A 139902-nucleotide genomic window follows, 5' to 3' on the forward strand; every position below is an offset into this window, starting at 1 on the left:
CCCTCCAGCTCCTGGTCGGTAGAACGACTGCAAGGAGAGGCCAGAAGTAGCCCCGTCTCCTCGTTCCTGGGGCGGGGGGGGGCCTGCTTCACAAACACAACTGGCTTGGTTCTTGCTCCTTTTATGCGTGAACACTGACCAAAACATACACACAGAGCACCCACAGGCATCTGGACACAGCCACTCACACCCACAGGTGCACACACACAGAGACACAAACATGCATAAACACACACAGACCCGTTTGCACACACGTGAGCATGTTCACACACACTGGACTGGTGGACAGACGACGCACGCAGTCCAGTGTTAGCGTTTGCGTCTCCTGGCTACAAGCGCTATGGCAGAGTTAGGCTGCATTACTAGTAGCAGTAGAAAGTTATACAGAAGCTGCAAAGTCTTCTGAGGGCCCACCCCGATCCAGCCCTCCCACCCCACCCAGAGCACAATGCACGTACTGTCAAATGGACCCTCCAGCACGGGCGTTCCAGTTCCCCATGGAGACCTCTCAGGGGGCATCCGGCTGGGCTGGTGTTTGTGAGCGAGCGTGTTTTTGAACTACGCACGTATGGGTTGGGGGCAGGGTGGGGTGACACTGCCGGAGCTGCCAGGAGCCCACGGGCTGCCTTGCCCTGATAAGCTCCTGGCCCCAAGTCAGTGGAGGAATTCCAAGAATTGGCCTGGGCTCGCTGGTGGAGGCAAACGGTTGCTGAACCCGAGGCTAGTGCCCTGCCCCCTCCCCCAGCGTGCACCTCATCGTGATGACCTGCACTTTGCAGCACCCTGGAACTATCAGGCAGTTGCGTTACTGCAGGGATTCACCGAGCGGGAGCCAGGGCCACAGGCCCGGCCCTTCTCCCGCAGGCCTCGCATTGGCTGCGTCGAGAGGTGGCTTTCGAGCCTTTGTCCTGCAGCCTGGAATGCACTGAGCTGTCTGCTGGGCAAACTCCTCCCAGCCCTGTCAGAGACACGGGCGCCAAGATTTATGCCATCCCTGACCATCCATCACCTTCTCTGTCAGCAGCAAACTAGCCCCTCTTAGATCCCGACCCTAGCAAAGCCCGAGATCTGAACCATCCTGGCATTCGAGGGAAATCTTGTGGCTAAAATACTTTCCCTACCTCTGCCACAGGTTTGCCTTGTGACTTTGGGTTAGTCCCCGCCCCTCTCTGGGCCTCAGTTTCCCCATCTGTATAAAAGGGAAGATGACGCTCACCCATCGCACAAGTAGGGTTGTGAGCGTGAGTTCATCAGTGCGGTGCAGCGCATTGCCCAAACCAAGCGCCACATTCTCTATTACCCAGCAGCCCCTGGGTGCCACTGCCCAGCCAAGCGCCACATTCTCTATTACCCAGCAGCCCCTGGGGCCACTGCCCAGCCAAGTGCCACATTCTCTATTACCCAGCAGCCCCTGGGTGCCACTGCCCAAACCAAGCGCCACATTCTCTATTACCCAGCAGCCCCTGGGGCCACTGCCCAGCCAAGTGCCACATTCTCTATTACCCAGCAGCCCCTGGGTGCCACTGCCCAGCCAAGTGCCACATTCTCTATTACCCAGCAGCCTCTGGGGCCATTGCCCAGCCAACTGCCACATTCTCTATTACCCAGCAGCCTCTGGGGCCACTGCCCAGCCAAACGCCACATTCTCTATTACCCAGCAGCCCCTGGGGCCACTGCCCAGCCAAGTGCCACATTCTCTATTACCCAGCAGCCCCTGGGTGCCACTGCCCAGCCAACCGCCACATTCTCTATTACCCAGCAGCCCCTGGGTGCCACTGCCCAGCCAAGTGCCACATTCTCTATTACCCAGCAGCCTCTGGGGCCATTGCCCAGCCAAGCGCCACATTCTCTATTACCCAGCAGCCCCTGGGTGCCACTGCCCAGCCAAGTGCCACATTCTCTATTACCCAGCAGCCTCTGGGGCCATTGCCCAGCCAAGCGCCACATTCTCTATTACCCAGCAGCCCCTGGGTGCCACTGCCCAGCCAAGCGCCACATTCTCTATTACCCAGCAGCCCCTATGGCCACGGTCCAACCAAGTGCTACATTCTCTCTATGTAAAGTGCTTGGAGCTTCGCCGGCACCGGCACCGGAGAAGGACAATGGTTGTTTGGATCCAAAGCTGGATCTGGAATTTGCCACCTGCACCCTTGTAACTGTCACCTGTGCAATATAAATTGCCCAAGGGCTGGGAGATCATACAGCTCATTGCCACATCAGCCGGTGCGTGGGAGATGCTGGATGAGTGACTGTCAAGTGGAGATGCCAGAACAAAGCCCCAACACCTGAGCGTGGTAGTCAGAGCTCTTTGCCTGTGGCTTATTGCTGAGGAGGAAGCAAATTCCTGGAAAGGGCAGGACTATGCCCGAGAGCCCTTGAAGGGTACCAAACTGGCCTTCCCTAGCAAACACTTCAGGAGGAGGTGGGTTCAGGCACAAGCACTGTCCTGTTTACATTAAGGGCACCTCCCCCCGGCCAGGATTCCTCCCGTCCCAGCTGTGTATTCTGTCTGATAACCCAAGTGTTTGCTCTTGCATAGCTGAGATGGGAGCTAGCCCCTGAACACTCAGCTCAACAGCTGCAAAGCCTCCTGGGAGAGGGCTTATCCCTCGGGAGTCTCTCACTGGCTGCCTTGGTGCTCCCAGCCCAGGCCAGCCTGGGGACCTTGGGAATCAAACTCTGGCCTCTCTTGCCTCCCCCTAGGATGTTGCACTAACTCGGAAGCCTCCCCCGGGACTGGCGCTGTCACCAATCGCCCTGCTCTGCCAAGGACCAGGTGGCCGGAGGTGCTTCTGGGCAGCTCGTACTAAACCGCAGCAACAAATCACGTCTCCTGGAGGCAAGACCTGCAAGGGGAAAGGGGAAGTCAGACTAAGGGGAAAGGCCTCCCCTTTCCACGGGCAGGCTGATGCTCGTTCTCTGCAGAGGACCCCCGTGCATCCTCCATCTAACGAGCCAGCGGCAGGGGCAGGAGCGGGGGGTGTTCTCTGGCATCCCTTGAGTTCCCGGGTTGGGGGAAAGCCTCATGAAGCTCACAGCGCCCCCTTCTGGAAGTGCCATCTAGCGTGGGCAGCACCCCATGCCGCCTGCCACTTGAAAGTGGCACCAGACAAAAGTGCCTCCTGATACATAGCGCTGCTGCCTGATCGTGCCGTCCAGGGCCCCCTCCTGACAACGGCATGCTGCTTCGACCCCTTTAAGGCCAGCCCCACCACTGTGCTTCTCCCTGGCCAGAGAAGCCCCACGTTCCAATGCCCCCGGGTGGCTTGGTGTTTCTTAGCAGCTGATCCGTGGTAGTTCTGTGGCCTCTTCTGTTGCTTTATAATTATGATTATTATTATTACTTAGTATTTTTATTACTCTGGCACCTAAGAGCCCCAGTCCGAGCCCAGGCGCCAGGCGCTGCACAAAACACCGAACAAAAATCCCGGCCCTGTTTTGATTTCCTGCCCCATTTGGAAGCTGAACAAGAGAGGGGAAAACCCACTCCCCACGGGGGCATCGCAGAGGAAAGGGAAAACAGCAAGTTCAGACCAGTGCCGGGCACACCTCATCCTCTGCCAGGCCCTGGCCTCTCCCCCAGCCAGGCCAGGGAGACGCTGCTGAGCATCAACGTGGCGTCTCAGCAGAGAGACAGGGCCAAAGCTCTTCTCAGTGTGTGTAAATGAGAGCGACTGGGCACGAGAGAGCGACACCGCGATGCCCCCTCCCCAGCCAACCCCCCCCCCCATCACTTCCTACAATGTGCCCAGAGCCCCCGGCACTGCAGCCGGCGTCAGATTTAGGCATCGCTCCCAGGCTAGGATCCCCGCTCACAGCAGAATCCAGCCTCTCCTTTTCATTTTAAAGCATTTTGCCTGGGAGAAACAATGCCGAAACCCTAGATCAGGGCTTGTTTACTAAGCTGTAGTTGAAAAATCCCAGGTGTTTTGGGCAGGCTCACGCCCTCTGACTGACCAGCTCTGCTGTGAGCCCGGTGAAAAAACACTCCCCCCTCCCAGGCCTCACCCAGCTCGGGCAGGGTTTTTTTAGTGAGTGTCGCTCTTGTTTTTCCCTGGGGCTTTTCCTGTCTACCTGGCCAGTGCATCTGAGTTGAGAGAGCTGTCCAGAGCGGTCACAATGGAGCACTCTGGGATAGCGCCCGGAAGCCAATACCGTCGAATTGCGTCCGCACTACCCCAAATTCGACCCGGTGATGTCGATTTCAGCGCTAATCCCCTCGTCGGGGAGGAGTACAGAAATGGATTTCAGGAGCCCTTTAAGTCGACAGAAATGGCTTCGTCATGTGGACAGGTGCAGGTTAAATCCATCTAACACTGCTAAATTAGACCTAAACCCATAGTGTAGACCAGGGCTTAGGCTCCAGTGTGCAGAAGCAGATGTGTTCTGGGCAGGGAGCATGGGGTCTCGTTCCCCATGGATCTGAAACAAAGTCCACTGTCTGTTAACATGGGTAAGAAAGATACCGCACCCTCAGGACGAGGGTGTGTCTAGTTCAAAATCAGGCGCTGGGATTTCTTGTACCCCTTAGCAGGTGTCACCGATGTTCTGGGTCTCAGAGCCCTGGGGCGTGTCAGAGAACGCTGCTAGTGGCTGCTGGAGATTTCAGACAGCTTTAAGGAGAGCGCAGCTACCTAACGCAGCAGGTGAGTGCAGGCAGAGGACTCCTCCCAGCTGCTGAGTGTTTCACAGAAGGGCAGACAGAAGATACCTGGTGTGTGGCTGAATACAGCAGGTGAATGCGGGTGGAAGGTCTCTGCCGCCCTGGTGAGCGCGCCAGTGGAATCTGGGTAGAACACACCTGCAGCAGGTAAGGCCAGGAAGGACGCACACACCCATTATGCTGCAGTGCTCCAGAGAGGCGATTTAGGCTCTCACGTCCCTCTGATGTGAGTGGCATGTTGATGTTCGCATAGTCCTGATCCCAGCAGGGCTCCCTGCACGGGAGGTGCTCCTGCACGGACAACCAGCTCTCCTCTTACACCAGCAGCTTCCAGGGGAGCGGTGAACTAACCAGTCTGTCTGGTGACAGCCAGGGTCACTTGGTGGTAACAACAGCTGATATGGAATGTAGCCAAGCACTGGGCCAGCACTGAAATCCTGATTTCCAGTCCCCTGCTTAACCTGCTAGAGAACTCTTGCCAAGAATGGAACCCAGGAGTCCTGGCTCCCAGTCTGAACCCCGTAGGGTACACTCCTTCCCAGAGATGGGAATAGAAAACACAGGCATTCTGGCTTCAGTTTCCCCCCTTTTCTAATCACTAACCCAGGGGTCGGCAACCTTTCAGAAGTGGCGTGCCAAGTCTTCATTTATTCACTCTGATTTAAGGTTTAATGTCCCAATCATACATTTTAACGTTTTTAGAAGGTCTCATTCTATAAGTCTGTAATATATAACTAAACTATTGTTGTATGTAAAGGAAATAAGGTTTTTTAAATGTTTAAAAAGCTTCATTTAAAATTAAATTCAAGTGCAGAGCCCCCCGGACTGGTGGCCAGGACCCTGGCAGTGTGAGTGCCACTGAAAATCAGCTCGCATGCTGCCTTCGGCACACGTGCCACAGGTTGCCTATCCGTGCACTAAACTCTACACTGTACTTAAGGCATGAACAGAACCCAGGAGTCCGGATCCCCAGACTAACCCTAGGGCACACTCCAGCCCAGGGATGGAAAGGCTGTAGGACCCAGGAGTCCTGGCTCACAGTTCCTGCTCCCCCCTGCTCTAATCACTAGGTCACACAGCCTCCTCTTAGCACCGGGGGTGAAGAGTCACATGAAGAAACAGCCTAGGAATGGATCACCATTGTGCTTACCTGTGCCCTGGGCTCCAGGGCGGCACAGAGGACCTGCCACGGCGGGGTGTATTTAAACATCTTCTCTCGCCCCTGGAATCACAGCTTGTGCCAGGAAGGCTGCCCCGTGGCACGCAACGCCGGGTCCTAGGTGAAAGAGCCGAAGTCCAGGGCAGACCCTCGGCCGTCAGTCTGATTGTGATGAGGCTCCCAGCCTTTGCAGGTTGCTGCGATCCATCAGCGCGTAGAACTGATTGGAGCAGAAAGAGAAAGGGGATTTAGTCTGTTTACACCCGGCTGGGGAGCGACCAGTTATTCTGGAGCCGATCCCAGCTGGCAAGCGCTCCTCCTTCCACTTCCTCTCTAGGCGCTGCAGGGAGCTGGCTGCACCCTCTTAAGCAAGAGCCGCATGACACTCAGCAGGAATGGGGAAGGCAGGGGTGGGTCATGGCGGGGGGAGAGGAAAAGCCAGGTGAACCTCATGGTTGCCTGCTCCCCTCCCTTGTGCTTCTGAGCTCCCATCCAGCCCTCTGAGCCGCTGCCATCCGGTTGGGCGTCCCCACCACTGTGCCTGCTTTAGGTTGTGTGTGTATGTGTGTGTGTGTCTCTTTCGCACACACACACTCCCTTGGGCTCACTCAACTCCCTGGGAAACCTGGACCCCACATTGTCATCTCCAAAGGCAGCAGGCAGGTGGCACTAATGCCACCGCATCCCCTCTGTCCCGAGAACGATCAGAAAGGAGCGAGTGTCCCTGGGAGAGGTGAACGGGCTGCAGGGGGTGGGCAGGACAGGGAAACAGAGGGAAGAGCTGGGCCTGCCTCATCTGGATGCCCCGGGGTCAGGGCACAACGGGCTCCAGGCATCAGCGTCACTTACACCTGTTTCTTGGGCATGGTTCTGTGGCGGGCCATGTGCCCTGTGAGCCCGCAGGCCCCTGGAAGGATGGACTGACAGCTGGGCTCCCACGCGGCTGCGTAGAACAGGGACCCGGCTGGCTCTCACATGCCTAGATCCTGGGGAGGGTTTAGGCCTCATGTGCTTTAATGGGGTGTCTGTGCAGAGGAACACCCAGCTGGCTTTTTGGCGAAGGTGCGGCACAGTTTCTGATCCGTCCCCTGTACAGGGATAGACTAACAGGGCTTTCCCAGCCCTCAGTGGTGTGATCCTATGAGCCACACTCACACACGTGCTTGATGTGCGTCTGCCAACACGTATGACGCCTGAGTGTGTGAGAGACAGGCTGAAGTTGTCTGCTTACACAGCTTTCCCTGCCTCCTGCACATGCCTGCGTCATGTGTGCCCCTATGACACACAGAGTTGGATCTGGTTCCAGGTTCAGGGATAGAAATTTACGAGAAAGCCCCCAGAATTCCTGGGCCACTGGGATCCAATGATCTGAAACACCTGGTGGCCCGGAGGCCTGGACTGTCTGACATTCCTACTGATCAGATCTAATTTACCTTAATGTCACTTCCTCAATAGCAGAGAGATCCAGCGGCATCTGGAAATTAACCCTTTGGGCTGTTGGTCAGATCCGAGGTGCGTTGGCAGAGCAGGACATGAGGAGCCCAGGACAATGGGGTGAGGGTGGGGGGTGAAGGTCAGGAGGATTGAGGGAGCTCTAGGGAGCGTCTGACCCTAGCTGAGAGGAGCCTTTACTCCTGGGTTCAGGGTCCAGACAGCAGGCCGAGCCCGGCTCAGTACAAGGTCTGTGCTGGACCCGTGGCTGTTTGCAGCCTTGCTGGCGCGGAGCAAACCCCTGAGATTGCACCACTGACCTTTGCTCTGTGTGTGTTGAGTTACAGGAAATGCAAAGGCCTCTCGAAAGGGGACGCAAAGTGAAACGGAAAGTGCTGGAGAGTGCTGGGGTGTTCTTACCCCGCCAGGGTCTGGGTGGGTCACTGGCAGGCCAGCTAGCCTGAGAGTGCCTAGGACCCCACGGGTTGGGGAGCCGGCTAGAGAAGCCCTGCTCTAGGCCGGGAGCCATTTGGAGGAGAAGGGTCCATAGCTGGCCAAAGGATGGACAGGGGCCAGAGACGGGCTATTGCCAGCTTCTGGCGTTCAAAAACCGAGAGTCTGGCCTGCCCCCAAAATCACGAGATTGGCTTTAAAATCATACAATTTTAAAGCAGTAATAAATGTGGGGGTTCCTTTTCTTTGCCTTCTGTGCTCTCTGAACCGCTGTGTGTGTGTGTGTGTGTGTGTGTGTGTGTGTGTCAGGGGTCACGGTTCTGCAGGCTGGAGAGCTAGGAATGGACATCTGTTCCAATGCAAGTGGAGAATCTCCCATAATCCCAGGACTCCAGGAGCTGGGGCTGCAAGGAAAACATCCCAGCGTTGCGGGACTCCTTAGAAAATCGCAGGAGCTGGCACCACCGGGTGTGTCCAGAGGCTGCTGAAACAGGGGCACAATTCAGGGCAGCCCCAAGGCAGCTGTCGCCTGTGCCAGCAGTTGCAGCACCTGATTTAGGGTGGGACCAGTGTGGAGCTGGCGGCGCCGTGCCACGTCTGGCCCGAGGGAAAAGAGATCGGGGCAGCCGCCAGGATGCTTTTTGTTGCACCAGAAGTGTCTGTGTGAGCCTTGTGGCCAGGGGCTGGTGGGCGGATCTGTAGCTGCCGCCGGAGGAAAGGGGTAGCCATGCATGTGTGGGTCAATGTAGCTCCCCCAGGGAAGGAGGCACCTCAGTGATTTGTTACCCTGACAAGGCTCAGGGCAGGGACTCGGGGACGAAGCTGCCCCAGGCTGGAAATCTGGCTGGATCCTGCAGTCCTTGCTCAGGCATAGGTGCCGTCGCCTCCCACAGAGGAGAGCAGGAAACCAGGCCCCTTTGGGGAAGGTTTCTGCTGCTGCGGGTATCGAGCTGGGCTGGAAATCCCAGGAGATCAGCCCATCGGGGAGTTCCAGCCGCCCAGGGCGAGAAGGGAATAGAGCTGAACTGAGCGTGGCAATCGCTCTCCCGGGCTGTTCACACGGGACTCCTGCACCTAGAAACGGGCCGGGGTTTAGTTGAGCTGTTTTTTCCCCTCAAGATAAACCCAGACTCGGTAACACCGAAGAGGCCTTGTCTGTCATCCCTGTCACAACGTGGTCCCCGGAGGGGCTTTTCCGGCCTCACCCCCCCCCACCCCGGCTCTCCTTCCCGTCTACCACGTTTCATTGTATTCTTCCAGCAGGTCCCAGCCTGTAGTGGGGGTTACATCGCGTGACAGGGCCCAGCCGGCTTCCCCGCGTGCTTCTAGCACAGGGCACAGTCCAGACGGCATCTGCTTCTGCCTGCTTCATCCTGTCAGTTTGTGTTCAGCTGTAGCCCTGCTCGGTTCATTGACACGCTCGGTCAGCTGCCTGGCCTCCCGTTAGAGCCTAATGAATAGACGCTGGTGCGGGTGGGCACTGTCTGAGCTCCTGGTTCAGTACACTTGTCTGTCCCGGTCCCCTGGCCTCAACGTGCTGCAGAGGGGCAGTTGCATTAGCCCATCCTGTAACTGGGGAAACCGAGGCACAGAGCGGGGCAGTGCGTGTCCAAGGTCACCCGGATTGGCAGCGCTGTGCCCCACCCACTAGGCCGCTGGGGCTTGTGCAGTGCTCTGGGGATGGCTCTGGGATCGCCGATATCAGGGCTGGCCCCTGCCACCAGCCACATTGCTTTCCGGCTAGCCAGGGGCCCTCTTTGGTGCCAGTGGGGGCAGGGGACAGCTCTGGCTTTTGAACCCCCCTGAATTTTCAGAATTGGGTTTGGCTTCAGCCCGTTCTGGGGACAAGGGGCCATTTGCAAAAGGTGGAACTGGATTTGGGGTTCAGGCCCCCCCCAACTTGGGTTTGGATTTGGGCCACTGGGAAAGTCACCCGCAGAGTTTGGGGCGAGGGGCTGGTCTGGGGTTGGCTCCAGGCGCCTCCCTGCTTAGCGAGGGTGGGGCAGCTCCCTTCCCACAGGGCTCCTCCTTCAGTCCTGGCAGCGCAGCGGCTCCTGCTGGCAGGGATCAGCCTGTGCGAGGAGGCGGGCGAGCTCACCGGGCTGCTCATCCCGCCAGCTCAGCCCAATCCCATGGGGGTGCTGAGCGCCCTGCCGGTGCCCAGCTCCCTGCAGGATCAGGCTCCACGACAGCTCCCTTCTGCAGTTCCTGGTGCATCTGGGGAACTCCAGCTCTGTCCGGACACTGCAGGAGCCCAGCAGAACTAGCCAAGGACGGAGGCTTCTCCTTCCATGCTGGGGCAGAGGGGCTCTGGCAACGCCCTGCAACCAAGACAGGAGCCAGGTCTCCTGGGCCGGGAGGTGGCAGAAGCCAAATGGAAGCTCCCCACATACTTCTGCCTGCCCCCCCATCCCCGCCCCTGCGAGCCAGGAGCAGCCCAGCAGGATGGACACACCGGATCTTAAACCATTTCAGAGCAGCAATAGCCAGACGGATCCCACGCCCCACCCTGCTGCACCGGATAGTCACTCACCTGCTGCAGGGGAGCATCTCTGGGGATTCCCATGGGGGGCAGGGGGTCCGGCACCTCCAGGATCACGGCCCTGCGGCCCTCAGTCCGCAGCTGCAGGACTCGGCAGGCCTGAGGTTCTGGACCATCTGTCGGCGAAAGCCGGGCTTTACCGGGATTTGCAGGCAACAATAGCTGATGGCTGGGCACAGGCCCAGGAGCTGACAGTGGAAATGCCAGCCCGGGTGCTGTAGGGAAAGGCGGACAATGGGGCAGAGGGGTGCTGACACTGAGGCCACGGGAATGTTGCTGATCAAAGGAAGAGCTTTAGCATCGACAACCCCCTCCCCCCCCGGCTGCAACAAACAAATCATCAGGATAAAAAGGGGATGCAGGAAAGTTCTGCACCAGGACAGGAAGAGCCAGAGCCCGGCACATCCTCCTTCACCCCGAGCCCCCAAGAGAAGGGAAGAGCAGGAGAAGCTGGACAGGACGCCCCAGCCTAGGTCACCCAAGGAAAATGTAATGTGTGTCATGAAGTCCCTAGTGTGTAGGTGGCACCATTGCCCTCAACTGGACAGAATCAGGGCTGCTTAACTCTTGGTGTGTGTCATACACCCTATACTGCTAACAGCCATTAGGGATTCTCCTTAAGCTCAAACCGGTGGGGGTCTGGTGCCTTCACAAGAGAAGGAGCCATGTTCAGGCCCCACTGTGACATGCAGCGTAGTGAGCCCATGGACTTGTCACACTTAGCATCTTGCTAGCGCCCTCCAGTCACGGAGCTCAAGTCATGGTCATGCTATAGAACATACCAGGGAAGCCTCACAATCCCTATCACGGCCATCCTCATGGAGCAACAGATCGGGGTTAACTTCCCCAGCCTCTGACATGCAGCTACCTCTGGGGTGGGGTGCAGCGGCTGTTGAAAAGCCCAGCACAGGTGAGGGAGCAGCGAACCATGTGGTGGGGAACGCTGCCCTTACCCTACCTGTAGCCTGCAGCTCACCCGAGAGAAACACCCCCCGGGGCCAGGCCAGCAAGCCCCACCCTGCCAAGAAAGCTCCCCGCGGAGCATGCAAAGGGCTTGCGGGACCTATGCAGATGCTGATCCTGCTATGCTCCTAGCTCCCAGTTTATTCTGCTCCCCATTTCACAAGAGCCAGACTGTCCCCCCCCACTTCATTTTTAACCAGAGACCGTGCACAAGCGGCTGGAAATACCAGCATCGCTCCAGCAGAACTGCCGTCAGCGCTAATGGGGCGTGGGGCGACTGTCGCTGCCAGAAGCCGCATGCTCCAGCGATAATGGCTTCAGCGCGGTTCCCCTGCTCGTGTGCCTAGATTGTTATCTGCACAGAAAGGAGATTAAGGTCTGTATTATCCTTCCCCTCCTGACGCCCACTTCCTTGGCTACCTAGCGCTCTCGCTTGGCACAGTCACAGGGCGAGCTCAGGCTGGGGAATGGCCTCTCATGAAGGCCCAATGCTCCATGCAAGATCAGACATGGCCCTTAGCAGGAGACCATCATGCAGAGACCCTGCAGGAGACAGAGGAGGGGAACTAACAGGCCATTTCCATCTCAATGACTGAAGCACAATCTCACTCTTTACCCCTCCCGTGGGATACGAAAGAGGTGGTACGAAGCCCCCAGACCCACCACTCTCCAAAACGGAACATGACCATAAGTGGTACGGGGTGGGCCCAAGGGCGGGCACTACAGGTATAATTATGCCTGCCAAGGAGGGGGGGAACTGGGACCCTGGGAACAAGGCCCTGCGTCCTCGGCAGAGCTCTGCGTATGCTTGCTTGAAACGAACGCCAATAAACATCGCACTGCCTGCACTTCGAGTCTCCTGCTTCCTGGCTGGTGACAAGAACCAGGGGAAGGGAAAAAACCCCTAACCCCTCCCATCCATCCCCATACACACCCCTCTATCTATAGTACTTATATGGCCCCCCGTTTACTGCAGCATCTGTGTGCCTCTCAGCCTTTGATGCAAATCCCGAGATCGAGCTCTCGGCCGCTTAGGGTGTGTGGCGGGACCACGACTCACTGGCGTGGCGCCTCCTGCTGGGCATCCAGGGAATTAGCGCTTTCCAGCCTGGAGCGCCCTCTGCAGGCCGGTTGATGTCTCGCCTGCCGCTGGCCCCTTGTCCCTCCCGGACCCCGGTGCCCTTTGCCCAGGGGTTCTGCCCACCGTGGTACCCCCTCTGTCTGGGTCTCCCCTCCCAGGGGAACCCCCACCCCCTGTCCTCACCTTGCCTCAGTGGCTACTGCCAGTCACCATCTAGTCCCCGCCCCCTGCGGCGGGCTGCAGTCTGTAAACCACTCATCCTCGGCAAGGGGGAGTCTCTTTTCCCGTCTCTGGCCCTCAGCCCTCGTATAGGGCCAGCCACCGTCTGACTGGGGCGTGGCCTCACCTGTGGCTGCTTTCCCCCAATCAGCCTTTTCCCAGCTGCAGCCTGCTCTGGGAAGGAGCGGGGTGACCACCCCACTGCAGGTGACCAGACAGCAAGTGTGAAAAATCGGGATGGGGGTAATAGGAGCCTATACAAGAAAAAGACCCTAAAATCGGGACATCTGGGCACCCTCCGGACGCTTCCCTGCAAGGGGCAGGGTGGCGAAGACTCCAAGGTGACGCCCCATCTCCCCGCGGGGGTCTCTGGGGCTGGCCCCAAAGCAGAGGGCAGAGGCAGCCGTCGGATTAGTCACACAGTTTATTGGCTTAGTTCGGGTGTATTACAAACAACGGGGGCTGTAACTTCAAACAGCTCGTCACAATTAAAAAGCACAGGAGCACGGGAAGTGCACTTCAGCCGAGTCACGCAGTGGGGGGCGGGGAGGACTGGGGGGGGGGGACTCACAGAGGGACCGCCCTGGACACACAGCGGCTGGGGGGGCCAGGCAGATATGGGGGGAAGAGGCTAGAGGAGGGGGCTGCAGACCAGTCTCCCGTTCGGAATGTGCTGGGCGCCTGCTCTCTCCCCCTCAAGCCCCCCCACCCTGATCCAGCTGAGGAATCAAGGGCCCGATCCTGAGCCCCATTAACAGCAGCAGCGGAAAGCCCATCAGGAGCAGACTCGTAGGCTGGTGTCTGGTTTAAGACTGGAACGTGGGGGAGGTCTGCCCCGTAGCGTAACTCCCCATCTGCCCCGTGTGTGGACTGGGGGGTGGCGCTGCCCCCAGACCAGCAAGAGCTCCCAGAGCCGGATCCGTGGAGCCCTAGGAGCCAGATCCCCGCCCAGGAGGGGGCACGAAGCTGGCTGATTCTCGACAGCCCCCTGCCGTGGAGGAGGGGACGCAGCCTGGCCCCACCCCAGGCTGGGACGGGACCAAGGAAGGGACTACAGGAGGACAACATGCACCTGGCAAGGGCAGCTGGGCAGGAACGTCACTCTTTGTACAGCTGGGACACTCTCACATCGCCCCGCCACCCCCCTCGAGAACAGACATGATTACACAGAAAGCCCCAGGGTCCGTACGGTTATTCTTCGGCAAAGATCTCAGCCCTGTGGGCTAAGACCGTTGGTTAAATGAAATAATTGAGGGATGGTGGAATCGGCTCCAGGTGAAGCTTTGCCCGGGTCCATCCTGGATTGCACCAAACCCAATGCTGGGGAGCCGGGTGCCTCTTTCAGGAGTCACAAGGGGAAGCTAGTCTGTACCCCAATCCCAGGGGTGAAGCAGCTGTGATGCTGCTGCGTTCAAAGGCCAAGGGTCAGAGGCTGAGCACTGAGAGGAAAGCGTCAGCCTCCATCTGCCCCTGGAGAAATGATTGTCACAGGCCGAAGGGAACCAGGCAGCCTAGTGGGGAAAAAGCAAGTGACTAACCGGGATCTGCTTCTCTGGCCCCGGCCCTCCCACCGCTACGAGAATCTTTGAACGGGAACGTGAGGAGACTGGAAATGGAACCGGGTGCAGACGGAGGACAGATCCCTGGTCCAGCAAAGACCATGCGCAGAGTTACACCCGGGCTTTAGTGCTTTGCTGGATCGGCGCCTAGAAGAGGCAGGAACAATTTGATTGTAAAATGTAGTCCCTGTTGATCCAGGCTTCAGGTCGTGCTGTCTCTGTGTGTGCGTGTGCGTGGGCACATACTTTTTAACCTCTTGGTTTCTATTTGAGGGCCAGCTTCGCTGCTGCCTCCCTCTGGACCCCTCTCAAAGTCAGTGGAGCTAGGAAGAAGAAAGGGCACGGCCCCGGGTGGGTCTGTTCCCACGGGCACGGCCCCGGGTGGGTCTGTTCCCACGGGCACGGCCCCGGGTGGGTCTGTTCCCACGGGCACGGCCCCGGGTGGGTCTGTTCCCATGGGCACGGCCCCGGGTGGGTCTATTCCCATGGGCACGCAGGCTGCTACGTGTGTTGTGCTCCAGGAGCTTTGCCACGAGCCCGAGTCCTCTCCGGACGACTGACCGAACAAGGACTAACGCCAGGGATGAGAACCGCCGACACGTAGTGGAAGGGTGCGAAAACCACAGCTGGGTGCGGCAGGGAGTAGCCGTGGGGTGACACTGAGCACGGGAACCTATCAAGCTGCGCAGCAGGGGAAACGCTCTAACGGCAAATGCTACACAAACCACGGGGGGAGGGCGGAGACCATTATGTGCAGTCAGGGGCCTGATCTTTGGTTAATCCTTGAGACATCACATTAGGGTGAAATTTACCCCTCTGCTGAGAGACAGCAAGTAGCCTTGGCACCTGCTGAGTCCAGTTAAGCCTACAGTGCACGTGCTGTTAATCTTGCCCAGTGGTAATTTTCACATCACAGAGAAGCCAGGCTAACATCCCCCTTCACGCCCGGGCAGAAGATGCTGTTGCCAGTGGGCAACACCTGGGTGAGATCAGCCTCTAAGGATGATGTGAGAGAACAGGGTGAAAACCAAGGGAGCCCAGAGCCACCTCCCCACACTTTATCACCTCCCCATTAACTGACCGACCTGCTGTAAAGATGGTGGCCATGGCACTGATGCACCACACAGGTGGCATAAACTGGCATAACACCATTGGCTTCCCACTTACACCAGGTGAGGATCTGGCCCCATAGTGTCTAGAGCCGGGCGAACATTTCCAACAAATAAAAAGCATTCATCTCCTCCCAGGGCCGGGCCCTCCGAAGGCATAAATCCACTGGAGTCAATGGAACTGGGCTGACTTACTCGAGATGGGGAGCTGGCCCCAACTTGACCTTGAGGGCGTTTGGCGTGATTTCCGCAAACACGCCCAAAAGCTTTTGCGTTTGTCTGCCTGCAAGAATGTTCCTGGGAAGCTCACGGCTCGCTCATGCGCGTGCAAACGTGTGGTCCGTGCAGGAAGCGTTCCCAGGAGCACCTCCTCAAATCCCTTCCCTCGTCCCCGCTTGTAACAAATTTCAACACTCCCGCTGGAGCAGAGACTCCGGCCCGCAACCTGACTCCCTGCCTAATGCCAAGTTCCCGGAGCGTTTTCACTGAGCGTTCATCGAACCATTTCCAGTAACGAGCAAATGTGTAATAAAGTCTATCTGGGGCGCGTGGGAAAAAGGTCTCAAGTCGGCTCGATAAATGATTCACTGCAGATAAATGACCCAACTCCAAGGCATCCCTGACTCTGCCGTCCCGAACCAAACACTAACTGAGCACCAGCTTTTCCTTGCACAGTGAGTGGTACACGAGCTGCAATCTCTAGTCCTGTCACTAACCCTGCGGCTTGTCCTATTTCAGCCCCTGCCACAGCAAAGGAGACCCGAGACCCACACCCAGTAGCTTGGTCTGTCTAGCCGGGAAGTCTCACCACTAGCACCGAGCCTGCATTCTAGTGGCACCCCTGGGTCATGGCCCATTGATTGATTTGTCCTGCTGGACGGGGTTTACCCTGTACTCCCATTGCCTCCCCTAAAGGGCCGCCCCACTTGGACGGGGGCCCAAACGCAGCGAGCCAACAAGCTGCCTTTGGGGGACCTGCAGCATCCTTGCGCATCTGGCTGTGGCGGAGCAGAACTGCCTCCCGGGTCATGCTCAGCTGCAGATCCTCAGCTGGTGTCAGTGAGCCGGCGTCGCTCCCCCTGCAGTCGACGGCGCTCTGGCAGTTTACACCAGCTAGGGTCTGGCCTGCAATTCATCGGGCGTGATCAGGGGAGCGAGGGGCTGATCGCGCCACGCCCACAGCGCTACGCTGCAGGGAGAGTGGGTGCAAGGAAAGCGAGTAGGGATCAGGGAGGCATCCGTTCTGAGGAGCTCCCTCGCGAGGTGTTCCCGAGAACGGACGTCAGCCCGGCTAAGAATCAGAAGCTCCCGGGCGGTGGCTGAGGCCCAGTGGCCAGCTACAGACTCGAACCAGGAGCAGCAAAAGAACAAAAGTTGCTCCTGCTCTGAGCCGAGCAAAGCATCCCCACTCACTTCACTGCTTTCAAAACCAGGTGCCCTCCTTCAGCAGGACCCATTTAAAGAATAGAGATATTCTGAAGGCGGAAACCTCTGTGAGTGACCCCCCCAGAGGAGCCCCCAAGCTCTGGGGCGGACCCACACCAGTCAGCTGGTAGCCGAGAGTCGAATCCAGCCCCATCTCTTTACTTGGGGGAAGGGGGAATTCTGCTTTCAGGTACAGCCGGTGCAACCCCATTGGGGTCAGCAGGCCTGCACAGGTTTCAAGGAGGGCAGGACTGGGGCCTGGTTTAGGGGTGTCTCCAAGCAACTGAGGCAGCTGCCAAACTCTGCCCCCCTTCAGAGCCATTTGTCGGGTCCCTTGCTGGGCTCCTTGGCCACAGAGTGAAAACCGTTTTGCTTTGCCAGGGCCAAATGTGCTGAATAAGCAACTGACTCGAGGGGACCCATCAATGCCACTAGGTGATGCCAAAGGCGAATCATAACGCCCCCACCCATGCAGCAATAGGACATGCCCGGGGATTGGAGGGCTCAGGCTTTGTCCAGACGAGCATGCTGCGGGGGAGGGCTGTCCTGGACTGGGAAGGCGACAGCACTGATGCTATGGGGCTGCCGGTGCTGAGTGGGTGGAGGTGCTGACAGGGGACGAGGGCCCTACCTGTGGCTAACCAGGGCTCCACAGTTTAATGACCATGAACATGTCCAGAACAACCCTCCAGAACTCCCGACGAGCAGTCCCGTCTCCCGCTGGCCAAGCCTTGGCCCAACCTCTTCCAGTTTCACCCACCGTCCAGGGCTGGGCGCATCTCGGTCAACAGCTCAGTGGCCGATATCCTTACCGGCACGGTGTCGACAAGGGAAACGTTCATGCAAGGGGAGACGCAGTCAATGTCCTTCCAACCACCTCGCCCCGTCACGGCCTTGGCATTCCAGCAGAGAAAAGCCAGCTAAGAAATGAAGGAGCCGCTCTTCTGTAGAAACCAGCAGAGGACATGACATCACAGGGGTGTGGGAGCTGATAGGCCCCGGTTCCGACATTCAAACCAGCGGGGTCAATAAAGTACCTTAAGGCTTGTGGTCACCATTGTGAGTGCTGGACTGAGAAGTTCCTTCAGAGGAGGAGTGACTCCGGAATGACCGATTCTGCTGCCTGGAAATCCAGCAGGGACCTGTTTATTTTTTTACACTGCTGCATTTTTTCTGGAACCGAGAGTTGCCCCTGGCACCACAGGAACGATCAACTTTAGGTGTTGAAACAGCAGGTCCATCTCCCAGCCCACCCCCACGGACCTTGGCCAAGCTGGGTCGGTACGTCACACGTGTTTGCAGAGGTCTCCTCCCCGGAGAGCGTCCTTTCCCTTTTGCCGCAGAAACAGTCCCTCTTGCGGCTGGTTTGAAGGCTCGGGTCAGTGCTTAAAAACTCTAAGCAGCAAGATCAGGCCAAATTTAAGTTCGGCCCAGCAGCTCACGTGCCGGCCGAAACCTCTGCTTCAAACTTCTTGTGGAGCTGTGGTTTGGGGCGCTGTGTCTGTGCCTTGTTGGGTTTCCCCAGACCTGTCATCGGAAGGAACCCGGGGTGAGGGGGATAGTTAAGCTGCCGCTGGACAGGCAGGCTCTGCAGGCTGGGCTGTGGCCTCATCAAGATGATACAGGAGCTTCTGTCTTGCTGGAGCAGGTGGCCGGAGTGTTTCTAAACCGTGGCCCGTTGATGCCAGGGCAGGTGGAGAAAGTGCTGGGACGTAGGTGGCCTCCCTCCTTCCCCTTCCAGAAGGCCGGAAAAAAAAGTCCTAACAACAGCCAGTTCTTGAAGAACCATCTAAGGAGGCTTCTTAGTCCTATGACCCTCTCCTGAGCCCCCCATCAGGGAGATCAGCTCCGGCATCCTTTGGATAACAGAGGAGGGTGTCATTTAACGAGAGGGAAAGCTATCGGTAAAATTAAAAAAACGGGAGTCCTACAGGCGGGAGAGTTGGTGATGGCCATCCCCGGTGGGCTGAGGATCTCTGAGAGACCCCACCATGGCACAGGGGAGCGGGTGGGGGAGAGACAAAGGCAGGGGGAAAAAATAAGCGTGTATAATAAATATAATATTCAGCGCCGGTGGCGTATTGCATGGAAGCGGACGTCAGACGAGCGATGCCGCGGCCGGGAGATGGTGCTGCCTATTATACACTTTACAAACACTGCATTTGTTTCCCCAGTCTCTTAAGAAAAAGAAGTTGTGTCTGGTAGGTAAATAAAATCCTGTGACACTTGGAGTTTGTGGGTGGAACCTAGGGAACTATGAGGGATGGGGTAACAGAAGGTGGGGGGGGGGGCAGTCCTTTTTGGCTGTACAATGGAGCCGGCAGACGTTTCACATCACCGTGCAGCATTTGCAACGCTGTTTCTTCATGTCTAGGTCCTGATCGGCCCCCTTGGGATCCGTGTCGTTGGTTCCTGGCGTCTCCCCGACCTGGCCGTCTTCCTTCTGCGGCAGGGCGGCCACGGGCTCCACGGTGCTGCCGTTGGGCGGGGCGTGGTCCTTGGCCGGGCAATCTGCCGCGCCGGCCGCCGCTGGCTTGTTGTCGGCATCTTCGATCACCACCAGCTCGGCCTTGATGGTGCCCCCCAGGCCCAGCACCTTTTTGGTCTCGTCCTCGTCCTCCACGTTCTGGTAGCCCATGAAGATCATGGTAACCGGCTGCTCTTTGCTAGGCTCCGCCCCGTCGCCGGAGGCCAGGGTTCTTGGGCTGTCCACTGGCTTGGCTTGCACCCCCGTGATCTCCTTCCGGGGAGTGGTCTTCTGGCTGGGCAGGCTGCTCCCGGGACCCCCCTTCTTGGCCTCTTCACGCTCCTTGGTCTTCAAGTCCCTCTGGGAGGCCTCGCTCAGGTTCGCCTCATCTGCCTTGTGGATCAGCTCGTCCACCTCGGAGGAGCTGAGAGGGTGCACCCCATTCTCGATGGCTCCGTCCTCCAGGTGGACCGCGTGCACCACTGCGGGAGAGACAGAGAAGACAGTGAGGGCTCAGAGGAAGGCCCAGGGGACAGGTGCCAGGCTGATCTAGAGATGAGAGGTGGTGCCTGGATCTGGGATAGGCTGAGACGAAGGCTTGGAACCAAGCCAGGGCTGGGGGCTGAGGTTTCAGACGGCAGGAATCTACGGAGCTAATCTCACATTATCGCTCCCATCCGGAGCTGGCTGCATCTTGGTTTAGGATCTGACCCACACCCAGAACTCCCCTTCTGGATCAGGCAGCTTTTGAGCCCTTCAAAGAGGCAGACACGCCCCACACTCCACTGTTTGCTGCACCCTCGACCCAATCACCAGAAACAGCGGTTGTCATCCAGTGACACTCCCAGATCAGCACATGCTACCGTCCAGGGAATTATTCCTTGGGTGAGCCACAGCAAACCCCCATCTACAGTCAGGTGACGAGAACCAATGGCTTCTAAAGCAGTGCTTGGGGTGGATCACACTGGGCACCCACAAAGGAAAAAACCCTTTAAACAGGAAACCAGCCCTAGAATTGGTCAGCTAAGATACATCCCCAGATCATCCTCAGTACAGGGGTGACGACCTGGGGCATCTGTAAGAAAGAGTCCCCACCCCTGAGGTTAGTATACGCAGCCACTAGGTGGCGCGACTGCTCCATACCAAGGCATTTGGGTTTGATGATGATGGCGATGACATGTTATCCCTATGGAAGGTGGCTCTGCTGGTTATGATGTGGCTAGCTCGGTGCATCTCTTTCCAGGAGCCACGGGTGCGTGCTGCTTCGCCGACCGCTGCCCTGAATAATGCGAGGCAGCGAAATAGTGGAACCCACACGCAGCTCGTGGGACAGGCCAGGAGAGAAACCCAAAGCACCTGATCAGAGCAAAATTAGCAGCCTACAAACCAGGGGAGCCCCAAGCTCAGAGCTGCTGTCGGCACCCCGTGGAGATGCTGTTGCAAACCTATCGATGCAGAACCCACATCCAAACCCAGCGTGTGGAGTAGGTGTGGGCCAGTGTCGGTTACCAATGGAACAGGGAAGGCCGCAGCGCACCCTCGGTAAGAGCCATTCCTGGTGTTCACTGAAAATGGGTCCGTGTTTGCCCATCGTTTGTAAACCGATCCCCCAACAGCTGCAGAACGCTACAAGGGGCGAAGTGACTTTTAAAGGCGCCTTCGCTTATTTCAGCCCCAATGCCTCCCTGCACCCGCCGGGTGACAAACAAGACCACAGCTGCCCTTGACCGAAAGAGTCTGAATGTGCTTGGAGCCCAGCAATCCACGCAGCTTCTGCCACGGTGGGGCACGTGTCCCAGCAGCCCGGGCAGATCGTTGCTTTGGGAAGGGCTGAGGGGACGGTTGCAGCAAATTGCTAAGGAGTTCAGATAGTTAGCGCCACTCTCTTGCTATCTGCTCACAGTCCCAGGAAGTGGCTGTCAGCTGATGTGGTGGCCCCAACACAAATGGCAAAAGATAGCTGCAGTCGTGGAGGCTCTTAACGAGAAAGCAAGATAACACAGACCCCAAAGTGTTTTAGGAAGTCAGGTCTTATTAGCCCCCATTTCACACACTAGGGAAACTGAGGCACGGGGCAGGGAGAGCAACTTGCCCAAGGTCGCACAAATTAAGTAGCAGAGCCAGGGACTGAACTGGACCCAGAGTCCAGCAGCCAAGCCAGGGCACCACACAGCTTCGACCTAAACACTGTTACCTCCCACACACGTCTATGCATCAACTCTAGACTATGTCATGCATCCTATGAATCTTTCCTCCATTCCCCGGGACACGAAAGCGCTTATCTAACATCCTCCAACGCGCAAGAATCAGAGCAATGCAGGGCTGGAAGGGACCTCGAGAGGTCATCAAGACCAGCCCCCTGTGCTGAGGCAGGACCAAGCTAGACCATCCCTGCCCGGGGTTCCGCCAACCTGCTCTTAAAAACCTCCCATGACGGGGATTTCCCAGCCTCCCTTGGAAGCCTGTTCCCGAGCTTAACTCCGTATAATTAGAAAGTTTTTCCTAATATCGAACCTAAATCCCCCTTGCTGCAGATTAAGCCCATTACTTTCTTGTCCTATCTTCAGTGGACGTGGAGAAGAACTGATCACCATCCTCTGTACGCCAGCCGCCCTTTACATATTTGAAGATTGTTATCAGATCTTCTCTCTGTCGTCTTTTCTCAAGACTAAACGTGCCCAGTTTTGTGAACCTTTCCCCAGAGGGCAGGTTTTCTGAACCTTTTGTCATTTTTGTTGCTCTCCTCTGGACTCTCTCCTATTTGTCCACACCTTTCCTAAAATGGGGTGCCCAGAACTGGACACTGGATTCCAAATGAAGCCTCATCGATGTCAAGTGGAGCAGGACAATCTCCTCCCATGTCCTACATCCCACACTCCAGTTAACGCACCCCAGAACGATAACAGCCTTTTTCACAGCTGCATCACATTGTTGACTCATATCCAATGTGTGATCCACTAGGACCCCCCAATCCCTTTCGGCCGTACTATCACCTCACCTATTCCCCGGTTTGTAGTTGCGCATTTGATTTTTCCTTCCAAAGTGAAGCACTTTGCACTTGTCTTTGCTGGATTTCATCCTGTTGAATTCAGAGCAATTCTCCGATTTCTCAAGGTCATTTTGAATTCTAATCCTGCCCTCCAAAGTGCTTGCAACCCCTCCCTGCTCGATGTCATCTGCAAGTTTTATCAGCATGGCCTCCACTCCAGTACCCAAGGCATTAATGAAAATATTGCCCAGTGCCGGACCCAGAGCTGGCCCTGCAGGATGCTGCTAGAGACGCCCTCCCGGTTTGACAGCAAACCATTGAGCACGACCCTCTGAGCAGAGTTTTTCAAGCAGCTGTGCACCCACCTTGGTTTGGCGTGATTTGCCCTTGACAAATCCCTGCTGGCTGTTCCTTAGAACCCCACTGTTCTCCAGGGGCTTGCAGATTGAATCTACTGGTTCCGGGAGAGCAACATTGGGCGGGGACGCAGGGCATGGTGGCTGTTGGCTGCTAACCCTGAGTGGCTGGTGCCAATGACCCACTGCAGCCGTGGCAGGGGCCCAGCTGCCACTCCCCAGGAAAGCTGGAGAGTGGTAGACAGCAGTGAACGGTCACTGGCCCTGCCACCAACAGTGATGCGCCTCTGGCAGTGCCTACAGCCACCTTCTCCCTTCACTTCCCTCTTGGCCTCCAGGATGCCTGGGGAGGGAGGGACGCTCCTTGGGCCCGTACCTTTCATCTCATCCTCGTACACCTTGACCCCCTGCAGGCAATGATTCTTGGGGAGCAGGGTGGTGCTGGATAGGACTTTGGTCTCGCCAGTTACTCTGTCCTTCTCCACTGTGATCTCCACTGAGTACATGGCTGGGATACAAACAGGACAGTGAGAGTTAACCCAGCCCCCGGCTCCCACCCCGCTACGAGGCTCCAGCGCTCAGAAGCAGGCAGCTAGCGTGGGGGGGGGGGTGCATGATGGCGAGGAGGGGGTGCCAGTGGGTGAGCTCGGAGATGTTAGGCGGGGAGAGGCGGCAGTGTGCGTTCCAGCAGGGAGGAGTGCGTGGCAGGCAGCCCCTACGTCCCAGGCACGGCCTTGCCAGCAGGATGTACGTTACCTTCCAGCATCCTTAGCGCCCGGGCCAGCCCAGTGCTGCCGTGAGCTCCCTTACCTCTGGGGCTGTTCCGTGCCCCCTCTTGGTGGCTGATGGGACATTGTGGACAGAGAACTGCTTCCATTGTCACCTCTCTGTCCAGAGAGCTGAGGGATGGGCCTACCTCGCCTCTCTCCGCTGAGCAGCTGGCCAGCAGGATCGGGCCCCGCCGAGGACTCTAAGCAGGGATCTGACCCTCACTCCGGTTTTGTGCATTTAGTAAAAACCCCAACTTTCAAATTCAGTTGTAGTAAGAACGGCAGGAAAGCACCTGCTCTCGGATTCTCACACGGATGCAGGAGGCAGAAGAGAATCTAGGATTTGTTTCCGTCAGTCCACTGAGCAGATAGGAATCAAAGATGCACAGGGCTCGGCTTCTCCAATGAACAACCAGCCCCAGGAACCCAACTGCCCTCTGTCCTGTGCTCTGTGGCATTGTTCCCCCCTGGGCAAAGTGGGTGCAAAACAGTCCCCCAGCTGGAATTCCCCACTCCCGCGGCTGGGAGTGTGTCACCCCTGCTTTGCGCAGGTGTCCGTGACAACGCAAGGCGCAAGGCAGTGGAGAATCAGGCCCTGGGACAGATTCTCAGCTGGCATAAAATGCCGTAGCTCCAGTGGCATCTGTGCAGCGCTTCCCGGCTTTGGGCTCGTCTGAGCTCCTCTGGCGCGTCGACTGCTGGATCCCCGTCGCTGAGAGCGCCTCGAACCCAGCTCTCACATGCTACACCTGGACGCCGAGGCCTGCTCTGTCCCCTTGTCTTGGTGGCTCCTCGAGGGAGCCGTGGACTCTGAGGCTTGATCCATACTCACCTGGCTAAAGCCAATCATTTGCAACAGGAATGCAGCTTCCCTTTCATGCACCATTGCTAAGCCCCGTCGTACTTCACCTGCAAACACCAGAGCGCCCGCAGAACGGCGGCGTGGATCTATGGAGAGCCGTGCTGCTAAGCGCTCCTAGCTGAGCTGTGCTGGCTTGCAAGCAGCCTTTAGATTAGCCGGCCGGCTTTATCTAAGCAGCCAGGCTGCAGTGGGGGGGTTAGACGAGCCATGCTATGAGTCAACGTGGCCTTCCCTCTGAGCCAACAAGCCACAAGGAGCAGGAGGCAAAGAAAGAAAAATGAACCCAAGGGAAGGTGAGGGGATTTCTATCAACAGGCACCTTCGAGGGTCTGGGCCATAGAATCTACTCACGCTGTTCCGTTCGGGTCAGTCGGACCCACCTGCGGAGCTCACCTTTGCTAGGTGACAATACAGCTTGGAAAAGTGTGGGGTCCGCTTTGTGAGAGTGGTATGGGGTGAGCTGGCCCTTTAAAAGACGGGCTCAGCCTGGCCTCTGGCAGGTGTAACCCACCGTCCCAGGGGACAGGAATGGGGCAGGGGATCAGGTGATGGGCGCAGGGGACGTAGAACTGCTGGAAGAGCTAAGTGGCAGCCTGAGTATAGTGAGGGGGAGTCCAGGGAGAGGCCCAAAGGAACTGGAGGGCCGGATGAGCTGCTGGGCAGAGGGCCTGGGGAGGGAGCCGGCTGGGACAAGGGCAGGTGACAGCTCTCCACAGCTCCCAGGCAGGAGGCCTCAAAGAGATCCCTGCAGGAAGCAGGAGCTTGCTGGATAAGGGGTCCCAGCAAGGCGAAGCCCTCATAAAGGACGGTGGGCCTGGAGGGAGGGGAAACTGAGGCAGAGGCCAGCCCGGTGAAGCCTTGCTACAATGGGTTTTGAGCAGCACAGTCCTTAGCGATTGAAATGCGCTATTAGGGCCACAATCCTGCAAGGTGCTGAGCAGGGGCATCATGTGCTATTGGGCGGCGGGGGGGGGGCAGTTTGCGAGACCTTAGTTTGCCCCTCCTCCAACTTTTCATAGGCTCCATTCGGTCTTCCCCTCCCCCTCCCAGAATGACAATCACAGATAATGGTCTATATGCCAACGCAGTTTTGCACCCTGGCCCCCCCTGAATTTTTCTGGAATCACTCCCCCGGGGGCGGAGTCCCCTCAGCCTCTGTTGACTCCAAAGGGAGCCAGCGCGGCATGGGCCAGGGCCCACGATCACCTAGCAGGGGGTGTGTAGGTGTCCCCACAGACCGCTCCCTGCAGGATTGGATACAAGAGGCTGGACTGGCAGCACTGCATCGGGCGACCCCGTGTCTCACGCGAGATGTGCGCAACTTGCGTTTCCCGGGGCACCGCCCTTCGGATGCGCCAGACGCTGGGTACCCAGCACTGCTCCAAGTGCTGACTGCCTGGTACAAGGCGGATTTCAGCCTGCCCCAATAGGATCTGGCTGGCATCAGCAGGGCTGGCACTTCCATTAGGCGACCCTAGGCGGTCGTCTAGGGTGCCAGGATTCGGGGGGCGGCATTTTGTGCGCTCCCCACGGGGCACACGGGAGCTTTCGGTTCCGCTCCCGTCGCGCCGCCGAAGAAGGAGCTTCTGCCGACGTGCCGCGGAAAACAGCGGCAGGCAATTGAGCAGCTCAATGGCTGCTGCTGTCGCCTGCGGCATTTCGGCGGAGGGTCCTTCTTCGGCGGCGCGACGGGAGTGGAACCGGAAGCTCCCGCACGCCCCATGGGGAGCGCACAAAATGCCGCCACCCGAATTCTGCCCAGGGTGCTAGAAACCCTGGCGCCACTCGTGGGCATCAGGAGCCCGGGGAACGGTTCCACGTGCAGAGCATACGCCTTGTATCGATGGACCATCAAATTAATGGCTGTCTGCAATTCTAAGCCCGCGTGATGGACACCAATAACCTCAACCCACCTGGCTGAACACCCCGACTCGACCCTGCACATTCCTAACCCTAAGCCTATCCCTGACCCCCGTGCCGCACACCCCTGTCCCCAACTCACGCTGAGAGACACCTGCAGCCCTGCTCAGAGCACTGTGGCTTTGCTGCGATTTTCTCTCCCGAGACAACGCAACCCTGGTGTAGCCCCACGGCATCCTGCCCCCATCCAGCGCTAAGTACCGTGGGGCAGCAGGACTCGAGCATCCTCCCCGGGACAAGAGGCGACGTACGTACCTGCCTTCATCATGTCAGTGCCCTCCACCGACTTCATGGGGCTGTTGCAGATCTTCTGCTCCGCTTTGGGAAAGAGGAGGAAAAGCAATGACTCCTCTATCCAGGTGACCTGCCAGAGCAGGGCACACGCCCTTTCCCCACCGTGCCCTGCTCCCAGCCACGCCCCGGGCCCCGCTCCACGACGTCCACCACAACAGGGGACGCGCCAGGGCCGCTCCACGGAGGCTCGTAACAACAGCTGGAGTGGCAGGCCCCGGGCTCGCAACGGCAACGATCATCCCGCTCGCCTCTTCCACCCCACGCCCTGGGGAGCTGGGGGGAGGCACTTCCCACCGCCTAGGAGGCTGCTGCCCCCTGCAAATAGGCCTTCATGGCTTAGGTCTGCTCCTAGTTCACCCCGCAGAAAGCAGGTGCAGTCAGAGAAGGCTCATAGCTGTTGCCCCTGGGTTTGGTGGAGAGAGGGGAAGGCGGGTAGGAAAGGGGACGCTGGAGGAAAGGAAGGGTTGGGTGAGGTGGGTGACTGACTTCAGCAACCCACCCTGAGCCGTAGGGCTGGGGGCGTTTCCAGGGCTGGGTGACACGCAAGCAAAGGGGAATCTAGTGACGGAAGGAGCCATTCCCGCTCTTGGGGATCCACTCCCTGCAGAGCGAGGCGAGTGGGAGCTCAGCACCGATTGGCATCCAGCGGCCAAGCCTGTCCGAGCGCTGCCCAGCCACGCGGCAGGACCAAGGGCTGCAAGGCCAGGGCATCACATTCTGCTTCTCCCGCACAGGAGGCCACCATTCAGAGCAGCAGCGCCGGGGAGCTCGCTCTTAGGTGAGGGGAGCGTGGGAGGTGCCCAGGACAGAAGGAAAATTGGATCACATGGATGAGACAGGAGAGAACCCACCTTTAGCTGTGCCCAGCGGAGTCTGCAAAACAGAACAGAGAGAGGTTACAAGTAGCACTGCTAACTCCCAGCCCTCCTGTGGCACCCGAGTCCTCCACACAGCCGACCGTACATCAGCGAATCCAACCACCAGAACAGCAAACGGCCCCCCCCCGCTCCGCTAGTTGCTGCTGCAGGCCTGCCTGCCAGCTGGCAGCATTCAGACCCGGCGGGGACGTCTCACTCTAACCATGTGGCTCGAGACTCGTTAGCTCAAATCACAGTACGTGGGGTCAGTGCGACCAGAGGTAACGGAGAGCCCCGAACTGGTGCACTTCGAAAGGGGAATACGGTGCGGAACTGGCCAGCGTGCATGTGCACGGATGGGACCAGGGCCGTTCAGCTGCTGTGTCATAGACCCTTTAGGGCTAACAGCAGCGAGTCCCCTATAGACTGAGTCCTTGTCCGTCACCCGGGGCCGAGCTCCCTAGCCAGGCGGCGAAGGAACGCAAATGGATTTGCAGACCCCAGTCAGGTGGATTCCAGCTTCTTTCCAGCATTCTCTGTCTTCATCAGCACCATGATTTCCACCCAGTGACACACACCAGCCAATCATCTCCTGCTAATTCCCCACGAGGCCTGACAGCCCCATCAACCGGGCTGGGCGTGCGGGGGGCTCTGAGTGTCCACTCTGATCCAGCAGGGGGCGTGGCTGAGCTCTGCGATGGCAGGGGGTCGGGGGGGCACGGGGCAGAGCTGTGGGGCTGGCCCCAGCACGGGGGCTGAGGTGTGCGGATTTTCTCGGGAGGGGGCGGACGTGGGCTGGCGGCAAAGCTCTGCCCTGGGGAAGACGGGCGTTATTTTCAGGTGAAGAGGTGCTGGTTGTCACCTGTTTCGATCTCCCCTGTTAATAAAGCCACACAGCACTGCATTCCCTATTCCCTGCCTGCTTGCGTGTCACGGCTGGCACCGGTGCACGTGCGAAATACTCCTGAGCAGAACCGCCCCTCACACCCGCGCCGAGTGGAGACCCAACGCTTCCACTCCGATCTGGCAGCGTTTTACCCCCAGGCGGCACACGACGGCGCAAGGCAGCCGGGGAACTGGGGCCTCGTGTACGTGCAGATATTTCTGACTGCAGCTCGGGCACCCGCCGTTACACACCCGCACGACGCGACGACAGATGAACCGATTCCAGGCCTGGTTCCCCAAACGCCTGGATTCAAGGCCATTCGGTGCATCAGCCGCAGCACCTCTGCCTTGGGCGAGGGTGGCTGAGGGTAAACCGAGGCAGCTGGTTCTGTCCCTGCTGCCCTTTCACAGCTGTCTCAAGGGAACAGCCAGAGATGCTTTATCCCTTTAACCGCCCCAGCCCCTCCATGCCAACCTGTGCAGTGGGCGGGCCCCTGCATGGAGATCCCGTTGCTATTGTGGGCGCCGCGGTACTAGGGGGTTAATGGAAGTGACCTCTCTAAGGGAAGGTTTTGAGGCCAGCCAGGGCTAAGCTTCCCCCTCTCCCCCCCTCCTGACCTGACCTTCTGTGCGTTTGCTGCTTTCTCCTCCTTTGCTGGCACCTCCTTCCCCAGCTTCTTGGTGGAAGGCGCCGAGTCCCCGTTCTCCAGAATCTCCAGCTCCCTCTCTAACCTGGAAGACAGAGTTCGGCTGCTGAGCAGCGTGCGATGGCAGGGGGTAGCATGGGCTTCCCGTCCCCAGCCCGCAGGGCCAGCCCGACCAGTCTCAAAGGAGCCAAGTACCAGAGAGACCCCCCCACCCCTCCCGGGGAACCTGAGAGCGAAATGCCTGGTTACGTTATCCAGGCAAAGATCAGCCCGCCCCCCCCAAAGGCCCCACGCCAGCTTGTCCTGGGAGCAAAGGGAGATGGAGGGACAGAACCAAAAGAAAGGCAGAGGCCGGCTCCTCAGCTGGTGCAAATCGTTGGGAGGGTTCAGAGTTCACAGTTAAAGCTCCCGACTCCCAGCCCCCTCTGCTCCACCCATTAGACCCCACTCCCACCCCAGCACTGGGGATAGAAGCCAGGAGTTCAGGCTCCCAGCCCCCTCTGCTCTACCCACTAGACCCCACTCCCGCCCCAGCACTGGGGATAGAAGCCAGGAGTTCAGGCTCCCAGCCCCCTCTGCTCTACCCACTAGACCCCACTGCCTTCTCAGAGGTCCCAACACGCGCTTCAATCTTGACCTAGGGCGGCCTTGCTCTTCCCCCAAGTGCCCACAGTGCTCTGCCACTGCACACACACCCCGCCCCCCACACCGAGGCCCAATTCTGATCTCATACATGGGTGGCCTGAGCCAAAGCTCCCTGAAGCCAAGGGGAGCCCTTTCGCTGGCTTTCAATGGGGCCTTTACTCCGTGGCAAACCAGCTGTAACTCATGGAAGCCAAAGGACGGGTGCTGGTGTAAACACAAGGAGAATCAGGCTCAGGATATGAAGCAGAGGGCACCGATCTTGCCCATCTGGCGATCGTACGATGCAGCCAGAGCTCGGCCAACCCCAAACCTGCCTCCACCCACGGCCTCACGCTGGATTCAAACCAACCCACCCAGGTTTTGTTGTTGCTCATTTCCTTGGCTTCATGCAAGGACCTGTTTCCACCATCGCACTAAGCACCCCTTGCTACCCCCGCAGCGCACGGAACAGGGCCAATTGGTACGACACAAACCCCCACGAAACAGGAAGGTGAGCGACTGTCTAAAGGCCGCGGGTGGGATCTAGAGCTGGAGAGCTCCTCGGATGGGCAGATTATTATTTCTAATGCCCTAAAATTCAAATGGGGGTGTGGGAGAGAGAGGGGTGGAAAAGACCTCATCTCCTGCTTTTAACTGCTGGAACCCACCCATGGCTGAAGGAGCTAGACAGACAGGTGGGAGTGTACGGAGACCACCAGACAGACAGACAGACAGGTGGGCGTGTACGGAGACCGACTGACAGACAGACAGGTGGGAGTGTATGGAGACCACCAGACAGACAGACAGGTGGGAGTGTACGGAGACTGACTGACAGACAGACGGGAGTGTACGGAGACCATCAGACAGACGGGAGTGTACGGAGACCGACTGACAGACAGACAGGTGGGAGTGTATGGAGACAGACAGACGGAAGTGTACAGAGACCGACAGACAGACAGATGGGAGTGTACGGAAACCATCAGATAGATGTTTCATGGGCCAGATACTCAACTGGTATAACCAGCAAAGCTCCACTGAAGTCAATGGACCAATGCCGATTTACACCAGCTGAGGATATGGCTTTCCATGTTGCCATTTTGCAAAGCAAACTCCCCAAGGGAGAGACCCCCACATCCAACTCCTTAAATCCCTTGTAGGGGGGCATCGCCCCCTGCCCGCGCCACTCCAGCCACGATGCCCAATTTCTCCTACAACTACCCCCGTGACTTCTTCCCCATCACGGCCCGGAGCAGCCTCCTAGCTCTGGCCCGCCAAGCCCCCACCCTCATTCAGATTCTTGCCCAAGATCTATTCCTGCCACGTTGCCCGCAGGAAGTGAATCGATAAGGGAGGAAGCACAAGGCCTAGGCGCCGTTTATGTTCTATTTTGAGGGCTTCTGTGGTGCCTACCCCTTTTCGCTGGCCCTCCACATTCACCCAGGCCCTTGAAGCTGATGGGATCTAAGCATGTGCTTAAGGCCTGGCTGGATCAGGGTCCCTACGTGACAACGGCTTTACCCCCATGTTTGTTTTAGGGGGCAGCGGTGGCCATCCTGGCCAACATCAGGGTCTGAGCTGGGGGTCTCTAGAGCTAATCACATGAATTCTGCTGCTTGAGCTAAAAAGTTCAGGTCTCAGGCTAAGAGCCGTGGCAGACCCATATCCTCTGTGGATCGGCACAGGGAGGGACCGTGACACGCACCGGCCAGTGGGTTACAACAGCAATCTATGTATCCAGTGGCGAGGCTCCGAGGGCCTGACTTTCAGAGGAGCTAAAGCCCCCCTAATTTCCATTGACTTCAGCAGCAGTTGCTGGCCTCAGCACTCCTGCGCTGCAAGAGACAGCGGCACGGCTCTTGATTGCACGTTTCTTTTCCGGATTTCACCAGGTCCGGGAGCTTTTCACTCCCTCCACCGAATATTTATAACAGCTAGGGGAGGACAACGGCCACCGACAAATCAGAGCTACCCGTGCAAAGCCTTGAACTAATGAGCCAACAACGCACGACACTTTCCCAGGCAGGACGTTGGCTGTGGATGGAAGAAGGCAAAAAGCTGCAGATTTCCTGTCCACATGCCACACGCTCTCTGCCAATAGCCAGGGCTCTGAGAGTGGATGCTCTAGTGTCTAGTCCATTGGGCTGGCAGCACAAGATTTTTTTTTTAAGTGGCTAGTGATTTGGGGTGTTTCCATTTCTGGAGGCCCGACCGAAGCACCTTCGATGGCCGGGATTTTCAGAGCGGCTCAGGGCCTTGGTCCTTTCGGAAGATGAGGCTAGAGACTTTGGAATCTCTCGTCTCATGCCCCGGGGCGGAGCGTGTGGGAGCAGAGCTGCATACATTTGGGAGTGGATTGTGCAAATTGATGAACTGGTGTCACTTAAGCTATGATCTGCCAAAGGGATCCCAGGCAGGCAGACCCGTCTGTCCGCTGACCCCCTGCGGCTGGATCTGTCCGCGCGGATGCCTTTGCAGCATCAGGGCCTTCACTCACTGCATCCCACGGGCCACTTATTTCAAGGCTTTGCACCTCACCATACTTACCGGTCACACAGCGCTGCCACCAGGACAACAGCATCTCCTGCTGCTTATAAAAAAAAAAAAAAAAAAGGACAAAAATACCATCCTGGGTTTGGAAAAGGGCCACCCTGCTCGGGGCTGCTCAGTGATGTCTGGCTGCTGGAGCTCAGTGGGATTGAGAGCTTGCAGGGGGTGGAAAGTCATGGAGCTGGTGGGAGAAAGGGGAAGGGGCAGGATGGGCAGAAGGTGACGTGTCAGAACAAGGGCAATCCCTCGCTGCAATTTTTCTCTGCGAGGTGACTGTTTGCTGATGGCTACATAGGACTGAGGGTCAGACTCCTGGGTTCTAGCCCCAGCCAGGGGAGTGGAGTGCGATCTAGTGGTCAGAGTTGTATACGAGTCAGGACCCCTGGGTTCTAATCTTCACTCTGGGAGGGAGAGCGTGGTCACGTGAGTCCAGCAGGAAACGGAGTCAGGATATACAGCCTGGATTCCTGGCTCCTTACGTGACCTTGGATAAGTCACTTCACTGTCCTGTGCCTCGGTTTACCTACCAGTCAATAGTGATACCTATTGCCCAGGGGAGCTGTGAGCTAATCCCTTAGCTGCAAAGCACTTGGCCATCCTCTGCCAATAGGTGTTTAGGGAATGACCAAGTGCTAGCATTACTGAGAGTGTCATTATTCAACGGAAAGCAAAGCAGTGGAATTACACTGGAGAGCGTTAACTGGTGCTTGCACTCTGTCTCCCCCTAAGCACCTGCGGTAGGGCGACCAGACAGCAAATGTGAAAAATCGGGACAGGGGGTGGGGGGTAATAGGGGCCTATATAAGAAAAAGACCCAAAAATCAGGACTGTCCCTATAAAATCGGGACATCTGGTCACCCTAACCTGTGGCCAGAGGATTCCCAAGTGTTTGGTGATAAAAAGGCAAAATTGAGACAAACAACTTATCTGCAAACCCCATTTTTTCCCCTCCCATCTGTACAGATGGTTGAATCACTCAGGAAAGTCAGGCAGCCGTTTACAGAGCCAGCCGACGACATAAAAACACTGATTGCGGGAAGATTTTTCATCTGATTTAAAAGGCTGAAATGTGGCAGTTACAGAATCTGATAAATTCTGGTGACAGCGTGAGGGCTGCAAAGGGTGGAAGAAAATGTAGCTTCAGACTGTTCACTGGAAGTGTAAGATCATTAGGGCAGGGACTGTATTTGTACAGCACCTAGCACCCAGGGTCCATGATGGCAGCTCCTAGGCATTCCTGCAGTTGAAATAAATACCTAGCTCTTATATGGCGCTTTTCAGTAGATCGCCAAGCGTTTGACCATCTTTCATCCTCACAGCACCCCTGCAAGGCAGGGCAGTGTTGTAATCCCCACTGGGCAGAATGAGGCACCGAGAGGCAAAGTGTCTTGCCCTGAGCCACAGAGGAAGCTGAATCCAGGTCTCACAAGTTCTAGGCTAATGACCTGACCACTGGCCCATCGATTGAGCTGAGGATTTTATAACTCCCTCGCTTGTCTCGCCTCTCTGGGACGCCACTTCTGCCAGGATAACTCAATAGATCACAGGGAACCGTTCTTGTTATCTGTTTAAAACAGCACATGGAGGCCAGAGCCAGTCCAGGACCCCATTGTGCCAGGGGCTGTACAAACAAGGCAGCACCCACTCATAGCTCATAAGGCTCGAAGGGACCTCTGCGGTCAGCCAGTCCGAACCTCTGCGCAGCCCTGGCCAGAGAATGTCCTGTTTGAACTCGAAGTTAAACCCGGCAGAATTAACTCGAGTGGTGCCCCAGTTCGATCCCATCCACACGCAAAGCCCCCTAACTCGAGGGCGGGCCCACCAGGGGATACGGGCACCAGCGGGAGCAAGCAGAACGCATCCGCAGCTAACATGCCCGCTCTGTGTAGCTGGGGTGTTGTTTTGCAGTGTGGATGCTCTCGCCTGAGCGAGGCTATAGCTCGCGTTAACTCTGCGGCGATGGGCCCACACCTCCTAAGAGAAAAATCCCTGCACTGTGAGCTTAGTCTAAACAGGCAAAGGGTGGGAGAAAGGGAGTTTTATTCGCCCCATTTTACAGAGGAAGAAACCAACACGGCCAACCCCAAATGTGCAGAACTCCTAAGTTAAGTCCCCGAAACTCAGGAGACTGGCTTAGAAACTAGGAGGTTTTTTAAAACGCCCCAGGATCCTTCTGTTTGCCTTATTCGCTTTTGAACCTTGCCGGGGTCACGTTTTCGAGCTGCAGCCACAAGGGCTAGACTGGTAGGATCTGTCTCCGCAGCCATCGGAGGTGCGGCTGCAGGGCGGGTCGCCATGCCCGTGTGACTAGCAGTGAAGATGGGGCAGCGTGGGCCGGACAAGCCCATCCAGAACTCTGGATACATACGTCCCTCCCCTCTCGCAGGGTCCCAGCGCTCAGACTCCAGCCCGCATCCGAACATAATTTTACAGCCTTGCAGCTCAAGCCCTGTGAGCTTGAGTCATCTGACATGGGCCGGCCAAGAGTATTTCATTCCAGTGTAGACACACCCAATGTAAGCCCAGGGTTCAAACTCAGGCTCATGCCAACCCCCCTTCTATCCATACACAAATCGTGCTAACCCAGGAACTCATGGGGTGGAGGGTCCGAGTGCCTCAGTCAAGCTGATACCCAGGGATCAAGGCCTCTTCCCTTGCAGTGTAGACAATCCCACTGATTCATACTCTAGAAATCTGCCAAAAGTATCCAACAATCCCATGGGTCGACATTCTCAGTGCTGTGGACAATCAGGTTGGGTGGATAATAATGTTTTCCAACACTGCACCATGAACGAAGTGCTAGAATGGCCACATTTTGGGAGAACACTAGGAAGTCTGGGATACGGGTGGTTGGATTTGGGCCTGCATAAGGCAGTGTAGAGGCTGGAGCTCCAGGATTTAATAATTCCCAACCTGTGCTTACAAATGAGTGTAAACGCTAAGCCCTAGGTTAACAAACCCAGGATCTGCTCCTTCGAGTTCTACTAACCCTGGGCTGACATTACAATGTAGACACCCCCTAAGGGACTTGGCCAGGGTCATACACAGAGTTGGTGGCAGAGTTGAGAATTAACCAAGATCTCCTGAGTCCCTGTCCAGTGCTTTCCCTCTCCTTACTCACAGATGAAAATATACTTGGTGCAAATGTGATGAAACCAAGCAGCTCTGGGGACTTCCCTACCTTTGCAAAGCACTGAGCCTAACATGAAAATGTTTAAAACAAGCATCAGTTTTGCAAACAGTTCCTTGGGGAGGCTTGGAACATCCCACCCTGCAGCAACTGGCTCCTGATCACAAAAGCATCGAGTGGCGAAAACTAGGAAGTGAAACCAACGAGACTAATTTTGCTACCTGAGTGAAATGCAAAAGCCAAAAACAAAAAAAATCCTCCACAAACAAACAGTATCAGTAGTGAGAATGAAATCAGATGTTTAAAACTGCTGTATTGCTATGCCCAAGCATTCAAGAATCAGGAGTCCGGCCCCATAAAAACCATAATATTGGCTTAAAATCATGAGATTTAAATAAATAATATAGCTTGGGTATTTGCTTTCTGGTTTTGGAGCCTTTAGGTCACACACAGGTCATGCTTTCAAACTTTTCTCTGCACCCGTGAAGGACAGAAAATTTTTAAAAATAAAAGCCAAGATTTTTCTATATTCACATGACTCCGGGGGCTGGCAATTTAAGAAAAAGCTCCAAACATCATGAGACTTGCAATAAAATTAAATGAAAAAATTAAATTAAAATTAAATTGCAAGAGTTGGCAAAGTGGACGTAGGGCAAATGTAATCCTTGTTACAACCGAGCAGCCTCACTGAAACCAACAGGGTGCAAGGTTTCGATCCCAAAACAATCAGCGTGAATGAAAAGACTCTCATGGATATCCACAGGCTTTGGATCAGACTAAAATCGCGCTCCGTGGGTTTTTGGTGTTATTAGTCAGCTGAAATATTTGTTATGTTATTAGTCGGATGAAATATTACAAATGTTTCTGAGCTTTTTGCCCCCAAAAGCTCCACAATTTCTCATAAAAACCTGTCCCCATTTCCTAACTAGTTTTAGTTCTTAGCAATTCAGGCAGGGGATTTTTAAATAAAGAGGCCTCGTTCTGACCTCACTTCTGTTGGTATAGAACCGGGATGTCAGTGAACTGCCTCCAGATTTGTACCCGGTCTAGCTTAGATCACCATCCGGCCTGGCCACGCAGAGTTGTTATTTTCACAGTGTCCCCTTCAGCAGATTTTTATTTCGGTCTCCTGTTTGTAAAGCTCACTTCCCCTCTCCAGCCTCTGAAAAATCCATTGTGCCATTAAACAGGGACAATGGCCTCTTTGGATCTGACCTATATCTGCACTGATTCTCTGTAATTAATGGCCAGCATGACAGAGAGGGAGTAATTTACTGCATTCTGGCTGCTGGGATACCTCTCCTAGCAAGGCTTCTTTGCTGCTGGCTTTTTCTTTCTGCTCTTTGGCAGCTGAATGAACAGGAAGGAGGTTACTGGGAGAGGGTAAAAGTTTCTTGCGTTTCCTTCTAACTCATCTAAGATATATGACTGCAAAGCCAGCACTCCAGATCTGGTTGCTGCCGTGTTCAATATCCACTGGACAGCAATCCGACTCCTTCCCGACTATCCAGCCAATGGCACCTGCTAAATAACAATACATGTCCGATACCACACGCGCACTGTTACATAGAGGAGACAAATCCCAGATCCCAGCTGTCTGAAACCAGCCATGTCTCAGACAGGACTCCCCAGGACTCAATGCTATCCAGGCCATTAGCCAATCAGATCGCACACATGCTTCGGTGTACTCTGATTGGCGACTGAGAGGCTGAAAGCGACCGCCCCAGCCCCGAGACCTCTTAAAGGGTCATCTAGTCTGACCCCCTGCCAAAACGCAGGATTTGTTGTGTCTCAACCATCCAAGACAGATGGCTCCAGCCTCCTTTAGAAAACCTCCAGTGAAGGAGCTTTCACAGCCTCCTCAGGCATCTGGTTCCATCGTCCTACTGTTCTTACAGCCGGGAACTTTTTCCTGAGATTTAATCTAAATCTGCCCAGCTGTCGTTTGAACCCATGGCCTCTTGTCCTGCCCTCGATGGCAAGAAAGCAACTTTTCTCCATCTTTTTTATGGCAGCCTTTCAAGTATTTGAAGACCGCTCTCATGTCTCCGCTTAATCTCCTCTTGATTTCAAAGGGGAAATTGTTGCACTTTTTGAAATAGGCGAGACTTCCCACTACTTCTAATGAGGCCAGGGAGCATGGATGTAACAACGCACAGATGGGTTAAATGCTGCTCTCGGTGACATCCCATTGAAACTGCAGGGTGGATTTGTGCTCGCTGGGTAGGGCAACCGGATAGCACATGTGAAAAATCAGGACAGGGGATGTGGGGGTAATAGGCGTCTATATAAGAAAAAGCCCTGAATATCAGGACTTGTCCCTATAAAATCGGGACATCTGGTCACCCTATTGCTGTGAAATGCAGAGTCCAGTTTGTCTGTGGAGGGTGGTGCAGCCATGCAAGAAGCAGCTGTGACTGGGCTCCGTGGGGGTATCCCCTTTGCCATCTGTGACGGGGAAGGGAAAGGCAGCGCCTAGGTGGTGAGGGGGGCAGGTGTTTGGCGCTGATCAGTTTCAGGAACACAGATCAGCTGAGACTGTATAACCCACTTTTCCCCTGAGACAGAGAGCAAAATGATGGATGGGGGAGACAGACTGATAGGAGCTCCGAGATAGAGAGGACAAAGGCCCACCCCCCCTCCCAGCCAACGGTAGGATCATCCCTCTGCTGTAGATCCTCATGGAGCTTTGTCCATGGCACCAAATGCTCCTCAGTCCTCGCCCCTCAGCCCCGAGTTTGTGTGTCTAGCTGGGAAGCTTTCCGCAGCCTCTAGCGATGTGACAAGCACAAATGCCATTAGGGAGAGAGCTGGGAGAGCGAAGCCGTCTGTGTTCAGGCATATCTCCCCGGGGGCAGCATTACAGGTTCCTGATGGAGTCAATTCTCCCTCTTCCCCCCTCCCACTCTCTATTGGATTTTCACTTTAAATAATGTCATCTCCTAATTGCTGCTGATGGGTGCTCTAGGGTGCGGGGCGCATGGCTATCGGCCTCCCCCCACAAGGACAAAGCAAGTGTGTTCTGAAATCCCCTCTGCATGAGGAGAAAATTACAGGGGGAAAACCAAACTGCTTGGCCTTTCAACTGGGAGGGAATTGAGCACTTAAGCAATGGAGGGGGTAGCTCAGTGCAGTGGTTTGAGCATGGGCCAGCTAAACCCAGGGTTGTGAGTTCAATCCTTGAGGGGGCCATTTAAGGATCTGGGGCAAAAATCTGCCTGGGGATTGGTCCTGCTTTGAGCAGCGGGTTGGACTAGATACCTCCTGAGGTCCCTTCCAACCCTGATATTCTATGAACAGCATGGGCTGGAGATGGCCAGTGTTAGCAAGGCCAGATGTTATACAACCGTCTCCTCTGCAGCTCAGTCCTGACCCATTGCCCCTGCCTATTCCCCCCCCAGGGTCTCTACATTCAGCCCTGCTGATGCCCCTGCGTGATCCCAACCCATCACTGGCTGCTATTCCACACCCTGGTTCATTTTGGTGGGGGGAGGGAGGTGCATCGTGGCAGTCATACCTCCACGAGGCCGCAGGGGAGGGGAAGTTAGGTTGAGAGGCCTGGTCCACATAGCCAAATAGGAGCCCAGGACACCCAAACTGCAACTCCTCTGAGGCACTGGGGCAGCTTTTCGCAATCACGGTATCAAGGTTCAATGCTCAACTGAAATTTCCTACAGAAACTTTTTGCGCAAAATCCCATTTACTTGAATTCCCTGATTTCCAGCCAAGAACAGTTTAGATGGAATATTTCCCACCCGCCCTAGCTTCCAGCGCACCAGAGTCAAAAGGTCAAGGCTGCCGTACGGGTGGGAGGGAGGCTTTAAAGTGACAGAGGAGGAGGGCGGCTCTGGAAAAAAAACCCTCAGGACTTTGATAGGGATGCAGACCAAACCGAGTCCCTGGTGCCCTGCTCTGCAGCACAGCTATGGAGCTGTGGCTCTGCCCCGGATGCACAGACAGTGAAAGGGGCTTCGCTCGCCACTGCTTGGGGGAGACGATGGGAAAACTGCCCCTGTCAGCAGCTCCCGGACAGAGGGAACGTTCAGCTGTGTGTGTGTCAGACACTCATGTGTGGGAGGCGGTGCAGGGAACAGGGAGCGCAAGTCCGTTGTATTTCCAGGCAACACCCAACCGGCTGGATACGCCTAAAGAAGTTGAGCTACATAATCCTTCAGCTCCCCTCCACCCTCCCTATCCCCCGCCAGAGCCCCCACCGCTGTGCACAGCTCTCCCCTGACACCCGGCCCCGGAGCGGGAGACACTCCAGGACTGGAGAAGCCGAAATGGCACGAGGTGTCTGCAGGGCTTCAGCACGAACTCACTGCTAGCAGGAGTATGAATCCTGCCGTTCTCTCTCAGGCAACATGCCAGTGATTGCCACAGGGGCTGTGCTTGAGTAAGATCTGAGTCAAGAGCTCAGGATTTAGCCCCATTATAATATCATATTTACCACCTCTTATCAGCCCTACGTACAAACCTCACAGCGAGGTAGGGATGGACCTGTTCACCATTTCACAGATGGAGAAACAGGGAGATTAGATGACTTGCCCGAGGTCACCCAAATAAAATCGGTGGCAGGGCCAGGAAGAGAGCCCTGGTGCCTCCCCCCTCCACACACACTTTAACCACTAGATCACACTGCCTCCCCAAGTCAGGCCTAGCGTTCAAGCATCCTGACTCGAAGGTGCCTGCTCACACCACGCTGCCTCAGACTCCAGACGAACGCTCCAGCATTGTGCGCTCTGTGCAGTCTGAATCTGGGTCCCTTTCCGGGCGGCTGTTTCTCCGAGCAGGAGCCAGCTAGTCCCTGTGCAAAGGGAGCTGGGTCTCCTGTGCGTGACAGGACCATCAGCCCTGAAGAACATGGCTTCTTCCAGCTGATCTGCATGGCCCTCGCACGTGGGGCTACAAGTGTTGGTGGCCTCCCAGAGGCTGGCCAGGGAAGGGGCACGCAGGGAGACCAGGGCTGGGGTGAAGGGGGTGGGGAAGTGAGTTAGTGCAAAGCCAACTAGCACCTTCATTTGCCTCCAACCTCTCGGTGTAGCTGTTGGTATCCTGCTACTTGCTTCTCAGGACCAGCTCCCACCTACCCTGTGCCCACTAATGGCCTCCCGCTCCCCTCACCTCCGGGGGGGGGTGCCCTCCCTCCGTATACTCCTTCGCCATTACCTCTGGATGGTTTCTTCTAGCTCCTTGGTCTTCACTTTGTCTTCCTGCATCTGCTTCTTCATGGCCTCGTCTTCCTCGGAGGCGGACGACGGGGCTCCTTCCAGCAGCCACCTCTCCCTCAGAGCCTTGGACTAGGTAGGGTTGGGAAGGGAACACAGAGAGACCGGTTAGTTTCCTCCCTCTGCCCTAGGGAGCACCTGGGGTCCATTGCTGCACCACCAACATAGCAGGGAGGAGGCTGAGTATTGGGGTCTCTCCTAATGGGCCTCCTGGAGCAGTACCATGACACCTCCTACGCTACCTGCAATGGGAGGAGCCGCTGGGTGTGGGTGGAGTGGTCCCAGGAACACACATTAGCAAGACGATAGTAGCCCTGCAGAAAATGAGCCAGCAAGGACATCACTCTGCATCATGGGGCTGAATCTATCTGTACTGCTGCCCATCATCCTAGCATGTGAGTGTGAATCCTCAGGTGTCTTCATCAAGCTTGAGGCCAGAAGGGACCATTAGAACAGCTAGTCTGACCTTCTGTATACTGCAGGCCAGAGATTTTCACCCAGTCACTCCTGTATCAAGCCCAATCATGTTGGCTAAAACCACTTCCAAGAAAGTATCTAATCTTGATCTGAAGACATCCAGAGAGGGTGACTTCACCACTTCCCTCTCACTCGGGTCAAACTCTCCATTAACGCCTTCCCTCCCACCTAGGAAAACCACTAGCGCTGGCTAACACTTTCATCCAAAAGTACTTTCCCAGTGATGAAGGAGTTGCTCCTTTAGCTCAAGCAGTAGCAGCATAGTCTTTGGGTACTCGTGGTTGTAGGTTCAAGCCCGACCAATGGTGTCTATCTACAGCCATGGCCTGCTCCTCTGGCCCGGTTTCAAACCTCGTACAGTCTGGTGTTCATCAGAAAAGCGTAGGGCCCTTCCCAACGCAGGTCAGAGGGGCTTGGGCACAGCCTAGCAGTCTCAGTGCAGGTGAGGAGCGAGGAATGTTCTCCGTGCTGGGAAAATGCTGCTTTCCCTTCTCCAGAGCCAGGCCCTGTCCAAGGCACGATGTTCAGATCAGCCCTTCGGGGAACCCAAAGCCCAGTGGGTTAGTCTGCAGGTGATCACAGCTGTTTCTGGCCAGCAGGATGTCCCATGCCAGGGCAGGTGAGTCATTGGGGTCAGTCCCCAGACTTTGCCACCTGGCGCAAGCAAGCAGGGAGATGGCTGGTCTCCAAGCTACTACGGAAACCCTTCAGAGGAAGCCCTTCAAAGCGGCACATCTGCATCCTGGAGCTTTTCCTGTTACCCGCCTCCCCCCCCCCCCCCGAATCTGTAAAGCTGCAGCAACGCAGCTTCTCATGGCCTCTTCCCAGACATGGCAATATTAGTCGCTCACCCTCTAGTCCAGCGGTTCTCGAACTTCAGCAACCTGAGGACCCCCATTTTGATTTAAGATTTTCAGGGACTCCCCCAAGCTCCCCCACTCAGCCCTTGCCCCTCCCACTTCCCTGAGTCCAGGCCCCCCCTCCCTCCATCCTCCGCTCTCCCCCTTACTCACTTTCACCAGGCTGGGGCAGGGGGTTGGGGTGCAGGAAGGGTTGTGGGCTCTGAGCTGGAAATTTGGGTGCGGGGTGTGTGTGGGGGGAAGGAGTTTGGGTGCTGGAGGGGGATCAGGGCTGGAGCAGGAGGACAGGGTGCAGGAGGGGGTGCGGGCTCTGAGAGGGAGTTTGGGTGCAAGCTCTGCGCTGGGGCAGGGGGTTGGAGGAGGTGAAGGGGGCGGCGCTTACCTTGGGCGGCTCCTGAAAGCAACTGGCACATCCCTCTTCTGGGCCCCTGCCTAGGAGCCGCTGCCAGGTCTCAGTGTGCTGCCCCTGCCCTCAGGCACTGCCCCTGCAGCTCCCATTGGCCACAGTTCCCGGCCAATGGGAGCTGCAGAGTTGGCCCTGGGGCTGAGGGTAGCGCAGAGACCCCCTGTCCCTGCCCCAGGCCGCAGGGACATGCTGGCTGCTTCCAGGAGCGGCGCGGACCCAGGGTCCCTGCTCCTCCCGCTCCCTCCCAGTGCCTCCTTCACGCCAGGGAACTGTTCCCCATCGTGAAGGAGGCGCTGGAAGGGAGGGGGAGGAGTTGATCAGCGGGGCCCGGGGACCCCCTGGAGTACCCTCGGGGACTCCCAGGGATCTGCGGATCCCAGTTTGAGAAACGCTGCTCGAGTCCATCATACCTGCCCCCGGGAGGTGACCGTGCAAGGAAACACTGAACTGAATAGCGGGGTGCAGAGGGGAAGGTGGATAAAAGCACATTTTAAGGGTCGCACAATTTTGAGGGAAATGGTTCCCCCACCCCACTAACCATGTGAAAAGTGTCACCTCTGTGCTCTACCGAGCACCTCACAGTCTTTATTCACCCCCCAACAGCCTGTGTGGAAGGGCAGTAGCATCACCCCACTTCACAGATAGCACCGGAGGCCTAGACAAGCTCCAGGCCAGATTTTTAAACATATTTCAGTGCCTAACCCCCAAAATGAGGAGTTAGGCACCTAAATACCTTGACAAATCTGGTGCTAAGTGATTTGCCCAAGGCTGGACAGGGAGTCTGACAGAGCTGGGAACGGACCCCACGTCTCGTGAGCCCCAGGTGACCCCCTGAACCCTCTCTCAGCGACACTGGGCTGAGGTTCTGGGCATGCTTTGCGGTTGGCTCGGGTCCCTCTCAGGTTCAGCCCTGCGGCATTGGGCCCAGATCCACGTTGCTACCTTTAGGTGCTGTAACTGGCGCCTGTCGTCTTCCAGCTGCCGCCTTTTATTTTCGATCTCGATCTGACGTTTCCTCTTCTCCTGAGAGTAGAAGGAAAAGATGAAGAAGGGAGGGAAAGAAAAGGATGAATTCACGATAATCGTGTTAGTTAGGACAGACGTGCCAGGATTTAAGCTTTCAGAAGGTGGGGCGTCCCACTGACTTCAGGGGGGCTGGCTCACCCGTTTAAAGCCAGGCGTGCGCTTAAACACAGGCCTCGGTCAGGTCTCCAGCCATTTCCCCCGTGGGTCAGTGATTCAGTCAGTCCCTCCTGGAATCTGCAAAGCCGCTGAGCCTCAGCGCTCATGGGGAGTCCCGGGTGGGACAGTTTCTATTACTTAGTGGGCAGGTGTCGGGCCAGGTCCTTAGCAGGTGTAGATGGGGCTGTACCAATCTACGCTTGTGGGAGCGAGGCTCATCTACACCAGCTGGGGATCTGGACTGACCTTTCTCACCAACTCAGAAAATTGCTCCCTCCTAAGTTAGTCAACTCAACAGCTGAGATTTCTCCAGTCTCAGCCCTTGCTGCTGCTCCATCACTGTGGTATGCAGGAGGCGTGGATAGGGCAGGCCAGAGAGGCTGCCCCCTCCACATTCTTCTGCTTTTCCTCTCTCCTCTTTAGGATTTGTTCCTTCCATTCTCCCTCCGCCCCCGACCCTCCACATAATTTTTCCTCATTTTTCTCTTACCCGGAAATTGTAGCTACACAATACCCGACAAATACACACACGATGCAAAACAGCGGCACATACATTCCACACCTACACAAACAACGCTTCACAGCTACACAGGCCTGGACAGCTATGCAAACAAGCGACACGCAGCTACACAAACCGAGCACAGCGGCTACACTCCCAACGCTCACCACCGCCACAATGCACACGACCAAGCAACGCTCGACAACGGCCCCATCCACGACGACACAAGCAATGCTCACCGGCTACCTAGCCAACGCACAACTACGCAAAGAACGCACGGCAGCTACACAAACCATGCACAACAGCTACACCAGGCACTGCACAACCAACGCACAGAGGCTACATTTACAAGAAACCGCTGCCCCACCAATGCCCGGCAGCTACACAGCCAGTGCCCCACAGCTGCACAATGTGTGAGCGCGGCACATGGAACGCATCCTAAATCCCATTGTTGATGCCTGGAGAAAGGGGAATGGCTGCCTGACTCGACGGCCTGGATTTCCAAGCCCCACGGTCTGGGATCGGCGTTTGTGCCTAGATCGATTCGCTGTACTTAGCCTGTGAGCGACAGCGACTGAGCTGGAGAGCCTGGACAGAGGAGAGCGTGCTGGGCAGAAGCCAGGTACATTCGAACGGCTGATATCAAGGCAGCTATTGTGTCTACTCCATGCACTCGGAGCAAACATGCTGCTTTCCCCGGCTCGAGGTTTTTCCTTTCAGATTAAGGAAGATGATAAGGAAAGAACAAATATCGAGGCCCAGGCCCTCCACCTGTGATTGAAATTCCCCCATCACCCGCGCATCTGCCACGTGTTCGGTCTCGCTCCTGCTGCAACAGGCCCAGCTGGGGCATCGCTAGCCCTGTGGATCCACAGTTAGTGGCCAGCTGCTGGCAGCTTGTATAAAGTAGAGCAGCCCTGACACTGCCATCGCGGGCGCTCAACCGCTCTGAAAATCAGTTCCCTGCTGTCCCAGTTTGGGCCCTAGTGGGGGAAAAAGGGAAGGTCTGGACAGGGATTCAGGAGCGCTCGGGTCTAGTCTTGGCTCTGCCACAGCCTTCCCCTGCCCTTAGACAAGTCACTTCACTGCTTTGTGCCTCAGTTTCCCCATCTGTAAAATGGGGATAATAATCCTTTGTCTATTCACATTGTGAGCTCTTTGGGGAGGGAACTGTCTCACACTAGGTGCATGTACAGCACCTGGCACAACGGGGCCTTGGTCTCAGCGAGGCTCTCTATAAATTACTGTCGTAGTAGTAGCTGTTCAGCCACTTGGAGTTCCAGCTGGAAGGACCAAGCATGGGTGGACGATTGTGCTGCAGCCCCGGGTTTCATCGGGCATCTGCAATGCATTTGCGCTATGTAACGGGTTTTCATGAAATATATTTGCCCTTCACTTACCCCCGTGTTCTCCCAGGAGAATTTTAAATTTAATTACACTGGCTGAAGCACGTGTATTCCAGACTAAATGGGAGCCTGTGCTGCTCAGACAATGACGGCTCTTGTTTGCAATTGATGTCCCCTTCAAATTAGGGCAGGCAACATTCATACACATGCTCAGAATTCTTGTTTTCCCAGGGCCAAAGTGAACTTGGACCTCATGTATTATTACTATGAATTGTTTCTATTGCAATAAAGCCAAGAAGCCCAGCTGAGATCAGGGCCCCATCGTGCCTGGCGCTGCACAGAGACATGATGAGAGAGTCCCTGTCCCAAAGAGCTTATAAATGAAACAGAGACAGACAAAGGGTGGGAGGGGAAACTGAGGCACAGGCAGGGGACGTGACTCATCCAGCATCACACAGCAGGTGAGTGGCAGAATAGACAATAGATCCCAGGGCTCCTGACTCCCAAAATCTGGTGCCCTATACACTAGATCATGCTGCATTTCTATCATGCCTTCTCCAAGCCCGTTATTAACAGAAATGAGTCAATCCCCCTAAACAGCCCAGTGAGGCAGGGAAATCTCATTATAGGCCCAGAAGGGGGAAGGGACTTGGCCAAGCATACACAGTGAGGCAGTGGCAGAGCTGAAAATGGAGCCCAGAAGTCCTGACTTGCAATTCTCTGCTCTAACCACTAGATCTTACTCTCCCCCCAGCTGGAAAAAGAACCCAGTCACCTCGACTCCAAGTTCTGGGTCTTTAAGATCATAAGAATGGCCATAATGGGTCAGACCAAAGGTCCATCTAGCCCAGTGTCCTGTCTGCCAACAGTGGCCAGTGCCAGGTGCCCCAGAGAGAATGAACAGAACAGATGATTATCAAGTGATCCATCCCATCGCTCAATCCCAGCTTCTGGCAAACAGAGGCTCGGGACACCCTCCCTGCCCATTCTGGCTAATAGCCATTGATGGACCTGTCCATCCTCCATGAACTTATCTAGTTCTTTTTTGAACTCTGTCATAGACTTGGTCTTCACACATCCTCTGGCAAGGAGTTCCACAGGTTGACTGTGTGGTGTTTGAAGAAATACTTCCTTTTGTTTGTTTTAAGCCTGCTGCCTATTAATTTCATTGGGTGACCCCTAGTTCTTGTGTTATGAGAAGGTGTAAATGACACTTCCTTATTTCCTTTCTCCACACCCGCCATGATTTTATAGATCATATCCCCCCTTAGTCGTTTTTTCCAAAAGTCCCAGTCTTATTAAATCTCTCCTCACACGGAAGCTGTTCCATTCCCCAAATCATTTTCGTTGCCCTTTTCCGTACCTTTTCCAATTCCAATGGATCTTTTTTGAGATGGGGCGACCACATCTGCACACAGTATTCAAGAGGTGGGTGTACCATGGATTTATACAGAGGCAACATGATATTTTCTGTCTTATCTATCCCTTTAAGGATTCCCAAGTCTTTAACCCCAAGTGTGCGCTTCTGGCTAGAGTGCTGCTCTAACCCCATCAACACTGGGACACAGAGGGCTGGAGAAGCCAGAATGACCTCCCACAAGGGTGATCAGCTCCCCATCTGTGGACTGGGAGTAAAGTAACTTGCTCGAGGTCACGCAGCAGATCAGTGAGAGGGCCCGGAATAGAAAACAGATCTCCTGGCTGCTAGTCTAGTGCCTCTGTCCGCTAGTCCTCACTGCCTCATAGGCTGGGTCTTGCTTTTTCCTCCTGGAAACAAGACGGGAACTGGATTTCCCCAGCCCTCGGAGAAGATCCGAGCCACCTCCAGCCCTTGCACCATTGTTGGGATCGGTCCTGATTATTTCATCTGCGTCGGCTCAGCCACATCCCGGGAAGCGTCACACGTTTTCTTCCCCGGCCCAAAACAATCTGCCCTTTGTGCGGCAGCGATCGGGCCGATCGCAAGCAGGGACTGGAAAGCTGGCAGCGAGGCTGCCACACAAAGGTGCGGGCAGGGAGCCAGCATGCAGCCATAGGGAGAGGACCACGCTTGGCTCTGTCTCAAAGGAGGACCAGGCAGAGCCTGCACGGTCCAGCAGTTACACGCCTCCGGGCTGGCTCTCCGCATCTGCGTCCTCATTCACCCGGAGCCGGGGAGCTCCCGTTACAAGCGACCTTATGTCTGTGGGCCTGATCCTTTGGGAGTGGAGGGTGCTTGGCGTCTTGCAGGGGGTGCTCAGTTCCTTGCTGGATGACTCTTCCTGTTCTCCTGACAATAATGCCCCTTTCTGCTCCCTTACACAGCCCTTTTCTCTCTGGGCTTTAGAAGTCAGGCCCCCACCAGTAAACCACAGCATTGACCGGATACCTCTGCACACTTGCGAAAGCCCCATAGAAACTGACTCCACCATCCGCCAGATCTCCAGGCCACTAGGAAGGAGCCAGCCAGCCAGCAGCGACCGCAGCTCAAGCCCCATCAGCTCTCATCGGCCAACAGGCAGGGGAATCTCGCCTCACCCACAGCCTGGCTGGCACCAGATGCGTGCGCCCTGGAAATCAGCTGTTTGGAGTCAGACCCACTCAGCCGGCATGTTTCTGGGTCCTAGACAGCCACCGGTGAGTGAGTCAGCCCCTGCCAAAACCTCCAGCTGCTGAGTGGGCACCGGGGTCTTGTTTGCAAGCAAGAAATCGCCCTCCTGTGGGGCCTGATCCAAACCCCAGAAGCTAGGAGCCTCAATACCTTTGAGGATCTGGCCCTGGGCATCTTTCCATTGTCCAGGCTGGGAAAGCAGTAATAGCAATCAACAGTCAGACATTCGTTTGCCTTTCACCCCAGCCTCTCGGAGGCCGTTCGTTAATTCATCCATTAGGCCTCCCCGCTGCCCAGACAAGTAGCTATCGCTTGGGGATACCAAGGCCCGGCGATTTCCCCACACTCATGCAGGAAGCAGCGGCAGAACCTAGGAAAGAGCCCAGAAATCCTCACTCCCATTCCTCTGCTCCAAAAACCATCGTTCCAGAGCCGGTAACTGACACCCGCTCCTGGCGGTTTGTATTAAGTTTCTTTGTGTAAATCATCCACCATTTCCCTGTAGTCTCGCTGACACCATTTTTGGAAGGGTGCGGGAGGAACAGATTGTCAGGATTAACCTTCTGAGTCTCCTTGTCTTCTCTCTGCCCAGGCTCCCCTGAGGTCTACACCTCCCCTTCCCTCCCGGGTACTGGTCTCTGGGATGGCCGTGCTTGGCTATCAAAGAGCAATGCCACTGTGAAGAAACGGGAAAAGAACTAGACCCATGAGGAGGGGCAGCGATTGGAAAGACGGGCAGCCTGCTGCTCCGTTCCCTTGTTCCTGCACGTAAGGCAGAGACAGTGGGGAGGAAGAGGGGGATGAAGCCTACCTTTGCATCTGAGCCAGTTCATGGCTTCCTAGGAGAGCAGCCTCGGGGTTACTCTAACGTACGCGCCGCTTCCCATGGCCTCCGACGGGCCTTGTGAAACTGAGAACAGCTGTAATGTTCTGGCCACCCTGCCCCGTCCCAACAACATGACACCTCCTTACACATACAGCCAGCTCTGCACTGAGCAGGGAGGTCCCCTGCAGGTGCGGGGGGGGTGTGTGGTAATAATCTCAGGGGGCTGTTTCCACCCACTTTAAGGTCCCTTTGTGCTGCCAGAGGGGCTTTAGCACAATTGGGAATCAGGAGCCAGGCTGCTGCCCTGAGCGCTGAGTGAGCCTACAGTGTTGTATAAACTATATGCAAGACCCAGCCCCCACGTGCAGCCACCTCTGCCACACCGCCCAGGGTTCACCCGCTTGGTATATCTGGTCCCCCTGGGCAGTGACTTAGATCAGAACTATCAGACCGTTGCCCTGGGGTCACAGAAAGCGCCTCAGCCTGAAGAAAGGGACAACACTGGCATTACACGGCTGCTGCACGAATACGTTCTGTGTATCCCTCATTCCAGCCTGCATCCCAGGTCTGGGCCTTGGCACATTGACGTCACCACCACATGGTCTGGAGCGGGGCCCAGTCACGTTGCCACGAAATGCTACCTGCAGCGAGACCCGCAGCTCGAAGCTCAGTGGATTCATTGCACGCTAACGAAGACGGAAGGAGATGGGACGGGACCACTTACCGCTATGGCCTGCAGCCTCTCTTGCTGAATGGCGCCAGCCTCCGCGATCCTGCAACGAGAGCAAACGAACGCAGGGAGCGTCAGCGCGCAGGACAAGGGATGAGCTGGGGAAGGGGAGACTCTCCCATGCTGTGGGTGCGTGTCTGTGAATAGAATCATTGTGTCCGGTTCGCTGCCGGCCACAGCACACAGACAATGGCTGAACTTTCCCCTTCCTTTGCAGCCCTCCCTCGTCCCTTTGTGTATCCTGTCTGTGCACTTGCTGTGACAGCAGAGCACTTCTTGGCCAGGCAGCCTGTGCATGGGGGGGGGGGGGTGTCTCCCAGTGCCGCCACCGGATCCCGTGCAGCCTTTTGGATTTCGCTGTCACTGCGGGCTCAGTGTCCCTGAGCTGGACTTGAACCAGACAAATGGAGTTTCATGGATGAGCCAACTCCCTGCCTGCTCCAGAGTACTGCATAATAAATAATATGAGCTATACCTATCTCATAGAGCTGGAAGGGATCCTGAAAGGTCATTGAGTCCAGCCCCCTACCCTCACTACCAGGACTAGCTACTGATTTTTGACCCAGCCCCCTAAGTCACCCCCTCCAGGATTGAACTCACAACTGTGGGCTTAGCAAGCCAATGCTTAAACCACTGAACTATCCTGAGGCTTTGCTGTCATGCTAAGGCCGAACCGTGTAGCTCAAGTTAAAGGAGGGGAAAGAGGCCTAATGCTTCAGGCAGTAGCAGGGAACTTGGGAATCGAACCCCTGCCTCCCTGCTCTGCCCCGGGCTTCCTGCATCCCTTAGTCTCTCTTGGCCCCCCGTCCCCTGTTGGTGCAATAGGGACCAAGCACTGTCCCCCTCCGGGGTGTTGTGAGGATACGTTGAGTACGATTGTGAGGCATTCAGTACAATGGTAATATGGGGGAGGCTGCAGAAGGGCTGGTTGTGGGGAAGATAGTTTCCATTCGCTTCCTGGAGCTAGACGTGCCAAAACAACACTTGGAAAGCTGCCCCCCCCCGCCCCCGGACGCTTCCCAGCACCCTGGAGGTCAGTGGTCGCTCAAACAGCCTCTGGCTAGATGTGATCCAGCCGAACCTAAACTCCAGACCTATAGAGCTTTCCCTGAGGGGAGGAGGGGGGTGTCAGTTTGGAATAAAGAAGAGACCCTCAGGTGCATAAGGACACAGTCCCAGAGCTCAGATCGCAACTCTCCCTGGACAATCCATCCCTTCTGCTGCCCTCTCTGCAGACAAGAGCGTATCTACTGCGGCCCTGAGCCACCGTGCTAAGGGATTCTCTCGCCGAGTGCCGGGATCAGGCCTGTCGCTGTCTCCGAACAAGGGCAACGAAGGGCAGGCAAAGAGGACACCCAGGCAGGCGGCTGCGGCCGGTGTTTGCCACAGCTCCAGAACAAGCGAGGCTGCGGGCCAAGAGACCCTGTGGTTGCCTTGGGGTTCTGCTGGGGGCTCGAGGTCACCCCGGCCAAAACACCTGCTGTCTCTCAAGACAGGGCCAGCGCCAGCACACACAGCCCAAAGTTTCAGGTCAGAACCAAATCCGAACACTCCCTGCAGAAAGGCTGCTTTTGTGGCTAAGGCACTGGAGTGGGAGGCAGGAGATCTTGGTTTCATTGCCTGCCCTGCCATGGGACCCCCCCTCAGCTCCAGCCGGGGGAAAACCCTCTCGTCTGTTCAGCTTGCAAGCACAATGGGGCCCAGAGCTCAGCTGGGATCTCTAAGCGCCACTGTCAGACACACGGCAACGGGATCTGGCGCGGTGGAACGAGCCTTTTTGCGGTTTGAGGTCGCCCATCCGAGGAACAAGCCCAACCCTGCTTAGCTGTGTGCTAGGACGGTGTCACCGCCTGGGAGCAGTGCGGCTGCAGGCGCAGTGGGGGGCACGGCGGAAATCTGTGTCAAACAGCTTGAAATCGCAGCTCTGACCCACCGAAAGCCCCCCCGTCGCCTCGCTGTGACTGATCTGCATAATGCTCGGGGCCCTGCTCATAAGCACTCCAGTAACACACCGCTTAGCCGGCTTCCCTGGGCTTCCTCTGCTGCCAACGTCAGACACGCAGCGAGGGGCGTTGCGCCTGCAGGAAGCCAGCTGGCCCCCACCCCTCCAGCAATAAGAGGTGTGTCCCCGTTGGTCTGTCTATTTATAGCCCCTGGCGAATGCTGCCAGGTTCAGGAGAAGGTGACGACACACAGACCCCAACACGTTCTGCTGCAGCTTCTCCCATCGGTTGGTCATTGACAGTAACATAAAGTTACCCCACCTGCGCAGGTTCATTGCTCCCGTCAAAGCTGGGACAGCAGCTGGCAGACTTTTCTGGTTGGGATTTTTTATTTTTTTTGGCCAAATAAAGAAATAAATGCAGATTTAGGTCAAGAAACTCTGAGTTTGCTGAATTGTGGTGGTTGGGGAAGGGGAGGGAAACCCTAAAAATAAAGAAATAGACAAAAAAAAATCTGAACATTGAGTTTTAAAAATGACAAAGTGACTGTTTAAAAAAAAAGAATTGAAGTGAATTTCTAAAAAAAGCTCACACGTGAAATGTTTTGTTTCCCCCCCTTTTTTTTTTTAAACTTCTGTTTGCCAAAAAAACAAAAACAACTTTTCATCTGAGGTGGACCCAAAATGAATTCGTGTGTTTTTGGTCCGGCCAGTGACCCGAAAAACAAGTTCTTTGCCCAGCTCCTTTGGGGAGCCGATGTTTGCCTGGCCATGGTAAAAGGTGCAGAGAAGAGACAGGACTCGGCTCTAGGGAATATAAAGGGGATTCTTTACTGAGGCTGCTGGACACGGACAGACCCTGGGGTCTCTCAGGTTACGTCTACACTGCATCTGGCAGTGATATCTCCCAGGCCGGCTCCCTCACGCACTGAAAATAGCTGCGTGGATGTTGCTGTTCACAGGCTCAAGCTTAACCTCAAAGCAACGTTTACACAGCTTTTTTAGCCGCTCCCACAAGCCCCTGGCTGCTATCGCAAGTCTGTGGACCAGGGCTGGGTGCAGCTGCAGTGTAGACACACCCTCTGGCTCGCTAGTTCCAGCCTGGACTGCCTCTTGTCACCACACGGGGTCACACTCAGTCCTGGAGTTAAGCAGTCCTGGGTGGGGCTGCAGATTGCCTTTAGGGGCTGGGGGAGGCGTGTGGGCGGGTGCCTGAAGCAGGAGGCCAGGACTCCGTGCCCACAGGAGCGGCTGCTGCTGCATCTTTAACACTGGTGGAGCCAGCTGATGTGGCCAAAGCCCCGATGGTGGTTTCCGAAGTGCCGCTGAGTCAGGAAACAGCCTCCTGGCCTGGGGTGGTTTCGCCAAAGGCCCAGGACCATTAGCATTACTGGCAGGGGAGGCAGACTTGTGGCTGAGCAACACAGTTACGGGCAGGGCCACACAATACACAGGGCTGGAAGTTTTCATAGAGTTGTGGGTGGGGTGGGGGAGTTCCCCAAATCCCAGACCTCAACACCTTTCCACTTTGTCTGACTGTGCCGCCCCACTGAGCTCCGGACCGTGCTGTGCTGGGTGCTGCACAGGTGCCGAGGAAGAGAGAGTCTCTCCCCGACAAGCTCACTCTTGAAACAGAAGAGACCAAGGATTCTCAAACTGGGGGCCCGTGACCCATCAGGGGGTTGTGAGGTTATCACCTGGGGGGTTCATGAGCTGTCAGCCTCCATCCCTAACCCAGCATTTATAATATAAAATTAAACCTTTTTTTAATATATTTAATTCTAAGAGGGGTCTGCACCCAGAGGCTTGCTGTGTGAAAGGGGTCACCACTACAAAAGTTTGAGCACCACCGGAAAAGATGGACCAAGGAAGGATTTTTTTCTTCTCCCTTGTACAGATGCGGAAAACCAGAGTGATGAAGTGACTTGCTCAGGGTCAAACAGGGAGTCAGTGGCAGAGTGGAGAACTGAACCCACATCTTCCAAGGGCTGCAGCTGCCCACCCACCCTCCTGCCTCACTTGCACTGCTGCAGCTGCAGGGTCCTGTCAGCCCAGGGCCAGGGCAGGAGGGATGTTCTGGCCCAGAACCAGAACTTGTGGCTGTGGGGAACATCAGCGCTCACCCCGCTGGGGGCGATAAAGGAAGCAGCAGGGAAAGGGACCCCTGGTTCTTGTGCAGCACGCCCTCCCCACCCCCAGAGCTAGATCACAGGACCTGCTTTGAAATCACAGCCTTGCATATTTATCGGCTGGTGGATGCCCCAGGGCCCAGCAAGTTCCAGATCAGGCAGAGGGAGGGAGGGAGACCACGTGCGTGTGTTGGGGGGGGGGGGGAAAGCTTTTGTAGTCTTAATTTATGCCACTGGTGAAGGGCAAATACATTAATGTGTGTCCCAGGAGCGCCTGCCCTGGACGCGAGCCCCGGTGCCAGGCCGGCTGAAGGACAGGGGGATCATGTGACATCCACCCACCGTTCACCTTCCAGAGTGACTCAGGAGCAGCTGCCTGGCTCCCACCCCGCTAGGGCTGGGAGAGGCTGGCCGGCTTTTAAGGTTTAATCAAAATGGGCCATGAACGGTTATTCCCCATGGACCACAGGGGAAGGAGAAATGCGCTCGCTGGAAGAACAGGCTGGCGCTGCAGATAGCACCAGCCTGCAGGAGGCGCTAGCGTTGCTGCTGGCGTCCCAGAAGGGAGAAGGAGACCAGTGGCCTCTAAGGTCTGGGGGTTAAGACTTACTGCAGCTGGGCTTCAAAACCCGTTGGGAGAAGGGGGGGGGGATTTCCTGGCTGCTCGGATAACATCCACCCCTTCTGCCCACCACTGCCACCACACCCCAGCCTGTGGGGTTACTGGGCCTCTTTCCCTCATAACCAGCCTCCTCACCTCTGAGCTAGGGGCTCCGGACGGCTCACTCCACCCCCTACAGGGTGGATCCCGCCAGCTAAGAGGTAAAGGGAGCCTCTGCAGCCATTGTCTATGCTACACCGATTCGTACCGAAAACTCCCCGATTAGGTGCTCAAGGGCAGAGAGGAAGAATGGGGCAGTGGTTACAGCCCTGTGGCAGGAGCCTAGAGAAGCGGGTTCATTTCTCAGCCCTGCTCTTGCTACCTCTGGAGAAGTGGCCCCGTGCCTCAGTTTCCCTTCTATAAAATGGGGGTAATAAGCCTTCCTTTGTGGTGAGCTTTTTGGGGCAGGTACATCCGCTGTGCCCATGCAGGATGGAACCACCAGGTGCTGCTGTAATGCCAATAAGTAATAAAACGACCCAGCAGTGGAGTAGTTATGTGTTTAATAGGCCTGGGGGTGGAATTGTTCCCAGGGGAGAGGGTGGGGAATACAATGAGTATTTATTTTCGTATCCCCATTATGAGATACAGAAAACAGTGACCCACACCCTACCTCACACTAATGTGTTTCCAGGGGAATAGAATCGTGCAGCCAGCCGGCTCCCTCCTGCAGAGTTCAGCTGACAAAGCAGCCCAGTTTCTAGAAGGAGCTACTGATTCCAGGTGTCTAGTCTGTGACACCTTGGCCTGCAGCCCCAGTTAGGCTACACACACCAGCAAGCACGGCTGGAGGATATTGCAATCAACCGCAAGTCAGTGGGCTCAGTACAGGAGTAACTGGATGAAGTTCTCTGGCCTGCTCCTCAAAGTGCAAAGCGTCACAGAGTCACATCACAATGAACAGAGACACTAGTGGCCACCAAGCTTCCTCCACATTTTCCAGCCTTCTCACAGCCCTGAGAAGGGCACCTTCCTGCATCCCGGCCACATCCCTGACCCACGCTGGCCGTGGGTGCCTCCTACCCCGGCACCACTCCCTGCAAAAAAAAAAAAAACTTGCTTTGGCAATATTCCTCCACTCATCTGACTCCCGCAAACTCAAGTTTGCTTCATCTGATCTTCTTGACAGTGTCAGGGATCAGACCAGATAATCCTAACAGTCCCTTCCAGCCTTAAATTCGATGAATCTATTCATCAAGCCAGTGTGATTGAGTTATGTCCTGGTTCAAAGCTTTAGTGTTGACAGGACAGAACCATCACCCCAGAATAGAGTTAAAACCAGAGGTGGTTGAAAACTGTCCCTTGATACTTGTTTAGGCAACTAAATTAACATTTTCATTGCATACGACATTTGCCTGGTTTTTAATGAAAGCTTGGAAAGAAAAAGATATTGAGCTTTTCCAGCACTGAAAATGCAAAATTGTTTGGCTTTAGGTAACATTTGTCAGAAAACCTGAACATTTTTTGTTGAAAAGACTAAACAGAAAAGATCTGCGCCAAGATTGCAAACTTTTCCCCCCCCTACATTTGAAATTTTTCTTGGAAAATAGTTATTTTCCAACCAGCTCCAGTGAAAACCCTGGACAGGTCAAGGCCTTACCACAGCAACCTCCCATCAACGTGCCCTTTTACCACACTGCAACCTGATCCCTGACTCAGTCGTAGTTTTATACAGGGCTCTTATTGCTGTGCTTTGGCATAGGGTGACTGGGATCAAATCCCTTGTATCATTAGTTTGCTTTGCTGTGCAAACTGCAGGCCAGGGGGGCTGAGAGCCACTGAACTAAACCGTAAACCCCGTATATGATGGAAACCACTTCAAGCCAGGGGGTGCGGGAGCACCCCTAGTTCTGGCACCTATGCTGCAAGCTCTCTGCTTGTGTGTTAAATCTCTTTCCCCTCCCTGCTGTCTGGTCCAGTTAAACTTTCAGCTCTTCGGGACATGGACTGCTACCACGGCATCTTTGTACAGCACCTTGCACAACAGGGCCTACATGCCACTATCATAATCCAGATGAATAAGGGGGGCCCACATTACAGGTGCTGTCTGAAAGGATTCCAATTCCTGGTGTCATTATAAACTAACGGTGTCTTCAGCACACTGGGATCATATTAGCTGCACAATCACATCTCCTCCCTTGTCAGTTACAAATCTAGCCAGCTCCCCTAGGAGCCGGTCTTTCCAGAAGTGGCTCCCCATAGAACCCCCAGCCCAGTTGCTAACCCCCTTATCTGGTCCTTAGAGGGAAAAATATATAATAACCCTCTCCCCTCCAATAGTGGGCTTTTGGCAACGGCGTGATCTGGTTCTAGGACTGAGAAATCCCTTCTGGATGGATCACAGCCTCTGCTGGCCAGGCCTGCATGGCCCTTAACGTCCCCGCAAAAGCCGGCGATACACAGAGCTGAGGCAGCCCAGAGTGGATAAAGCAGACGGGTCTTGGGAGTGTAAAGATTTCCCTGTTCGTTCTTTAGTGCAAGTAAAATGCCTCTCTCTCTTCCACTACATTGGCATCAAACGTTAAACAGCCTGCGATGCAATGACTTGGCTACATCCGAGACCCCACTACCAAGCCTCGTGCGTTTGCGGGTTGATCCCCTCCAACTTCTGCAAGGCAGCATCTGCCCGTGAGGGTCTTTCTACAGCTAATTGTACCACCAGTTTCCAGATCCCAGCTCAGCCGAGCTCGCACAGGGAGACGCTCATTTCATGCTATTCATATTTACAAGGCACGTCTTGGCATCAAATGCGATACAGTCGCGGTGTCTCTGCCAATGTCTTCCTGGGGCCTGGCTCGCCGCTGGGTAGTCGAGTGAGAAGTCTCTGAAGTCTCACATGGGTGCGTTGATAATGGGTGTGTGATTGTGGTCTGACCCATTATACAGACAGGCCCAAGCTACTGGATCAGAACTTCCCCACGGCGGGCAAAGGAAGAGGGTCAGTTTGGCTCAGTCCAATCTCTGCAGCGTGACTGCTGCAGGGCAGCGATGCAGACGGCAGAAGATGTGCTGGATGAGCCCACAGGCAGAAGACTGGAGGGGGGAGGCCTGTGTTGCCCACACACCTCCTGGATGTGGGGTTCTGCCCCATGTAGGGGCACCGAGACCACTTAGCAAGAGAGATTAAGGAGTCTGCTCTAAGAGCCTTGTGGCTTTTAGCTCATGCAGCAGAGGCTCATGCCGAGGTCCCCGGTTCGATCCCGACAACTGGGGTCGGTCGGTGTTACACTTGCCACCCTCGTGGAAGCAGCAGTTTACTGAATGGTGACGTGTAAAAGAGAAGGATCCTCCCCTACTTCTGTTGATGATCCACACCCAGGGCCGGCTCCAGGCACCGGCGAAGGAAGCAGGTGCCTGGGGCAGCCAATAGAAAGGGGAGGCACGTCTGGGTCTCCGGCGGCAATTCGGCTGCGGGTCCTTCACTCCCCTTCTTTGGCGGCAGCTCAATCAGGTTTTCCTTTCCACCCCCCCTTCCCCTTCTTCGCAGCTTGGGGTGGCAAAAAAGCTGGAGCCGGCCCTGTCCACTTACCCCGGGAGAATCCCCATCCAGAAGCGCTTACGATCACTGTTACAAGGCCAGGGGCCGGAGGAATGGCACAGAGAGGGGTCAAGTGAGGCGAGCTGGGTGGATCCATTAATTAAGCCCTTTGCAGCTGAAAAGCCCCGTCCCAGTGCTAGGGATTTAGCTGGACTATTGTTCGAGGCCTCTCAGCAGATGCCGGGAAGCTCCATCCTGTTTCTGGGCAACCTAGATGCTGTTGTTACTTTGGGCACAATGACTGAAAATATCAGCTTCCTCTCCGCCCAGCCAAGGGCCCCGATCCTGGACGCCTCGGCGCGCTCTCAGATCCCAATGGGGAGCACCTCAAAGGAGGAGGCCCTGGGAGCCCAATCCTGTGCTGAGCACCCTCAGCTCCCACTAGGCATTACCCAGAGATGATGGAACCGGGGGGACGGGGGTAGCGCCTGCACCCCCCACCCCTTACACTCACACATGCTGAGATGGGATGGCGGGGAGAGTGGGACCCAGCGGGGCTGCATCCAGGATCGAGCAGGGAGCAGGATCCGGAGAGGCTGGAATGGGCCTGGAAGGAAGTAGGAACACCTGGGACCCTCCTTCCCAGCCTGGAGCTGGCTACTTGTCCCATCCCAGCATCTCAGTTCCTTCCTTCCCTCCCCTCCTTCTTTCCCCCTGCTTCACAAGGAGCGTTCACCCCCACCTCCAGCCACATGCCCATCACCATAGCCTCCAGGCCCAGCCCATACAACTTGGTTCTGATCCCATCGCCTTGAGAGGGGAACTTCCAGGGGTCCACGGCTAACTACCAGGGGGGCTCCTGTGGTTATTCTGGCTGGCTCTTCCCTGGCTGCCACCCTCCCGACTTCCTTTCTGTTCTTTCAGCTGCTGGCTAGACAATGCAGGTTATGCTCTCAGCTGATGGGGTGGGGGGGTTGGGAACGGGAAGAAGAATGTGTGTGTGTTTGTTTTGCCAATACATTTTTTTTTTTTAACCACACATGCATACACACACATCCCCGTGGGAGGAAAAGAACGACAAATGTGCTGTAGGAGGAGGGAAGGGCGAGGATGGGAGAGAGAGAGAGAGAGGGGATATATTGGGAATGGAGGGACGTGCCTGCGCGTATGTTTGTCTGTGTGTGGGGGTGGGTGTATTGGGGGATGCGTGTGCAGTGGGGGAAGCTTTGCAATGAAGTCACCAGACTCAGCAAACAGGGAAAAAGGAGCTATTCAAAAAACCCCACCCATTAATCTCTCCCTGCTTACAACTCTCCTTCCTCGCCCCTGCTCTGGGATGCTTAAAGGGTGTGAAATCAATGCAAAAAGAATAAATAAAAATAAAGGTTTAATTTTTGCATCGTTTAATTGTGCGTGACTTGAAGGAATGCTGGGATTGTGTTGGGGAAGTGTGTGTACACCCCCCCCCCCCCACACACCCCCCCACACACCCCTCTAGCCCGCCTACCCTGTTCAGCTTGCTTGGCAATCCGCCTTCTGTTCCAAGGCTGCTACATGAGTAACTTCAAAATTCAATCATTTTAAATACAAACAAACAAAAAAAAACCCCACACCCCAGCTCCGAGGCCCGGCCAGTCCCCTTCCCTTTCCCCATTGTTCCTTGCTGAACTCTGGCTAGCTGAGCTCATGGGAGGGGAGTGGTGTCCAAGTCTCGGGGCTTACTGAGCCAAGGCCAGTGTTTGTGTAAAGGAGCAGAAGATACAGAACATAAACAACAGGGGTGGAGAACAGCTGATCCCTCCCTCCCCCCACCCCCCTTGGGGACTTTCTGGATTGCATCCCCCTCCCCCGTCTTCTACGCAACTTCCAATACAGCTCGCGATGTCTGAACATACATAAATCCTGATGCAACCTTACAAATGCTTCCTTTTGATAGGAGCTGTTGTCTGGCACAGAGCAGGGAGAAAGGTCAGTGCAGCAATCTCAGCCAGTAATTGCAACAGCCCAGGGAAGAAAATTTCCTGCAAGCCAAGGCAAAGAAATCCCAGTATTGTCACCCCCACCCCGCAAAAATCATGTTGGGTTTTTTTTTTTAATAAAAGTAAAATGTTGGGTTCTTTGTATTTGCCTTCTGGTTTCTGAGCTATTAGGGTGTGTCTACACTGCAGGCTAAGCCTGGCCGACGACCCATGTTTGAACCCAACCCCCTCTTCTGCCCACACACAAATCAGTCTGACATGGGTCAGCCAGCACTCAGGAGCTGGGTCCTAGCACCCTGCTCTGGAGGTAGGTCAGAGCCCACGTCCCACTGCAACTTGGCTCCAAGCCCTGTCAGTCTGCAGTGTGGACGAGTCAGAAGGTCGGCATAGTGCAGTGTGGACACGTTTAGCACAGACGTGAGACCCAGCGCCAGTGTGAAGGCTTGAGCATAGGCTTGGAAATAGCAAGTCAGCCAGCCCAGGTCCCACAGACCCAGGCTGACGTAGGCAGTATAGACACTTACTGATACACATTTTTCTCCACCACCACTAGAGAGATTCCCCCCCCCAATCACAAGACTCCAGGAGCTGGGGCTTTAAGAAAAAAACACCCAATATTGCAAGACTCGAGAATTGACACCTCTGAAATCCAGAATTAGGGGCTGGTACAGCTCACGGGTTTTACTATATTACTTTTCTACTGGGCTTTCCATCCTGGGATTGCCGCCCACTTTATACAGGTGGAGCAGTACTGTTACACTTCGCCACGCCCCTCTCCCCAGCCTGCTAGACTAGACTGCTTCACCCACGCGCCCCTTCGAGTTTTGTTCCCTGGCTCCCCATCACAATCCACTTAGCCAGCACTTTTCCCCTTCTTCACATTGATCTCTGCCACGGCGTCAGCAAAGAAACCTTGTAGCTACTAGCAGCTGGGCAGGTGATGAGCCAAAACCGATGCCCAGCAATGTAAAAATCAGTCTCGGCAGATTTTAACTGATGCAGGACAAGACGCGATGAGTCAGTTGCACGTAGCACTAGGTGGGTTTACCGTTCTGTTACAGATTTATTCACAAATCATATGAGGTGGGTCCATTTACGGCACTGCTGATTATTATGGTGTGTATTGCGGTCACACCTAAGAGCCCAAGTCGTGGCCCAGGACCCCACTGTGCTAGGTGCTGTACAGACAGAACAAAAAGTTACTTCCCCAAAGAGGGTACAAGCTAAGGGAAAAACCACCACACAAGCAGGAAAAACCATAAAACCAAACATTTTTCAGGGTCTTTTTTCTGCAGAAAGAAGCCAACACACACACACACACACACACCAATTATTTTTTTCCTCTTGTGCAGGTCACCTTTAAGCTCAGATCCTCTGTCCCTTCCCATGTGGCAGCCTGGGGGACAGATGTGATCCTGCCAAGTCTCTCCAGTTGAGAGGGAGTCTCCCTAATTCAAGATTCAAGTTAAAGCCACTTATAAAGTATCCATCCACCCCAGAGGGAAGATGTGGCCACATGGGATTCAAACAGGACACTGGGAAAATCTCTCTCCATACTTTATTTTGGAAGCCTCCCTCCTGCACTAGGAGTCTGAGTGACAGCACCACCTGTCTGTCAGGAGAACAGGTCGTAGGTGGTCAGGCCCCATGGTCACAGCAGAAGTCAGGCCTAGTGGTCAGAGCCCAAACACCAGATCCCAGGATAAAGGCAGAGTCAGAGCCAGGGATCAGAGCCCACCTTTAGAACTAACATCAGAGTCCAAAAGCCAGAGCCCAGGGTCAAGACAAAGTCAGAACCAGGGCCAAGGGTCAGAACTGGATTACCTGGAGTCAGGAGCAGGAACGAGGGCAGGGTCTGAGCTGGAGCAGGCTTGGAGTAAGGTGAGTACAGGGCAGGCAAAGAACCCACAGACATATGCACTAAGCCACCCCAGCTGCTGGGCTTAAGAGCCAGCCAGGGGATCTCCTTAGCCAGTCCGGTGGTTCTGCTGTGGCCCAGCTGCGCTCATTGGCTGCCTGACAGCTGGGCAGGGACAGCTGCAGGCCATCATGCCTTGTTTCCTTGTGCTGCCCTGTCCGTATCCACCTGTAATCTCTTGCCTTAGATTGTCAGCTCCTTGGATCCAGAACTTTGTTTCAAACCCTTTACAGCAAGGGAGTCACGTGCCAAGGTCAGATCACGGCAGGGCACTTGGGCCATGCCCACAGTCCACCCCATACATGGAGGTCTGGGAGCAAGGCCACTGCAGAGCCCTTACATCAGCCCAATACCAGCTGGGGAGACCCCCTGCGTGGGGCAGGGATTCTCAGGGGGGCATTTCCACCCACTTTCAGGGGTTTTATGGGCTCTGAGCAGCATAAGGGCTCCTTGAGAATCACACCTGTTCAGCACAAAGAGCTCGCTATGTATATTGTCAATCCTTGGGCAATTCTGCAAGTGCCCACCCCACGTCTCTGGGGGGCAGGGGGGTGGGAATGGAGGGCAGAGTCCATTGCTGCTTTCTGGGTGAGATGCATAACCAAGGGCCCATCTGCTTCTCATCATTAAAGAGCCCACGGCACTTTCAGAAGTGTTGGCCAATTGGGTCATTTCTTTCTACCTACACCGCCCCCGCCCCCGCCCCGGCACTACAACCCCCCACAACCAAACAGCTGCCCAGGACACAGTATTCTTGTGCCTTTCCTGTCCTGAATTTGGCAGTGGCACCATTACACACCTGCCGTGCTCCACCCCAGAGGCAGCGACATTTTAGTGGCATGTGAAGTGGGGAAATTGTAAAATGATGGACGTCTTTCAAGCTGAAAGGCACTCTCTGCATCAGTGGTTCTCAACCAGGGGTACACGTGCCCCTGGGGGTACGCAGAGATCTTCCAGGGGGTACAGCAACTCATCTAGACAGGTGCCTAGACTACTAGTGAAGTCAGGACAAACTAAAATTGCACCCAGACAATGCCTTGGTTATACTGCTCTGTGTATTATACACTGAAATGTACGTACAATATTTATATCCCAGCTGATGGATTTGATAATTATATGGTAGAAAGGAGAACGTCAGCCATGGTTCAGTACTAGCGGGCTGGGACACTTTTGTGCTGTTACGGCTGATTTTGTCAGCATGTCATTTTTAAATGAGGTGAAACTTGGGGTACGCAGGCAGACCAGACTCCTGAAAGAGTACGGTCGTCTGGAAAGGTTGCGAGCCCCTGCTCTAGATCCGATTCCAGGAATGTCACTCTGTGTGCCGGCAGAAGCCTAGAATGTCTGTTGAGTCAGTGTGAGGTTATGAAAACACACATGGTTGAGAGCTTTTGGTTAGAATCCCACTGGGTCCAATCATCACTGGGATTTGCCATCTGTTCCCATCCAGTAATTAAGCTCTCAGCCATTTCAGCTTTTTTATACACATGACTTTAATAATCAGATCCAGGCAATATAAAATGGAACAAGCTACTGGGTATGTGCACGTACCCCGTTCTCAACCTTTTTCTCTCTGAGCCTCCCTCCCCCAACATGCTATAAAAACTCCGCAGCCCACCTGTGCCACAATAACTGTTTTCTGCATACCAAAGCCAGGGCCGGCATTAGGGGGTAGCAAGCAGGGCAATTGCCTAGGGCCCCCCGCAAAGCTAAGTTGCTCAAGCTTCCACTTCAGCCCCAGGTGGCAGGGCTCAGGACCCCAGGCTTCAGTCCCATGCGGTGGGGCTTCCGCTTTCTGCCTTGGGTCCCAGCAAATCTAATACCGGCCATGCTTGGCGGCCCCTCTAAAACCTGCTTGCAGCTGCCCAAGGGGCCCCAGACTCCTGGTTGAGAATTACTGCTCTAGGAGATGTAATCAGAACTGCTTAGCTGTGTGTCATAGGTCCTGTACTGCTAACACCTCAGGGAGATTCCCCTTTCGTTCAGCCGAGTAGGAACCTGCAACATGGGAGCAGGCAGACCTGGGTTCTCTCCCATGCAGGATAGTGACAGTTGCGAAGCCCTAGGGACCAAGAACCCCTTTGTGCTGTTTTATGTTGCTAGGAACTTTGTTAATTAAAGTTAATGGGAATCTGGGAGCTTTTCTACTGCTCAGGAAAGGTGCTAATGAACCCCCTGGGTGAATGTGTATTACAGGGCGCCTCTGTGCCAGCACCAGTGAGGATTTCAGCTCAAGCTGTAACAGCTCATGCTATTAGCTCCGAAGGTTCCCAGTTCAGTCCCCTGCTGGTCTGTCAAGATGGCAGCTGTCAACCCCCAACTTCACAGTTGCTGGGTTTTTAATTTGGATCCAAACATATTCAGTCAAAATAGAATCCACCGCTATTAGAAACCTTGCCAAGATATTCCCTTCCCTTCCGCTCGCTGGAGCGGCTGGATCGGATCTGTGGCTGGCAGAGATGAACGGAGGGTTGGCACCTCTACGTTCGCTGGCATCCGCAGCCTGCACTTAGGATCCTCTAAATTCTCATCATACAGCAAGCGTGGCCGGGTGTCGTGGGAGGCTGGGAAGCGAGTACCACGGCGCGTGAAGGAAAACGGGGAGAAGGATCCCAGACACACACACCCCCCCATAGACCAAAGCTGCCATGTTTGACAGTAGAGCAAGCCAACACCCTTCCCAACCGAACCACCCTCCTGACGGGACGACCCCTCTGTCTCCATCTCAGCCCTATCTCGTGGGCTGGGCATCCAGCCCTAGGCAAATCCATCAACATCTTTCCTATGGGTGTAGCCTACCCCATGTGGGCATGGCATGGAGGAGGAGGACCTGAAGCTGAAGGGCTGGGAGAAGCAATTAGCCAAGCAAGGAGGCTGCCCTCTGTCCTCCAGCCAGCTGCTGGCTGGCTAAGTTAATTACGGTTTTATTATAAGAGAGGCGGGTTACTGGAAGTGCTGTGTCAGGGCACGGGTGGTGCCTGGCCTCTGCTTCCCATCAATATCCCTGCAGCCTGGCAGGAAACCCACCCAAACTGCTGAGACAGGGGGAAATAGAGATACCCGGTGACACGTTCGTGCATGGGCTGCCAGCTCCCCGTCCCGTCCCCAGCAGGGTGAGGTGGCGATGGGGACGACAGGTCGGTAGCTAAGGGCGTCCCCCATGGACACGCCATTTGGGGGGTGCAATTTTCCATCCTGGGGCAGAAGCAGCAGGAGGGGGCATGGGGCAGGATGCTGAAAGAGAGGAGGGGGCGGATGGGGGAGAGTTTGGGAAGGAGACGAGGGAGAGGGGATGCTGGATAAGGAGAAGGGAAGGGTGGGGGAGAGTCTAGGAAGGAAAGAGGCATCTGAGCAGGGAGGGGAGGTAGCTGGGGAGTGCGGGGAAGAGGAGGAGAACAGGAGGCGCCGTCTGGAGCTGGCTCAGGTGCACGTGGGAGTGTGGGTCTGTCTTGGCAGCCAGTCCCTGGGCCGCCCCCCCTCCCCGCCCCCGCAGGGAGTGCCCGATTCCTGACACTCTATTGATGGCAAATCGGAGCCGGAAACGATTGTGCAAATCACTAATCACCTTTGGGCTCCAGGACTGGGCTCTCTCCACCCATCTCAGCCCCTCTGATAGGCCTGGAATCAGCCCCACTGGAGCAGATGCGGGGGGGGGGGTGGCCCTCCGTGGTCCTGGTTCTCCCCATTAGGAAGCCACTTATTGGTGATTTATAGCTTACACCACTGGGAGGCGGGTGCCCTGGCAACATTGTCATGGAAACGGAGCTTCACCAGGCACCAAGGGACCCGGCTGATGCGCAGAAGGGGAGGCAGGTGGATCTGCGGCTGAGCGAGGAGTCTGCTACGGAAACAAATATACCCAGCGGTGCCAAGGGCACGGCTCCACCCGGCCGCCTGCCCGGGAACTGCCAGGCTGTGCTACAGGGGCCAGGGCGTGTGTCCACCGTAAGTCCCACCCGGCGCCTACATTCGCACCCCCCTGTGTCACAAAACCCCTCTGCCTCCCCACCGCGCCTGGTACAAACAGGGGCTCACCCGCTGGTGACCCCGCACACCCGTCCACGCAGCCTCATCCCCACAATCTCGCCCCCCCTCCCCACTTTCACCCGCCTCTCCAGCTCACATAATCCATCCCCCATTCCTCACACCCCTGCAGTCAGTCTCCGGCTGCATGTGCAGACACACACACACACACACACTCTGCACTGGCCCGGCCTTCTCACCCATGCTGACCGTGCCTTTTTTCCACGCTCAGAAGGAAAATCGATGACCTTTTGTCTCGTTCCCCGTGACATGGAACAATAATGTTTATTTGCCTTCCTCTGGTTTTTCCCTTTGTAGCGGCCAAATGTGCAAAGAGCTGTTTCAGGTTTCTCTCCCGGCTCCCTTTCCCCGCATTCCAGCCCTGCCCCAGCCGACTGCTCTCTGTACCCAGGGAAAGAGCTGGCAGCCAGTTCTGCTCCCCCAAAAGGAAACTTTGCACAAAAGCCCCCCCTCTTGTGAACACCGGTTTGGCTCCACTGGTATTCGCAATGTTGCACGCCCTAGATGGGCCCTGGCAACAGTTGATGGTTTAAATGCGATAGACCAGATCCTCCACTAGAGTAAATCAGTTTAGCAGAATGGAAGGGGATACAGCTCCCCCGCCTTTCACCAGCTGAGGATCTGGCCCTCTGCCGAGAGCTAAACCCGCTTTTGCTGCTGGGGTGGCGCAAACTGCAGTTGCTTTTCAACACCATAACGGGTCTGTCTGCAGAGCAGTCTATAAAATCCACCTTGACAAGGCGGTGATTAGCACGGCTCCGACTCAGTGCCTTTGATCCACAGCTGGGAGGGGGGGCAGGGGGAGAGGAGGCCGTGTGGAGAGGCGAGTAATTGACAATAATCAACAACAAAAGCAAACAAATCAACAATCAGCAGGGCCAGGCGAGAGGGGAGATCCCAGTTCACGGCGGGTCAAGAGAGGACCGGTTCCTCCAAGCCCCAACTCCCAAGAGTGCAGATAAAATGGGGCCTGGAGCCAAGGTTTTCCAGTGGGGGTTAAAATGCTGAAGAAATGGAGGGGGGAGAAGGACTAGTTCCCAGGAGCATGCTGGGGCACTGGAAGAATGGATTGCGGGGGGAACAGTGGACAGCATTGCTCCCTCTGCTGCAGCAGACAGACAGGACTCAGGTGGCATGGATCTGTCTGGGGGGTGGGATGGAATCAGACCCTCCGCACTGTCCCCACCCTGGAGCCCCATAGAAGCTCCTTTTGTGGGCCTCAGAAGGGTTCCCGACCTCTCTCTGGGGCACCGTTGGCCGTGGATGGACTCCATGCAGAAGTCCCACTGGGAGTTAATGTGGTGGGAGGAGGGAGGGCCGGAAGAGCAGTGCCCATGGGCCAGGGAGCCCTGGAAGAGCTAAGCAGAGGCAGGGGCAGCTGGTTGGGGTGAAGACTCTGGGACAGGCAGTGGATGGAAAAGCCACTAGGACACAGCGGCGAAACATCCCAGAGACGCTGCCCTCGCAGCAGGCCCCAACCAATGCGCTGCCCAGCTTGTCACAGTCAAAATAAAAGGTGCCACCACCCCAATGCACAGGCCCCATTTAGAGATTTTCAAACTTCTCCCATCCCCGTGGCCCTGTCACGTGTGCCCAGCAACGCACCGTATCTAGCACCCACCCCCGTCCCCGTGGCCCTGTCACGTGTGCCCGGCAACGCACCGTATCCAGCGCCCACCCCCGTCCCCGTGGCCCTGTCACGTGTGCCCGGCAACGCACCGTATCCAGCGCCCACCCCCGTCCCCGTGGCCCTGTCACGTGTGCCCGGCAACGCACCCTATCCAGCGCCCACCCCCGTCCCCGTGGCCCTGTCACGTGTGCCCGGCAACGCACCGTATCCAGCGCCCACCCCCATCCCCGTGGCCCTGTCACGTGTGCCCGGCAACGCACCGTATCCAGCGCCCACCCCCGTCCCCGTGGCCCTGTCACGTGTGCCCGGCAACGCACCGTATCCAGCGCCCACCCCCGTCCCCGTGGCCCTGTCACGTGTGCCCGGCAACGCACCGTATCCAGCGCCCACCCCCGTCCCCGTGGCCCTGTCACGTGTGCCCGGAAATGCACCCTATCCAGCACCCACCCCCATCCCCGTGGCCCTGTCACGTGTGCCCGGCAACGCACCGTATCCAGCGCCCACCCGCGTTCCCGTGGCCCTGTCACGTGTGCCCGGCAACGCACCCTATCCAGCGCCCACCCCCGTCCCCGTGGCCCGGTCACGGGTGCTCGGCAAAGCCCCGTATCCAGCGCCCACCCCGTCCCGTGGCCCTGTCACGTGGGCCCGGCAACGCACCGTATCCAGCGCCCACCCCCGTCCCCGTGGCCCTGTCACGTGTGCCCGGCAACGCACCGTATCCAGCGCCCACCCCCGTCCCCGTGGCCCTGTCACGTGTGCCCGGCAACGCACCGTATCCAGTGCCCACCCCCGTCCCCGTGGCCCTGTCATGTGGCCTGTGCCCAGGATCACGCCCTATCCAGTGCTCACTCCTGTCCCGTCACATTCAGAAACCCAGCGGCGTTTTATGGCATGCAGCAAAATGACTCCCTGAGGGTTGAACCTGCTGGAGGATAAGAGATGGGCCAGTCTGGCGTTCAGCCAGCCCATCGGGGCTGGAGCAAGAGGATGGGCCAGTTGTTTGGGCCACTAGCCTAGCCCTTGGGAGACACCTACCCGCTCTCTGTATGACCTTGGGTGAGTCACTTAGTCTTTCTGGGCCCACACTCCCCATCTATACACTGGGGACAATTGCACTGCTTTGCCCGACGGGGGCGCTATGAACATCAACCTGGTAATGCCTGCAAGGGGCTCAAATACCACGGTGATGGGGACCATACCAGTAGCTAAATGGGACAGCAGGGGGCTTACGCATGCAGAATCCAGAGCTGCCACCGACGGGGCCCAGAACGGCTCCTCTTGCTGGAGTCTGGACAAATTCCCGTAGCGAAAACATCTAATCAATAACCGCCCCCGTGAGACCCTGCATTGGCAATAGGGGGACTCCTCTGACTTGTTAGCTGCTTTCCCTCCTCCGCTGCTGCTCACACACCTCCGGGCCAGACATTCACGAGCGGGGGCTAGCTGGGTGCTGAGCTCTTTGGAAAATCCAGGATGAGATTTTTCAACGGAGCCTCAGGAAACGAGGCACCCAAATCTCAGTGCAGTTCACCCCCAGGGTGGGGGAGGGGAGCCTAACTCCCTTGGGTCCTTTGAAAATCCCAAAGCTGGGCCTAACTGGGAGTGGAGCTCTTCCGAAAGCCCGACAAGCTGAGCACCCAGGAAACGTGGCCCTTAGCGTTCACAACAGCAGCTCTGCAGCCAGACTCTGCGGGTTCAAATCCCAGCAGTGTCAACTCAGCCCCTCCTCAGCTGGGTCCAGACAGCAAGAAACCTGCACAAACACTAATGAGCCTGATACCACAGTCATTTGAACCCTGTGGGAAATGGGCTGCATTCTGTGCTGTCTGCCCTCTGCCCCAGAGGTAGCAGCATCTCAATGGCAATTATTTCTATAGACTCTTGGGGATGAAGGATGCTACTGAAATGCAGGTTACCTCCCATCAGCTGCTCCCGCTGTTCACTGCTTTCCCTTCCCTTCCCCACAGCCTAGAAGGGCTCAGCATCCCTGATCCCCGAACACCTGCCTTTCGGGGGGTGGGAGGGGGAGAGGAGACGGCCCCAGGATCCTGAAAGTGCAGGATGCATTAGAGCAGAGCAGAGTTGCCTGATTGATTCTCCAGCTCAGACGTGGGCCGGGCGTGCCAGGAGAAAATGGAGTCCTTGAATATTTGATGCCAGAGGCTCTGGGAGCCAGTCTGATTGGGAAATTACAGCTGTTTCCAAATGGTTCCAGGGACCTTGAGACACCACGGTTTCCAGCTCCTCTCTGGTAAGAGGAGCCTCGTTCAGGCTAGGCCCTGCCTAGAAACACCCACGGTGTTTATGAATGAGACGAGCTGCAGCTGCGAGCTCTTAACCCTGTCACCACCTCATTCAAGAACTCCGGGCCTGGAGATTAAGGAGGGCCCAGTGTAGGGTGCTCGCCTCGGAGACAGGAGACCTGAGTTCAGATTCCTGCTCTGGCCCAGCTCATGTGACCTCAGACAAGTCACTTAGCCACGCCATGCCTCAGTTTCCCATCTGTTCAATGGGGATCATTTCCCTGCCCCACCTCCCAGGTGAGGAGCTTTGGTGCTATGGTAATGGGAGCTAGGTGTGTGCCTCAGGGTAGCACAGAGTGAGTGCACTCATGTATCGTGCCCCCCACCCCAGCCAGCTTTAATCTGGCTGACTTGGGTACTGGAGCAGCATGAGCTAGCCAGGGAAGTAATCAGGAAGGGATCTGGGTGGCCTCGCACAGCCTGTGCTGCCGTGGTTTCGCTGGTCTGGCACCGGCGCTAACTACATTAATGCCAGCTCAGGTATGTCTACACACGGTGCAGTCCCACCCTTGGAGCAGGGTAGCCCTGGCTGAGTTTAAGACCAACGTGGGTGCTGATTTGGGGCCTAGCATCTTATTGTTGGGGAGCCCAACCAGAGACACCTGGGTCTGATTAGACGGGACGAGCGCCTCGTGACGTCCACTGGAATTTCAGCTCTTCTGAACATAGGGATGGCCAGACTGGATCAGAACCACGGCCCGTCTAGTCCCTACAATGGCCAATGCCCACTGCTACAGTGGAAGGAGCAAGAAACTTCCTGATCCTTAGTATTTAGAGACTGGCTTATGCCCTGAAGCATGAGGTTTCATACGTCTTCCAATTTTTACGTTAGCTCTAACCAGGATAAACTCTGAAAACGAGGCCCCTCTGGGATGTCTTAGGCTGGGATGAACCCCTCCCCCACCACCAGAGGCCACGGTGGATTGTTTGCCTGCAGTTCCTTTCCCTGGTTTTGCTTTGCTCCTTGGTCTGGGGTTCCAGAAAGCTCAGCTCCCTCCACCCACGGCAGCTCTTGTTTCTGGCTGGCACTGCAGCCGACAGAGATGGAACCAGATCAAAACCACCCAGATCGGGACTCCCTGAAGCCCTGGTGAAGTTTAGATCCGGTGAGCTCGACCGCACAGATCCATCCCCCAGGGAAAGAGACGGCGACTCCCCGCCAGGACCAGAAGGGGCAGTGCCAGCCCTTTCGCAAGAGAGCCTGCGCTCTCCTCTGCTTCAGAGAAACATCCCGTCTCCTGGGTGAGCGTATGAACTCTGAACCTTCTGTGAGCCGGCTGCTGCCACGAGCCACAACCACACACTTCCCAGGGCTAGGGAGAAACGTCCGTTCGGAGGGACGGGGACTTGTCCATGGCGGGGGGGTTTACTGCTTCCCCTAGAAGTGGCTTCGGTCCAAACTCCTACCCAGTTATCCAAAGCTAGCGCCTGGCGAGGCCGTGTGGTCTAAGGGCCAGAGCGCTGGGCTGGGAATCAGGAGAACCAGGTTCCATTCCTAACTATGCCCCTGCTGCTACGTCACCTGGAGTGAGACACGCAATGTCCTGTGCCTCTTTCTCCTCCCACCCTTTGTTGGTTGAGTCCTGTAAGCCCTTGGGGGCAGGGCCTGTCTCCCATGATGTGCACAATGCCCGGCACGACAAAGGCCCCGATTTCATTTGGGGGGTGAGGTCTAGGTGTTACCGTAACACAAAACAAAACACTCCCCTTCCCCACCAGAGCTGAGCCTTTAGCTTGATCAAGATTTCCGGTTAGGAGCTGGGATCAACCCCCCCAAACCCAAATCCTCAGACTCTGGGACCCCCCCTGTGGGATCAGTCCCTCTCCACATCAGATGGACAGTGTCAGTTTCACTCAGCTTCTTAAAACCTGGGTTAATGAATTAAATAAATAACCCGCCAAATGTGACATTCAAATAAAAACATGCTGGAAACGAGTAAAATGCAAAATACGCCACCGGGTCTGTTCAGGGGGAGACAGGGGCTGTGCCAGGAGGTGCTGATCTGCCCCTGGGGCTCTGAACACAATTCACAGCTGGCCCATCTCCTGCTGCTGATTCCCATCCAGCCCTCACAGCTTCTCCTCCATCCTCCACTTGTGTGCCAGGCGGGGAAGCCATCCATTCAGTTGTCACATCCGTCCTCTGCGTAACTCCTACACCTGTCTGTCTGTCTCAGCAGGCCTGGGTCACGAAATGGGGACCCAGCTGGAGGTCACAACCTCTCCAGAGCTTCATTGCTCCACTGACTTCAGTAAAGGCTTGTCCACGTGGATCCAATGGACGATCCTGGTGCAGGAGGCTCCTTTGCAAAACCACAACCTCCCCACATAGTTTCAAAGCTTTCAACAGCAAAAATCGCACCCTCCTCCCCCATATTAAACAAACGACTCTCTGCTCTGGAGTCACCAGTGGAGAAGGTGCAGAGAATATGAGTCTAATGAGACTCATTGATGCAGATGGGGTCAGAAAGGCAGAGGGAATTCACAGTGGGTGCAGAGCAGGGGACAAATCAGAGCAGTTGGGTGGGGGTGGGGGAGAATAAAATCTCCATTTACTTAACAGCACAAATGGTGCCATGAGGAGGGAAGAAAACGCAGCATTGAGAGGCGCTCTCCGGGCCTTTGAGTGAGTGAGGGAACGGTTCAGCCAACCCCTCCCTGCCTGCCAACTCGCGGTTCAAATAAACTAGGACCCAAATCCCAAACAGCTGCCATGGCTTTACATGAAACCTTCATTCTAAAAGTCCCCGGAATAACCCCAGGCCCCAGCTACAAATCCAGACCCCAAATTCAGGAAAAAAAGCCCTTAAGCACGTGCTTAATTTTAGGCTTGTGCTGGAAAGTTCACAAAACCGGGCGCGTTTAGTCTTGAGAAAAGACGACGGAGCGAGGACCTGAGAACGGTCTTCCAATATGTTAGAGGCTGTTCTAAAGAGGACACGGGGTCAATTGTTCTCCATGTTCACGGAAGGTAGGACCAAGAAGTAACGGGCTTAATCTGCAGCAAGGGAGATTTAGGATCTAACTCTGAGGATAGCTAAGCTCTGGACCAGGCTTCCAAGGGAGGCTGAAATCCCCGTCATGGGAGGCTTTTAAGAACAGGTTGGAGGAACCCCAGTCAGGGATGGTCTAGCGTTACCTGGTCCTGCCTCAGCGCGGGGGCTGGATTTGATGACCTCTTGATGATCCACATGGGAAAGTCACGTCTAGCCCAACATTTTATTATTCTAAATTTCACTGACTTCAATGCTTAAGTGCTTCCTTGCACTGAGGCTCCAATACCAAGTGCTCCACGGTTTCTGAAACAAGACTGAGCCTTGGTCAAACCGGGGCCTGATTGCGAGGAACAGGGGGGTGGCTGGGTCTGGGCAGCTTTGTGGCAAAGCCGGATGGACTGTGGAGGCATCAAGGGAATCTGCCTTCAAGTCTGGGGGTTTATTCCAACTCAGGCTGAAGCGGGGCTCAAACCTCATATGGCTCCGAGCCAAAAAAAGGCCTCACCCCAAACCACCGTGTTTTGTGGAACTTTGCTTTTCAGGGAACCCACCTGTAAAGTGGCACAATACTTAGAAACAGGCTTCTCCGTGCCCTTTGCAGTGTGTGCCCGGAGGAGGAGGGGGGTCTGCATCCCCTCAAATTTAGGTTTGGTTTTGATTTTTAAAAAGACCAGAAAACATGCCCATGAAATTAAAAATCAATAAATCCAGAGACCATAAGTGACAAACAATCCCCCCAAACACAGCCCCCCATGCGCTCTGCAGCCCACACCTTGTAGCGCTGTCCTAGTGCCGGAGAGCGAAACTGACTAGGAATTTAAATGAACCCAACCAGGCTATTTTCATTGCAGAGGGTCAGTTCGGGAGCTCTGACCCCATTTCTACTCAAGTCCCGGCGCCCTTTGGAGTCAGTGGCAGTTTTGCAAAGTTGAGAGCGTCCAGATTTGGCCTAAAGTTTGTGCAGGTTTTTAGAAGGCGCATCAGGTACCCGATGGGCCAGGACAGTCATTTGCTCCCACCCAATATGGAAAGCAAAACAGATCCCATTAGAGACCAAGTGATGGGGAAGACGTGGCACCTGATGTGAATTCTGCTGGCACCAGTCAGGGGGCAAGAGAGGGAGCAGGAGCATCCTAACATCCGTCTCATTGCTGTGCTGATTGTGCTCCTCTTGGCTTCAATGGGAGCTTTGCCACTGACTTCCAGTAGGATCGAGCGCCAGAGGAGGGTGCTGGGGAGAAGCAGAGAGAGCAGCCGAATGCCTGTATAACATGCTTGCAAAGTGTGTGTCCCGTCCCTCAGAGGCTGGTCCAGGCAGAGGATAAGCACCTGCTATTGCTACCAGCCAAGAGAGAGGTCAACGTTTAGCTCATGTGGTAGAGGTCTGGGCTCTGGGTTCTAGGTTCAAGCCCTGCTGATAACCGGGTGGTGGGAGTCACCACTGCTCTTTCCTGCTCTCAGGAAGGACGGACTAAGCTCCAGGCAGCCGCTTGTAACGTTCCCTCTCAGATACTAGAAGCTGGTACATTTATAATCTACCTGCAGAGGCAGCCATCCCCGGGTGGACACACATCTATCAACGCACTTGTATGACCCCTGTCATCAGAGTATCTGAGCCCCTCGCAATCCGTGGTGTATTTGTGATCACAGTGCCATTGGGAGGTTGAGCGAAGCTACAGCCCCAATTGTACAGCTGGGGAACTGAGTCAGAGAGAGGCTAAGAGACTTGCCCATGGTGACCCAGTGGGCCTGTGGCAGAGCTGGGAAATGATCTCGGCTCTCCCATATCCCCAGCCAGGGAACTAATCACTCCACCATCCTTCCTGCCTCAGGAAAAGCAGGGCGATTTCTCCCTTCCTGCCGCAGGCCCGACTCCCTTCTCACACACAGCAATGCAAATCAGGCGCAACTCGCCTGTCAGCGACGCAGTTACAATGGCGTGAGGACAGGCCGGGTCTCTCTAAGCATAGGCATGTATCAACTCCTGTGTGTGCCGACAATGCCTGGAGGAGCCTCCTCCATACACCCGGGCGTATCATGCTCGAGTTGACTCCCAAGACCCAACTAAGTCAGCCTGGCTGGTTTTAATAATAATTTAATTTGAATAATGCAAAGTGCTCCACTTAGGAAGGAACCATCAGTTGCACACATACAAAATGGGAAACAACTGCCTAGGAAGGAGCACGGCGGAAAGGGATCTGGGGGTCATAGTGGATCACAAGCTAAATATGAGTCAACAGTGTAACGCTGCTGCAAAAAAAGCGAACATCCTTCTGGGATGTATTAGTAGGAGTGTTGCAAGCAAGACACGAGAAGTAATTCTTCTGCTACTCCACGCTGATTAGGCCTCAGCTGGAGTATTGTGTCCAGTTCCGGGTGCCACATTTCAGGAAAGATGTGGAGATTTGGAGAAAGTCCAGAGAAGAGCAACAAAAATGATTAAAGGTCTAGAAAACATGACCTATGGGGGAAGATTGAAAAAAATGGGGTTTGTTTAGTCTGCAGAAGAGAAGACTGAGAGGGGACATGAGAACAGTTTTCAAGGAGGAGGGAGAAAAATTGTTCTTCTTAACCTCTGAGGACAGGACAAGAAGTGTTAACAGGCATTGAAGCCAACCGGAGCTGCAGGTGCTTATGGCCTGGCGCCAAGATCCTGGGCCATGGAAATGCTCCCAGGACATTCTCAGCCAGGGCGTGGACGGGATCTGAGGAATCGATGGGTGTCAGAGTTTATAGTCTGTCCACACACTCTCCCCAGCCCAGCCTGGGCTTAAATTGCAGTTTAGGTTGGACATCAGGAAAAACTTCCTGTCCGAGTAGTTAAACACTGGAATAAATGGCCTAGGGAGGTGGTGGAATCTCCGTCACTGGGGATTTTTAAGAGCAGTTTGGATAAACACCTGTCACAGATGGTCTAGATAATACTTAGTCCTGCCCTGAGTTCAGGGGACTGGACTCTCGAGGTCCCTTCCAGTTCTATGATTCTAATCCCTGTCATCCTTCTCTAGCATCTCACAGCCCTTTACAAATATTACTCGCTTAATCTACATAGCTGTGCCACAAGGCTGGACTGTATTAGCTTCATTTTACAGGTGGGGAAACTGAGGCAGAAACTTAGCCCCAGAAGCCTTGGTTGTTTCCCAGTCTCCTGTTCTAACCACTGGACCTTACAGCCCTTACCAAGCTGAAAATAGAACCCAGGAGTCCTAATTTCAAGCCCCCTGCTCTAATCACTAGACCCCACTCTCCTCCCAAAGCTGGGAATAGAACCCAGGAATCCTGGTTCCTAGCCTGCTGTCTGCAAGGGTGGGTTTCTGCAGCCTACGTGCTAGTTTTTCTTGCTGAAAGAGAAACCACTTTAGACATGCCAAGGAGTTTCCCAAAGCACCAAGCTTGGCTTTGCCGAGGCCTCCTACGGCCAGGTATCCAGCCCACAGCAACGTTCTCAACCCTCGGAAACAGGGGCTTCTAGCCCATTGGCTACTCAGCGGACTGACGCTCCTCTGCCAGCCGGAACAGGGGGCTCCCACGTTAACAGGCATTGAAGCCAACAGCAGCTGCAGGTGCTTATGGCCTGGCGCCAAGATCCTGGGTCATGGAAATGCTCCCAGCCAGGGCGTGGCCGAGATCTGAGGAATCGATGGGTATCAGAGTTTACAGTCTGTCCACACACTCCCCGCAGCCCAGCCTGGCTTCCCCACACCCACTCAGAACCATTCCCCGCAGCAACTCCTGCTCCGAGAGGCTGGGACTAAAATCACCATCAACTCCTGCCATCCAGTGCTCTGGGCCCACTCCCTGCAGTGAACCTCCGCGGCCAACTCCCCACAGCAAGTGCTCCTGCCCCACTGCACGTGGTGCCCCCTGGTAGAAAGTGTCAAGCCTGGGGTAGCTTGGAGCACCCCCAGCAGCTAATTAACCTGTCCTGCTCCTGACACCGCCTCATACTAGCAGAGGCTGAGAGTGGAGAGTCTGGGAGCTCCCCCTGGCACAGCCATCTCTCCAGCCCCACGCCGCACAGCGCCTCCTGTTGGGAGAGGCTGGAAATGGAGTAGCTGGGGGCTCCCCATGTAGCCAGCTCTCCTGCCTCCACCTCCTGCCGAGAATCTGTGTTCAGGCCTCAGAGATGCATCTCAAATGCCTCCCCAGGATCCAGCTTTTTTCCCCACACCAGCCACTGACCCAGATTAGCCGCCTCCTGGTTCCTTTGATAGCTCCGAGGGGAGAATCAAAGGCTGACAATGGAGGGAGGGCGGCCAGAGGAAGCCCGGGGACACCCCTTTTTGCTGCAGGCCTGGCGGGAGCCACCCGAACGGCAAGCAGGCGGCTGGGACCTGTTGAGCACCTGGCATCTGGCTCCCAGATGGTCAGTCACCGGTGCTGAGGCAGGGGCCGCCCAGGAGGAGACGGGAGCCCTGCAGAATTCCACCGGTGAGCCGGGCACTGCTCGCCAAGGGCTGCCAGCTCCCAACGGTGAACCACGGCAGAAAGGGGGCAGAACGGGCACTGATCCTCCACTGCCTCAGGAAAACCTGTTGCTCGTCCTGTCCAGGGCTGAGACCTGAGCAGCTGAGGCAGGGGAGGGGAGGTGCTAGTTAGAACAAACACACCGGCACCAGCCACACCGAGCCGTGGCGAACCCGCTGCGTCTCCTCCCAGGTGATTACGCCTGGAGCCAGCAGTTCCGAGGGGACGCTGCCGCTGGAGTCCTGGGGGAAAGCACAATTCCCAGGCCTACTTGGGGGCGCTCGGTGCCAGTCCAAGTCCCTCCGTTGCCTGATCTCACTGCTTCTCCCGCCTCCCTCCACCTGTTGTCTTTCTAAACATGAAGGTCTTTGCACCCATGTCTCCCCATGGGATCGCCCAGCCCCCGACTCAGCATGGCCCTGATCCTGAGCCCGCTTCTCCGGGCCCTGCTTCCACACGCAAACAATAAGTCAGCATTGCTACAGCACAGAGGCCCTGCCTATAGAGAGGCAGGGCACGCTCGGATTTCTGAGTCACTGCAAAAATATCCAGGCGAGGGAGGGTGGGGGGGGGCATCTGCACCCTCACATGCGCCAACCCCCCCCCACCCGCGATCACGCCGACCGGTGGCAACACGTCAGACGGGCCCTCCCGCTCCTTCTCCCCAACCTGCAAATGCCAAGGGCCACGGTCAGAGAGGAAGACCCCACCACGCTCCCCACCTCCCCCGGCACGCAGCCCCCTGGCTCCCAGCCTCATGGAGCCCCAAGCTGTCACCTTGGCAAGCAGGCCCAGCGAGGGCAAAGGGGGGGGGGTTGTATGCAGGTGGAGGGGGAAGCCAGCCCCGAGAGGCCAGCTCCCGAGAAGAGGCCGGGGCAGCGTCAGCAGCAGATGAGCCCTGAATGGAGGGGGGGGAACAGGGCGGTTGGCTTAGTGGGGAGGGGAGATGCTCTGGTGCAGAAGGCGATGTAAGTACCTAGACAGACAGATGGCTGGATGCACCCGGTCTCCCCAGAGCCTCCACCACATGCCCGGGCAAGGGGAAAAGCGGTACTTACTCCATTTTCCCAGCCTCTGCAATCCCCTGGCTGCCTCGCCCTCCGGCTCGCGGATCCAGGCGACGCTCTGGAGGGGAAGGCAAACGCCAGCCCTGGGCGAGTGCCCCCCTTGCTGTCTCTCCGCTCACGGGCAGCAGGCTGCGGGAGAGGTGGCGAGCGGCTGGTGGCCGTGCAGCATCCCCAGCTGTGTTATTGTCCAGAGTGCGGCTGGCTGGCGGTGGATGGCTGAGCTGGGGATGTGAAGGGATTTTTTTTTTCCCTCCCCTTCCCCTTCTCCAGCATCCTAACAGCACCTTCTGCTGGGCGTCGCCTGCCACTGCCGCTGCTCGGAGAGTCTCCAGGAGCATAAGGCTCAGTGGAGACCTTGAGCAGCGCCTGGCCAGGTTCAATAAGGAGGCTGCAGCCCTTCCACGTGCCTGACAAGCTGGTGAGCACCAGCCCAGACCTAGCATCCTGCAACCAGCCGGGGCAGGCTCTGGGATGGACTCCCTGAGTTAGTAGGACTTATTCCCCTCCCTCCCCCCGATCCCATTTCCTTAACAGAGAAGGAACCCAGCGTGCTGCACCTTATCCGTACAAAGTCAGAAATGCAGCCACCTCTGGGGTGGAGAAACAGGAGCTGAGGAGGAACCCAGCGCGCTGCACCGTATCCATACAAAGTCAGAAATGCAGCCACCTCTGGGGTGGAGAAACAGGAGCTGAGAAGGAACCCAGCGCGCTGCACCGTATCCGTACAAAGTCAGAAATGCAGCCACCTCTGGGGTGGAGAAACAGGAGCTGAGAAGGAACCCAGCGCGCTGCACCGTATCCGTACAAAGTCAGAAATGCAGCCACCTCTGGGGTGGAGAAACAGGAGCTGAGAAGGAACCCAGCGCGCTGCACCGTATCCGTACAAAGTCAGAAATGCAGCCACCTCTGGGGCGGAGAAACAGGAGCTGAGAAGGAACCCAGCCACTGCACTGTATCCGTACAAAGTCAGAAGTGCAGCCACCTCTGGGGTGGAGAAACAGGAGCTGAGAAGGAACCCAGCACACTGCACCTTATCCGTACAAAGTCAGAAATGCAGCCACCTCTGGGGTGGAGAAACAGGAGCTGAGAAGGAACCCAGCGCGCTGCACCATATCCGTACAAAGTCAGAAGTGCAGCCACCTCTGGGGTGGAGAAACAGGAGCTGAGAAGGAACCCAGCACACTGCACCGTATCTGTACAAAGTAAGAAATGCAGCCACCTCTGGGGCGGAGAAACAGGAGCTGAGAAGGAACCCAGTGCGCTGCACCGTATCTGTACAAAGTCAGAAATGCAGCCACCTCTGGGGTGGAGAAACAGGAGCTGAGAAGGAACCCAGTGCGCTGCACCGTATCCGTAAAAAGTCAGAAATGCAGCCACCTCTGGGGTAGAGAAACAGGAGCTGAGGAGGAACCCTGCGCGCTGCACCTTATCCGTACAAAGTCAGAAATGCAGCCACTTCTGGGGTGGCAAGGAGGTAGCTAAAATCATGCACAATGCGGGGGGGTGTGAGGGGAAATTTGGGTTAAGCAAATAGGGCAAAGCTCAGTTCTCACCCAAATCACCTTAAGAACGTTCAATTCCTCACTGCTGAGCTGTAGCCCGGGGCTCTGAAGAGCTGGGCTGCATTTCTGACCTTGCTAGGTTCCCTGCATGGCCTTGAGGAAGGCGCTTCTCTTTGCTGGGCCTCAGCTTCTCTGTATGGAAACCAGGGATAATAATCAGGGCCTAACACAACGTGGCCCTGAGCTCAGTTCGGGGCTCTAGGCGCAGCTATTATACCAATAATCATCCAAAAAACCATTCCACGGGAGGGAGGAGTTGACCCTGTTGGGATGTGAACCATATGAACCATGGGCAATGGAAAAGAAATACTTAGACCATAATGCCACCTGCAATGAGTAAGGGAAGCAGTGTGGCCTAGTGGACAGAACCCTGGGCTAGGACTCAAGAAATGGAGGGTTTATTCCCTGCTCTGCTACTGAAGATCTCAAGGGCTGAAATGTGGAGTGGGCTTTGGAATTTCTTCAACTGTAGAAAAAGGGCCTGAAATTTACATCCCACAAGAGGGGCAAAAATTGCAGGGAAAGTCTCCAGACCCAGCTGGATGAAGAACTGCAGCAAAAAGGTTATTAGGGGTAAGCGGCCGGCCGGCAGGGAGTGGAAGAAAGGACTGATCAGCAACGTTTGGGAGTTAGCAAACGTAGGGATAAAGGGCGAATTGTTAGAAGTCCAGCTGAGTTAGTGTTTGCCAAGGAAATGAATATAAATCAGAGGAGGTTTTTTAAGATATAGAAATAAAAAAAGAATAAGGAAGGCTGAGGTTGGGCCCCATGCAGTGTGGATGGGAAGGAGATTAAAGATAATCTAGGTGTGGCCTCAAAATTCAACTGAATTATTTGCATGGTTTTCAAAACAGATGACGACATGGAACGCAGGCATGAAGGCAGGACAGCTGATGGAAAGAAGGGTCCAAAAACGGAAATTTCCTCCTGAGGTGGAAGAAAAACTTACAGCACTTAATGAGCTCCAATCAGGGCGGGGCAGATCATTGCCTTCCCAGAATACGGAAAGAACTGGTGCACGAGATTGCTTGGCCGGTAGTAAGGATTCTTAATAAATCTACCTATTTGGCGGTAGTACCACACGGTGGGGTCACTGGAGAATCGCTAATGTCAGATCTATGTTTAAGAAAGGGGGAAAACAAAGGAATCCAGGCCATTACAACCCTGTTAGTCTGACCTCAGTAGTATCCAAGGCTTTGGGACAAATTGTAAAGGAAAAAAGGATTAACGATATGGAGGTAAACAGGAAAGGAGATGGAATACAACAGGGGTTTATGAAAGGTAGCTCAAGCCAGCCTAACCCAATTCCCTTCTTTGGGAAAAGAGCTGATTTTTTAGATAAGGGAAAGGCAGTAGATCGAATATACGTGGCCTTCAGTAAAGCATTTGACTTGATACCACGGGAAATTATTACTCGAAGTGGAGAAGAGGGGGATTAATACAAGCATTGTAAAGTGCATAAGAACCTGGCTAAAGGGGAGAAGGTGACAAGTTGCTCTGAAAGGTGACGTGTCAGACTAGAGGAGTTCCTGCAGGGTCAGTCTGGGGACCAATCCTATTCAATATTTGTATTAGTGACATCGGCACAAAAAGTAGGAGTGTGCTACTGAAACAGGGCCGGTTCCAGGCACCGGTGCAGGAAGCAGGTGCTTGGGGCAGCCAATGGAAAGGGGCGGCACATCCGGGTCTTCGGCGGCAATTCGGCATCGGGTCCCTCAGTCTGGATGCCGAATTGCCACCGAAAAATGAAGTGGCACAGCTTCCCCCCCCCCCTTCGCCGCTTGGGGCGGCAAAAAAGTTGGAGCTGGCCCTGTACTGAAATGTATTGCCAATACAGAGCTGGGAGGCATTGTCAATACAGGGGAGGATCGGAATATTATGCAGGAAGATCTGGATGACCTTGAAGACTGGAGAGATAATGGTATGAAATTCAGCAGTACCAAGTGCAAGATCTAATAGACTTAGGGTCTAATAATAAGAATTTCTGCTACAAGCTGGGGCTCACCGGTTGGAAGCAACAGAGGAGGAGAGAGACCTGGGTGGGTGAGTCGATCACAGGACAATTATGAGCCAGCAATGAGATGTGGCTGTGAAAAAGGCAGATGTGATCCTAGGATGCGTCAGGCAAGGCATTTTCAGTAGAGATGGAGCAGTATTAATGCCATTGAACAAGGCCCAGCAAATGCAACCGCGAGCTCCACACAGGAGCAGCCAGGCTGGAGGGTGCAGCCTCTGGTTTTCTGGGGGCCCTCCCTTGCTTTCTGGGAGGATTGCCCCAGTTCCTTCCCTGGCGCCAGGCATTGCTGCTCATTCCAGTCGTACCCCGGCTGCTGCATCCCCTCTGCAGTGTCTGATTTTATGTCTTTATTCCTGTGGTTATTACACAGCTGTTTGCACTGCCCCTTCCACCCCCACCAGGCCGAGGAGAGCCAGGATTTCTTTCCTGGGCCAGGCAGCTGTAGCTTTACGCGGACCCGTGGGCTAGCAGGGAGAAAGGCCTTTCAAAAACACACAGGCAATTTTAACTTCTGCTCCCTGTGACCCAAGCAGTCACCGTTGCAGGGATGGAGCATTGCGGCACTGCTCCCGGAGGGTTGTTTTTACCACGACAGGTAACGCCGCGTCCACCAGGGCCTTCTGCCGGTGGGACTGCACCGAGAGAGGGAAGTTCAGCCATAAACAGAAAGTCAGGACCCAAAACTGGCCCCGGCTGGCGGGTGCACCCAAGAGGTGCTGAAATAAGGCAAGTTTCCCCAGGAAAACGCTGGAGTTTTAGCAATTAGCAGAGAGCACAAGAAGCCTGATCAAAACTGCAGCAAATTCTCGGAATGGTCGATGGGCACCTGCCAGGCCTGTTCCTGCTCCAACCAGCTGGAGTCCCTGGCTCCCTCCTCTCCGTTTTCCTCCCTGCAAAGACACGTGGTGAAGGGAGGCACCACCGGGATCCTAGTGCCCCCACAGCAGGGGTGGGTCGCTAATGCTCCGGGTGGTCCCAGCTGGGCCTCATTTGACCTCCCCAGGGCAGCAGTTGCTGCTTCTGCTCCTCCTGGAGGGCCGATGGCCACGAAGAGGCAATGGCACAGGGCAAGTCGGGTGCTGATGGCTCTCAGGTGATTACTAGCCAGCACTGGACCTTGGCTGGCTGCCTGGAGGTAGAGACTCTTCCAAGTTTTTCTGCTGGATGCTCCCCTGTGCCGACCGGATGTTTACCCCTCCCCTGCCAAGTGCCCTGGGGCAAGGCAAGGCCTTTATTTCCTCTCCCACTCCTGTGTATTTATCCTGCCAGCCCTCCGGGGCAGGCGCCGTCCTCACGAGGGTTATGCAGAGCACCAAGCCCACTGAGGCCCTAGCCTCAGCAGAGGCATCCAGCTGCTCCAGAGACAGAAGCACTATTATTGTTAACACGGCGACTGGACGTCCACTCTCTCCCCCACGAAGCCCAGCTGGACAGCCACTGAAGACTGTGCCCACGACAATGCGAAGCTACAAATCACAGCCCCACCTGGGTTTGCAGTGCTAAGGTCCGTCCCCACCTCCACCACTGAGCGCTCTCCCGTCCCCCATTAGCCACCCAGCTCCCCAGGGCTGCCTGAGAGCACGTTCCTCTCCTCCCCCAGCAGGTGACAGTGGTTCCTTGGGAACTGAAACCATTTCAGTTTTAAGGACTGGCAGGTGCATTTGTATGGGGCACCCCTGGCCTCTACCGGAGGGACTCAGAACTGTTCAGCCGCTTGCAAAACCAGGCAGACCTGAGTTCTAGCCCCCCCGGCACCAAGGTGGCCCTGCAATTTGGGTTGGCTGTGGGTGCATTTATAGTATCTAAACAAACAGCTATGGCTAAGTGCGTAATAAACAGCGGTGTCTCTGCCAGCAGGGACCTGAGGCAAGGTGTTCTACTGAGTGCTTCGATCTAGTGCATGATCTTGCTGGCTGGATACTGCATGAACCCAGGGGAAGCGGCAGCCACAGGAGAAGAAAGAAATTTTGGGTTCCAGGAAAGTCTGGGCTTTTTCCCCCCCTCGACACAACGGTTTCCTTCAAGAAACTGACTCAGGAAGCTAAGATGGCGAATCTAAAACCACCACTAGGTTGGGAAATCCATGTGTTGAAAGCATCAAGCCTAAAGTCCAGAGCAGGAGCCTGAATGACTCCACTCTTGGAGGCCTAAGAGCACTTGATGACTCTGAATCCAATCAGCAGAGATAGGATCAGATCTCCAGATTACAAACCCCTTCCCAGACTGGTGGGGAAAATCCTTTGCCCACTTCTCCTGTCTCTATAATGGGCTGACCCAAACCCCTGGATCTGCATGTGACTTTAGAAGTGAGATCCAAATTTCACAGCTGACCCTTATCTCTAGAATGGGCTGAACCAAGCTGTCAGATCTGCAGGTGCATTTGAACAGGGAATCTAAATTCACAACAGTCCTTCTCTCTCTAATGGAAATAAAATTCTGGGTCTGAACTTCTTGGGGAGGGTTTGAAATTTGGATCTCAGGTTTGTTCTGCAGGCCAAACATGTAAAATTCTTCCACTGTAAGAGCCAGAAGAGCATTGGAGTAAAACCATCCACTTTACACAACTCCCACCTGCTCTCTGAGGTCCCCGGTTCTCAGGTGCGCACTTTATCATGGCTGCTCCCCTTAGCTTGCAGCGTGTGTGCAGCTCTGGCAGGGTGAGCTGGATCCCATCCTGCCTCATGCTTGCAGCCAAGTGCTGACGGCAGAAGCCTCGGTGCTGTGGAGGTGAGGCTGGCAGGCTGGCTGTCTGCTTCCAGCTGACACGTGCAGACGTCACCCACTAACTAGATGTCTTGGAAGCTCCATGGCAATCTTGTCTCCCTAGTTTTGATCCCTATGGTCTTATTCCCCATTTTTATCCCAGCCCTTAAATTTGGTTTGGAGTGGGGGCTTTTATATATAAAGTAAAACTGAGCCAAACCCACCAAGTCTCACCTGGGTTTGGGGGGAAAAAGCAGAGAATTGTTGAGCTGTGGTACTACAGTGAAAGGTGCTATGGAAAGTCTTAAGAGGTTTATTCTACCTGTTCTAGCCTCTCAGAGGGGCATAAGTACCAGGCCCTAGATCCTGAGAAGTATTTAGGCACCTAACTCCCACTGATTTCAATGGGAGTTAGATGCCTAAATACCTTTGAGGCACTGGGCCCATGATCTTAATTTTTACAGATGGGGAAACTGAGGCACAGAGACGGGAAATGACTTGGCAAAGCTCACACGGCAGGTAAGTAGCAGAGGCCAGACAAGAACTCGAGCATCTTGTGCCCCAGACTAGGGCCCTAACCAGTAGGCAATGCAGCCTTCCATAGTCACATGCTTTTTAATAATTATTTATTTGTATTACAGTAGCAGCCAGAGAGCTCAGGGCCTTCTTGCGCTAGGTGCTGTACAGACATGTGGGAAGAGACAGTCCCTCCCTCCAAGTGCTCAGAGAGGTTGTTTTCCACCCAGCCCCATAAACTGGGCCAGGCTCGCTTTGAAAGATAACCAGGGTTTGTCTTGAAACTCAACCCGGCCTCTTTCTGTCTCAGGGGCTGTCAGCTAGAAAATGAGACTAAAGCGTCCCTCCCTGTCTTGCCGTGAGTGCTGGGGGGCTGCTCTGGGGCTCAGAGTTCAGTTCCTGGCAGCCCCCGACTCTCCTTGGGATGGTCTCGGCCCCACTGTGTGAAATGGGGATAAGAATCCTGCATCTGTTTCGATCGCGAGCGCTTCGGGGTGGGGACTGTCCCTCGCTGTGCATGTGGGCCGGACCCTGTGTAATGGGACCTTGACTTTTCTGCCATTCCAAGGCCAGACGGGACCCCTGGGATCAGCCAGCTCCTGAATAACACGTCTGCAGAACCCCTCGGCTGGGGCCTCTGCGCTGCCCGATAACGCAGCTGCTCCCTGTAAAGGCCCGGAGTCCCGGCCCCCTTTAAGAACATAACATAAGAACATAAGAAAGGCCGTACCGGGTCAGACCAAAGGTCCATCTAGCCCAGTATCTGTCTACCGACAGTGGCCAATGCCAGGTGCCCCTGAGGGAGTGAACCTAACTGGCAATGATCAAGTGATCTCTCTCCTGCCATCCATCTCATCCTCTGACCAACAGAGGCTAGGGGGACACCATTCTTACCCATCCTGGCTAATAGCCATTTATGGACTTAGCCACCATGAATTTATCCAGTCCCCTTTTAAACATTGTTATAGTCCTAGCCTTCACAACCTCCTCAGGTAAGGAGTTCCACAAGTTGACTGTGCGCTGCGTGAAGAAGAACTTCCTTTTATTTGTTTTAAACCTGCTGCCTATTAATTTCATTTGGTGACCCCTAGTTCTTGTATTATGGGAATAAGTAAATAACTTTTCCTTATCCACTTTCTCAACATCACTCATGATTTTATATACCTCTATCATGTCCCCCCTTAGTCTCCTCTTTTCCAAACTGAAGAGTCCTAGCCTCTTTAATCTTTCTTCATATGGGACCCTCTCTAAACCCCTAATCATTTTAGTTGCTCTTTTCTGAACCTTTTCTAGTGCTAGAATATCTTTTTTGAGGTGAGGAGACCACATCTGTACACAGTATTCGAGATGTGGGCGTACCATGGATTTATATAAGGGCAATAATATATTCTCAGTCTTATTCTCTATCCCCTTTTTAATGATTCCTAACATCCTGTTTGCTTTTTTGACCGCCTCTGCACACTGCGTGGACATCTTCAGAGAACTATCCACGTGTGTGTGAACTATCCTTTGTGTGTCTAAATCGCCCCCCTGCCATTGCATGAACCCTGAGGTTTCTCCCTTTGGGCTCTTCCCGCAGGGCTCGGGAGAAGGGGTTGCACAAGCCTGCAAACCGAAGAGGAACCAAGTCGAGCAGGGCGGGTGGAGAGCCGAGCGGCCACCTAGCTATGTGGGATAGTGGCACCGCAAGACCCTCCCACGCCCTCCGGCCTTACTTAACCCTCTCCCCCAGAGCCTCAGTCATCAGCCCTCACCGTCCGCCCCCAGCGTGCAGGAGCAGAGACAGCATGGGGCACACCAGCCTGCTGCTCCTTGTGCTCATCCCGGCAGGTAAAGGAAAACAGACTGTGATGCCCCCCTGGGGGAGCAGGGGCTCGGTGGGGAGGACCCATGCGGCGAGGGTGTCTGAGCTCAGAAGGTGCTGAGATGGGTGGCTAAGTATAGGAGGAGGAAGCATGGCCTAGTGGTTAGGGTGTCAACCTGGCTTCAATTCCTAGCACTGTCTCAGTTGCAGTGGGTGACCTTGGGCAAGTCGCTTCAGTTCTATGCCTCAGTTTCCCCGGTGCAAAAGGAGGGATGAGAGCCCTGCCTCCCAGGGAGGGGTGAAGAGAAATGCTTTCAATGTCAAGCAGCGTTCTGACAATTGCCATTGGCTGCAGTGGGGCCAGGATTCCCCCCCATGCTCCTGAGCGTAAGTGCCTAGAGAGATGGCTGAGCTCATGTCCTCCACCTGGGTCTGGGAGCCAGGAATGGCTGAGTTTTCCCCTGACCGGGGGTGTGTGTAGGGTCTGTGCCGCAGGCTGGGGGAGAGATGTCACCTCCCCGCCAGTGGGTACAGCCCCTATGGAAGTGAATGGAGCCGCGCCCACGTGTGTGAGAGTCGGATTTGACCCCTACGGGGCGACTCATCTGAGTCAGGGTTGCCCAATCCAGCCCCTGGTGTGTCCCCCCCCCAATGCTCTGACACAGCCATTCCCACAGCCCTGCGGTTCCCAGGATAATCCTTGCTTAGCCCCACCCCGAGATCATCCATTCTGGAGGGTGGATTCTTTCCTCCCCGCAAAAAACAGCTGTTTGGTTTGGGACAGGTGCCCTGGGGAGCTGGATTATCGGGGGGAACGAAGTCAAGCCCCATTCCCGGCCCTACATTGCTTCCATCCAGCTGGATGGCCGGCACGTCTGCGGGGGATTCCTGGTCTGGCGCAAGTGGGTGATGACGGCAGCTCACTGTGTGATTCCCAGGTAAGTCACGGCGCTTCGGGGGGCCCCATTTGGCCCTGATGGCTGCATTCCCCAGGGGTGTGAAATAAACCCTGCTCCGCTGACAGTCACTGCAAGGGGTGGAGGAGAGCCTGCCCCACTGCTCAGCTCAGGGACCTTCCCAGGAGCCCTGAGTCCAGCCCAACAAAACCAAAGCACCTAGTTGAAATCTCTACCCTTGCTGGGGACACAGGTTCAAATCCCAGCAGGGGCAGCTCAACCCCTGCCCCTTTCGGGTGGACATGCACCCCATTTTGTGCTCCCGTCCCCTTATTTTCTCCAGCCTGCTCCTGGCTACAGCCCTGCGCTGCGCCAGGCAGGCCAGTCCCGTGCTGATTTCAATCCCTCTCGCCGTGCGTTTCAGACATTCCCCTGCTGTGCGCATCGTGCTGGGGGCTCACTCCCTGAAACACCAGGAGGCCTCTCAGCAGATCTTCAGCCTCCGGGAATCCGTCATGCACCCGCACTTCAACGCCCGGACAGTCCACAATGACATCCGCATGCTGGAAGTGAGTTGCCCTTGTCACATCAGGAGTTTCCTTAGATCCCTGGGGGGACAGAGAGAAGCTCACAGCCCCGATGAAAACCTCCAGCTGCTCCAAAATTCTGAGTCCAACCTTACACAGGGGATGGGACTCAAACTCCCATCTTCTGCTCCTTCCCCTTCCATCCCCCACCCCCACTGGAAAATCAGGCTCAAATGTCCCCCTGGGACGACCACCCTACTAAAGCCAGAAGAGGTCACAGCAGGGCTGAAATGGACCCACCGCAGCAAACGCCGACCAGAGGGGTAAATGACTAATCAGTTGATGTCCCGTTCACATCAAGAGTGCAGCCTGCAGAGCTGGGAGGCAGGTATTTGTATGGGGCGCAGATCAGAGCCGCTCAAAGCCGGTGGGTTCAGAGGAACTTGAGTGGTTTGCATTGGCCTTAGGGGAGACTGTGGGGGAGGAGGTGAAATACAGGGACAAAAATGGAGTAGGTTTCACCATCATGTTGCAATCCCCGCTGTCCCCCTTCCAGGGTCTATTGTGACAGAAATGCCCAGGCTCCCCGGGACACAGCAAGGGGCATTTCTCATGGCAGCAGTGGGACAGCCCGACATTGTTCTCCAGCAGCAGGACAGAAGCAGCCCCAGTACCAGCCCCTGTCTCCTGTGTGAAGGTGGCACAGGATGTGGGTCAGAATAGAATGGAAAAAAATCAGTCGCTGCCTGTGCAGTGGAATTAGGACATCTCCTGAAAGGAATAAATAAATCAGCCACTAGGGGGCACTACAGCTCTGGGAAAAAAAATATTCCGCCCTGCTGCCAGTCTGGGGGCTTTAGGGGAGTTGCAATGGCTTATGCAGCCAGGCTGGGTTTGGCCCCGGCGTGTGCAGGGAGCAGAGGCTCTGAAGGATTTATGGCTGCGCCATCGCTGGCTCGACCCGAACCCCGCAGCGATCACATTCGACATGTTCTCCTTGCGTGACAGCTAGGCAGCAACCTAAGCAAACGGGAGCCGCTGGGTAAACTGCAGGGGCTGCTGCTTTCAACAGCATGTGATGCTGAGCCAGGCTCCTGTGCAGTCGGAGAGGCAAAACCAGAGCTGGGGGTGGGGTGGGTGGATAAACCAAGAAATGGGGCTGTGTTTCTATCACCGTCCCCCAGCAGCGATTACAGCCAGGGCCTGCTGAAAGCCGGCGTCTGTCCTGCCCACTCCACTAGCTAGCGGGGCAGTAATAGGCTCATAACCCTCTTTACATAGAATCTCAGGGTGGGAAGGGACCTCAGGAGGTAGCTAGTCCAACCCTCTGCTCAAAGCAGGACCAATCCCAACTAAATCATCCCAGCCAGGGCCTTGTCAAGCCGGGCCTTAAAAACCTCTAAGGAAGGAGATTCCAGATTCAGCCACTAGCACCCAAGACAGACGCCCCCCCGAGTGTTAACACAGGCCCCGTTTGCTCTCCTCTCCCCAGCTGAACGCGTCGGCCACGTTTAACCAGTTTGTGAAGCGGATCAGGCTCCCCAAAGCCAACACCGACCTCCCTCCTGGGGTCGTCTGCAGAGTGCTGGGCTGGGGCGACACCTCCAATTTTGGCACCGTCCCCACCGAGCTCAGGGAGACCCAGACGACCATCGTGGACAGGAAGATCTGCAAGGCGCTGTGGGTGGGTCACGTCAACAAGGACATGCTGTGTGCCGCCAGCCTGAACAGCACGCTGCAGGGGGTCTGCTCGGTAAGCGCCTTCTCCTCTGCCAGGCGCCCCTGCCGAGCCCACGCCGCCAGACCCAGCCAGCCAAGGTTTTCACTAGTTGATTAGGGATTTTTGCATAGAATCATAGAATATCCGGGTTGGAAGGGACCTCAGGAGGCATCTAGTCCAACCCCCTGCTCAAAGCAGGACAAAAGGGGTGGGGGATAGTTCAGTGGTTTGAGCATTGGCCTGCTAGACCCTTGTGAGTTCAATCCTTGAAGGGGCCATTTAGGGCTCTGGGGCAAGACCCAGCCATGGCCGTGCTCTGGAGGGAAGCTGGGGCTGTGATCTTCCCCACAGTAGTGCCTTCTCCATGCCACCTGCAGTACCAGTACCATGCCCACTCCAGTTCCAACACTGACGTTCTCCTCCTGGCTCCAGCCAGAACTCCCAAGTTTCCTTGCAGTGCCCAGTCGCCCAAATGGTTTTTAGACGTCAGGATTGTGGGCTAGTGCCCTGTGGCCTTTCACATCCACAACACCCAGCCAGACCTGGTAAGGCTACTGCCACAGAAACTTTCCCCACACCAGGGGCTTGCTATTTGGAGCGCAGGCAGCAACACCCTCTCTCTCAAGACCAAGTCAGGGGAATAGGGAGCCAGAGCGAACCCCAGGGTCTGTCGGTGTCCAGGAGCCTCATTCAGTAAGGAATCTGCTTTATATTCACTGCAATCCAGTCCTGAGCCTTCTCGTCTGCCTAGGGCGATACAGGGCCAGCTTCAGGCTGAGTTTTGATTTCCTGAGGCTTTCCTCTTCCTCCAGCCTTAGCCAGGCCCGTCCTGTGCTAACAGGTCTCCTCTTGCATTGTAGGGGGATTCCGGGGGCCCCCTCATCTGTGGGGGCAGGGTACACGGCATAGTCTCCTTCTCCGGGCAGAGGTGCGGGAATCGCAGGTACCCAGACATCTACACTCGCATTTCCAACTACATCTCCTGGGTCCATGACGTCCTGAAGCGCTTTTAATACTGGAGACGAGAGCTCTGGGGGCTCCTTGTGCGACGGGGATGCCGAAGAGAAGGAAGTTGGGACTATGAAAAAGAGGGAGGGATCGTTCTCTATGGGGCAGTTAATGTGCATTTCATTATAGTCTGTAGGGGCTGGTGTTTAGGATGGGCGGGGGAGGGGATGTGCATCAGGACTCACGGGTTCTATTCCCAGCTCTGTGGGGGGCGTGTGGTCTAGTGGCAACTCACAGCTGGGGCTTGTGTGTTTTATTCCCACTTGGCCACTGAGTGACCTTTGGCTGAGTCCCTGCCTCGCACGGTGCCTCAGTTTCCCCATCTGTCACATGGGGGAGAAAGGTACCTGCCTCACGGGGCTGTTGGGGGAGGCTTCAGGGGTTAGTATCTGTGACGCGCTTGGAGATGCTCAGGGGAAAGGGGCAGAGGGGTGATGCCCATCGTCGTGCCTGAGGTACTTCAGGACAAGCCTAGCTCTGCGGTAGCATTGTGCCCCTCTGGGCCCACGCGGCCTCCCGAAATGGGTGTACAGGACACGTGGCCTTTCCCAGGCTGCCTGGAGGATCATCACCCCCAGCCTCATATGCTGCTTGATGTAATACAACAGCTCAGAGGGGGTCAGGATTGAACACCACCAGGCCGCGTGGGCCCCACTCTCCCCCTGATCAGGATCAGCCTCCGGGCCTGCAACGCTGGGGCCTTCCACTTACAAACCTCTGCTCCGGAGACACCTGAAAACCTGGCAGATGCTCCATTGACACCTGCCCAGTGCTCTAGTATCCCTGCAGCCATCGCCCTGCAGGGACAGAAACGCGTCGCCGGGAGGAGCTGGAATGGCCATCGCTGCTCGCTCCGCTTTGTTTCTGCTCCTCAATAAAGGGTTCCTCCCCGAGCTCGGTCCCTGTGTGTCTGTCTCTGCTGCCTTTGGAGATTTCCAGCCTAAGGAGGCAGCGTGGTGGAGCCGCTGAGATGTAGGGATGTAGACTGGGGCTAGCTCTGCATGGACATACAAGGAACCTGCCCAAGCCTCTCCCCAGCCGCGTGTGCAAGAGGCAGCCACGTGCTTGGTCTTTGCAGCCCCGGCACGCGTGGGGTGAGCCCTCTGCACTGGCAGGAATTGAGGAGAAGGGGTTCATTGCACCAGGATCGCTGGGACACCCAGGCCGGGGCAAGCCTTGGAGCAGATCCTCAGGAGCGCTGGCTCTCCAGCTGCACTCTGTGGTGCACCTGAGCAGGGCTGGGGTGGGGGTCAGTGGGTAAAGGGGGCAGGTCTCACCTGTATACCTGCAGTGCAATAAGAGATCTGCTGCTCTCTGGTCCGCCAGCAGGGGGCGTATTTGGCTGCATTACTTACAGCCTGATGCAAAGCCCACAGCTCAGCGGAGCGTCCCAGGGTCCATCTACCCTGCAAAGAACGGGGCCGGGATGGAGCCAGCCTCACGGCATCAGGGACTAGCACAGGCATCCCACCCCCAGATTTCTCCCCCGGCTGCAGGGAGCTCTGCAAACTCACCCCCCCAGTGCTTCCTGCACCCACCGCTCCTCAGCTGCAGGGGGAAGGATCCCTGTACAGGGAGCTGCTCCTCCATCCGCCCAACCCCTGTGCATCCAGACCCGGACCCTTCTGCCAAGCCACCCCCCCCCCAGACCCTCCCCAATGAGCCCCACTCCCCCTGCACCTGGACAACCCCGACGAGCCACCCACACCCAGATCCCCACCCCACCAAGCCCCAGTCAGTTGCATCTGGATCCCCACCCCACTGAGCCCCCCACACCCAGCCCCAACCACCTTCACCTGGGCCCCCCTGCAGAGTCCCATTACCACTGCACCCACAACAAGCCCCTGTGCATCCAGATCCCCCCCCCCACCGGGATCCCCCACTGAGCCACCTGCACCCAGACTGCCCCACCCAGAAGCCACTCAACCCACATCTGGATCCCCCCACACTTGGATCCTGCCTTGCTGAGCCTACCTGGTGCACCTGGCATGGAGGGGCAGGGCCCTGTGGTGTTTCTGGGGCAGGCCCGGTCCTTGTGCTGTGTCAGGGTTGGGTGCAGCCTCACCGCTGAGTCCGTGTTCCAGGGTGGAGCTGCACCGTGATCTCCCACCCGTGTGCAGCCCGTGGCCTGTGCTCCCCAGTGCCGTGCTGGAGCCTCCACATTTCTTTGACAAATAAAATTTGCAGAATTTTAAAACATTGTGCGCAGAATTTTAATCTTTTTGGCGCAGAATGCCCTCCGGAGTAATTATCCTCTCCATTTTACAGATGGGGGAACCGAGGCACAGCTTGGGGAAGAGACTTACTGAAGAGCACTAAGTGAGTCAGCTGCAGAGCTGGGAGCAGAACCCAGGAGTCCTGACTCCAGGATTGTGCTCTTGCCACTGGGCAGACTGGGCCCGATTCTGGTTACACCACTTTTACCTCTGCACGTACGGGTCCTTACAATCATGGACCAGGCACAGTACAAACACTGGGGCTCCTCCTGCTTTACACCGGGGTGAGCGAGATGAGAATCAGTCCCAACGCCTGCTCCAGAAGCCTTTCATCCCTGCTTCGCCATATCCAGCGGCCTCTGCTATTCCCTCCCCCCTCCAGACAGAGAGAAGGGAAGTGGGCTGGTGCCTTCAGAACCCCCAGGAGGAGTTGTGCCTTGCTGGCCGGCGGCATCGTGTGCCGGGGCAGGCTTTGGCATTGCCCATCGCTCCGCAGCAGCCAGCACAGCACAAGCCGCACCGCTGGGGGCTTGATCCCCTCCCCCCCCGATTGACGCAACTGGCGACAGTGGTCAAACGAGCCGAGACTCCTCCTGGGACCTGGCTGGCCACCGGCACAGGCCACACGCAATGCGGGTGGAAAGGGAGCCGCTGCTGGGGGCTGCTGTTGCTTTCCTGTTGGACACGTGGCCGGGCTGATGCGCCTGGGGATGTTACCTGCCCAGTGGCCTCTGGTTCTCGAGCCACGCAGAACAAAGCCCTCAGTGCCCCCTTGCAGACCTAGCGTTGTTTCACAGGACCCAAGCCCCAGCCAGATCCTGTAGCTGACAGTTTCCCCAGGGGTGGGATTAGAGATCTATTAGCTTGGCCCCAGAACAGCGGGGGGGGGAGGCAGCCAGCGTGTAAGGCGAATGCAGGGAAACCGGAGCTGAACGCCTTACTCTGCCTTCATGCGGCAAACCGGTCGCCTGGGCTGGGAGTGCTACTTCCAGGGGACCACGCAAGAGGAGGTGATGGGCGCATGGGCACCAGTGGCTATTAGCCAGCAGGGGCAGGGATGGCGTCCCTAGTCTCTGTTTGCCAGAAGCTGGGAATGGGCGACAGGGTCTGGATCACTGGATGATTCCCTGTTCTGTTCATTCCCTCTGGGGCACCTGGCACTGGCCACTGTCGGAAGACAGGACACTGGGCTGGATGGACCTTTGGTCTGACCCAGTCTGGGGCCGTTCTCACATTCTTAACCAGCGGGGCTGCATCATCCCCAAGCAGGCTTGGCTTGCGATAGGCCCCAGGCATGGAGAAAACCCCAAAGGGCATCCCGAGGACACAGAGACCTGCCCCCTTTACCCCCTGCTGTCTTACGCTGCTCCTGGGGAAGGGACGGAGCAGCGTGAAGGGAAAGGTAGCTTTATGGTCCCCATAGTCCGGGGCTGCCTGCCCAGCGCTGGGTGCAAGTTAGAGCAGCCTCAGGAATAGAACCGGGACTCCTAGCTCCCAGTCCGCTGCAGTAACTACTAACCAGCACGCCGTTCCCAGGAGCTGGGGAGAGACACCTTTGCTGCAACCACTAGTCAACACTGCCTCTCCCAAGCCACCCCCCACTGACACACTGCCTACTTATGATCTGCCTCGGGAGGCCCAGCCTGCTAAAGTCACAGCTTCTACCTCTGGCTGCTGGGACTACTGGCCCCACGGCTCCTTTCCGAGGTGCAGACTGAATGCAGAAAGCTGAGTCGATGACCGCGCGGCCAGGTGCCCCCTAGTCAATGGCAGAACGTGCCCAGCGTTGCATACGGCTCCGACGCTCCTCGACAGCCCAGGAGCTATAGGATGGGGTCAGCCAACTCCATCCTGAGCGAGAGAGGCCTGAGAAAAGGCAGAAGGCGGCGCAGCCTGGCCATAAGGATGTCTCTGCCTTTTGAAGGCTGGAGGGAAGGGGTGATCCTTCAGGAGAGACTGATGGGGAGGATCATTGCATCTTTGCAACGGCCCAGGCCCACGCTCCCTGGCAGGCAGAGGAGCTGCCTGGAGCTCAGCCAGAGTTTGCCTTTCACTTGTCTGCAGAGCCATCGGACCTCCTTGTGGAACAAGTGACCCTATTCCCGATACGCTGAGATTTCTCTGCTTCGGCCCAGCCTGCCACACCGATCCAGGAAGCAGGGTCTGAGCGGGAGGCAGCTGCATCCATCTCTCGAGGTATGTGAGCTACAGAACCCCCTAGGCTGGCGGTTCCGTGGCAGGAGGCAGCGTTCTGGGACGAACGGCGGCCCTGGGCTTCAAAGAGCGGCCCGGCCCAGTGACCCGTGTGCAGGAATCCCAGCTGAGTCATCCACTCCCGGGCCAGGGCTGGAGCCAGCCGGATTCCACTGGGGCGCTAAACCTCGCAGCTCGTAAACAGCACTTCTCCGGCCACGCAGCTGCTGTGTCGCGCTGGGGCCCGTGCAGCGGAGAGCTGGGAAGCCCCGGCTAATTGCATCAGGCAACAAAGCTGGGTGCCCACAATCAGTGGCCACCTTAGCCCCAGCGAATGCCCCTTACAAGCCTATTGACCGCTGGGCTGGGAGTCAGGAGAACTGAGTTCAATGCCCTGCCACCCACTCAGTGTGTGACCTTAGGTAAGTCACTGCATCTCTCTGGGGTTCAGTTCCCTGAGGATAAATTGGGGAGTATAAACCTTCCTTTGTCTAGCGACACAGCTCCTCGGGGCAGGGACGCACCAACGGGGCCTCTAAGTGTTACGGTGACAAAATGTCTCCGGCTAGTGAGCTGGGGAGAATGGATGACTCGGAGGGGGTTTAATGGGCCCAGCCCACGCTGGCAATGACAAAGGTGTTGAGTCCTGGTGGCTGTTTGCCATCCTAGGTGGCATGAGTTTGGCAGGTCTCAGTCAAGTTTCCAGTAGACAAGTGCCCCCAACACAGCTGCATGAGGGAACAATTAGCACTTGCAACAGAGAGGCCCAGGACTGAATGGGCTGGAAAGCAACCCTCCCTCCCTCCCTTCCCCAGGCCAGGGGCCAGCAGAGGCCCGGTACAGGAGAGGTGTTGCCCTGGCGCGGTCCGTGCTGCGGATTAGCAGAGGCCTCCAAGGCTGTCAAAACCCAGTGGTAAATTCACACCCAGCAGGCTGACCGGAAAAGCAATGGGAGTCTGGAGCGGGCCTCGAGGAAAAGAACAAAGGCCTCTCTTGTGAAACCACAGCCCATCTGCCCCTGGCTCCTGTACCCACCCCCGCACCAGCAGACAGATGAGAGAACCAGCAATCCCTGGGCTGGCAGCGAAGCGAGCGCGGCAATGACATCCTGTATTTACGCAGGTGGACGTGGGGTGAGCTCGCTATACTCCGCCCTTCCCCTGAGCCAGCCAGTGGCTCCTCATCGCTCTCTGCGCAGGCCTGTCTTTCCAGGGGCAGAGAGGGAGGATGCGACGCAGAAAAGACACACGGGACAGGCTATCCTCAGCACCTAAGGGATTGAGGCGCATGAATGCTACCAATGGCACGTAGGCACCTAAGTCACTTTTGAAACTCTCCACTGCCAGCACACGTAGCTCTTTCAGCTCTGGATCTCAGAGCACTTTCCAGGGTCAGGATCCTCCTTTTAGAGATGGGGAAGTGACTTCCCCAAGGTCATGCAGCAGATCAGTGGCAGAGCCAAGAAGAGATCTTCTAATACAGAGCCCTAGCCATTAGATAACACTGCCTCCCAAAAAACCTTTGGGAGGCCAGCTGCAAACTCCCAACTCCCCTTCAGTCTATTCTTCCCCCACTTATCGTTTGCGCAGAGCAGGATGCCTCACTCCTGGAGCCAAACGCTGGAGCATTTCTCCTCCTTCCCTTCGGGTTCCCAATTGGTTTCATTTGCCATGAAATCCAACCCAGACGTTCCCCCTTCGGTTTGCAGCCAGCCCATCCATAAGTTGGTGGGTGAGTGACAGCGCCTGAGAGACTGGGGTGGTCCTGAATTGCTATAAGAGGAAGGCGGCAGGGGTGCAGTGGTTGGAGAACAGCTCCAGGACTCCTGGGTTCTATTTCTCCTGACTCCCCGGACCAAATTCGCATCCTTAGCACAACTCCGTGGACTTCGGCAGGCTCACACCCGGCGAGAGTTTGGCCCCGTGGGGCATCTTGGGCAAGTCGCATGTTCGTCCTGCACTGCAGCTTCCCCATCTGCCGCAGGGCCTTGGTAAACGCTTCCCAACCTCGCCGCGGGGCTGCACTTGAGAGCCAGGAATGACCGGCCTGGAGGATTCAGGGTTAGACCCGGATTCCAATCCTCCATGCTTGGAAGGGGTGGGGCATGGGGTTGTATGGAGAGTGGATCTAGCGTCTAGGTCCAGGGTTCTAGTCCAGGCCCATCCCAAGAAACCAGTGGGAGTTAGGAACCGAACATACAGAGGCATTTTGAAAATCCTCCTAGGCACCTACCTGCACCATTAGGCACCTAAATACCTTTAGAAATCTGGCCCTTCACCTCTCTGTCTCAGGTGCCCGTCTGTAGATATTCTGCTCCCTTCCTGAGGCTGTCAGCTCTCTGGGGCAGGGCCTGTCTCTCACTATGAGTATGTACAGCACCTTGCACAACAGGGCGCTGACCCTGGCATGGGCATCTAGTGCTACTGAATACAAACACATTGTAACAGTGCTTCTAATGGCAACACACTGGGCTGCAATAGATTAAGAGCACTGATCCCTGAGCAGCGAGGGCATTTCGGCCTGGGAAGAGCTCCTAACAGCCCAGATCCTCACAGATATGGGAGTCAGACCCAAAGGCCCTATGTTCTCCTCCCTCAGAACCCCCTCTGCCTTGATGCCTACAGGACACAAGGCGATGGGCGTGTTTTGTCCACTGCTTATTCCACTAACCACAATCAGTACACTTTTACCTTGCCACGGGCGTCCATTTGTTCCACGCGGTCTCTTGTCGCACGTTAGCTTTGCTAAATCTTTGGGGCAGGGACTGTCTTGCTGTTTAAACTGCATTCCCACCATATTAATCAATTACAAATGAATGAATTACCCTGCCAGCAGCCAGCCAGGGGAGAAGCTTGTATTTTGCACCAGGATTTCATTCGCAATATTGTTATTAAAGGAAGGAGGGTTTACTCTAAGTCTAAAACCACGCTCCAGCTCCCGGGGCAAAGGTGCTGCCAGACAGGATGGATTAATCAAAGGAGGGAAGAGCCAGCCACACACAATACACACTGCAAGGTAAAGTTAGAGGCAGCCTGGCTCTGACATGCACCTCCCTGGCGAGCTGAAAGCATTTGGATTTAATCAGAGAGAGAACAGAAATAACAACTGCAAAACAAGCAACCAGCCCCTGACTCAAGTTCCAAGAGATTCTACCTCTCTAAGGAGCCAGCTGCCTTTTGGGAACATCTTGTGATTTCTACTTGGACTGTAAGATCTTTGGAGTAGGGACTGTGTTTGTTCTGGTTATATTACGGGAGCATTCTAGATCGGGGACCCTGGGGCAAAGCAGAGCTGGGCAGGAACTATATTTCCTGTCCGGCAACATTCGTCAAGATTTCAAAAAACTTGCCTGTCCCAAATCAGGATGAGAAGTGGAAATCTCAAAAATTTGGCAAACTGAAAATCAGGGAAAAAAAGTCAGTTTGGGTCCATTGAAATGTTTCTGTTGATCATTTCAAAATGTTTATTTCAACGTTGACATTTTTTATTTTAAAAAGCCGTTGCCTATAAATTAACTTACATTTTAAAAGAAATGTTGTTTTGAACTGAAAATGGGACTTTTCATTTCAAAACCATCCAAAAATGGGACACTGACAATTTCTAAACTTATTATTTCCAACTTTTTTTCAGAATGGGAAATGTGTCGAAATCAACTCTTTCCCTGGAAAAATTTCCCAGCCAGCTCTATCGCTGAGCATTCGTACAGTTCCCCGTCCCTGCCAGATAAGGGAACCAAGACACAGAGAGACTGAGTGAGCTACAGTCAGAGAGTTTAAGGCCAGAAGAGGCTACCCAGTCATCGTGTCTGATCTCCGGTGTATCACAGGCCAACCATCCACTCAACACCCGCACACTAACCCAACAACTAAAATTAGACCAAAGTGTTACAGGCCACAAGAGACTAGACAAGACTTGCACAAGGTCACGGAGCAAGTCAATGGAAGAGCCAGGAACAGAGACACCGGATTAGGCTAGTCTTTCTTTGCACACGCCCTTCCCTCCTTAGCCCCGCACTGGTCGACCCTTTAGGGAACCCACAGGACTAACTGGAGGTGCAGTTCCCCTCCCACTGAAGTCAGGGGAGCAGCAGTGGTGGGACATCTTCAAAACTAACCTCTAGTGCAGATCAGGCTCCAGTTTCCCAGACTCCATTGGGTCATGCTAAGATGCTGGCCCCCGCTCTGAGGCTGAAGCCCTCAGAATATCCAGGGAGCTTGTTTCGCTTAGAAACAGTCGGTCAGGATTGAATTCAGTTGGTCTCGCTCCACAATCCCTTTTAACCATCAAAGAAAGACAGTCTGAGAACCACGTGGGTGGCGTCCAAGCCCCCAACCAGCTTGGTGCCGTGTTCAAGAGGAGAGTCTTCGAATGCAGCCATAGGCGCTGGAGGCAATAGAAGTTTATGAGGCTTAGCTTGGGAAGGGAATCGGTACCATCCTGAGGGAGTTACAGGCCCCTGGCAAATCATGGGCTCCTCTCTCAATGAGCACAGGGCCTCGGATGTGTGTTTCACGTGGATGTTAATGGGACGATTATTGCATGTTACTTGAAAGCCAGCAGATTATTAAAACCACATCGCCTGGGGCTTTATGTCGATTCAATAGTTCAGCAGCCGTTTAACTTCAACACGTTTTTAAGTAATCGGTATCTAGTCGCCCCGAAGTCTGGGCCATGCAAATACCTGCATGTTTTTGGTGGCATCATTTAAAGTCATCAGGTAACGAGAGGGGACCAGACTTACAGGTATATTCCAGCTGCTTTGCACAACTCTGTCAATGCAATCAACCCTGCAGAACCGGCCAGTGAAACTGGGCTCATGCTGGGAGTGAACTGGTGACTGGTCGTGGATTTGAAACGGCAGGTTCCCTGTGGAAGCTGCAAGGCTAGTGATGAAAATCCTGTAAACCAGGAAACAAAGTTTAGTACATTTAAAAGGTACCTCAGGGACCAAGCAAGGGACCAAGGGTTATGGCCTCCTGGCTCTGCTATGACTCTATCATAGGAGGATGGGCCTTTAGGGCCCAATCCCTTGTGGTGCTGAACACTCTCATGTCCCACTCACTTCACTGAGGGCAGTGGGCACTGCTCCGCACCTTATGGGATCAGGCCTTTTGCCTCACCGTGCCTCAGTTTCCCCACCTGTACATTAGGGATAATGACACATAGTGGACAAAGCATGGGACTGAGACTTTGGAGACTTGGGTTCTATTCCCAGCTCTGCCACTGGCAGCCTGGGTGACCATGGGGAAGGCACGCCCCCTCTCTGCACCTCACTTTCCCCTATCTGTAAAATGGGGATAAGGATCCTGACCTCCTTTGTAAAGCGCTTGGACATCTCTGGATGATAACAGCTGGAGGTTGTTGTTATGACTACTACTTCCCACAGGGCGCAGGGAGGGGTATGGGATGCGATGACCATGGATCCTACCACAACAGAGCGAGATACAAGACTCATCTCTCTGCGACAGCCTTCAGACAGAGCGGGAAAGTTGTGACCTTAGTCAGAGACGTCCCTGAGAGATACCTCACTCAGATACCTCACTGTCCTCACTGAGATACCTCACTTATAAATACTTAGCCAGACAGCACCAGGGCTACTATTGCAGCAGCCTTTGGGCTATATAGCTGGGTATGGACCCACCAGGTCTACATATTCCTGGAGCCATCAGCCATTCCTTATCCCCCACCCTCTTCATGCTGACACAGACCATAGCTGCAGATTGTGGATACCCCCTACTTGGTTCCTCGGTGACCGGCCTCCCGACCTTCCCAAACCGTAGCAGTTCAGCAGCAACTCATGTCTATGCTTGGTGAGGAGCATAATCTGACCCAACGTCAATAAGCAAAGGCAGAACATGGGACCTGGAAGGGTTTGAGTTAGGAACGGAGAAATCTGAAAATCACCCATGTTCAGGGAGCCCAGCAGAAGGCATGAGCCCCCTTTTGGTTCCACGCAGAGTATTGCCAATCTCAAGAGATCAAAAATTTAATGAGTTGGATGCCAACAAATCAGGAAATGGCCACGTGTTTTGGGGGGGGCCAATTTACAAAGAGATTATGTGGGGCTTTTTCAGTCTGCCTAACAGTTGGTGAACTGCCCATCCCCAGACTGAGAGAGAAGGTGTGTTAGTGCTGTCCATACTCCCAGACGTGTTGGGTAGGAGGATTTTGGCCCCTGCTGCAGGAGTTTTCACCCCCCACATCTGCCTGTCCCCTGCCCGGCAATGAATTCTTCCTCCCAACTTCCAAATCAACCCTGTGCCCCTAGTCTCCAAATCAGTCCCGCTCCCCAGACGCCCACCAGTTCTGTAGTCCCCTTCCACCAGTCCAGCCGCCACCTCACCCCGAATCTGCCCCACCCAGCCCCTGCCAGTTCTGCGCCCCAGCTCCTCCACCCCCACCCAGCCGCCACCTCACCCCAAATCTGCCCAACCCTCCCAGCCCGCACCAGTTCTGCCCCCCAGCTCGTCCACCCCACCCCAAATCTGCCCCGCCCATCCAGCCCCACCAGTTCTGCCCCATCTCCTCCACCCCACCCAGCCGCCACCTCACCCCAAATCTGCCCAACCCTCCCAGCCCGCACCAGTTCTGCCCCAGCTCGTCCACCCCACCCCAAATCTGCCCCCGCCCCATCCAGCCCCCACCAGTTCTGCCCCCATCTCCTCCACCCCACCCAGCCGCCACCTCACCCCAAATCTGCCCCACCCCACCCAGCCCCACCAGTTCTGCCCCATCTCCTCCACCCCCACCCAGCCCCCACCTCACCCCAAATCTGCCCCACCCCACCCAGCCCCACCAGTTCTGCCCCATCTCCTCCACCCCACCCAGCCCCACCTCACCCCAAATCTGCCCCACCCACCCCCACCTGTTCTACCCCAGCAGCTCCCCACCCCCATTTCAGCACCTCACCTCCACTTTCCCCCCGGGGTTCTTCCCCCTCCCAGCTCTGGGGGCTGCAACAGCGCCCCCACTCCCCTCCCAAGGCGGGGGGGCAGCTCCAGGGGCGCTTCCGCCCCCCCCGGCCGCCCGGCACTGCAGGTCCTGCGGGAGGAGGAGGGAGCGGAGCCCACGCGGTGCTCCCAGGAGGGGAGGAGGGCAGGAAAGGGAGCTCGAGCTCTGATTGGTTGCTCTGCCCCGGAGGAGGCGGGCAGAGAGGCAGGCGGCCAATAAGAAGGGGGCTGTTCCCCTTCCCCACCCACTCAGCGGGGCCCAAATTTGCATGAGGGCAAACCACGGTGAGAGTTGGGCATTAGGGTCCCACATCCACCCACGGGGCTAAAGTGGGACTTAAGTGGCGCTGGTGGTGCTGAGGCCTTGTGCTAGGTCCCTGCGGCCCAGGGGGCGGGGCGTGTGCTGCCCAGGGGGCGGGGCGTGTGCTAGGTCCCTGCGGCCCAGGGGGCGGGGCGTGTGCTGCCCAGGGGGCGGGGCGTGTGCTAGGTCCCTGCGGCCCAGGGGGCGGGGCGTGTGCTAGGTCCCTACAGCCCAGGGGGCGGGGCGTGTGCTGGGTCCCTGCAGCCCAGGGGGCGGGGCGGGTGCTAGGTCCCTGCGGCCCAGGGGGCAGGGTGTGTTCTAGGTCCCTGCGGCCCAGGGGGCAGGGTGTGTTCTAGGTCCCTGCGGCCCAGGGGGCGGGGCGGGTGCTAGGTCCGTGCAGCCCAGGGGGCGGGGCGGGTGCTAGGTCCATGCAGCCCAGGGGGCTGGCTGTGTTCTAGGTCCGTGCAGCCCAGGGGGCGGGGCGGGTGCTAGGTCCCTGCGGCCCAGGGGGCGGGGCGTGTGCTAGGTCCCTACAGCCCAGGGGGCAGGTTGTGTTCTAGGTCCGTGCAGCCCAGGGGGCGGGGCGGGTGCTGGGTCTGTGCAGCCCAGGGGGCGGGGCGTGTGCTGGGTCTGTGCAGCCCAGGGGGCTGGCTGTGTTCTAGGTCCGTGCAGCCTGGGGGCGGGGCGGGTGCTAGGTCCTTGCAGCCCAGGGGGCGGGCTGTGTTCTAGGTCGGTGCAGCCCAAGGGGCGGGGCGTGTGCTGGGTCCCTGCAGCCCAGGGGGCGGGGCGTGTGCTGGGTCCCTGCAGCCCAGGGGGCGGGGCGGGTGCTAGGTCCGTGCAGCCCAGGGGGCAGGGTGTGTTCTAGGTCCCTGCAGCCCAGGGGGCCGGGTGGGTTCTAGGTCCGTGCAGCCCAGGGGGCGGGGCGTGTGCTAGGTCCCTGCAGCCCAGGGGGCTGGCTGTGTTCTAGGTCCGTGCAGCCCAGGGGGCGGGACGGGTGCTAGGTCCATGCAGCCCAGGGGGCTGGCTGTGTTCTAGGTCCGTGCAGCCCAGGGGGCTAGGCGGGTGCTAGGTCCTTGCAGCCCAGGGGGCAGGCTGTGTTCTAGGTCTGTGCAGCCCAGGGGGCGGGGCGTGTGCTAGGTCCGTGCAGCCCAGGGGGCGGGGCGTGTGCTAGGTCCGTGCAGCCCAGGGGGCGGGCTGTGTTCTAGGTCCCTACAGCCCCGGGGGCAGGGTGTGTTCTAGGTCCGTGCAGCCCAGGGGGCGGGCTGTGTTCTAGGTCCCTGCAGCCCAGGGGGTGGGGTGGGTGCTAGGTCTCTGCACTCGGGTCAGTTATCACCCCTTGAGAGCAAACTCCTTGAGTAGACTCGTGTGTTCCCCCCGCCCCCAAACACACACACAGCGACTGTGGTGAAGAACCCCAGCCATCGCCACAACCCGTCCTGTGATTTCGCAAAGGATGAGGTTGTGGGGGGGTGTCGGGGAGAGTCACACATCGGGACTCAATTAATTACTGGAGTTGTGTTGTGAAATACCAAACCTTTATGGCACACGCTGATATTAGGAACATATTTGAGGGTTTGGGGTTTTTTTTCTTTCTTTCTTCTGCATAGAGAGGAGACTTGGCCAGGCTGGAAAAACCCCAACACAAAGTCGAAACAGATGCTTGCCAGAGGCTTGACTCATTCCAGTCACAACTGTGCAGGAGCAAAGGCAGTGCCACAGTGCATTCGTCACCTGCTAGCCCGGAGGGGCCTTTCCAAGCCCACCGGGGCCGGCTGGGGCGCATGAGGATATGTCTGCAGTAGGGGCAGTGTTGATGTTTTTAGCCCGATTCATAAGAGAAATCTGGGTGGCCAGATTCCAAGCCGGGATGTGTGTTCACTTAAGGAAGAAAGCTCCTTTAAAGGAACACGGGGCACTGTTCTACCCTGGAAGACCAGTGTCCCAGGCACTCACCTGATCAAACTAATCTGTCGGGAAATCCTTTACTCACCGTGTACACCTCTGCTCCTGGGGGAAGCGGTGTGGCTTAGTGGCTAGGGAGCGGGCATAGGCATCAGCTCAGCCCCAGCCCTGCTGTAGCATGTTGGGCGAGCTGCTCTTTGTGGCACGGACTGTGCCTCGGTCTGTGTCAGTGATCTCAGTGCTATTGTAGTCCAAACAATAGTAAGGAAAAACACCCATCATGGAAGTCGTTGCTCACCCATGGGAAGAAGAGGTTTGCCAGTCTGTCCTGCCTCTGCCTCGCTACCGTGTGGGCCACGCATTCAAACATGGGCTTCAGAGTTTTCTGGGGCAGTTCCCCCGCCTCCCTTGTTATTTGCAAGGGCATGTTAGGTGTAAGCCACTGGCTGCACCTGCATGTGTTTGGTGGGTGCAAAACCAGAGGCTTGGTTAATGCTGGAATTAAATCCGGCTCTATCCATGTGGCTGATCATCTCGGCTACTGTAAATGCTTTGTGCTGAGCAAGCTTAGAGACAAGGCTTCCCTGCACCTGCCCAGAGCTATGGGAGTGGCCTGACTGCCATGGGGTCTGCTCGCATATATGTAAAAACAGGCACATACTAACACAGGCGCACACCCATGCACGTAACAGAGACTCGTGTGTGGCCTCAAAGACCCACAAATGCATAACCACACACACAGGCACTTTGTACACACGTACACACACACAATCTCAGGCGCACACATGCACTCGCACTTGCAGAGACTTGTGTACACACACACACTCTCTCTCTCTCTCTCCCCTTCTGGCTCAGCCTGAACCAGCCAGACTGATCCCTGTGCAAAGCCTCTAGGAATTTGCTTTTCTCTCCTGCTCTTTTAGCCAGTGTTATGTGCTGTTGTTATTTTAAGTGAATCTGTGCCCCAATCTCAGCTACGGGAGCAGACGTTTCTCAGTAAAAAGTAGAAACTGAGACATCTGGAGAGTCTTGCCCGCATGCTCGGGGTTCAGCTGACCGCCATATTTGGGGTCGGGAAGGAATTTTCCTCCAGGGTAGATTGGCAGTGGCCCTGGAGGTTTTTCGCCTTCCTCCGAAGCATGGGGCAGGGGTCGCTTGCTTAAGAAGTGGGTGGATCGGCTTATGTGGCCTGCATCTTGCAGGAGGTCAGACTAGATGATCATAATGGTCCCTTCTGATCTTGAATTCTATGATTCTATGATCTCCATGCAGCTTATTTATTCTTTCTCCAAAAGTGTCCTTACTTGTAAATGATCCCAGGATCTGGCCCCATACCCTACTCTCAGTCTCATTGAATTCAGCCAGGGGCATGAGAGAAAACCAGAGACAGGATCTAAGCTGTCCATAGACAAAGTAAACATGCTATCCCCACCTCCACAGACCAGCTCAAATATCATTAATGCAGTGATGTTTCCCAGCCATTTTTATGGGGAACTAAAGTGACTGTGGTCCAACTTTGCAGCAATATGGCTTGAATGTATAAAATTGCATTAAGGGCATTTGAGCTGCACCGTGGGAAGTTGCGTGCCGTTCAGGGGGCCACCGGAGCGTGCTATCATGCTGGAGATCTCAAAAGGCTCCAAAGTTGGGCAGGTCTCACTATCCCTGTCTAACGGAGAAGGAAACCAAGAGAAAGTGACTTGCCCAAGGTCACACAACACGTCACTGGCAGGGCCAGGAACAGAACCAAGGCCTGGCACCCAGGCCAGTGCCCAGTTTACAAATCCGTACTGCCTCGAAAATGGGATGTACCAACACAGCCACCTTCAAATCTGACCCAGGGGCAGTAGGTGCAGAAAGGACTGACGGGCTCACCCAGTCTGATCAACTGCGTTTTGCATGATTAACCCCTGTGTAATTTCCCTGAATGGGTCATGCTACCTGCCCCTGAGTATCTGCAGTGATCTCACCTGAAGATCACTTCCTTAAGGACTCTGCCAAAATGCCCTGATTCAGTAACTACCAACTTTAACAAGTGGTGTGCTAACGAAGATAAGTGGACTGGATCGATTGGGAATGGAGTTTGAAACATTCCCTCTCCTGGCTCTGATCCTAGTCGCATTAAGGGGGAGGAAGGAAGGAGGGGCCGGTGGTTAGGGTGCTAGCCTGGGACTCTACAGCCATGGATCTAGTTCCCCGTTCTGCGACAGCTCCCCTGCGTGCCCTCGGGCTAGTCACCCAGTTGCTCTGTGCCTCGGTTTCCAATCTGTAAAATGGGACAACAGCACTGCCCCACCTCCTAGCAGTGTCCTGACGCTAAATAAGTTAAAGACTGACACTGTGGTAATGAGGGCCATAGAAAGGCTTCCCCTGATTTCAGTGGGCTCCGTTACAGCGGAGGAACTCCATTCGGTGTTATGTACTGGTGTAAACTGGCCCGGAGGGTCCAACAGGGCTCTGGTCAGCGATGCCCAGATGGCTTTACCACATGATGGCTGTTTGGCAGCCTATGTGAAATGAGTTTGGCAGGTCTCAATCAGCCCCCCAATCCGGGACAAGCGACCACAAAAAAACCATCACCTCCATTGCTACTAACTGCTCCCCTTGGCTGTCAATCTCAGTGGCGAGACCAAGGTCAGGGCTGAGATATATTGTTGGGGAAGTTGGTGCTGTTGCTACCCAGGATGCACCTGTTCTATGGATGACAGAAGACTCGTCTCCACTGCTGTCACTCAGACTGGAAAAAAGAGGCATATTTTTAACAGCGATTACTCACTGGAATCGTTGAGCGTTCGCCATCTTTCAATCAAATTAAATGTCTCTTTCCTAAACACATACTCCAGCTCGACCACAAATTACCGGTCTTGCTGCAGGAATCACTGGTTGCAATGCTCTGCCCTGTGGTATGCAAGCAGCCAGACTAGACTAGTTCATCAGAATGGCCCCTTCTGGCCCTCAGCTCTATGAATCTGGGCACGGCCTCCACTTTAGAAATTACTAAATGAAAAGAACAATGTGGAACTGGTTTTATTCCTTTTAATTATAACCCAAAATGTAACATAGCAGTAAAATGCCCCCGAACAATATGGAATAGGAAACATACATGTTACATGGCATACGTAAAGGATGGGGACACAACCATACAAAAATAGAGGAGAGGGGATTTTTTTAATCTATATAATAATATAAAGGCGACGGTTTCCGAGCCGCGTGGTGTTGGAGACGATATGCTATTTACACAGGTCACAACACACACAATGTCGCCGGGGATGTGAAAAATAAATACCGGGGAGGCGATTGGAGGAAGCTGAGCTGAGGATCCAGAGGAGGGCGGGGCAGCTGCCCTGCCCCCTTTTTGAATGTGTCCATGAGGTTCTTATGATGTGTTTGATAAGCCAGGGATGGCTGTAATGTCCCGAGGTTCAAGAAACCAACCTGCTGGAGAGGGGGCAGCTGGGGTGGGTCACAAAGGAGCCAGGCACCGTTTCCAGGACACCACAGGCCAACCCAACGTAATAGCAACTAGAGACTCCTGTGGGCTGAGCTCTGTTAATACACATAGAGGGAGAGAGCGGCAGGAGGTTGGAGGAGAGGCTAACTGGACTAGACAGACAACAGAAGAACTACCGCCCCCATTTTTACGGGGACCCCAAAGTCACACACACATGTTGTGGCAGGGCTGGGAATTAAACCCAGATCTCCTGAGCCTCGGGGCTTGACCACGCAGCCAACCTTCGTCTCGCAACGCTTCCCTATTTGCCAAGCACTCATCCCCTCTCTTCCCGCCTGCTCTCCCCACTTTCTAGTGAGCGACTGTCTTTGGGATTCCTTCCCCGTTTGTGTCCCGGCCCTGGTGCTCAGTGTCAGCAGCCGGGGGAAGGGGGGCAGTTTGCAGTCAACCTGCAGCATGCGCTGTAGCTAGCAGTGGCCTTTCAGCATGGGCCTGATGGCAACCGGGGGGCTAACTATCGAGGGACTGATCTGAAACCCCCAGAACGATATTTAAAACCCAAAAGGCGCTGGGCCGGGTTCTCCTCTCACTTACACCGCTGTCAATCAGAGCGACTCCCCTAAAGCCGGGGCAAAGCTGATGTAGGCGGGATCAGGTTTGTAATGACGTTAGGAGAGGTCAGAGTCGGGGCCAAAGCTGCCTGCCTGTCTCTTTAACGCACATCCCCTTGGGGCCCTGGTCTCAGATGCCTTGTCTCACAGCCTCCGAACGAGTGCAAAGTGCTACCCGGCATACTTGCTTTGCACCAGCATCAGTGGCTCCGCAGAGGTAGGGTGACCAGACGTCCCGATTTTATAGGGACGGTCCCGATTTTTGGGTCTTTTTCTTATATAGGCTCCTATTACCCCCTCATGCTCGTCCTGATTTTTCACACTTGCTGTCTGGTCGCCCTACGCAAAGGTGCAGGACAATGAACCCCAGAGGTATTACCAAGATGGGCCTGAATGAAGACCCCAGAGACCAACACCACTGAATTCTGGGTAAATCTGGCTCTGAATCCCGACTGGAGCCCTTTGCGGTTGCAATGATCCGGGCTGGTGTAACCCACTCGTGGCACATTTTTCCTGTCTAGTAGGGAGCAGTCTGCAGCTAGAGGTCAATGAGCCTGCCACAGCACTGGCTACCAGAGCTGATGCTTTTAGCTCCAGAGGTGTCAGGTTCTATCCCTGCTGCCAATGAGCCACCCAGGGACATGGCATTATAATGGCAAGAAGTTTGCCCCCCTTGCCCATTGTGTGAAACCCAGCCTTGAGGGCAGCGTGCGAGGTTGTGTTACCTCTGCGTCCCCACTGACATTGCTTATTACATGGGGACCTGGATTGGACAAGATCAGGAAAACAAAAGATGCAACAACCACAGCTTTGAACTGAGTTTCCTGCCGTCGGGAGCTGTGCATCCCCACAGCTGAGCCCCTAGGACAGAAAGTCCCTCAAGGGAAGGCTCAACCTCAGATTCCCGCTGGACAGGTCCAGGAACTTCTGCAGATGGGGGCACCAAGAATTAAAACAAAACAATAAATACGTCCGGAAGTGCTGTCTTGGGGCTAGTATACAGCGTGGGCCCAATTCTCAGGGACACTAAGGCCCTCTGGCAGCATAAAGGGGCGTTAAGAAAGGTGGAAATGGCCCCCAGAGAATCCTCCTGCACATGGGGGCCTCCCCAGTCAGTGTAGAGCTGCTGTAAAGATTGTACAATAGTCCTGCTCACAGCCCAGAGGACAGACTGAAGACATGGTTGGAGTGCCCTGTGCTATGGCTAGTCACTGCCTCCCATGGGGAGCAGAGCATAAGTTAGAGCAGCCCAGAGGCTGCTCTAACTTACATCAGGCTCTGAACCACCCAGGACTATGAGGAGCAGAAAGGTGGTTTAAAGCCACCCTAATCTCCCTCCCGTGCCCCAGACGCAGGAACGGAGTAATGAGAATCGGGCCCTATGCGTCTGCATAACATAAACAGATATAAATAAGAATTTTTCATCTTAATAAATATCAGGTATATGGTTTGTACAATATATACATAATGCCCGTCTCCTGGGTTCGGCCTCTTGGCAAAGGAGGAGTGTTTCACACATAGTTTTCTTCGGCATCGCCCACATCGAGGGGAAACTTGGCCACAGCTGTAAATGGAGCCATAAAAGAAAATGAGCTGCAGGGAAATATTAAACACTACAGTCTGGAGGGCTCAGGGGACCGGGACTGGGCCACGGGGCCTTTCATCTCCGGTCACTGGTGTAACGTGGCCCATCACAAGAGTGGTCAAAAGTCATCACTCTGCTCTCGGGACAGTTCTCAGACCAGTCCCCAGCAGGCTGGTCTCTGGATCAGGGGAAGCCGAGCACTTGGGATCTGTTCCCAGCTCTTCTCCAGGCTCAGCAGGTGACCTTCAGCGAGTTGTTTACAGTGCAGCCACATCATCTAAAGTAGCCCGGATAATCTGGGGTGCCTGAGTCTGGGAGTTCCACTTCCAATCCCCCAAAGGTCAGACTCCCAAGCACTCAGCGTCCGGAAAAAGGGACAGATTTTCAGAAGAGCTCACCCACCCCGCCTTTCAGGCCCCAAAACGAGGAATGGATTTTCCCTAATGCTCAGCACCCAACGCCAGGAGCCCATCTGAGAATCCGGCCCCCTTTTCCCAAGGCCTGATTGGGAGCTGAGCTCCCTTGACAATCTTAGGGCCTGAATTCCCAGAGGGGCTGAGCCCAGGCCGCCCCCATTGACCTCAGTTAGAATAGCGAGTGCCCGGTGCCATTGAAAATCACGCCCCATCTCTTGAAGCTGAGCGGTAACAGTCAGAAGCAGAAATTGGATGCTCGCAAATGGAGGCACTAAAATTAGAGGGCACGGGACTGAGAGGACAGAGCCGTCAGCCTGGGGAATCCCTCTCCACTCTCAAAAGCCCCCTACAAGTGTTGTCTGTGTTGTTTCTCAACACATCTTTACGCAAGGTCTGATTGTGTGTGTGTGGGGGGGGGGGCCTACCAGCCAACTCTGAACCACATCCCCATCCACCGTACCCAGGTGAACGTTCTCCAGGGCAAGAAGTGAAACATACCTAAGCAGCTTCCGTAGTGCCGGACTCCGATAGATCTGCCCAAGAAGCAGGTTGCCCGCCGTAGATGGCAGGCAGATGGGTAGGTGACGTTGTTGTTGCCGCAGAGAGTGTGGTCCAGGGTGGAGGGATCAGGGCAGGGGGCCGTCCTGCACATCACACAGTGGGCACTGCCCGTCTGGTCCACAACGCAGGTGTGGGTCCCGGGGCACACCACGCTGGAGCAGGACTCTAAGGGAAGCAGTCGCAAGCCAGAGAGTGAGCTTGGTCAGAGCACGTGTGCGCGTGGTTCAAGCTCCAGCAACAGGAAGTTCTAGAGCTGCTTTTCTACAGGGGGCAGCGTTCAAAGGATCATTGTGGACCAAATACTGCTCTGGGTTTCACCAGATTAACTCCGGAATAACCCCACTGGTTTCAGTGAGGTTTCTCCAGCTCTACGTTGAGGTAACTGGGAGCAGGATTTAGCAACAAGTTTCGCTGGAAATTGTGCTTCCCCTTTTTTATTCAGCACAAATCCAGATATTTGGCTACTGGTAAACATTTGCTTCTCTTCACCAGCAGAATCATAGGGTTGGAAGGGCCCTCAGGAGGTCATCTAGTCCAACCCCCTGCTCAAAGCAGGACCAATCCCCAGACAGATTTTTACCCTAGTTCCCTAAATGGCCCCCTCAAGGATTGAACTCACAACTCTGGGTTTAGCAGGCCAATGCTCAAACCACTGAGCCAGCCCTCCCCAATGTGGTTTTAGACGGTGCTGTGCATCTGATGGCTACTTGTTTGCGCCTCTGTAGCTCTGGGTACAGGAGCAAATCGGATCATAAGTGCAATGAATCTCATGGTCTCATCTGCCCTCGGCATGACACTTGCACACTTCCCCAAACCTCAGCTGATGGAAACCGGTGACCCTTCCTTTGGCCCCTCACCACTGCCCGACTGATGGTCTGTGCTCAGAAGAGGGCAGAGGGATATGCAGGCCAGAATTTAGGTGCAACAGCAGAGCAGAGCAACACTGGGACCCCGGTTTAGACCGGCACAGGTGCTGGAAGTCAGAATAGAGGTGCACTGTGTGTGGGATGCCCGTCTGCACTATACCTAATGCCACAGTCCCTTGACCTGGGTACTAATTCACTCCAAATTAAAACAAGCAAATTGTGGCTTTACCATCCCTAGCCACTGCCCAGCCAGAACCAAATGGACCTGGCAAACTGCTGGGTTCTCGACTCACTGAGCAGTCACAAGAGTGCTAACCCGCACGCTAAGCTAGCCAGAACACATGGAGCAACGGCTGATTTCTGCTCTGACAGCCCGCCTGCGTCCCATCTCTGCTGTGTACACACATACGCCAGCAGACAGGGGCATTCCATGGCAGGCGTGCGTCATCACTTACTGTAGATTATAAACACTCTTTCACAGGGGTTTAAAACTTCAGCTCTTTTTGAAGCTGGATCAGGCGGTGACTCGACAGCCCAGCTCCCCAGATTTGGCTTTTAAGATGATTTCGACAGGAAGGAATTTCAGAGAGGGGGCTGGCAAAAATAATAGGCATAATAAAGCTGCCAGAGCTTGGCAGGTTTGGGATGTTTTTCTGGTCTGTTTTTTTTTAAAACAATAGCTGGATGCATCTAAGTGACATGTTATGGGCCACTGTTCTTTTGTCGGTGATGTATGTAAAACCCCCATTAAATCCAGAGCTCTTTACGCATCAGAAGATGCTACTCCAGTGTAAAATATACAGCACATTCAATACCGGGCATTGTATTTCAGTGAGTACATAGGGCTTAAAAATCCCATTGGGCTTAAAAATCCCTTATGCAGTTATTGCCGAAGGAGGATCCCTTACGAAGGAGAAGGGCAGCGTTTTATGCTGCTGCGATTGCAAAAGCCTTTAGAGTCATGCACTTCCTATTGCAATTTGGAGAAAAATTAGGATATACGTTGCTGTGCACTGTTAAACATCTGCCACTTATCACCCAGAGGTGGCTGCATTTCAGTGATGGATAAAGTAACCCCCACAGCAGTAGATCAGGTTGCAAATTTCTTTGGGATGGTTCAGGTTATCTAATGAATAAAAGTAACGCCTTCCATTTATCATCTTCACTCCTCAGCTTCCGTTGAGCCTACTCAGCTTAGTACATACGAGGCCACATCCACAACTGGTGTAAATTGTCATTGTTCTATTTATGGCAGTTTGCAGCAGCTGAGAATCTGCCCTCTGGTACGTGAGGTTATGCACTTCTCAGAGGGTGTGTCTACACTGCACATTAAGCCCAGGCTCTGACCCGGGTTTGAGCCCAAGCCCCACTTCTGTCCACACACAAATCAATCTGACTCGGGTCAGCAAGCACTCAGGACCCTGGGAGGAGGCTGGGTCAAGCACTGTCATTTTGCAGTGTGGACGCAGCTGCGCAGTGCGGTATGGTCACATTAGCACAGCTGTGAGACTCTGGTCCAGCAAATGTAAACCCAGGTTTACAATGCAGTGGGACGCTCAAACGCAGACTTGGAAACACCAAGTCCACAAATCCGGGTCCCCCAGATCCAGGTTTACAATGCAGTGGAGACATACCCAGAGACTTCCTACAACTCTTAGATGCAGCAGGGTGAGTTAGACACGGGGGGCCTAATCCTCATCTCACTTACACCAATGTACATCAGAGGGGAAGCCAGGGGAATTATACCAGTGTAAACGAGATCAGAAGCAGGGAGTGACTTTCAACAGGTTCTTCATCAAAAGCTCAAAGACTTCAGGGTTCGATGCTGCCACCGGTACCCATGCTGAGTGGTACCTTGCTAGACAAGGCCCTCCCCGGGGACTTGCCATGCAAAGAGAGTGGCAGAATTGGGCTATTCAGTATTAGAAGATTCTGGTTCTTACTCATAAATTTGCTACATTCATCCCAGCTGCTGGACACACGCAGACGCCCTGGTTCTCGCTGGCTCAGGTCCCAGCCAGTGTTACACATTGTCCTCCCTAAGTCCTGGCCCCAACACAGCTTTGCCCAGGCAAGCAGCCGAAGCAGGATCACAAATGCAGACCTGGTGCTGGGGGTTGTACAGTGAGGCGTCTCATCCTGCTCAGGGCTGGCATTGCTGGCATGGGTGGCACTGCACCAAGGCTAGACCAATGCGGGGAGAACAGCTGAGGCTCTAGCCTCAGGGGACATGGGAGACAGTGTTGCCTAGTGGACAGAGCACTGGACTGGGATTCAGGGCTTCTCAGTTCTATTCTGCCAATGACCTGTTGGGTGACTGTGGGCAGGTCACCTCACTGCCCTGTGCCTCAGTTCCCCCTTGGGTTATCATGACACTGGCCTCCTCTGTAAAGAGTCTGAAGCTCTACTGGTGAAAAGTGCGAGACAGGAGCTTGGTATTGTTATTTAGAAGGACGAAATAATGCAACATCTGCTCTCCTCACGGCATTTCCACCTAGGGACAAAAACAGCCAGGAGAAAGACAGATCTCTCATACTGGGCCTCCTGTCACGTTAAAATAACCCATGAAAATAAAACTGGAGCTAGGCCCGAACCAGATAATAGATTGGCCCCGCCTTGGCCCTTAATAGGGTGACCAGATGTCCCAGTTTTATAGGGACAGTCCCAATATTTGGGGCTTTGTCTTCTATAGGTGCCTATTACCCCCCACCCCCGTCCCAATTTTTCACGCTTGCTGCCTGGTCACCTGAGCCCTTAGAGAAGCCCAGATTTGAACTCCATCTCTCTGGCCCAGCTCTGCTCCTAGACCCCCAGAGCACCTGACTGGCTGAATAGGTCAGAGGCCCTGCAGGAGACAGGAGCCTGTGCTCCCACCGCTGCCCTTGGCGTTGGAAACTGGGCTATGGAAAGTGAACACTGGCCGGGGTGCAAGGATGATCCAAACGGAGCAGCAGGGATCTGCTCAGCCCTGGAACCAGCTGCCACGTCATGGCCGAGGGGATTCACGGGTCTCCAGATTGGAAAGGGTTTGGGGATCCTGAGGGATGGATTAACCTCTCTCTCTCGATGGCCCCGGAGCATGGTCAGGAGGGGCCTCGACTTAACAGCTCAGCTGGAAGACCGTGCCTCAAACAGGGCCTTGGCTTGGAGCATGAGTCATGGCAGGGGGCTCTCTCGGACCCTAAAGCTTCTGGCTCAGAGGCAAGAGGTAAGAAGTGGGGGAAGGGCGTGTAGGTCAAACCCAGCTCCGGCCTGCCATCCCCTGTGCCAGTGACCCACACGCTGCCATCCAGAGCTATCCTCCCAGCTCCACTCTTGCGTTGAGGGGGCCAGTTCTGACCAGGCATAAATGCATGCAGCTCCTTTGGGGGTCATGGGTTTCCACCCACTAACAATCGACTCTAAATAGGACCCTGCCCTTCCACAGCAAATTCCCATTTCTGCTGCAGGCGGCACAGCGGGCACGTCAGGGGAACGGCCCCAGGCTCCTTGCCCAGTATAGAAATCTCCCACGCTAGAGGGATACGCCACGGGTACCTCAGTAGGGGAATCGCTGCAAAGTCACCTCCAGGGGGCAGGAGTTTAAAACTCTGCCTCAGAGATGCCAGACATGAGGAGCGGGGGAAATGCTTGTACCAAGCCTTGAATGTGGTAGGGCTGCAAGTGCCAGCTACTGGGGAAGCTGCCCTCGGTGGAAAGGGTGACCCGTGAGAACATCCAGCTTGACAGCACCGGAGAAGCAAGGACAAGATGAAATGATTGAGCACCGTTTCCTCCAATTCCCAAGGGAACCTGAAACACACTCGCTTTGGGGTTTTTTAGGATAGTTCCACTAAGGCTGCCCGTCGCGTGCAGGGAGAGGGCCAGGACGCGGGAAGAGAAAGGGGGGCCCGACGTACTTTTGCATTTGCCCTGGTACATCACTTCCAGGTCGGGGTGGTCTCTGCACTTAGCCGTCAGCAGCTCGCACTCGTCGCGGTAGGTGTAGCCATCCGAGCCGCACACTTGCAGCTTCCTGGGCAGGCTGGAGCAATCCGGGGCGCAGGCGCAGTGGGGACGGCCATGTTTCATCTTGCAGACTTTGCCAGGGCCGCACTCCACCCCCTCACAGGTCTCTGGGGGGAAGGAAAGAGGCATTAGCACAAAGGAGCCCCCACTCGGTTTGCACCGGGGCGCGTCCTAAAGGCAGCAAGGGGACCCAGAGACACAGGAGCGGACCAAGAACCAGCTGTGGTTCAAATCTTGCTCACCAGCTCCCTGGTGTGAGGCAAGATGAATTAACCCCTTAACGCCCACAGGGACTGAAATCCTTTCTTTAATCGCAGGACAGGAGCAAGCAGCATAACTCCTGTTACGAGAGTGCTCCATCAACGAGAGATGGCTGCGCATATCTAAACAGAGGGCCCACAGTGACGGTGCCAGCAGGGGGCGCTCAAGACAACGCGGTATTGGTCCTGGGTTCGATCAGACCAATGACACCTCCTGTTGAGGCCTGTCAAAGGCTTCTTGTATGTTGTTCTTTATACGCCAGCTGCTCATAACCGCCCCCAGCTGGGCCAGAGACTGGGGGAGAGGATACAGCACCGTGGCCTGCTCAGTCCTTGGACTCTGTTGGGGCCACCATCGAGAGTGCTCGCTACCGTGCTGGCTTTTGGGACGTTCCCGTCTCCTAGGAACCACCACCCCCAAGACCCGCCCAACTCGTTACACACACGGATGGTAACAGCTACCGGTTCTCTCTGGGGTCAGCCCTGGGGGATTGGATGTGGAGAGCTCCTCGGGCTTTGTCTAGCTTGAATGCAATTTGCCCTCCATCTGGACGCAGAACTCCCTTGATTAAGTGTTCAGTTTCAGATCATGCCCGGTAGCCCGGGCTTTACCCTGCGTCACCTCAATCCTGCTAGTACCTGTGCAACTACAGGGTAATGACACAAAGTCCTGAGCCACTCAGCCCCATAACGGTCTGGTTCCTGCCCAATGGGAGCCGTGGAGCCAGCGCTTGGGGCGGGGGCAGCGTGCGGAACCCCCTGGCTGTCTCCACACGTAGGAGCCGGAGGGGAGACATGCTGCTTCTTCCGGGAGCCGCACAGAGCCATGGTAGACAGGGCATCTGCCTTAGCCCCGGTGTGCCACCAACCAGACTTTTAACGGCCCAGCCAGCAGTGCTGAGCGGAACCGCCAGGGTCCCTTTTCGACCAGGTGTTCCGGTCAAAACCCAGACACCTGGCAACCCTAATAACAGAGCAGATCTGCAGCTAGAAAAGTCGCTCCATTCATCAGCGGAGTCAGACTGGCTTCCAGCAGTCAAGGGGCTGGCCCCTATGTTCAACTGCCAGCTGATTTTTTTTTTGTTGAGACATTTCTTTCTCTCGTGCAACAGAGAACCCTGCCCTGTTGTGCATGGCACCCTCCAGAAAGCCCAGCCTGTGCACGCGGCTGTGTGATCAGCAAGTTCTCTTTCCCAAACAATACCCAGCCCTGTTTCGCTCCAGGCCTCCGTGACTGGAAAACGAGAATGGGCAACAGCGAGGGGGGAAATCTGTCTGGGACGCCTCTTTCCCTACGGGCAGGGGAGGAAGAAACAGATGGCTGCATTGTCGCACTGGGTCGCCTGCTAGCAAAAACAGTCTGCGCGGGTTCAACGGGGCCGTTGAACTCATGTGCGTGTGTGGCAAGCTGCGGAATTTCCCCTGAACCCGGGAGACATTTGGGGAGTGAGCAGCGCGAGCTGGGGCGGGGGAGGCGACATTGGCTCCTATGAGAGGCTAGTTATCACATCTCCAGAGGTTGGAGGTGTGTGGCGGGTGGGGCGGGGGGAAATCAGGTTGCTCCAGTGGGAGCGTTTACGCCATGTCCCACAAGTGTGACTCGGACCCATTGCTCCTGCTTTGCAGGACCACTCCCTTCCCCAGTGCCCTCGGCATCTCCTCTAGCCTGTCGGCCGCGGGGTCAGCTTTCCTGCCCCCTTTGGATCAGGGGAACACGGACGCCCACCAGGGTATTATTTGCAATGTGTCTCTTTGGACCTGGAGAATCCTCCCCCTGTGGAGCTATTCCTTACTGAAGTGGGAGGCGGGGGGCTTGGGGAATGTTACCCCAGGAGCTCGCGGTGGGGGGGAGGAGGAAGTGACGCCATTCAGTAAGGGGAAGGGATTGACACTGGGACATGGTGTGGTTTCCCTGGAAAATCGCGTAAGAAGGAAGGTGGAATTCCCCCAGGAGTCTGTCCCTATTTTGCAGGGGGGAAATCCCCTGGCAGGGGACCAGCTGCTTTTCCTGTTCGCCCCCGGAGCTCCATATCCAAGCAGTAGCCATCGCCTGGAACAGGGCCTGGCCTGTGAGTCAGAGGCCTTAGATCTGCTGGGGCTGAGTGAATGAGCGACATGGGGCTCGCTCCTGCGGGCAAGCAGCTCTTTCACATGGACGAGCCTCGGCTGAACTCGCCTGGCGCGGGCCACGCTCCAAACAGGCCACGCCCTTCGGCGAGCCGGGCTGGGCGAGTCCGGCACACGCAGGGCTCTTTCTGCACCGGGCGTTGCAGTGGGGAGGGCTGCTAGACAGATAAAGCATGAGCCTGGGGCGGGGGCGGGGGAGGGGGGTTGCCACTGCTCCATTCCCAGCAGCCTCGACCCCTCACCCACGTCAGCTTTGCAGAGCCCCGACTGAGGCTCAGTTCAATGGACCCAGAATGCCCCAGAAGGAACATAACCTGCCTCTGGCATGGAAACCTGGCACCCTCCTCCATTCGGGAGCCCTGGGGGTGCTGCCAGGACCTTTCTGCCACTCTCCAGCTGACCTGGCTGCAGAGCAGGGGGAGACACTGTGCTAGGGGCAGAGTGACACAGTTTCTCCTGGAGCAGAGCCAGGAGCTGGATCACAGATACTGGTCGTCCCTCCTGCCCTTTTCCAAGGCCTCCTGCTCATCGGCTAGCTCTGGGGGCGGTTCCTTTCCGGCATGCTGGGGAACGGGCAGGATCAGATTGGACTTTATGGGGGTTTCTGTAGTGTGGGGAGTTTGTTCCTCCTCTTGCTTTGGGATCCTCTCGTCTCTGGGATCCCGAGGCTCTGATAAACCCCGTGCAGCAGATCGGTGCCTGGCTATAGCAGCAGAGCTAAACGTAAGCAGCAGCTGAGCAGATCAAGGAGCTCTGTTACCTCCTCCTGGACGGGGTGAGTGAGGAAGGCTGGTCCTGTGGCTAAGGCCTCAGCCCGTGTCGCAGGAGAGCTGGATTTAATTTCTGGCTCGGCCACTGATTCATCACGTGACCTTTAGCAAGTTGCTTAGGAGTTTTCAGAAGGGCTCAGAAGCAGCCAGGTTGTCCAAAGCTCCTGGGCCCCACCTCTCTCTGGGCCTCAGTTCCTCCGCTGCAAAATTGGGAGAATAATCTTCCCTACTCCTGCCTTGTGCATGTTAATTGTAAGATCTCTGGGGGAAGGGCTGGCTCTTGCTCTGCGGCGTGCCTGGCACAATGGGGTCCCAATCTCAGTCTCGCGGTGTAGGCGGAGGTGCAGTGAACAGTAATCATTGACCCGGAGGCGGATTCTGCAAGGTGCTGACTTCCCTCAATGCTCATTAAATCAGGGCCTTTACCTCCGTTCCCTCCCAGCGCTGCCTGACACGTCAGACATCAGAAGCAGACCTGATCCTCAGAATCTTGAATTGGGGGAAGTTTCAAGTCTGAATCCTGCAGCCTGGTCTCTATAAGGAATCAAGGACCAGGAGGGCAGTTTCAGTTTTGCCTCCAACCTCTCTCACTACCCCTCACGTCATTCCCCTTCTGGGGACCTCTCCAAGGCTGAATTAAGGGCAAGGAGGCAGCAGTGTCTGTGTTCAGGCAGGACAGGGGTGCATAAGGGCGGGGGAAGGCTGTTCCTTAATGGCCTTTGTAAAACAAATGACTCAATGAACCACGCGACCTTTCCAACCCACTCCCTTACTACTGCGGTCAGCAGGTCTTCTGGCCTGTCCTCACATGGCCGTGCAAGTGTGACGCGAGGATCCGTGCCTCTGGCTTGCTCCGAAACATCTGGAGGGCTTGGAACGCACAAACTGGAGTGTTTCCATTTTTTGAACTAGCCCGTTCTATAAAGACATTTGGAGATGTTGAAAGGGGAGAGCTGTAAATAAATAAATAAACATTCCTCCTCGGGGAAATCTGCGGCCGGCAGCTGGAAAGGGAGGATCTGGCAAGAGGAAACTCTTATTTCCCCGGGAACGAGCCGCCGCAAGCTGGCTTAGCGCCCTCGGATCTCTGCTCCTCCCTGCCCCAGCAGCGGTGTCCAGGGCTGGAACTGCGTTCCAACAGGACTGGGGGGAATTGCACAGTGTGGGGCGGCAGTCAATTGTCCTACGCTGCCCCCTTGCAAGCCCCCATGCAGGGGGCGGGGCCAGCAGTGGGAGGAGGTGTCTCCGCAGTGCACATCATGGACACGCAAGGCTCCTCTGGAACGCGGGGCAGCCCATAGGCAGCTGTAACACAGCGCACGCCTGGCGTTATTCTGGTCGACGTCAGGGGCCGTCCCAGTCCTCGGTGCCACCCAGGATCCTGAGGGCATGATGCCAACTTCGCCCCCTTGGGCTCTTGCCTCCAGCTAGGGATCTTGCTGCTTGTGCCCTGCTCCCCGCTCCTGTTGCTCTAGGATTTGGCTGGGAGTGGCGGGGCAGGGAATATCACCCCGCACCTCCGGATCCTGATAGAACGTATAACCACGGGCCACGACACGGGGGAAGGAACCTCCAGGTTGTCCCTCCCCCACATGCAGGAGCCGGGAGAAACAAGGTCACACACTTTGGGCCTAACAGCCCACGTCAGCATTTACACCAGTGCAAAGTGGGCACAAATGGCTTCCCCGTTCCAGGGGGGTTCCGTTTACACCCCTCTGCGCTGGTGTGAACCGCGCGCCAGACACAGCAGTGACTTGGCTCAGAACCAACTCTGCTGGTTCCATGTCGGAGCCCAACCCAAAAAGGGGCCTGTTTGTCTAGGTCCGCTGTGGCCGGTCTCCTGAGCTACCAGGCCAAGACGGTGGAAATGCTGCAAGAACAGACAATGGCTGGAGATTTCTGCTTTGCAGGACCAAACTCCCCCAAGGGCGACGCCGGAGTTGATGCCATTTTAAATGTGAACCCAAAACCTCTGCTCCTAGCGGCTGTTTGTGATCTAGTAGCTATGACAACAGCCTGGGACTCAGGACACCTGGGCTCTTGTCCGAGCTCGGCCTCTGACCTGCCACGTCACTCTGGGCAAATCGCTTCCCTTGTTTCACCTCCCATCCTTTACCTGCTCTCTCTATTTAAGCGAATATCTTTGGGACAGGGACAGTCTCCCTCTCAGTATTGCTGCAGCTAAAGTGCCGCAGCACAGACACGTCCTATGTTGACGGAAGGGGTTTTTCTATCCAGGCAGTTAATCCATCTCTCCAAGAGGCAGTGGCTAGCCCAGGGGTCGGCAATCTCTGGCACGCGGCTCGCCAGGGTACGCACCCTGGCGGGCCCGGCCAGTTTGTTTACCTGCCGCGTCGGCAGGTTCGGCGGACTGCGGCTCCCACTGACTGCGGTTCGCCGTCCCAGGCCAATGGGGGTGGCGGGAAGCGGCGCGGGCAAGGGATGTGCTGGCCGCGGCTTCCCACCACCCTCATTGGCCAGTGGGCGCCACCATCGGCCGAACCTGCCGACGCGGCAGGTAAACAAACTGGCCTGGCCCGCCAGGGTGCTTAGCCTGGCGAGCCGCGTGCCAGAGGTTGCCGACCCCTGGGCTAGGTTGATGTGAGAATTCGTCCGTCGACTTAGCCACGTCTACACCAGGGGTTAGCTCGACCTAACCACACAGCACAAGGCGTGACTTTTTCACTGCCCTGAGCCATGTAGCTGGGTTGAGCTAATTTTTACGTGTAGACCAGGCCTTTGTGGTTACCTCCGCACTGCAAAAAAGCCAAACACCCACCCACGTCAGCGGGTCTCTGAGCCCAGGTCAGTTCACTCGGGCTCACGCCACGGGGCTAAAAATAGCCGTAGATGTTCCTGCTCCGGCCGGAGCCCGGGACCCAGCGAGGGGAGAGGGTCTCAGGGCCCGGGGGGGGATGTTTACACTGCTATTTTTAGCCCTGTAGCACAAGCCCGTGTCTGTTAATCTGGGCTCAAAGACTTGCTGCCACAGGGTGTTTTTTTTGCAGTGTAGACGTACCGTGTCTCTAGATGCTCCCATAACGCTATGCGGTATTTATAATAAAACACAACAGGCTCGGGCCTCCAATCCCTGGGCAGGCTTGGCTTCCTCGGGCACTTTGTCGACGTAAGGACAGCGGGGCGGCTGTATTGTCAGCAAGCACATCTACCTTTGCAAGGGTGGCACGGCACCAGCCCAAGGAACCCCAAGAGGCTGATCTTGTTCCCTGGCTGGGTGTAGTTGGACCAAGCGACGTCAACGTTGCTATTGCCGCAGCATTCCTCCCAGGTCACGTCGGCCTTTAGGATCATGGTGCATTTTGCTTCCTTGCCCTGCTGCAGCCAACAGATCCCGCCTGCCAGGAGAAAGCAGACCATGAGAACCACACTTGGGAGGCTGTGTCCTTAAGATGCGTTTATTGGCTAAAGCCATTCCCTGGACAGAGAGCCCACCCGAAGCCTTTGCACTGCTAAACCAGTGCATAATACGTGAGAAGTAGTTCCCCACCTACTGGTGCTTCTAGATACTTGCGGTTCACAAGCTGGCTGTCGACACAACAGAACTCAACCTCGGGGTGGGAATAAACTAATATTTAGGGCTGGATTTGCAAAATGTGTGTCAGCCTGCTATGGCATGTGCAGTTTCCCAATATGCCTGGGCTTTGCACAGGTGGACACAGATATCTGTGCAGGTGCATGCATTGTGCCTGGCTTGGGAAATGCAGGGGGTACTGAGTAGCACGGTCTGCAAATGGCAAACGGTCTGCAAATTGCTGTGTTTGAGACAGGCTGTCTCTCTCTCTCCCCTCACCCCCTTCTAGTGCCTTCTCTGATCCAGACCTGACTGACCCTCACCCATCTCTGGCATTAGACTCTGGAAAACAGACATGGGGTAGTTGTTAAAGAGAACAGCACCAAGAACCTAAAGTGGCAGTTCCCAAACCCCTTCATTTTCATCTGCAGGGCTGGATACTCATGAATCTAGTTCTACAGATGGGGCCCAAGCTATAGTCCTGAGCTCCAGACAGCAAAGACCCCAAAATTGAAAGATTTGCAGTTCTGTCAACTCCAAGCATTCAAAAGTCATGAGTTGGGCCCCAAAATTCCATCAGATTGGCTTGAAAACCATGCGACTTTTCAAAAATAGCAACTTTGGGATGCTTTACATTTGCCTTCCCGTATCGTAGCCTCTAGTGGGTCACGTTTTCAAGCTTTTCTCAGCAACCACAAGGGCGAGAATCTTTTTTTTTTTTTTAAATGAAAGTCAAGATTCTCTCTTATTCACATGAATCCAGGATCTGGGGCTTTAAGAAAGGCACTGAACAGCATGAGGCTTGCAATTCAATCACAATTCAATCCTAACCATGGATGTGCAAAAAGAGGTTTCAATCTGGGATTAGATTTCAAGCCTCCCTCCAAGTGTCCAGGGACATTTAGCTCTGGAGATTCTGAGCCCCCCTTGTTACTTCCCCCTTTCTTAGGTTTTCATCGTTTACAGCCCCCCCTTCAAAAAAAAAAAAACACAGAGGATTCAAGCAAGACTAGAACAAGCTGAAAAGACCTTGCACCTCACTGGCAGCACAATGAATTTCCCTGGCCTAAAACACCCCACGGATGCCCTGATTCCATAGCTTAGCCCAGCCTGGGGTCATGGTGAGTACTGCCCTGTGTCCAGTGTGCAGCACTGCACAACTACCGGCTGCAGTGGTGGAGCAGCCGTGTGGGACCATGAGTGGTATGGCAATTAGGATCAATCCTTGTAGTATGCAGCCATGTCTTGACCATTGGGTACTGGAGACAGCCCCTTGGGACATAGCCAGGCCACTGGCATCTGATCTCACTGAGTCAAAAGCCTGTTTGTTTCTTAATCTCATGAGCGAATCATTTCTTTTTTTCTCTCTCTCTTTTGTGAGTGATTCCTTTGCCATTTCCTTCCTTGTAAACCGGCCGCTGCTGACGCTGGTTGGTTTGTTTTCTCATTAGCTTGATTTGGGGTTTCTTAAACGGCTAAAGATGTGGGGGCCCGTTTCCGCCCTCAGACGTGCCGGGGTAAATCTGGAGTGACTCTCCGGTAACCAGTGGAGTTACTTGGGGAGTCACCCCAGTGCACGCTGAGATCAGAGTCTGCTCTGAGCTTCCCCAGCCTGCAATTAACCTGACTTCTGGTTGGGCTGCAGTAGCTCTTTGCCCTGGGCAGCTGAAAGCTCCCGAGGGAAGATTTCCCACTGCAGCCCAGCCTCTCTGTTCTATAGAGGAGAAGATAACAACAGGCTCTGTGTCTGGGCCCTCCCTGATTAAAAGCCCAGGACACCAGGCCCCTAACTGAGGAACAGAAGGTTCCTCGTCTCCCCCTCTCGCCCCTGGTCACTAGTCTAGACGGGTGGGGTGTCTGAGCAGGAACAATGGGAAGAGGGAGCCCACTGTCTCATTCAGGAGCGGTTCTCCCACCCTGGCCTCATGCAGGGTTAATCCTGAACAAACTCACTGAGTTCTGATCAATCTGTGTGACTAACTGCTGGGCCCCACTCCCTTTCTCCCAATCTCACAATGCTGCAGCCAAGTGTAAACCCACAGAGATGACCCTGGGGCATCCTAACATTTGGAGTATACCCCCCTCCATCCTCACCTCCCCACCCCCATTGGCCATGGACAGGGGCTGTCACGTCTCGTGCCAGCACAGTGTTTCTTTGCATACAAACTTTGGATTTCTGCTCTTAATCTTACCCATGTTAAAGGCACCACAGAGGGTGTAAACCAGAGCAGGATTCAGCCCCGAACACTGACGTGGTCCTTTGTAAATAGCACTGCACACATATTAATGAGTTAATCCTCACAGTGCCCCCTGGGGGATGAGTGAGGATCACGCCCCTGATGGGGAAACTGAGGCATGGAGTGATTTAATGGGTTGTCTACATGGGTATAATGCCCCCCGTGGACATTCTTATTCCAGCATGAGTGGCTTTTTTCAGTTTAGCACAATAAACTAACCCCCAAAAAAGGTACTTTATATCTTTGTTTCCACATGCAGCTATTCCAGAACAACGATTCCTGAGTAACTCCATATGTGGACACTCTCGTTCAGAGTGCCTTGTTCTGGTTTAGCTTAATCTACTTGTGAATTAAGCTAAACAGGAACATTTTATTCTAGAATAGAGCGTCCACACATGTTGTTATTCAGAAATGGCTATTCCACTTTAACTTCACATCCCACCTTTATCCGAAATAACTTCCAAAACTAGACAAACCCTAGTGGCCATGCAAGGAACTGTAACCACCATATAACTGGTTTCAATTCACACCTTAGCTTATACCATGTAGACAAGCCCTACTACAAAGCTTGCCCAAGGTCAATAACAATGCCACGCCACAGCAGGAAATAGAACCCAGGAGTCCTGACTCCTAGTCCTCTGCTCTAACCTCCAGACCACACTTCCTCCTACAGGCAGGACTAGAAGACTGAGTCCCAATATCTAACCTGGGGTGGGCAAACTTTTTGGCCCGAGGGCCACATCAGGGTTGCGCAACTGTATGGAGGGCCGGGTAGGGAAGACTGTGCCTCCCCAAACAGCCTGGCCCCCGCCCACCAACTGCCCCCCTCAGAACACCCAACCCATCCAACCCCCTCTGCCCCTTGTCCCCTAACTGCCCCCTCCCAGGACCCCTGCTCCCTATCCAACCCCCCTGCTCCCTATCCCCTGACTGCTCTGACCCCTATCCACACTCCTGCCCCCTGACAGCCCCCCCCCGGGACGCCCGCCCCCTACCCAACCACCCTCTGCTCCTCGTCCCCTGACCACCCCTCCCAGAACCCCACCCCTAACTGCCCCCAGGATCCCCACCCCTTATCCACCCCCCTGCTCCCTGTCCCCTGACTGCCCTCCTGACCCCTATCCACATCCCCACCCCCTGACAGGCCCTCTGGGACTCCCACTCCCAACCCTCCCTGTTCCCCATCCCCTGACTGCCTCCCCAGAACCTCCGCCCGATACAACCGCCCCCTCCTCCCTGACTGCCCCCCAGGATCCCCCGCTCCCCGCCCCCTTACCAGCAGCAGGAGCTCGCAGCCCCGACACCCGGCCAGAACCAGCTGTGCTCCCCAGGCTGCCCAGCGGGAGTGACGGGCCAGAGTGCGGTCCACGCGGCAGCGTGGCTGTGGGGGAGGGGCCAGGGACTAGGCTCCCAGTCCGGGAGCTCAGGGGCCAGGCTGGATGGTCCCGCGGGTCATAGTTTGCCCACGTCTGATCTAACCACTAGACAACACCGCCTCCTTCAGAACTGTACATTGCGATGACGTGGTTATCAATGAGCCTGGAATTTGGCCCTGAGCTGCTTATTCATCTGTTAATAATATTAATTGGGCTAGACTCCACTTTGTTACCCGGAACAAACCCCAGCGACAGCTATTCTGGAGTCACGCCATTTTCACACTGGTATAAGTCAAATCAACCTCCGAGGGTTTGTCTACACGTAGAGCACTGCCGGGGCAGTAGTGCTTAGTGCGGACGCTACCTACAAGAGCTTGTCCCGTCGGCGTAGGGACTCCACCACCCCAAGAGGCGGTAGCTATGTCGACACAGTGCTGTCTACACCAGGGATTAGGTCAGTGTAGCTACATCGCTTTTCCACGCCCCCGACATCGGTTTGTAGTGTAGACTCACTTGTGTAGTCTGCATGTCACAATGTTAGCCCAGAGCCAGATCTTTGTCCCCTCTTGATAAAAAATGTTGGGTTTTTTTAAGCAAACAAACATCCTCTGCAGCATTTGCAACCCAAACATTGCAACATTCTGCTGGTGCAACTGATCGGAAACGGTGAAACTGACCAGCCTGTTGTCCTTGTCCAAGCTGAGAGCAATGTAAAAGGTAAACAAAGAGCAACAAGCGCAAGCCAGATCCCGCTGTTACTACTGCGTGTAGTAATTACTATCCTGAGCAGTCCCATTGATCCTGAGGACAGGGACCTTGGTCTGAAGTGTTTGCAGGATCAAATCCTTTAAAATAGATTGTTAAAAGACTTTCAGTACCTGGGACATTATAGGGAGAGGAATGTGTTTGCTTTTAAAGTATGCCGGCAGCCAGTGTAAATCCACATCACTGCACTGAATTCAACAGAGTTACAATAATTTACACCAGCTGAGGATCTGGCTCATGTTTTTTTAGTTTAGCACATGATAAGGGGCTCAGAGCAAAATCCAGGTTCACCCCCCCACCCCTCAGAAAAGTTGGAAAGTGTTTGGATCCGCAATTTTTCACCCATCTCTAAGTCCAGATGCTAATTCTGGACTGATCCCAAGAGGTGCTGAGTTCCCATTGAAGTAAATGGGAGTGGCAGGCGCTGAGGCCCAGATCCCCAAAGGTATTTAGGTGCCTAACTCCCATGGGAGTCAGCCCCCTAAATACCTTTGAGGATCTGGGCCTCTGCCCTTGTCTGCCACCTCTTCTTTCAGTCCTGTTTGCTGCCGCCACAGCCCGTGTGATTCCTTATTGTTTGCTGCAGAAACTGTGCTGGGAAATCTCAGTAACTGGCTGGGTACTAAGCTCTGATGCAAAATGTGGGGAGCTTTGCCCCCCGCCCCCCCAGGGCTCTGCCGAGCCTCCTCATTCCCGACTTGCAGCCTGCCTGGCTGTTCCAGTCCTAGACAACCCACACACAGCTCCGTCGGTCCTCCCCAATCCTGGCCCCAGCAGACCCAACTCCATCAGTTCCAATCCCGGCATTCCACACAGCTCTGCTGCAACTCGGCCAGCCGTTCCAGTGCTGGGCTCCCCACGCAGCTCCCTGTCAGTCCTCCTCAATATTAACCTGCAGCTGCTCCAGTCCTGGGCTCCCCACTCACCTCAATGCAGCTCCATCCTGACCCACTCATTTCTCTACAGCATTTCCACTCCTCATAGGTATTTAAAGTGCCACCAGCACTTTAGAAATAACTGAGGTTAGATCCAGGAAATTAATTAAAATTACCCAAGGACCTCCCGATTTCACAGCATCTCAGTCCCACGAATGGCAGTTCCCACCACACCGCCCCAAAGGCCAGTGAAAAATAGAAGCACAAGTATTAGAAGTGGGCCAAACCCCTCTCCAGGAGCCTCCTTAGTGAAGCAAGGTCATCCTTCCAGTAGGATTTAAATTCATTGCAGGCTGGGAGATGACACGCAGATATCAGCTAAAGTGCTCAGCTACCGTGGAGGGGAGAATTTGGATACAATCCGAACAAGGTTTTCTGGAATCTGGCTATTTTAGAATAGTTTAGTTGACAAAATAATTTGCAAGTGAAGAGGGGGGGTCAGTTGTCCTCAGCCTTATGAGAAAAAACAACTGTTATAAGATTATCACTAACATTTACCCGGTGTCATTACTTTTAAAAAAAACCAACACATCCATTAATCCCATTGCTACTACATAGAACAACTTCTTGCATTTCTAACAGTGCCTAGGTACCATACTACCTAGTGCCTTTCAACTTGAAGGAACCCCAAAGCGCTGTGTAAACTTAACGGTCAGGAGAATTTACACGCAAGTAACACTTCTGCTACTGCTGAAATGCAGCTAGGGAGGAGCACAGAATCGGTTTAACAATGCCCAACAACGCAGCACACCAGTTCAGGGAAGAAAGAAGGACATTAGAATCCCATATCCAATTGCATGCTGCAGGGGAGAATTGGAGGGAGACAGGATGCAACTCTCTGAACTGCAATTTGGCCTGGACCTCAGGGCAAACACCTGTATACTTGTCCTGGGATCTTTAACGAGGAGGAGTGGTCACAAGCTTGGTTTTACAATCCCTGGGAAGGAGTTAATTCCCCAGGTTCCTACTCAGGCAACATTCCTGTTGATTCCGAGGGTGAAAAGCTGAAAACAGGAGTTGTGCCATTGATTTCAATGGAACCAGGATTTCACCCCTTAATTTGTGCCTCAGCAGGGACTGAATCCATCTCTGGTACTTCTCTAGCCTCCACTGCTGGAGTACCTGAGCTCCTTACAAGCTTTGATGCATTTAGGCTCACAGCATCCCTGTGAGGTGGGGGAAGTGCTGTTAAATGGAGGAAGGGGAATTGAATCCAGGTCTCCTAAGTCCAGGATCATGCACAGTCACTGGATCATCCTTCCTCTATGAGAATAAGAACTCATTAAGGACTCCAGGGTTTTGACCCAGGGACTGCCCGTGTGGCACTAATCCCCATGATTTAACTGGATCTTGCCTGATATTTGTAACAATTCTTTTGATTTCAGCAAGGATCCGAATGGCCTGTGCTCCCATTGCCAGTCAGCCACCGTATCTCATACAGTGTGCAAGCTGTAGTCATTTTATTCAGATTAGACCAGCGTCAGCGGTGCACCGAGTATCAGGGGAAACATTGCGGTGCAGGCAATGGCACAGATTTGTCTTCTGGCGAAGGCATGAGGCTGGGATCTAGGTTCAATTCCCAGTCCTGCCCTGTGGCCCTTGCATAAATCACATTAAAATCCGTGTCTGTAAAACAGGAATCCTACCTCCCAAGGATGCTGCAAGCATGAAATCTATTAATAATTGCAGCATGCTAAGATGATGCCATAGCTAAGGTGATTGGAAATATTTCTGAAGTCAGGTCCCCATTGACCTCGCTCTATCACCCAAGGAAGAAGCAAAAACCCACTGCCTGGCAGAATTCAAGCTTTATATACAGGCTGAGCAAAACTGCAGTGGGAACGCGGATGCTTTAAAATGTTCTCGTAAGATAGGGATTTGTTAGCTAGCTGGCGTCTCTGAGGCAGGTTCCCCGGTAGACAGCCAGTAGCAAAATTCCATAGGCAACCCCCACGCTTCGTGTTATTTTAGGTTAACAATGTTCTTAACAGACTGCACCTGGCTTTGGAATGCTCCAGTTAGATAGATCTAGGGTTCAAGGGTGCCCCTTTATAAACCCGAGGGGCCTGATTCTCCATTACCTTCCATCTTCAGCAGCACTTTGCAATGGCACAACGTGACCGTGAAATGCTACCAGAACAGAATGATAGTATCTGGTACTCACTTGGCCTGGGGGTAAATGACTGCATGAGGCAATGGAAAAATCAGGCCCATGGGCAGGGCTGCTAAACTCAAGTCGGTTCCCAGGCTTGGATTTTGAACGCCCAATGTTTCCAGCTGGCGTTTGGAAACCATTTCTAGTTTATAAACGGATAAAACTCAGCACTATGGCTCCAAGCCGTTCTCTTGCTTTTGAAATCCTTAGGGACTGATCCTGAGGGAAGGGGAGCACCTGTGGACTTCAGTGGGAGTTATGGGTACTCAGCACTTTTTAAGGAACTGATCCCAGCGGGTGACTTTTATACTAACACCAACTTTGTGAAACAGACCAGCCGCAGTGTACTGAGATAGCCGGGGGCTTGGCTAACATTTACCCATAATCTCTTTGCTTGAGGCTTCCTTCCACAATGAAATCACAGCCTTTATGACCCTGCAGTCTATATCAGTATGATCATGATAGCGGGACTTCATCCTTATGTCTTCACACAGGACCAAATGGGGCAGGGAGAGAAGCTATGGGGGGGGAGCTGAGGATGCTCAGAACCTCAGAGGATTGGGCCCTTAGCAAGCCTGGTGAGAAGAAATGCCCCAATAGCTACAAAAACGAGGAGTCCGGTGGCACCTTAAAGACTAATAGATTATTTGGGCATGAGCTTTCGTGGGTAAAAAAACACAACACAAAATGATGCATCTGAAGAAGTGGGGGTTTTACCCACAAAAGCTTATGGCCAAATAAATGTTAGTCTTTAAGGTGCCACCGGACCACTCATTCTTTTTGTGGATACAGACTAACACGGCTTCCCCCGATACTTGACACCAATAGCTAGTCTCCAGTAGTGGCCAGGGGTGAACGACCATAATGCTACATTTATAGTGGTTCTCAACTTTTCCCATACTGGGACGGACGGACAGACGGACACACACACACACCTCTCTCCCATCTAGCTAGAAAACCCCTTCCCATTTAGCAATCTGAGAAGGGGGAAAGTGATCACTAGGGGACTGCTCCCCTGAGGTTAAGACACCTGCTGAATTACAACACAGGGAGGTTTCAGAGTCGCAGCTGTGTTAGTCTGTATCCGCAAAAAGAACAGGAGTCCTGGTGGCACCTTAGAGACTAACAAATTTATTTCAGCATAAGCTTTGGTGTTAGTCTCTAAGGTGCCACAAACACAGGGAGGCAATTTCTTCCTAAGCCCAGCTGGGGAACGGGAAGAAACATGCAGCAGGTAAATGGATGGGTGTTTGTCTGGCACCTCCCCCCCAGTCTACCCGAATACAGTTGTCTAGACGACACCTGATTTGCAACAGCAAATGTCCCTGATCCAAAGTTGCTGCAACCAACCCATCCCGCAGATGATTCGTTTTAAAACTTAGTAAACTCCAAGTGCAAACGAGGGGCGGAAACACTGAACAGCCTCGCTGGAGCTGCAGGTCTCTGAGCCAGAGCCCTGGACAGACCGCCTGGAGCACAGGTAGCTTCGCGGCCCCCCGGGGAACCCCCCTTGGCGAGGCGGAGGCGTCTAGGAACCAAACCCCAACCACAGGTGCGCCTTGCATTGGTGCTGACCGGGGGAGGGGGCAGGCTGGGCTCCTGATCCGGATTCGTTCGGGACAAGGTCCGGTCTGAGAGCAGAACCGGCTTTGAACGACTGGAGACCTTAGCGCTGCAGAAGAGCAAAGTTTAACCTCAAACCGGGAAAGGGTTTTATTTTGGAGGGGGAATAATCCCCCCTCCTTCTGCCCGGCGCGGTTTGCAAAGCTCACCTGCAAACCAGCACGCGTCTGCAGCTGCCTGCCCTCCCCTCGCTCCGGGCAGCATCGGGTTGTTTGGGTTTTTGGCCGGGGCTGCGGCACGCCTGTTGGGAAGAGCTGCGCCTGGAGCAGCCTGGGAGAATCACTTACCCTGGACGGAGTCCCCTTCCCCTCCAGTGATGTGACACCATATCCAAGCCAGCAGCAGCGCCAGCCAGGCCTTCATGTTGCGCCGAGACAAGCAGCCCCCAAACTTGGAAAGTTGGGTCGTCAATTGCCCACCCCCGCCGAGTCCTCTCCTTTGCCCCAGGGGCGTGCGGCTCCCGCCGATCTCCGACGGGGCGAGGCGTGGGCTGCCCCTCCAAGTATCTTCGCCTGCTCCCGGCCTGACCTGTTGCCTTTTGAGTTACAAATCTCAGTTTCACACTGGCTATATACAGATTTTTTTTTCCGTGCAGGGTTGAATCATGCTGCTGGGGTGGGCGGTGCCCGCGCAGCAGCCAGTGAAGTGCCGGGAAGAGCAGTGTGTGTGTGTGTGTCTGGCCCAATGTCTGTTTTCAGGCTTGATTGTCTGAGGTTACAAATCCCCCCCACTGCCCCCCACCCCCACTCTCATCAATAACCTACACACAAGTTGACAGGAGGAGGGATGGGGAGAAAACTCTCTCGTGGAGCTGGCTGCGAGCGTCTACTTTTTTTTTTTCCTTCCTCCACTCCTTACTCTTTTCCGCCAAAATAATGCTCCCTGCCTGACCCTTTAAACACATGTCTCTGGTATGTGGAGTAGATCTCTCCCTAGTTCTGTTTACTCCTGCCAGCCCCAGCTTAGAATCACTCCAGGTTCCAGGCTGGATGGCAAATGGCTCAAGTTTGTAGCTGTTGCTTAGCTGTTTATACATCACAGTTGGTTCAAAAAAGTAGAAGGGGGGAAAAGCTACAGGAGACCCACAGAATGAATATTAGGCTGTTGGGTTTTTTGTTGAAGTTGGTGGTGGAAGGCTGGTTTGTTGGAAGGGCCAGACGTCAAGTGTTATCTTTTGGAATTTCAGAGAGAGAGAGAGTGAGTGTGTGTGTGTGTAAAAATGAAGTAACTAATGTGGAGTGGGGCAAATAATTTGACTCAGTGGAAGGGTGGGACCACACTGCAAAAAGTCCGCACTAGTGTAAATGTCTGCACGGGTTGCAGGGCAACGAATAATCCAGACCCCGATTTGAACTTTGCCAAAATTCAGCTCTGCTTGGGCCTGGGATTTTCTTTCAGGTTAAATCTAGCTGTCCAGTGACCTGGGTTTTACAGCACCCTCTCAATCCTGGTGCCAGACTGCCCAGTAATTTCAGATCATATTAATACTACTTTGCTGTTATGCAGCCTTTTTCTTCAAATCACTTTGTACATCTTAGTTAATTAAAGTTCACAGCCTCTCTGGTAGAACAGTGTTATCCACATTTTGTAGAGGGGAAAACTGAGGCACAGCCAGGCCATCATAGAGCAATTCAGTGTCAGAGTGAGGGTTAGAAGTCCTGGTCCCCAGTCCTGTGCTTAGTCTTCTATGCTTGGTGCCATGTCTGTGAGGCCAAGGGGAGTCTGCAAAGTAAATGTCGTCAGGCTTTCCATGGATATTACACAGGGGTGGAAGGGCCGGAATGGGGAAGGGACGTGGCTTCCAGAACCTGCCGATCCAGAGAAAATGCAGGGAAAGGAAGTTCTAGCTGCTTTGTGATTCTGCCTAGCTCCCTTCCCTCTCTTAGCATCACTCCTCAGGGGCCACTGACTCATCTGCCCAGGCCTGTGCAACACCAGTGCTGGGGTGCTGTGGAAGTTAAGGGAACCTGGAGTGGTATCACTTCCATGTGAATATCATTCTGCATAGCTACAGGGTTCCCCACTCCAACCACGCTTGTTCCCAGCTTCCCTGGGGTTGGGTAGAGCAGAGACACATGGTGTATTGTCTCTGCTCTTCCTGCAGCAGTTTCAGAGGGCTTTTCTAACCCCGTCACCTTTACTTTTTGTCCCTCTGTACTTCACAGCTTCAGGGAACATCAGACCCTTAACATTGGCCTCCGCTGAGGTCACTCACTCTGCAAAACGGATCCAGGGTCTTTCAGAAAGGAGGCCCCTTCCAGATGCCACAGGGGACCTCCCTTGCTTCACACTCCCTCTCTCTTAAATTCTGCCTTATGGAGCAGTGATCTCGCTGCACAGAGCACGTCATCTCAGAGCTGCTGATGCTATCCCAGAGTTATCCCTGAGTCCTAGTTTGGTGGGGGATTAGTTCAGATCCAGCCAGGGCTAAATGACACGTGGAGGGAGCAACTCTCTCCAGACAGCTAGAATCATAAGAAACAGGAAAGGCCAGCCATGCACAGAACCAGATTCTCCATTACCCTGCACCTTGTGCAGTCATCACACCCATGCATAGTGCATGTCAAATGCTACCAAATCAAAATGCTCCAGTTTTTGGGCAGAGACCACCTCACTAAAAATAGCAGCAAAGGGGCAGCAGCCCGGGCAGTGGCAGAGGCTGGTTGCCGGCATTCAAGCCTGCCTTGTACCTTTCTGTTGCGGCACGTGGACCTTTGCCGTGTTCTCTCTAAGCAAGTGCCCGCAGAAGGGCAGGGGGTTGTAGAGTCAAATTCTGTGGCTGGATTTAAATCAGCAAGAACATGTATGCAGCACAACAGAGGGATCATTAATCCACCCGCTTCAAGGCACGAGCTGCTCATTGCAGTGGCCAAGATGGGATTTTCCCTGGCATTGCACAATGGATCCGGTGCATTATGGGGAGGAGGTTACCTTTCTCGGCAGCATCAAGTATTGGCCACCTTTGGAGGCAGGCTGCCAGAACTGCTGGTCGGATGCCCTATGGCATTGTGTTGGGGAGGGAAAAGGTCAAAGAATGGCATATTTTCTTCCTCTCGGAACATAATTCTGTAGTGTCCCTTCAAGGATTGCAAAGCATGGGGGAAGAGGGATACTCAGCTAATATAAATGGTCATAGTTTTGCTACTGTAGTCAATGAAGATATGACACTTTACACCAGCTGAGGATCTGTCCCTTTGTGAGCATCCCTGGAAGGCAGGGAAGTATCATTATCCCCACTTTACAGCTGGGGAAACTGAGGCCCAGTGAGAGGAAGTGGCTTGCCTAAGGTCATGCTGGGAGGGGGGGGGAAGTTCTGTAGCAGAGCCAGGAACAGAACTTAACAACCGGTCCTGTGCTGTAATCAACAGATGATCCTTCCTCCCCTTTTCACATTTTCCTGGTGCGCTTGTGATTGTCAGCCTAACGTCAAAACAAAAAGGAATGGCTGGCAGATAGGAAGCCATAACAGCAGCACAGGCCAAAGGGGAAAGGGAGAAGCCATGCCGGAAAAACCAAGTACAGTATGTTTTCTGTCTAGTGATAAAAGATCATAGGTGCCTGAGCTTAGGCTGAGCACCCAAGAAACGAAACAGGTCTCTTTGGCGAGGCCAAAATGTTTCTTCTAGATCTGCCCTCCCCGGCGAGGGACACAGTAATGCTGGCTTTTGCAACAGGCTTTGGTGCCGTTACAGTGTTTGGTGGGCAGGGATAAAGCAATTCTTTACAGACACAATAAATGGTAACCTTGCACTTGACCTTCTCTGTCTGATTCTGTTCCCTTGTTGAAACGACTCGGGTTAGCTGTCTGGGTGCTGGCATTGTTCTGGATCAAGCGGCTTCCAATGGTATTTTGCTCTGTAGTGGTATTTTAAAATTATGTGTACATTAAAGAGGGAAAAAGAAACAATCTTCTTTAATCTCATTCCACAATCCCTGAACCGCAGCTGACCCTTCAAGAGAATCTTGCGTCTCTCCTTTGTTTGGGCTAATTACACTCTGCTATATAAATTATGGCTCCAATTTGCAACAAGACATTGAATTCATTAGTGGCATTGAGCAAAGTGCTTCTTAAAGATCCCACAGCTAGAGCTACACGAGAATGGGGTTTTCATCCCGGCTCGGCAACAGATTTACTGTGGGGCCTCGGGCAAATAATTTAATCTCACTATCGGCCTCAGTTTCCCCATCAGTAAAATGGCATTGATAGCTCCCCACCCCACAGGGATGTAATCCAGTAACACTCAGGAGCTGCTCTGATACAACTGGTGAGGAGTGCCATAGAAAAACCTACAAATAAACATGGGAGACCAGGCAGCAGGAGCGGGTGGGGTGGGGGGGACCCTTCCGTGTAGGAATTTGCTCTGTGATTAAGCAGAGCCCCAACCCACTGACCTTCAGGGTGTAATATAAGAACCATCTATTTACTTAGGCATTTGCCTAGGCAGGGGGGTGATTACACAGAATACAGAGGTAGCTTTATTCTGGACAGGGAATTTTTTAGGCTGACCTTTGTCAATAGCATTTTGCACAAAAAATAGCAAGAGGGGCACATTTTGTGTGTCACACAATAGAAAACGACAACTGTGCATTATTGCCATGTACTTGTTGAACACCCCGTTAGGAATCTGGCTCAGAGGACCGTGTAAATTGGTGTGGCTACACTGAAGTCAGTGGAGCTGCCTCGGTTTACATCACCGAAGGATCTGGCACACAATCCAAATGTAAGCCCAGCAAAGCCAGGGAACCAAGATATAAGGGCAAAGCTCCACTCTTTACTTGTGCCCAGGGACTTCAGCGTGTATCTTATGTTGTTCTGAGATGTCTTCAGCACTCAGGCACAGTATTAAGGCAGTGTTGCCTAATGGATAATGCACTAGGAGACCTGGCTTGTATCCCTGTTTCTGCCATTAGCCTGGTGGGTGACATTGGGCAAGTCACTACCCTGCTCATTGCGTCAGTTTCCCCATCTGTAAAAAGGGAATAACGATACTGACTTTCTTTATAAAGTACTTTGAGACCTACTGATGAAATGTGCTGAATAAGAGCTAGAGATAAGGCTGAGGGAACTGGGATTGTTTAGCCTGCAGAAGAGAAGAGTGAGGGGGGATTTGATAGCAGCCTTCAGCTACCTGAAGGGGGGTTCCAAAGAGGATGGAGCTCGGCTGTTCTCAGGGGTGGCAGATGACAGAACAAGGAGCAATGGTCTCAAGTTGCAGTGGGGGAGGTCTCGGCTGGATATTAGGAAAAACTATTTCACTAGGAGGGTGGTGAAGCACTGGAATGGGTTACTTAGGGTGGTGGAATCTCCTTCCTTAGAGGTTTTTAAGGCCTGGCTTGACAAAGCCCTGGCTGGGATGATTTAGCTGGGGTTAGTCCTGCTTTGAGCAGGGGGTTGGACTAGATGACCTCCTGAGGTCCCTTCCAACCCTAATAATCTACGATTCTATGATTAAGGGAAATGGCCAGATCCTCAGCTAGTATAAACTGGTGCAGCTCCATCAACTTCAATGGAGCTATGCCCATTTAAATCAACTGGTCCTTTATTCAGAGCAATGCCACTTTAGCGGGTTTGCCTCATGGCTGCATTCCCCCCCACCCCCATTCACGCTTTCTATGTAGTTTGAATGACAGAGTTGCTTGTAGACCATGGTCTTATCCATGGAGTTGGGGAGAGAGATGTACAGACTAATGGGTCTGAGCCCAGAGCCGGACATCAGGCACTGCTGTGTTCTAATACCAGCTCTGAGGCTAGCTTCCTCTGTTCCCCTGGGGCCAGCTGCTTCCCAGCTCCATGCCTCAGTTTCCCCATCTGTCAAACAAAGATAATGTTTCTTGCTCCCTCCTATAGTACCTCGCAGGGAAGTTGTTGAGGATTAATTAGTTAATATTCACAAAAGTCTTTGAAGATGAAAACCCCCGAAGAAATGCCAAGAATTACTGAGCTATATTCTCCTACCCAAGAAATCTTTTCATGTCACACTTCCATTCCTGCAAAATGGGGAGAGAGGGTTTCAAATCCTTTGAAGACCAACACCTCCAAATCTGATTCCCTTGGATGTTTGGTCTTGATCAAGTCAGACTCCCCCTGAACTTTCACCCTGGTTTCTTCAAATAAAGCCTCTGTAGGGAATGCAAGATACTAATGACAACACCTCTACCTCGATATAATGCGACCCGATATAACATGAATTCGGATATAACCCAGTAAAGGGGTGGGGGGCTGCGCACTCCAGTGGATCAAAGCAAGTTTGATATAACGCGGTAAGATTTTTTGGCTCCCGAGGACAGCGTTATATCGAGGTAGAGGTGTACACCTAGTTCCACTACTTGGTCTGTTATCCCAGTGCAGCTGCTTTTCCTGACTGCCATTTTCCCTCTCCAGCCAAGCCGATGGCTGCACCGTGTCCTACTGTAGCATCAACTGCACAGCTAATTAATACCCCGTTTCCCTCATCTTCCAGACTATTAACAATAAGGGGGTTAAATGACAAAACAGCCTGATGCCCAGTCCTGCAGCAAACCAACTCCCCACCCCGACTTGACACTTTGCCATTTGTTTACTATCCTCCTGCCAGATTTCAGCACATGTGGCAGTGCTTATATCCCAGGCAATTTGAATGAATTATTTGGGTAAGATTTCACAAGGCGCTGTGTCAAATGCTTAATTAAAGTTCCAATCTATTACGCTGCCTGCATCCCACTCCGTAAGCTCAGTCTGTAATTGGATCAGAAAAGCTATTGAGTTTGTCTGGCACAGGTTTGCTCTCTGTGAACCCAGCTGTTTATTGCTCAGGGTCCCATTAACCCCTCGGGGCCTGCAGATCTCTTCTCGGATTATACTCTGCATACATACACGTCTATCGGCTCATTACATCTCCTTGCCTCTGTTCGCTCTAGAAGGATCTGATCCAAAGCCCCCCGAAGTCAGTGGGAGTCTTTCCATTGATTTCAATAGACGCTGAATTAGACCCAGATTTTCAAAGCCACCTAGACAGAAAATCTGGCCCTATATTAAGCCACCTGACCCATGTGTGTTCAATCCCATGGCAATAGATCCTGCATCACATCCAAGACTCTAACTCAATCCAGATGTGGCCCCACTCTGGCTGTTTCTCTGATCCTGACCCCCTCTCCACTGAAGGTGGCCTGAAAGCTATTCCAGCCCAGAGACATCTTCAGTGCCACAGAGCCGCTTGTGCTTTGTCTCTGCAAGCTTCATCCAACTGAATATTCTTTCCTGGTTCTTTCCTTCTCAGTTTCCAGGACATCACCTCCTTAATCCTCAGAGCATTGCATCAGCCCCATTCGAAGCCACATCAGCCTCCTTCTTGCTCCGGGTGGTTCTCTTTCCCCTGGCATTATGGCCTCTTGCTCCTCACTTATGCTGGGCAAAGTCCAGAGACCCTGACTCGGTTTCTTACTCAGACTGTAAGTTTGCTCCAGCCTTCTTCTGTTCTTGGGGATGCATCTTCCCCTTGCTTTCTTCACTCAGGTTCTGGGTTCCCACATGAGCTCAAAGTTTCCCAGTATTCCTTGCATCCTTCTGGGTATCTTTCTAACCCTGGTGTGCCATCCTGTGCTCTTCATCTGGTTCAATGGTTCTCTATCCATTCACCAGTCAAGATCACTATGAGCTGGTGGACTAGCTCACTAGCCATGGAAGGAGTCCGTTCTCCATCTGTAGAATGGGAATAATAATCCTCCCTTTGTCTGTTTTGCCAATTTAGAATGTAATGTCTTTGGGAGAGGCATTGCCTCTTACGATGTGTCTGTACAATGTCTAGTTCAGTGGGGCCAGGATCTTGCTTGGGACCTCGAGGTGCTACCATAATACAGATAGTAACAGGTCAGAAATCAGCCTGTACCCCCTGCCTACAGGAACATTGCTCATCTTCTGCACGTGGCTTGAGAGGCAGAGTGGTCTATGAGCACTTGCACAAGGCTAAGAGCCTTGGACTTTCTTTGTTCTAATCCAGCTCTGCCACTTATTCTCTCACAAGTCACTTGGGCCTAGACCTTCAATGATATTTAGGTGCCTAACTCCCAAGGACTTCAATGTGTTTCTTCACACAAGGCACAGTCAACCTGTGGAACTCCTTGCCAGAGGATATTGAGAAGACTTTAACAGGGTTCAAAAAGGAACTAGAGAAGTTCGTGGAGGACAGGTCCATCAATGGTAATTAGCCAGGATGGGCAGGGATGGTGTCCCTAGCCTCTTTTTGCCAGAAGCTGGGAATGGGCGACAGGGGAGGGATCACTTGATGATTCCCTGTTCTGTTCATTCCCTCCTGGGCACCTGGCACTGGCCACTGTTGGAAGACAGGATACTGGGCTGGATGGACCGCTGGTCTGACCCAATATGTTCAATGGGAGTTAGGCACCTAAATACTGCAGACGGTCAGGGCCTTGACCCCTATGCATCTGAAGAATGTTGACATAATTCTCGGTTACCTACCTTTCAAGAGCACTGGGAGAATTGCTGCAATTAGTTGGTGTTAGTATGCTTTGAAGATACAAAACAAAGTGTGTGAGCTTGAGATCCTCCAGTAGCTCTTGTGTGTCCCAGTAAAGACTTCTTGGGTAAAATCTAGCCTTACTG

General features: G+C 54.9%; 4 protein-coding genes and 2 long non-coding RNA genes across 10 annotated transcripts in view; 2 read left to right on the forward strand and 4 right to left on the reverse strand.

Annotated features, from left to right (window-relative positions):
• The window catches only part of LOC120391874 (mitotic spindle positioning), a 24760-nt gene extending 14426 nt beyond the window's left edge, over positions 1–10334 (reverse strand). The window contains exons 1-2 of one of the 3 annotated variants that reach the window (XM_039516098.1): positions 10240–10334; positions 5814–6042 (exon numbers count right to left, since the gene is read on the reverse strand). In XM_039516098.1, the coding sequence (XP_039372032.1) occupies positions 5814–5873 (60 nt within the window). In that variant the 5' untranslated portion in view covers positions 5874–6042; positions 10240–10334. Of the gene's footprint in view, positions 1–5813; positions 6060–7255; positions 7491–10239 lie in introns of those variants that run through there. The other 2 variants (XM_039516096.1, XM_039516097.1) reach the window with 2 other exon arrangements.
• Positions 10335–15600: 5266 nt separating this feature from the next.
• Positions 15601–77921, reverse strand: PALM (paralemmin). 2 transcript variants are annotated; one of them, XM_039515371.1, is made up of 9 exons: positions 77702–77921; positions 49091–49139; positions 42866–42946; positions 40122–40252; positions 28628–28736; positions 27114–27135; positions 26224–26286; positions 22793–22924; positions 15601–19553 (listed from the first exon to the last, which is right to left on the reverse strand). In XM_039515371.1, exons 1-9 carry the CDS (start codon positions 77704–77706, stop codon positions 18934–18936), a joined length of 1212 nt encoding a protein of 403 aa, XP_039371305.1. In that variant the 5' UTR covers positions 77707–77921; the 3' UTR covers positions 15601–18933. The 2 variants fall into 2 exon arrangements, with proteins under 2 accessions (XP_039371305.1, XP_039371306.1); XM_039515372.1 differs by lacking the exon at positions 22793–22924.
• A 5828-nt stretch (positions 77922–83749) lies between these two features.
• PRSS57 (serine protease 57) lies at positions 83750–90532 on the forward strand. Of its 2 annotated transcripts, none has more exons than XM_039515823.1 (7): positions 83750–83887; positions 84457–84511; positions 86088–86338; positions 87097–87250; positions 87633–87777; positions 89228–89488; positions 90316–90532. In XM_039515823.1, the coding sequence occupies exons 2-7, from the start codon at positions 84486–84488 to the stop codon at positions 90466–90468; spliced, it is 990 nt and encodes a 329-aa protein (XP_039371757.1). In that variant the 5' UTR covers positions 83750–83887; positions 84457–84485; the 3' UTR covers positions 90469–90532. The 2 variants fall into 2 exon arrangements, with proteins under 2 accessions (XP_039371757.1, XP_039371756.1); XM_039515822.1 differs by lacking the exon at positions 83750–83887 and adding an exon at positions 83947–84016.
• On the reverse strand, positions 87690–100272 carry LOC120391759. The gene is made up of 5 exons (XR_005591470.1): positions 100184–100272; positions 98987–99770; positions 92438–92628; positions 91741–91869; positions 87690–87816 (listed from the first exon to the last, which is right to left on the reverse strand). It is a non-coding gene; the product is annotated as an uncharacterized LOC120391759 (long non-coding RNA).
• A 1795-nt stretch (positions 100273–102067) lies between these two features.
• On the forward strand, positions 102068–104265 carry LOC120391927. The gene is made up of 2 exons (XR_005591536.1): positions 102068–102107; positions 103731–104265. It is a non-coding gene; the product is annotated as an uncharacterized LOC120391927 (long non-coding RNA).
• Positions 104266–109162: 4897 nt separating this feature from the next.
• On the reverse strand, positions 109163–131865 carry FSTL3 (follistatin like 3). Its single transcript, XM_039516065.1, has 5 exons — positions 131591–131865; positions 121851–122036; positions 115415–115630; positions 110587–110814; positions 109163–109651 (listed from the first exon to the last, which is right to left on the reverse strand). The coding sequence occupies exons 1-5, from the start codon at positions 131664–131666 to the stop codon at positions 109599–109601; spliced, it is 759 nt and encodes a 252-aa protein (XP_039371999.1). The 5' UTR covers positions 131667–131865; the 3' UTR covers positions 109163–109598.
• Positions 131866–139902: the final 8037 nt, after the last annotated feature.

This window comes from Mauremys reevesii, linkage group 26 (genome assembly GCF_016161935.1).
Source record: "Mauremys reevesii isolate NIE-2019 linkage group 26, ASM1616193v1, whole genome shotgun sequence".
Taxonomy (NCBI): domain Eukaryota; kingdom Metazoa; phylum Chordata; order Testudines; family Geoemydidae; genus Mauremys; species Mauremys reevesii.

Coding starts and splice junctions, on each gene's coding strand:
- PALM (XM_039515371.1), bottom strand. Junction 40,253..42,865: donor GCCAGTTACAGCACCTAAAG/GTAGCAACGTGG, acceptor AACCCTACCTAG/TCCAAGGCTCTGAGGGAGAG. Junction 26,287..27,113: donor TCCGCTGGGCACAGCTAAAG/GTGGGTTCTCTC, acceptor TCTTTCCCAAAG/CGGAGCAGAAGATCTGCAAC.
- PRSS57 (XM_039515823.1), top strand. CDS start 84,486: ATGACTTGGCAAAGCTCACACGGCAG. Junction 86,339..87,096: donor CCTTGTGCTCATCCCGGCAG/GTAAAGGAAAAC, acceptor GGTTTGGGACAG/GTGCCCTGGGGAGCTGGATT. Junction 87,251..87,632: donor GCTCACTGTGTGATTCCCAG/GTAAGTCACGGC, acceptor CGTGCGTTTCAG/ACATTCCCCTGCTGTGCGCA.
- FSTL3 (XM_039516065.1), bottom strand. CDS start 131,666: ATGAAGGCCTGGCTGGCGCTGCTGCTGGCTTGGATATGGTGTCACATC. Junction 122,037..131,590: donor GGAAGGGGACTCCGTCCAGG/GTAAGTGATTCT, acceptor TTCTCCTGGCAG/GCGGGATCTGTTGGCTGCAG. Junction 115,631..121,850: donor GCCGTGCCACCCTTGCAAAG/GTAGATGTGCTT, acceptor CCTTCCCCCCAG/AGACCTGTGAGGGGGTGGAG.